The sequence below is a fragment of the Pelophylax lessonae genome, assembly GCF_965119305.1.
Source record: "Pelophylax lessonae genome assembly, chromosome: 13".
NCBI classification, from domain to species: domain Eukaryota; kingdom Metazoa; phylum Chordata; class Amphibia; order Anura; family Ranidae; genus Pelophylax; species Pelophylax lessonae.
Window position 1 is genome coordinate 150828789 of NC_138780.1, and position 144179 is coordinate 150972967.

Below are 144179 nucleotides of genomic sequence, written 5' to 3' on the forward strand. Positions count from 1 at the left end.
TAAAATCTGTTGAGAGTAGCTTCAAAGTGGTTGAGAACATCAGACATGAAATATGAACAAAGCATATCCCTTTATAGTGTGTACTTGTCTCAAATAAAAGCAGTATGTGTCACTTTTTTCTGCTGCTTCGTTCGTTTCTCTGCTATCAGTATAAATCTCTTCTGACTAGTTTTCCTGACACCAAGAGGTAAAAAGGTGACAGGGGAGAGATCTTCAGCAGGTTGACAGTCTCCGCTCTGTTCCTGTATGCTGTGTGGAGGGGGTGTGTCTCTTTCCTCCAATCAGCTCTCAGAGCTCTCCTCGCTAAGCTCTGCAGAGTGTAACTTCATCTGTCTGTTTTCTGAGTAGGTATGTAGGAGGATTTGTTTCATCTGTGTGTCACCTGAGGCCAGTCATGTCACTGGGTAAATGTTAGGGTTTGAAACCATTTCAATGGAATTCTGTCATGAGAGAAACAATGAAGCCACCGATGCTGACCTCTCCTGACAATTCTAGATGCTTAGCTAGTATACTGACTGTCCTGCTCCAGTTCTTTATAGAGGTTGTAAGCCTCAGAAAAAAAAAAAAGCCTGAAAGACAAAGGCATAATGAGCTTTTAATATATAAGCATCGTATACTAGCTCATTATGAAATACTTACCTTAGAACGAAGCCCCCCGCAGTACCACCCGCTCACCAGTAACACGGCCGACATGTTCAGCCGTCTTACTTCCGGGTGCGCGTCATCCGACAATCTGATTGGCCGGAGCCACGATGACGTCACTCCCCGGAATGCGCACGGGAGCTGCCATTCACGGAACTGGGCTCTGAAGGAACAGCACGGACGGCCTTTCCTTCAGAGCGCATGCGCCGATGACGTCATCAGCTGCATTCAATGTCAGTATCTCCTAGACCAGGGGTCTTCAAACTATGGCCCTCCAGATGTTCAGGAACTACAATTCCCATTATGCCTAGTCATGGCTGTTAATGTCAGAGTTTTACAATGCCTCATGGGATGTGTAGTTCTGCAACAGCTGGAGGGCCATAGTTTGAGGATCCCTGTCCTAGACGGTGCAGGTTTAGGAGATATTTACAGTACCTATAGGTAAGTCTATGATAAGGCTTACCTATAGGTACAAACTAGTGATTGACAAATATCATTTTTTTTATTGCCGATACTGATATTTTGGTCATCGGATATCGGTATCAGCCGATATTGGCCGATATTTCGGACATTTAAAAAAAAAAAACTTTTTTTTTTTTTTTTTTTTTTTTTTTTTTCACATGTACTCTGGTGGAGAGATCTGGGGGTCTAAAAGACCCCAAACCCCTCCTCTGCACTTAAAAGCATTCAAAATGCCAAGTTTGGCTGTTTTGAATGCTCGCTTTTTTTTTTTTTTTTTAATTTGCCGCTGAGTACCCGGAAGTGATGTCATGACATAACTTCCAGGTTTTTATACATGGAGACCCGATCAGAGCTGAATGCGGCTTTTATCGGGTCTTCTCTTCGGCGGCCATGCAGGTAGGATGCCGGGAGACCCGGGCGAGCCGCGGAAGGTGGTGGGAGGGGGGAGACGTCCCCTCCCGCTTCTTGTAATGACAGCCGAGCGGCTTCTTAGCCGCATCGGTTGTCATTACAAGACAGCTGACCGTCGGCTATGGATGCCGGTAACGGGGTGATGCCTCTAGCTGCAGACATCACTCCGGTAGAGCACTTTCCCAAAATTTCGGCAAAATCAGTAATCTCAGGGGCGTATTCCGATATATCGGGGAAAGTGCAGATCGGCGCCCGATATATCGGCATTGCCGATAATCAGTCGATCCCTAGTACAAACACTACCTGGGGGTTTACAACCACTTTAGGGCACCGACCAGGGACACCTGAAGGACAACTGAACAACTTTTTTCCTGTCTTTCCTGACTTTGATACTTGTTCCAGGTCAATGACAAAGAAAACATTGAAGCAAGTGGTTTAGAATAACAGCCAGGTAAATAGAATTTTCAGAAGGAGATTAGCATCCATATTTCTTTTGTTAGGTTTACATTATGATCAGTAAAATTGTCCCATGAGCTACTATGTTTAGATTTATGAACTATGCTGCTTGCACTGGTCACTCCGCCTTTATGGTGAGTGCAAAATACTGAAAATAAATGTAAGAAGTGCTGCGCAAAATAATAATGATAAAATATCAGCAATCTAATATGTGATCCATATAGATCCGTGGTAAAAGTGCTTATATAATACAATGTTACCAATGTATTATTGTGTAAAATCATTCAAAATATTCAATAATATAATTGCTGCGCAAAATAATTGATACATGCAATAAAAATAATTGTTGCATCAATATAAATCCGTGATAAAGTGCTTAAGTGATACAATATCAATAATAAATATTATGATCAAAAACATCCAAGGTAATAAAAAAAAATCCGTGATTGTTTAAATATAAAAATCAGTCCCGATCACCAGTGCTCAAAGAATGAATAGACAATCCTTAATCTGAATAATGAAGATCGGTTTGTCTGTTTCACCTCCACTCTTGTGGCCCCTCTTGGGGTGGGTGCTGACCTTGTGGAATGTGACCGACTGCTCTTGGGGTGGGTGCTGACCTTGTGGAATGTGACCGACCGCTCTTGGGGTGGGTGCTGACCTTGTGGAATGTGACCGACCGCTCTTGGGGTGGGTGCTCACCTTGTGGAATGTGACCGACCGCTCTTGGGGTGGTTGCTTACCTTGTGGAATGTGACCGACCGCTCTTGGAGTGGGTGCTCACCTTGTGGAATGTGACCGACCGCTCTTGGGGTGGGTGCTCACCTTGTGGAATGTGACCGACCGCTCTTGGGGTGGGTGCTCACCTTGTGGAATGTGACCTCGTAATTAAGCTTGGTCAATATCCGCATAAATTCCCAACAGGAAAAGGTGGATCATTTCTTCCAGGTTTTGGGCTCCCAATCTGGGATGATGAGCTCAGCAGGTCTCATACATAGGAGAGCGACAACAATCCATGGTGCAAATAACGTTTTATAAAATCTATTTATTAAAATAATTGAAAAGCACTGACATGCAACTGGGGCTAGAGTGCACCAGTCTATTAAAGCTTTATGATCAGTATTTGATTCTAATATTTGCACTTTTGTCTTTTGAAGGTCACTTTTGACATTGATGCAAATGGTATACTGAACGTGACAGCGGCGGACAAGAGCACAGGCAAAGAAAACAAAATCACCATCACCAATGACAAAGGCCGACTGAGCAAAGATGACATTGACCGCATGGTGAATGAGGCTGAGCAGTACAAGGTGGAAGATGAGGCCAACCGTGATAGGGTGGGTGCTAAGAACGGGTTAGAGTCTTACGTCTACCAAATCAAGCAGACCATAGAAGATGAGAAGCTGAAGGGTAAGTTGAGTGACCAGGACAAAGAGAAGATTTTATCCAAGTGCAAATCAGTCCTTGACTGGCTAGACAAAAATCAGATGGCTGAGAAAGATGAGTTTGAGCACCAGCAAAAAGAATTGGAGAAAATATGCAATCCAATCGTAACCAAGCTTTACCAGGGAGGAGCTCCTAATCCAGGAGCCACCGGTGGAGGAGGAGGTGGAGGAGCAGGAGGACCCACCATTGAAGAAGTAGACTAGGTTGCCTGAGCACTGTTCTAGAAGTGTACTGGCAGGGGTTGCAATCAGAAATACAAATGGTAACGTGCATGTAGACCACATTTATTCATGTATTAATGTTTGCCTTGTAGATAGTCCAGTACATGTTCTTTTTAAATTAGCTCCAATTTAAGGTGAGAAGTTAATACTTTCATGGCTGGAAAGAGTTGCCAATTCCAAAGCCAGTTTGCCTTTTTCATTTTTGCTATAGTGGGAGAGCTGTTGGTTATACATTTCTGTTGGATGAAGGTTGATCATTACTGACTGGTTCTTTGATGGGTTCAAATAGCTCAAAGCAAACCGGTCTACCTTTCTGAAAATGCAAAACTAAGAATTCTGCCTTTTGACTAGAAGATGAAAGACACCAGTACGAGGGCAGATATAGGGCTGCTATTTCCGAACTCCTCCTGAACATGCTAGCTGCCGGCCAGTGTCTGGTATTGGGTGTTAGTGATGACTTATCAACCTGGATGTCAGAATTCCTGACATTCTAGTTTTGGACCAGTGATCCAGAACATAATCCACATGACGGCATCATAGGAAGCATTTTCAGGAGGAGACTTCAGCTTTGGTGGTCTTCATTCTTCCTTTAAGATTTAAGTCCTCCCCTGCACTTGGTGAATCCCAAATGGTCTTTGTCGCTATGGGGTTGATTTACTTAAAACGGGAGAGTGCAAAATCTGGCGCAGCTCTGCATGGTAGCCAATTCGCTTCGAACTTCAACTTGTTTAATTAAGCTTTGACAAAAATCTTAAAATGTGATTTGGTTTCTATGCAGAGCTGCACCAGATTTTGCACTCTAGTTTTAGTAAATCAACCCCTATGGCCTCTACCTCCAAATCTTCAGACATGTGCCCTTCCCCCAGAGCTAGGCATTGACCGTCCTACTATCCCTTGAGTGTTTTTTTTTATTTATATGCTGTAGCTTCAGGAGCTGGGGCTTTGTTTCCAGGGAAATTGAGGACAAAGTGACATGGCACCTGAGATACTCAAGGCATGCAAGAGAGGGATTTCGGCTCAGTAAGCCATCGTTCACACAGATGGCATTTCCAAACCCTCTCTAAAATGCGATGCACGATGGATCTCTTCTCAGAGTTGGTTTAGAGCCGGCTTACAGGCGTTCAGGAGGCTATACTGCCACCTCCTCTTTTTTTTTTTTTTTTTTTTTTTTCCCCATTCTTAGGTGGATTTAACATTGAAATACTGCACTGCAAGCCAAATGTTTGCCATTCGGTTGCTGCTCAATCTCATTGATTTCAGTGGACACACCTGGAAAGCGGCACCACCTGCCAAACATGCTGTATATAAAGTTTGCCACAAAAATGTGTTTGAACCCTTGCTGCTGCCCTGTCAGCTTGTAGGTTGGAGGGTACAATCTCAACCCCTTTGCCACCTGTGTGAACGAGACCTAAAAGTAGTAGCAGGCACCTTGTCAGGCCTACTGTGAACTTCAGTTCATACTATTAACTGCATGCTAATCGCACAGGAACTGCATGGTATTCCTGTGCAATTGACTTGGAATTCAGTGCGGTGCGATTTGAGCCCCTTCATTTTGAAGGGGCTCAAATCCCATCACACCAAAGACGTACATGCACCTTTTTTGGAGCTGGACCACACTCGGATTACATGGTCATTTTGTACCATGCAATCCTGTGCAGGCAAACACACTGCATTGGTGACCTGCGCTTGGGGTGTCATTAACTTTTGGTTGACACCCAAAGCAGATCGCAAGGCCAGTGCGATTGGAATGCGGTGCAGGAAACGTGCAGTGATTGTGGCGTTTCCCGCACCGCATTAGTGTGACCCTAGGCTAAGACAGGATCTTTTAACGTTACATTTTCAGAAAGGATGAGATCACTTTAAACCAACTTGGTAGTTTTACCTGCAAGGTCTAGTTGAAAAACTGAAAAGTCCTGAGAATGCTTCCATTTTCATAGCAAATAGGCTCAATATAGCCTAAGGCCTGGTTCACACCTATGCATTTTTTAGTGCATTTTCAGTTTTGCAGAAACACACTACAGTCCATTTAACATGGTTTCCTATGGATCACATTCACATCTGCATTTTATGGAAAGGGTCAGGGACTTTTTTCTGGTTTTTAGTTCTATAGACTTAAACGGATCAAAAACGTGTATTGAAAAACGCAAAATGCACCTGAAAAATACAAACTGCAAGCTGCATAGGTGTGAACCAGGCCTAATGCATTGAGCACATAGCAGTCAGCGCACTGCTGATCATTTTTATCCTCCGTCCCCTCTGAGTTTTCAGTTAGTATAGAATAATTTTAGCAAAACACGCCCTGGTGTCTTTGTTCATATACTTGTTTCAGCCTCCAAGAAATGGTATGGTGCCAAAGACTCAACAGCGGCCATTTTGTTTAGTTTGTTGATTTGGAATATTTTTATTAAAATATGTAACTATGTAGGCAGAGTTCCCAGTGTGATCTTCCTTCAGGAGAGATGCCGGCTTTTGCTTTCTGCAGAGGGAATTTGGACTCTGGGTGTAATGGGCTTCGCTTCATGCCTGCTCCACTTTTCTGCTGGAAAACACATTTCTACGTTTTGTTGCATGTTTAAAATTTCTAATCTGATATTCAATAAATTTATTTTCTTCATCATGTTGGTGGTGATTTATTCTCAATATGAAGCTGTTGTATTTTTTTTGGTGATACAGGTGTAGCATCCTTCAGTTTTCTAGATGTAAAAAGGTTAGTTCAGGGATAGGCAAGGTGGAGATCTACCTGAACAATGTGGGAGAAGACAAAGATCATTGGACACAGTGTCACCTCCTCACACCTGATTTAAACCTTTAATTTCCTTACTACTGTGTCGCAATCGCGTGCATAGCGCGTCAATCTTGGGTCTAAATCGGGGGGTGAGAAGGCAACATCTACTGCTCACTACCTGTCAAACACACTTGAATCCCTTTTTAGAGGAGCAGTAGTGCCTGCTAAACTTGTGAATGAGCCCTTAGTTGCATTCGGCAGTAGCACCCTTAGGGCTTGTTCACACTTAAAGTTGGAGGGTGATAAAACCCTGTGGTTGAGTTGCAGTATTTCTTCCCCCCAATCCCTACCCCCTTGAAGTGCTGAGGTAGCAACCAAAGGTGTACACAAGCCGCAGCAGGAATTAAACCGCCTGTTGCTTTTGGTGGGTGCTACCGCCTGCCAATCGCAACCTGTTCAATTAAATGGGGCCCCTCTGCAAGTGCCCCACAACTGCCTGCTTCTGCTGGGTCCAAGGGGTTAAAGCAGGTTTACCCTGCTTTAACCCCTTGTTTGTACTGCGCAAGGTTGCAGGGCACTTCCAGAGCGGCTTCAGTCACTTGAATGGGTTATGCTTGGCAGGTGTTACACCCACCAACCATGACAGTGCGTATAACTCCTGCTGTACCTGTGACGTGTGTACACCCCTGGCCACTGCAGCTAAAGGGGGTGTGGTTGGGGCGGGGGGTGATGAAAACACATCTTAACTATAGGGTTTTACCACCCCCCAAAATGTAAATGAACCCTTACTGTTCTGAGCCCCTTATAAGGCTGTGCTGCAGGAGCAGCTTAGTACATCTGCAAATTTCCTGCGTTAGCTGTGCTTTACCATAGACTTCTTTTATCTCCTGCAGGAGTAATGCACTTTCTAAAAGCGCACCAAAACTCCTGCATTCACCTGAAACCTAAAGGATGTAATAGAAGTCTGTGGCTAAGCGCAGCTAACCCAGGAAAGCTGCAGGTACACTACACTCATGGTGTGGATAAAGTGCAGGGCATAAATGTGAAAGTAGCCCTATACTATTAGGCCCCATGTATTGCTTCACACTGACCTGAAAAGCTCTTCATTCCTGCTGCTGGCACCAATCTGGGGACCACTAGTTGGGATAAGAGGTAGAATGCAGTCGGTATCACTCTGTATAGCAGTGGTCCTCAACTCCATTCCTCGGGGCCCACTAACAGGCCAGGTTTGCAAGATAACTAAATTACATCACAGGTGATCTCATTTGCTGCTCAGTGATTGCAGTATTCTAGTCTGCATCTCCCCAAGGTAATACTTAAAATCTGGCCTGTTAGTGGGCCCCGAGGACCACTGCTGTATAGGACAGGAGCCAGCACTACAGAGGAGGCATCGGCTTATGTGGCTTTTGCTCCCTACTACAGCTCCAACTTAACAAATAGTCTCTCTGCATTGCACTCTGATGCCTTTGGAATGGTGGGTCAGCATCTACTAATTAGCTGCCCGCGATCTACTGGTAGACCACGATCTACAGGTTGCTGACACCCAGGTTAGTTGTTAGAGTAGGCAAATTGGCTTGGATGAGAGCCAGGCCTGGGTTGTGAATCTCAGTCAGGGTTTAGTGACTCAGGCTGAATGACTCATCCTGACAGCTCTTCTGGTACCTCCCCCTGTTCTCTGGAACATTGGAGAATGTTCTAGACCTAGTGAGTGGAAGCTAGGAGGGGCTGCCATGCATATTTATGAGGACCTCAGCTAATCCCAAGTAAAGGGGCTAGGGAAAAATGTGCATGAGTCATGCTAGCAGGGGAATCTGGTGAAAAATGGAGATGGAGGCTGTCAGTGGCCCTTGAGGGCACCCCCTAGTTTGGGGGCAGGTGGCTTTGGGCTTGGGTGCTGGAAGGATCCCCTAAAATACACAAGACAAGACCAGTCACTTTGCACAAGGAGAGAGAGCAGCAGTGGGCAGTCTTTATTACAGGAAGCTCCCGCACAGAGACAAAGGGGTTGATTTACTAAGGGCAAATAAACCATGCACTTTGCAAGGGGCAGTTGCACTCTGCATGAGCAGTTGCTCCAGAGTTTAGTAAATGAGGTAAATTTTCACTTTCAATCTAAAAAGTACCCAAAAAAGTGCAAGAAAAAAAAAGCTGCATTTTTACTAGCACATGATTGGATGATAGAAGTCAGCAGAGATTCTGCACATTTACTAAGCTCTGGAGCAGCTGCTCTTGCAGAGTGAAACTGCAGTTTGCAAAGTGCACAGTCTTTTTGCCCTTAGCAAATCAACCCCAAAGTTTTAAACTGGATTACTGCACAGATCTGGAAGAAATACACAAATTACACCAGGACTCAAGGAAGAATACACAGGGTGGTGCTCAGCTGGCAATGTCCAGTTCTTCTTTGGTCACCTTTCTATTGCCAACTGTTACTCCTACAGTATTTCAGCACTGGTAGAAGTGAGAACAAAAAACATTTGCAACTGACATACTTGTCACTGATAGTACTATCTACTGCATGGGTGCTCAACCCGTGGCCCGCGGTGCTCTCTGATGTGGTCCATGGCCTCATGCTCTGAGATGGTGGGTCAGAAGCCCAGTTCGTGGGTTGCTGACCCCGCACCTCAGAGCATCAGAGTGCATCAAGCCCGGCAGTGGAGGAAGCAGACGGTCATGAAGGGAGCAGGGGCCGCATAAGTCAATGCTTCCTCTAGCGCCAGCTCCTGTCCCACGTGGAGTGATACCAAGTGCCCTCTGCCTGGGACCTTTTGTTAGCAGCCTAGCAATGCCAGCAGAAGATGGAAGAGATAAAGGTTAGTTTATTAAATATCACATGGCTTTTGCAATTGGCATATTAGCACTAACCGTTTAAAATGGGGTTATAAGGCTGCTTTCACGCTGATCTGCTGGGGCAGCGCAGCTCACCTGTGGGTTAGTGGACGGAGCCATAGACTTCTATTATATCCTACAGGTTTAAATGCATGAGTGTTGATGCGCTTTCAGAAAGTGGAATAGAAGTCTATGGCTTGGTGGAGCTAACCCCGCAGGAAAGCCATAGGTGCACTGTGCTGCACCGACGAATTCAGTGTGAAAGCAGCCTTATAGGGGGCTTAGAAAAGTAAGGGCTCGTTTACCTTTGCGGTTTGGGGGGTGGCAAAACCCCATAGTTTATTGTGGCCACGGTGTGAGCGGGTAAGGAGTTCTTCACTTCTATATCTCCTAGATCAAAGTGACCAATTAACCCCCCCCCCCCCCAACTGCAAAGGGTCATTTTTAAGTTTTCCAGAGTTGGGCTTAAAGCGTAACGTTACCCATAACAACTTGATAAAAAATAATGTTCTCTAGCAAGGAACATATATTCTGCATTTATAATTATGCTACCAAAATTAGTGTGTGCTGTAAATTGCCTCCACCATTGTTCCTGTTTCTTCTTGCTGGAGGCCACCATTTTGCTGAAGCCCAGAGCCCCTGAACAGCAGAAAATCATAAAGTGGAAATAAACCCATTGATTTACCCGTTTTAAAAAACAGTTACATTCCCGGAATGCCGGGATGCTAACTGTCACATTTGCTTGTGTCCTCAAAAAAACTGTCAAGCCATCAAATGGCTGGAGTCATAACTGATCACACGTGCAGCACCATGGCAGTTGCAGATCAAATAGAAGCAGCTTCCTTGGCTGTGAAGGATAGGAGAGTTTAATTCCGCTTTAAGGCTGATCGTCCTCTACAAATTTGGCAGTGCCTAAAAATGGAGAGCAACTGAGCATGTGCAGAGCAGGATGAGACAGTGTGTATTACTGGATTTTAGACTGTATAGACACTTATATTTAATGTTTTACAGAGCTATACCTGAAGTGATCTAGCAGGACTTCATTTTCTGACTAAAGTTCCACTCTAAAGGCCTGTACACACGATCCAAAAAATCGGACGAAAAATACCGCTTTCAAAGTGATCGTATGATAATCTGATCGTTTGTATAGAGATTTTTTGAGAGCCGATCATGACAGTTCATCTGATATTATCCAATAGGACAAGCAAGAAAATTTTTCACGTACAATACCAGATTGTACAATTTTCTTTTAACCACTTAAGCCTCGGAAGATTTTACCCCCTTCCTGACCAGGCCCTATTTTGCGATTCGGCACTGCGTGACTTTAACGGACAATTGCGCGGTCCTGCGACACTGTACCTAAACAAATTTGACGTCCCTTTTTTCCCACAAACAGAGCTTTCTTTTGCTGGTATTTGATCACCTGTGCGATTTTTTGATCATGCACTATAAACAAAAAAAGAGCGACAATTTTGCAAAAATAACAATATTTTTCACATTTTTTTATATGAAATTCCCCAAAAAAATTTAAAAATTTAAATTTTTTAACATTTTAGGCCAATTTGTTTTCTGCTACATATGTTTGGTAAAAAAAATCTCAATAAGCGTATTTTTATTGGTTTGCGCAAAAGTTATTGCGTTTACTAAGGGAAAGATTTCTGTCATTTTTATTGTTGAGTAATGGCGGCGATCTGCAATTTTTTTTTTTTTTTTGTGGGACTGCGACATTGCGGCGGACAAAACGGACCCTTGACTGACATTTTTGACACTTTTGGGGGTACCAGTGACATTACTACAGTAATCAGTGCTATACATATGCACGGTTACTGTAAGAATGACACTGGCAGGGAAGGGGTTAACTTTATTGGAGAAGGAGGGGTTAAATGTGTCCCTAGGGGCGTGCTTCTAACTGTTATGGGATGTGGCTGTTTGTGTTACTACAGAGATATACGATCCTACATAGCAGGACCGTATGATCTCTGCACTTACACAAGGGAGAATGACAGGCGGCTTTGTTTACATTAGCCGCCTGCCTTTCTCCCTCTGTACCGGACGATCGCGAGTGGCCGGCGGACATCGGGTCCGCCATTCACACGCGCGGGGATCACAGTGAACGAGCGGGGGCGGGAGCGCGCTCGCCCCCTATTGGCTCGCAGGCGAGTGACGTACCCATACGTCACTTTGCCTGCACGGGGCTGACCGCCGCAGTATATGTACTTGCGGCGGTCGGCAAGTGGTTAATCAGTACAGTTGTCATTCAAAAATACAATCCAAATACATTACAACACATTATATCACTTCTGGTTTTATTATTCTGTCATACGAGAATTTTCATAACATTAGTAAACTCTTCATGTTCGATATGCAACTAGCATGCAAAAAGAAAAAAACGAATGATCTGTCATCTGATTTTCAGATCGTGTGTATGGGGCATAAGACTGGGTTCACACTTATGCAAATTGGATGTGGAAAAACCTGCATCCAATGCGCATGAAAGGGGAGTGTGACCGGTACTCAATAGAGCCGCACCTCCGGGGCGGCCATGGTCCAAACTGGAAAAGGGTCCTGTGCATCTTCTGGTATGCTTCAGCTCTGAATTCAGGCAAAAATTCGGACCTGATTCGCACCTGAAAGGAAGAACAGGAACGCCCCGACTCCTGCTGTGAGCCGTGGCCACAGCTAGTGTGAACCCAGCCTAAGTTACTAACCAATGTTAATCCTTGTTTCAATTTTTTTTTTTTTTTTTTTTATTAGGAAACCCTTATTTCCTTAATTTTTACATATTCAATTTAAATTCCCCCAAGGAAGATACATAATTACCTGTATTTAAGGTGTGTGGTTTACCATCACAACAATGCCCAAAAAATCAGTATCTGAACACAACTCCAAAAAAAAGATGGTTCCCTGGCAGCCCCTCTTTGTCTTCATTGATTCCTGGGTATAAGCTCTTGCTATGCATGTAGTATGACTGTCCCTCCTTATACAGTACACTGTACATAGATCCGTGCCTGGCACATTAGTTGGGCAGGAACCCAAGATATGTCAATGCTACTAAGCTTGTCACCTGATGCTGTTTATTTACAATAACCAATAATGAAAGACAGGAAATTGATATTGCAACACTCTTAAAATCAATACAGGAGCAATGTGTAACGAAAATATTGAAAATTTTCTTTTTTTTTTCCCTGGATCAGACAGCTGAGATAAGCTGAAGAGGAGAAGTGATATCGCATAAGAACAATTCCAACGTCTTACCATGATTTCTGCCAGTTAGGGGATACCATTAAAACGTTTTTTCCCAATGAAAAAAGTTTTAATTTCCCTAAAGCTATAATGGCTTCTATGTTATGTGACCAATTTAGACACAAGTTTTGCAGACAAGTATGTAGAAGCCTCATTAGTGCGCTATGGATTGTAAGAAAAGAAACGGCCGCACATCCAGGAATTCCAGCTGCCTTTAATTTCCAAAGTGATGACACCAAAGACACCAACATAGGGTCACGTAGACGCGTTTCACACATACATCTAATGATTAACCGCTTGCCGACCGCCGCACGACTATTTACGTCGGCAGTCAGCCCCTCACAGGCAAAGCGACGTAGGGCTACGTCGCTAGCCTGTGAGGCTCTAGGGAGCGAGCGCGTGCTGCCGGAGGCGCACTCCCGCTCCCGCGCGGTCATGGACCCCCCCCGCGCGTGTGCCCGGTGGACCCGATGTCCGCCGGGCACTCGCGATCGTCCGTTACACCGGAAGAAAGGCAGGCGGCTAATGTAAACAAAGTCGCCTGTCATTCTTCCCTGTGTAAGAATGGAGATCATACGGTTCTACTATGTAGGACCGTTGATCTCTGTTCTTACACTAGTAGCCACAGCCAATCACAGTTAGAAACACGCCCCTAGGACACACTTAACCCCTCCCTCTCCAATATAGTTAACTCCTTCACTGCCAGTGTCATTTTTACAGTAACAGTGCATATGTATAGCACTGATTACTGTAGTAATGTCACTGGTAACCCCAAAAGGGTCAAAAATGTCAGTCAAGGGTCCGATCTGTCCGCCGCAATGTCGCAGTCCCGCAAAAAAAGAAAAATCGCAGATCGCCGCCATTACTCGTTAAAAAAAAAAAAACAACAAAAATGACAAAAATCTTTCCCTTTGTTAGTAAACGCAATAACTTTTGCGCAAACTAATCAAAATACACTTTTTGCAATTTTTTTTACCAAACATATGTAGCATAAAACAAATTGGCCGAAAATGTTAAAAAATTTAGATTTTTAACATTTTTTTGGGGGGAATTTCATATAAAAAAATGTGAAAAATATTGTTATTTTTGCAAAATTTACGCTCTTTTTTTGTTTATAGCGCATGATCAAAAAATCGCACAGGTGATCAAATACCACCAAAAGAAAGCTCTGTTTGTGGGAAAAAAAGGACGTCAAATTCGTTTAGGTACAGCGTCGCACGACCGTGCAATTGTCCGGTAAAGTCACGCAGTGCTGAATCGCAAATCGTCAGGAAGGGGGTAAAATCTTCCGGGGCTTAAGTGGTTAAGCACAAGATGTATGTGTGAAACGCGTCTACGTGACCCTATGTTGGTATCTTCGGTGTCATCACTTTGAAAATTAAAGGCAACTGGAATTCCTGGATGTGCGGCCGTTTCTTTTCTTACAAGTTTTCCACGGAGGCAGGCCGGGGCTGTCACTCTATGGGATATTCCACTCTAAGCTACCATCACACACCTGGAGCAGCGTTTTCTCCCTTCAGTGCGCTATGGATTATTTATACCATACATTATTATACTCTAAGGTAGCCCATAGATGATTTGATTTTGGTAGAAGGAAAGAAAATTGCTTAATTTCCCCCATTAACTCAATCCGTATTGAAGGGGAATGCCTCCCGCAGCATTATTGTGTTCTGCTGGCGAGGGGCGCAGGGAGCCTTTCCGGCTGCCAGAACACGATTACTGCTAGCGGTTATAGCCGCTGGGAGTAATCACATGCCAAAAATCCAACAGGCTTGAAGTACCTAATTCAATCGTTGGATCAACCTGGGTACAATCAGCATGCCCTTATATGCATCGAAATTCACCTGGTCCCTGCTGAACCAGACAAATTTTGGTCCATGTATGGCTGACTTACTACCCAGGAATCTGTAAAACATCTTGATGTTTTTTTTTTTTTTTTAAAAGTCCTATTAACCACTTAAGCCCCGGAAGATTTTACCCCCTTCCTGACCAGGGCCTATTTTGCGATTCGGCACTGCGTGACTTTAACGGACAATTGCGTGGTCGTGCAACGCTGTAACGAAACGAAATTGACGTCCTTTTTTTCCCACAAACAGAGCTTTCTTTTGGTGGTATTTGATCACCTGTGCGATTTTTTGATCATGCGCTATAAACAAAAAAAGAGCGTCAATTTTACAAAAATAACAATATTTTTCACATGTTTTTATATGAAATTCCCCAAAAAAAAAATGTAAAAATCAAAATTTTTTAACATTTTCGGCCAATTTGTTTTCTGCTACATATGTTTGGTAAAAAAAAAAAATTGCAAAAAGCGTATTTTGATTGGTTTGCGCAAAAGTTATTGCGTTAACTAACAAAGGGAAAGATTTTTGTCATTTTTGTTGTTTTTTTTTTAACGCGTAATGGCGGCGATCTGCGATTTTTTTTCCAGTACTGCGACATTGCGGCAGACAGATCGGACCCTTGACTGACATTTTTGACACTTTTGGGGTTACCAGTGACATTTCTACAGTAATCAGTGCTACACATATGCACTGTTACTGTAAAATTACACTGGCAGTGAAGGGGTTAACTTTTTTGAGAGGGAGTGGTTATGTGTGTCCCTAGGGGTGTGCTTCTAACTGTGATTGGCTGTGGCTTGAGGTGTAGGAACAATGATCAACGGTCCTACATAGTAGAACCGTATGATCACTGTTCATACACAGGGGAGAATGACAGGCGGCTTGTTTACATCAGCCGCCTGCCTTTCTTCCTCTGCACCGACGATCGCCGAGTGACCGGAGGCGCGCGCTCGCTCCCTAGACCCTCACAGGCTAGCGACGTAGTACTACATCGCTCTGCCTGTGAGGGGCTGACTGCCAACGTAAATAGTCGTGCGGCAGTTGGCAAGTGGTTAAAAGATATAAAAACGAAATGGGCCCCTTGTACAAAATGCATAATACCTTGGTCTTGTACAATACTGAAACTTGCAAGTGTGTCAGGAGGAACCACAGCAGGTGCCCAAATATCCCACACAACCGGATGTGAAGATTTTGCCTTTGAGGAGAATAAAGTGAGTGCTCATCTATCCGAGAAGTAAGTATTAAAATAAATCTATGATTAAAGCGGTAGTATCCCGCTTTTTGACACTTTTACCTACAGGTAAGCCTATAGTAAGGCTTACCTGTAGGTACAAATAATATCTCCTAAACCGGCATGGTTTAGGAGATATTTACAGTGCATGCAGCCGCTCGCGCGAGCGGCGCATGCGCTCTGAAGGTCCGGGGGGACCTTCAATTATCTTGCCGGGAGCTTGCCGGAAAAATCACTCCTGCGCGCATGCCCGGGAGTGACGTCATCGCGGCTCCGGCCAATCATCGCGCCGGAGCCGTCTCTTCCGGCCAATCACCGCGCCGGAGCCGCCGAACCCGGAAGAGACGGCGAGGGATCATGGCAGCGCCCGCAGCGATGTCCGGGGGTCCGTGTCGGGGCTTCGTTCTAAGGTAAGTTACACATAATGGGCTAGTATGCGATGCATACTAGCCCATTATGCCTTTGTCTTGCAGGTTTTTTTTTTTTTTTGTTTCTAGGGTTTACAACCGCTTTAATCACTAAAATCTCATATAAGTTTGAAATTAGAATAAAATGTTTTGTGGCCCTGTTTTGGAGTTTTTTTCACGTGCACGCATTTACAGTCATAGGCGTGCGCACAAGGTGTGCTGGATGTGTCTGGGCACACCCTAATCACTTCATGTGCATTAGCATTATTGCTCTTTGTGCTGTCGGAAAAATGGGAAAGGTCTCTCTCTTACCGACTCTGCTACAAGAGAAGTGTTTACGCGTTTCTCCTTTAGTGGGTCAGCAGGCAGATCAATGTGCCAGGGTCTTATATACACTGTATTGTCAAAAGTATTGGGACACCTGCCTTTACACACACATGAACTTTAATGGCATTCCAGTCCTAGTCCGTAGGGTTCAATATTGAGTTGGCCCACCCTTTGCAGCTATACCAGCTTTAACTCTTCTGGGAAGGCTGTCCGCAAGGTTTAGGAGTGTGTCTATGGGAATGTTTGACCATTCTTTCAGAAGCGCATTTGTGAGGTCAGGCACTGATGTTGGACGAGAAGGACGAGAAGGCCTGGCTCGCAGTCTCCGTTCAAATTCATCCCAAAGGTGTTCTAATAGTTTGAATTCAGGACTCTGTGCAGATCAGTCAAGTTCCTCCACCCCAAACTCACTCATCCATGTCTTTATGGACCTTGCTCTGTGCTCTGTGCCCTAATTGACAAAGGCTTCATCCAATTAGGGCCCTAGATAGCACTGTGAAGCACAGTGCATTGTGGGGAGGGGGGGCTCGAGGAGATGACGGGGACGTCATTTCCGTCTGCATTCTACGCGGATTTGCTTCCTGGTGGCCACAGGACGATCAGAGGACCTGCATCTGACTATTACAGCCCCGTGGATGGTGTGATACCCCAGGGACGAATCGGAATGGCCTTTTCCCCACTCCCTGCTTTTATTAGCTTGTTATCTGCTTACATCTTGTAAGTCATTTGTAGTCCTTGTGCAATACATTTATTTTAACCTCTACACTTAGGTGGTGCTTCCCTTTTCTCTCCCTTCTTGATTTTGGTTAAAGTGTATTTATACCCAAAACCTTTTTTTCATAGTGTTGGATAGAGTGGGGATACATGACAACCCCCTGACAGGTTTTCCTGTCGTCAGAGGCTCCATTACCCAGATTCCTTCACTTCCTGTCTGGTAAAAAGTTCCCAGGAAAGTGACAGGAAATCTCTCTACAGTATGTCAGCCTCTCTCTATAGATCTACAGTATCTCACAAAAGTGAGTACACCCCTCACATTTTTATAAATATTTTATTTTATCTTTTCATGTGACAACACTGAAGAAATTACACTTTGCTACAATGTACAGTAGTGAGTGTACAGCTTGTATAACAGTGTAAATTTGTTGTCCCCTCAAAATAACTCCACACACAGCCATTAATGTCTAAACCGCTGGTAACAAAAGTGAGTACACCCCTAAGTGGAAATGTCCAAATTGGGCCTAAAGTGTCAATATTTTGTGTGGCCACCATTATTTTCCAGCACTGCCTTAACCCTCTTGGGCATCGAATTCACCAGAGCTTCACAGGTTACAACTGGAGTCCTCTTCCACTCCTCCATGATGACATCACAGAGCTGGTGGATGTTAGAGACCTTGCGCTCCTCCAACTTCCATTTGAGGATGCCCTACAGATGCTCAATAGGGTTTAGGTCTGGAGACATTCTTGGCCAGTCCATCACCTTTACCCTCAGCTTCATTAGCAAGGCAGTGGTCATCTTGGAGGTGTGTTTGGGGTTGTTATGTTGGAATACTGCCCTGAGGCCCAGTCTCCGAAGGGAGGAGATCATGCTCTGCTTCATTATGTCACAGTACATGTTGGCATTCATGGTTCCCTCAATGAACTGTAGCTCCCCAGTGCGGGCAGCACTCATGCAGCCCCAGACCATGACACTCCCACCACCATGCTTGACTGTAGGCAAAACACACTTGTCTTTGTACTCCTCACCTGCTTGCCGGCACACACGCTTGACACCATCTGAACCAAATACGTTTATCTTGGTCTCATCAGACCACAGGACATGGTTCCAGTAATCCATGTCCTTAGTCTGCTTGTCTTCAGCAAACTGTTCGTGGGCTTTCTTGTGCATCATCTTTAGAAGAGGCTTCTTTCTGGCAAAACAGCCATGCAGACCAATTTGATGCAGTGTGTGGCGTATGGTCTGAGCACTGACAGGCTGACCCCCCCACCCCTTCAACCTCTGCAGCAATGCTGGCAGCACTCATACGTCTTTTTCCCAAAGACATCCTCTGGATATGATGCAGAGTACATGCACTCAACTTGACCTGTTCTGAGTGGAACCTGTCCTGTTAAACCGCTGTATGGTCTTGGTCCCCGTGCTGCAGCTCAGTTTCAGAGTCTTGGCAATCTTCTTATAGCCTAGGCCATCTTAATGTAGAGCAACAATTCTTTTTTTTAGATCCTTAGAAAGTTCTTTGCCATGAGGTGCCATGTTGAACTTCCAGTGACCAGTATGAAAGAGTGAGAGCGATAACACCATATTTACCACACCTGCTCCCCATTCACACCTGAGACCTTGTAACACTAACGAGTCACATGACACCGGGGAGGTAAAATGGCTATTTGGGCCCAATTTGGACATTTTTGTTTAGGGGTGTACTCACTTTTGCTGCCAGCGGTTTAGACATTAATGGCTGTGTGTTGAGTTATTTTGAGGGGACAGCAAATTTACACTGTTATACAAGCTGTACACTCACTACTTTACATTGTAGCAAAGTGTCATTTCTTCAGTGTTGTCACATGAAAAGATATAATAAAATATTTACAAAAATGTGAGGGGTGCACTCACTTTTGTGAGATACTGTATATGTAGATCACTCCAATACTGTAGATTACACCTTATTGCAGCCAGAAATAGAAGTAATATGCTTCTGCACAGCTGTATTGGGGGTCTGGATCAGCTCTCCACTGACCAGACCCAGACCCCCAGTGAAGAAAAAAAGTGAAAAAAATAGAGAAATAAATATTCTAAAAATAAATAAAAAATATTCCCTCGCAAAAAATAATTCCTAGACTGGATGTTCTGAACGACAGTTGCATACACTCATCAAATGCTCACATAACTGAACAAGTGAACAACAGCCTGGAAGGTTTTACCCCCCTAATGACCAGGAAATTTTTTTGCGATTCGGCACTGCGTTGCTTTAACTGACAATTGCGCGATCCTGCAACGCTGTACCCAAATAAAATGTATGTCTTTTTTCCCCACAAATAGAGCTTTTTGATCACCACCTGCGGTTTTTATTTTTTGCTCTATAAACAAAAAAAGGACGACAATTCCGAAAAAAAAAATACCAATATTTTTTACTTTCTGCTATAAAACACATCCAAAAAATATCAAATTTCTTCATCAATTTAGGCCAATATGGATTCTGCTACATATTTTTGGTAAAAGAAAATCCCAAAAAGCGTATATTGATTGGTTTGCACAAAAGTTATAGCGTTTACAAACTGTGGGATAGATTTATGGACTTTTTTTATTGTTTTTACAAGTAATGGTGGCAATCAGCGTGTTTTAGCGGGACTACGACATTGTGGCGGACAAATCTGACACTAACCCGTGACACTTTCTGAGGACCAGTGACACCAATACAGTGATCAGTGCTAAAAAAAAATGCACTGTCACCGTACTAATGACACTGGCAGGGAAGAAGCAAGCAAAGAGTTAACTGTGTTCCCTGGGTGTGCTTTCTTACTGTGTGGGGGATGGTCTGACAGGAAGAAGAGAGAGATCTGTTATCCTAATTAGCAGGAACACAGATCTCTCTCTCCCTCTGTGACAGAACGGCGGTCTGTCTTGTTGCCTTCTGCTGGCTGAAGACCTGAACAAAGCCGAATTTGGCTTTGATCGGGTCTCTGATGTAAAAACCCAGAAGCGATGTCATGCCTTAAAGGCGCCAGATTTAAAAAAAAAAAAAATGATAGCATTCAAAACAGCCAAACTTGGCGTTTTGAATGCTTAAGTGCAGAGGAGGGATTTGGGGTCTTTTAGACCCCAGATCTCGCCATAAAGAGAACCTGTCACTGCCTATTACTGCCACAAGGGATGTTTAAAGGGACAGTGTAAAAATAAAAAAAATTATTGAGAACATTTTTTTTAAAGTGTCCTGTCCCTCCGTTATTGCGCGCAGTAGCAAGCTCATACACAAGTCGCGCCTGCATATGTAAACGGTGTTCAAACCACACATGTGAGGTATTGCCGCGATCGTCAGAGCGAGAGCAATAATTCTAGCATAAGATCCCCTCTGTAACTCTAAACAGGCAACCGTTAACATTTTTAAAATTGTCACTTTTGGTGATTTTTAAATACCGTAGTTGACACTATTCTACAAGTGTGCAAAATTTTTAAAGTGTGACATGTTGGGTATCTATTTACTGGGCGTAACATCATCTTTCACATTATACAAAACAATTGGGCTAACTTTACTGTTTTGTTTTTGTTTTAATTCATGAAAGTGGATTTTTTTCCCAAAAAATTGCATTCGAAAGACCGTTGCGCAAATACCGTGTGACATAAAATATTGCAACAATCGCCATTATATTCTCTGGGGTCGCTGCTAAAAAAATAAATGTAATAGTTGGGGGTTCTAAGTAATTTTCTAGCAAACAATACTGATTTTACTCGTAAGCAACAAGTGTCAGAAAAAGGCTTAAGCCTCGTACACACGTACCGATCGTCGGCCGAACGATCGGCCGTCTTTTGTCCAGGGCTGTCGTGTCTGTTGAAAACTGCAAAAGACTGCACACGAATTTTGTCCGCCGACTACAGCCGACTGCAGAAGTGATGTCATGTGATGGTTAACTTTCCTTGTCTTTTTTCTTTTCTGAGCATGCCCAGTCTTGCAAATCTGCTGTCTGTCAGCCAAAATCTGTACTGACTGGTGAACAATCGGCCGTTCTGGTGACGGCCAACAAAAATTTTAATGCTTGCACGACAGATTCTGTTCGGTCGAAAATGCACTGTCGGCTGTCGGATGCATCATACTAACAAGCCTACAATCGGCCGATCGGTCGTCGGCCGAATATTTACGGCCGACAATCGGTACGTGTGTACGGGGCTTTAGTCTCCAAGGGGTTAAGTAGTGTATGTGTATGGATTGTTTTTGGAGCATAAGGATATCGTTTAGCCCTGGTTCACACTGGTGACGCTTTGAAATCGTGCTCCTTCGCACATCGGTGCGATTTGCACTGCCAGTTTCATTGCGGCTTGTGACTTCATTTAACAGAAAAACACACATACATGTTCACCAGCACACCATGGATCTTGCACAGCAGTCCAAAGAAACATTTTATTTAGTGGTGCACCGAAATTTCGGCCACCAAAATTTTCGGCCGTAAATGGGCTTATTCCATTTCGGCCGAAAATGGGTTAAAGATGCCGATACTAAATATGGCCGCCGCGGGCGCAGCGCAGGTTTCAAAAGACCCGCCTCTGGCCGGCAGCCCGCCTCCCGGTGATGTCACTAGTACTACTACGATGTGCATGAATGAACTAGCACACCGGGCGGGCGGGCGAGCGGCCCCTAATAGCTGTAACTATGTGAGCGCTTCACTTCCCTATCAGGCGGGTATCTCCTCTGACAGGGAAGTGAAGCGCTCACATAGTTATAGCTATTAGCGGCCGCTCCCCCGGTGTGCTAGTTCATTCATGCAAAGATCGTAGTAGTAGTGACATCACCGGGAGGCGCGCCACCGGCCAGAGGTGGGTCTTTTGAAAGGAAGGACAGCGGAGGAGCCGAGCGAAAGTAAGGAGATTGCATTGGGATGGTGAGGGACGCTGAGGCAGGGGGGGGGGGGACGCTGAGGCAGGGGGGGGGGGAGTTGAGGCAAGGTTACCAATGGTATTAGTATTATGCAGCATGAGGGGGTTAATTTATTGTCACTGCTGGTCACTGATGAATTAGTGACCGACCAGTGGCAGTTAATTAACCCCTTTGTGCTGCTTTAGTGCAACCAGTATCAGTGCAACCAGTGTTAATTAACACTGATAATGGTTGCACTAATTCAGCACAAAGGGGTTAATTAACTGCCACTGGTCGGTCACTAATTCATCAGTGACCAGCAGTGACAATAAATTAACCCCCTCATGCTGCATAATACTAATACCATTGGTAATTAAATTAACCACTATACTGCGACAGGGGGGAAGCTACAGGTGTACGCCTGCCTGTTTCTGTCGTATGCCCCTGTTCTATCTATTTTAAAATCATTTGGGGGAAAAAAGTCATTTTCGGTTTTGGTTTTGGTTTTCGGCCAAGGGCATCCTGCATTTTCAGTTTCGGTTTCGGCCCAGAATTTTCATTTCGATGCATCCCTAATTTTATTGCAAAGGGATGACATCACATCAGGATAAGTGCAACGTTTCGGGGTCACGCAGGACCCCTTTGCTGCAGAGACCACAACAGATGTGACTATACCCAGGAAGGTGTGCGATGGGAATATGAACTATTCATTTAACAGAAGTCTAGGCAAGTCGCAATGGAATTGGTAAAAAGTAATGCAGGAACCTTTTTCATAATCCCTGCGACATGAGTCGTTACAATATGAACGGTTCCATTGCTGGCAATGGGGTGCAACTTGACATGCGATTTCAAAAGTTTCAAATTGCATGACAAGTCTCACCGGTCTGAACGGGGGCTTAAGCCCCATACACACACGCAGATCGTCGTCATACAAATGTTCGTCTTTTCTCCCCGGGATGTCGGTGTCTGTTGAAAAGTGCAAAGACAGCACAAGGACAGCACAAGAATTTTGTCCGCAGACTTCAGCTGACTGCAGAAGTGATGTCATGTAATGGTTAACTTTCCCTGTGTTTTTTATTTTCTGAGCATGCCCAGTCTTGCAAATCTGCGGTCTGTCGGCTGATTTCTGTACTGACAGGCAAACAATTGTCCGTTCTGGTGTCCGCAGACAAAAATTTTCATGTTTGCAAGAAAGACTCTTGTCCGCGGATTGTGTACAGACATCTGTCGGAGGCACCATACTAACACGCATACAATCGGCAGATCTTTCGTCCGCCGACGTTTGTATGACGATGATCTGCGTGTGTGTATGGGGCTTTAATGTCACTTTAAAGCCCAGAGATAGAGCTGGAGAAAGAGCCTGCAGGAGGTTGGGCATTCCCTGATTGAGATTGCAATGCTTTGAAGGCTCATTTGCAAAAAAAAAAATAATAAACGCACTTTTTGTTTCCGCAAATATATGAGCATTTATTATTATTTTTTTATTTTTTTTTAAAAATGGATTTAGCATTTAAATAATCATTATAGAGGAAAATTATTTTAGTCTGTATTGAGCGGTGCTGTGCCAATTTTGTTTCCGCAAATATATGAGCATTTATTATTGTTTTTTTATTTAACCACTTTACCCCCGCTCACTTTGCTGCTACTGCAGCAAAGTGGCTCGTTCCCGTCCAGCGACGTAGACCTACGTCGCTGGACTCCGCCCCTTGTGGGCGGCGCGCGCGCGCCGCCGGAGGCTCGCTCCCGCTGTTCTCAGCCACAGCAGGAGTCGGGCCAGGGGAGGAGCAGCGGCGATCGCCACTGCTCTTACCCGATCGTCGGGGATCGAGTGTAGAGATCCGCCCGCTGTGTGTAAACACAGCGGGCGAATCTCTGAAGTGACAGGCAGGGTCAGATTGCAGGGTTCAGCATAGCTGAACCCTGGATCTGTCCTTGTGTCACTCTGTCACCTCCCCCCACACACGTCAGTAAGCACCAGGCATACATTAACCCCTCCCTCTCCAATAAAATTAACCCCTTCCCTGCCAGTGTCATTTTTACAGTAACAGTGCATATGTATAGCACTGATTACTGCAGTAATGTCACTGGTACCCCCAAAAGTGTCAAAAATGTCAGTCAAGGGTCCGATCTGTCCGCCGCAATGTCGCAGTCCCGCAAAAAAATCGCAGATCGCCGCCATTACGCGTTAAAAAAAAACACCAAAAATGACAGAAATCTTTCCCTTTGTTAGTAAACGCAATAACTTTTGCGCAAACCAATAAAAATACGCTTATTGTGATTTTTTTTTTACCAAAAATATGTAGCAAAAAACAAATTGGCCAAAAATGTAAAAAAATTTTGATTTTTACATTTTTTTTGGGGGGAATTTCATGTAAAAAATGTGAAAAATATTGTTATTTTTTCAAAATAAACGCTCTTTTTTTGTTTATAGCGCAAAAAGTAAAAATCGCACAGGTGATCAAATACCACCAAAAGAAAGCTCTGTTTGTGGGAAAAAAAGGACGTAAATTTCGTTTGGGTACGGCGTGGCACGACCGCGCAATTGTCAGTTAAAGTCGCACAGCGCCGAATCGCAAAAAGTGGCCTGGACGGAAGACAGCAAAATCCTCCGGTGGTAAAAAAAAATGGATTTAGCATTTAAATAATCATTATAGAGGAAAATGATTTCAGTCTGTATTCAACTTGAGCAGCAAGAATAGTGATCTGTTAAAGGGAACATACATTGTCTATCACTGACTGCCAGCACAATCAGATCTCAGCTTCATCTCAGGCTGCATCCTGCAGCCACACCCCCTGCCAATCACAGCCTACAGGGGCGTCTACTACAGATTTCCTAGCAACCTCACTGTAAACAATGCAGTGATTGCAAATGGCCAACCTTCTAAAGAGCCATGGAGCCGGTAAGTTGCTTTATTCCCATTGCTCTGCTGGATCAGCGCCCTTCACAGTGCTGCTGTATATCCTGGAGTCCTTTTTATTGTTGATTTCATTTCAGTGAAAATTCCCCCTGATTCCAAATATCTGTACAGAGATCAGTAGTGATGACATCATGGTGTATGTGAACACTCACAATAAGCTTCCCTTATGCCCACTCACATATGGGCGATGTGGAATGCGATTCCGAATCGTAGCAAAAGGCATGACGCTCGTTTGGGTGCCATTCGTCCTAAATAGCACTCCAAACGCAGTGATTGCCACGCGACAAAATGTGCGAAAATCACGGCAAAATCATTACTGCCAAAATGTGGGATTCTTTGGAGGGACAATTGCGCATAGGGAAGGCCAATCAAGTAAATGGGCTGCCCTATGCTTCGGGCGCATTACTGTGTGAATTGCGCTCACGAATTGCTAGTGGGACCTTATTTGTTCCCTTTTTAGTCTGCTAAATATGTCATTGATCGCAGTTTATGATATGCAATAAGCGCAAAATGAAAATAGCTGTTCATCCAGCTAGAAATCAAGAAAGCTGGAAACTCCCTGTACTCTCTGCCTCTGCACTGTTATCAGTTATCATTGTTCCCTGTTATTGCCGTGAACTACAAGACACCTCCACTGTTCTATCAGAATGCAGATTGTGCAACGGAAGAGACATTCGGACAAAAAAATACTGCGCATGCGCAATGCGTTCTACCATGCATTTCACGGCCCTATGCGTTCCAAATACATCATGATCAGACAGGTAGCAGTAATGTGATAGAAAACCCATGCGGACATCTTACTACACCCAGCTACGTCTTGAATTTCTGCGTATTTTTAGCAATAAAGTGAGCGTATATAAATAAATACAGTATATTGATATCTGTGGTGCTGTTTTGATGTTAAATTTTTTAACCACGTGCCAACCAGCTGCCGCAATTATACAGCGGCAGGTTCCCACGAATCGCCATACCTGTACGGTGGTTCACGGGAGCGATCCTGGGGGATCCCCACTCGCCAGCGGGGAAGCCGATCCACATGGTCGGCGGCTGCAATTGCCACCGGGCACTCACGATCGCTCCCCGTGAAGAGAGAACGGTGGTCTGCTGTTGTAAACACAGCAGACCATTGTTCTCTCAGCTATCAACACAGAGCCCCTGTGTTCCTCCTATTTAGAATCACAGGTCTCTTTGTTGATTTCACAAGCCCATCCCACACAGTTAGAAAACACCCCCTAGGCTCACATTTAACTCTTTGATCACCCCTGGGTTAACCCCCTTCCCTGCCAGAGTCATTATTACAGTAAGGCTCCATTCACACTAATTGGTCAGCCTGACAAGTCGTGCGCCGTCGCGGTCCATTGTGTGGTACAGGAACGGTTCTAATAGGAGCCACACAAGTCGCTCCGACTTAGAAAAAGAGTCCTGTACTATTTTGGGGCGACCTCGGAGCGACTTGCATAGACATTCATTTTATGAAGTCCGTGCAAGTCGTGCCGAAGTCGCGCTGCACGCGACTTCACAGGTCGCCCCCGAAGTCGTGCCGCTGCAGTGTGAATACAGTAGCACAGTGCATATCTTTAGCACTGATTACTGTAGTAATGTCACTGGTACCCCCAAAAGTGTAAATAATGTCAGATAGGGGTCCAATCTGTCCGCCGCAATGTCGCAGTCCCGCTAAAAATCGCTGATTGCCGCCATTACTAGTAAAAAAATAAATAAAAATGACATAAATCTTTCCCATAGTTAGTAGACTTGATAACTTTTGCGCAAACCAATCAAAATACGCTTATTGGGATTTTTTTACCAAAAATATGTAGCAGAATACAAATCGGCCTAAAATGATGTAACATTTTGATTTTTACATTCTTTTTATTTGGAATGTTATATAGCAGAAAGTGAAAAATATTGTTTTTTTTTTCAGATTTGTCGCTCTTTTGTTTATAGCGCAAAAAATAAAAGTTGCACAGGTGATCACATACCACCAAAAGAAAGCTATATTTGTGGGGACAAAAGGCATCAATTTTACTTGGGTACAGCGTCGCACGACCGCGCAATTGTCTGTTAAAGTAACGCAGTGTCTAATCGCAAAAAATAGCGATTATTAAGGGTCATTAAGGGGGGAAATCTTCTGGTCCAGAAGTGGCGAAGAAGCTGGACGCACGCAGTAGGAAGGTGGCGGAGGCCATGTTGGTACACCCTGCACTGCTCATCGCTAACACTTTATGTTTTCAAAATGAAACATCCAAACAGCATCACAGATATCAATATACTATATTTATTTATATACGCTCACTTTATTGCTAAAATTACTCTGAAATGAAAGACGTAGCTGGGTGTGGTAAGATGTCCGCATGGGTGTTTTTTCAGGTTACCGCTACTCGTCATCGCACATGCGCAGTACGTGTTTTTTGGTCTGAATGTCACTTCCGTTGCACAATCTGATTGGAAGCGGCATTCTGATAGAACACCACCATTAGGGAGTAGAGAGGGAGGTGTTATGTAGTCCTAAGAGTCTGTTAAGACTACATAACACCTCCCTCCCTAGGAAGTGTTCCTGTCCTAGGGTGACAACACCGCTCAGTACAGGGACAGGAAGTGATTTAAAGTAAGTGCCGGTTCACATTATTGCGGCTGCGGAGAACGCATGTAATTCGGAGCGCACTGCTCCTTCATTACATGCGATTGGATGTGCGGATGCGAATTCAGCCATACACTTTGTATGGCTGAATTCGCACTGTATCCGCATCAAACTCTCACATGACCCTTTTTTTCAGCCGCATCAGAATTGGATCGCACAGTGGTTCACACTTGTGCGATCCGATCCTGTGCGAACTGTCAGATCGCACTGCGATATGCGATCAAACTGGGGGTGTCGTTAACATTCAATTGACACCCCCTGCGTATCGCATATGGCAGTGTGAACTGCCAGATGTGCGGATGCGATGCGGAAACAGGCTGCGAATTTGCAGTCTTCCTGCATCGCACAAGTGTGAACCGAGCCTAAAGGCTAATATAAGTCTGGTTAAAACATTGCTTTCCCCCTCCTCATACCTGTGCAGCATACTTTGTGTAAAAGAGATCAGTGTATATACTTTTTTTTATCAGCTTAAAAACCTGGTCACACCAGTGCGACTTGTTATGCGATTTAACAGGTCCATATCGCATGACAAGTCGCACCTTATTGTCAGCAATGGAATCAAATTGGTGCGATGACGAATTTGCAGTGCTGCGCCGATTTAAAAAAGAAGTTCCTGCACTGTTTTTGCTGATTTCAGCTGCGACTTGCATAGACATATGTGCATGAAATCGCACAGATGTCAGCCAAGTTGCACCTAAAGTAGCACTGACATGCAGCTTTAAAATCGTGCGATTTTAAGTGAAGTCGCACGATTTTAAAGTTGGATTTGGTGTGACCGGGGTCTTAGTGTGGTGGTCACTGTTCCAGTAGATGCAGCCCCCCCTGTGTCATTGAGCAGCAGCTGCAGAGGATTAGAGGGGGACACAGACAACGGGGGGGGGGGGGGGGGGCTATGGAAGCTGTCAAGTAAACTAAACAATACTGTAGCGCTGCTCTCTTAAGGAAATATTATTATCCACCTAAATAAAATTTTATATCAATAGTAAGTGAGGAAGTGCTTGGATAATTCTTGTGGCCAACTGCTCCAATATTAGAACCTCCAGCTCCTCTAACTCCCATCCATACAGTGACCTAAATAAACCTTCAAAATATATGTGAATAATTGAAACACTTCATATAAATCAATAAAAAGTTATAATAAATCTTACAAAAAATAACCACCTTCCAGGGATTCTAACCCAGAAAGTAGAAATTAAATATTAACAAATTATAAGTGCAGAATTAGTCCCATCATATAATAAGTCCCAACAGATGTGTATAAATCCTTCCATGACATGCTCCCTCTTGTTCCGTTTAGAACAATCACCACTATGCTCCACCACCTTTAGGCCTGCATGCTCACCTTCATTTTTGGACCTATAAGAATAGGTCAATAAACGCTCTGTATAATCCTTCATCTGCAGGTCTGTCTCCACTGGCTGCCAATGTACTGTCCCTTTAAGTCCCTTCCTCGGATGGATCAGTGCTCAAAAATAAGGAGAAAGATGCCTCTCATGGTGCAGTAAGGACTTTTTTATTTAAAGGTTAAAACAGTAAAAAAAAAAAAACTACTCACAAGTACCAAGATAGCAGACTTCTGGCCGCACCCAGAAGTGAGGTCACCACGCTTCCAACCTACGCGTTACGTCACAGCCCATGTGACTTCATCAGGGATTACGTGGGACGTGACATAATGTGTAGGACGGAAGCATGGTGATGTCACTTCTGGATGCGGCTGGAAGTCTGCCATCTTGGTACACCTAAGTACACCCAGTTTGCTGTATATGCAGTGAATAGGCCCTTTCAGCCATACAGTTTGTATGGATGAATTTGCACCGCAATCACAGTAACCTCGCACAGGACCCTTTTTTTGTTCCACTGCAGAATCGGATTGCATGGTGGTTCACACCAGTGCGATCTGATTCCTGTGCGAACTGTCAGATCGCACTGCGATATGCGATCTGATCTGGGGGTGTCGTTAACTTTGAATTGACACCCCCAGGGTATCGCATATGGAACTGTGAGCTGCCTGCTCTGCGGATGCGATGCGGGAACACGCAGTATATTCGCAGTGTTCCCACATCGCAATAGTGGGAACCGGGACTTAATGTCTTTTAGCCCCCATTCACATCGGCGCAATTTGACATGCGATTTGACAGGTCAAATTGCATGACAAATCGCAGCCTATTGCCGGCAATGGCACCGTCCCAATCAGTGTGACGCCGCACCAATTTCCAAAAGTAGTTCCTGCACTACTTTTGGTGACTTTGGGGGGCGACTTCAATAGACATCTGTGCATGAGCCTGCACAGATGTCTTTCAAGTCGCCCTCAAAGTAGGCTTTGAAATCGTGCGAGTTCAGATAAAGTTGCACAATTTCAAAGCCGTGTTCAATGTGAGTGAGGACTAAGGCTCGGTTCACACTGCTGTGACTTGGGATTCCGACTTGTAGGACCACGTTTGGGTGTTAGGTGTTCCTCAATTCGGCTTGCGCGATTTTACCGCAATTCGTTGGGCGACAATCGCGGCAAAATCGTGCCGCGTTTGGGGTGCCATTGCAAGTCACGGGATCTGCTCGGGCGTCTCGCGACTTGCAGTGGTTCAGAATCGCGGGCAGAATCGTGGCAATTCTGCCTACGATCCGAAACGCCTATATGTGAATGGAGACTAAAAGCATCATTGCAGAAGACATGGATATCATGAAGACTACAAAAGATAATAACGTTCACCAAAGTACTGAATAAAAGACATTATTACCTTGCAGTACTCCCCTGTAGCTACGATCCTCTGTAACTTCCTTTGTAAATGTCCAAAGCTTCTGGGTATGGGAGGAATGAGCAACCAATCAAAAAGCCTGAACTATGCCACATGTGGGGCAAGATGCAGTCATCTGACATGGAGCTCATACAAGGTTAGAACTGCAGAGCCGGGAAACTGTAGAGAAGGATATGGAAGGGGTGAACAGAAGTGTTTTCTGAATGGGCAAAGTCACAGAATCTCTTTAAAATACATATGACATGTATGCGATATTTTATTGCAGATCCCAAAACCCACGCCAGGACACTGGTACTGGAAAGAAGACACCAAAACTCTTGAATTTTCAAGGTAAAGATACAATTTAATGTTTAATTTTGGTTACATTGTTTTATGACAGTTGTATACATTATTACAAAAGAATAAAGTGACCAGGAAAACAAATGGCATGTTATACATACTAAAATATAGACTCAATTTAAAGTGTAAATCCACCCTAAAACTAAAATCCCTGCATCTACAGCAGCCTTTCTCAACCTTTTCAACAGAGGAACACTTGAAATTTTCTGGTCTCGGGGAACCCCTGCTAAAAATTAAAAATCTACAACTCATGACACATTAGTGTGACAGTCAGTGGGAAGAATGCTCCTTACTCTTGTCATCATTGGGAAGAATTACCCCCTTACATATAGCTAAAAGGAACAATGGTGTCATTGGGAACTTATCTGAGAGGCAGAAATTGGCCATTGCTCAAGCACCCCTAGCAACCTCAGGAGGAACCCTAGGGTTCCACCAAACCCTGATCTACAGACATCCACGATCTAACACTAACCTATCTTGCCCTGTAAATAAGAAATCAGTATACATACATTTTTTTGAAGCTGATCCAATCTGGTCTGCAGAGGACACGGCCGACAACAGCTGTGAAATGACGTCACCCATAGACTTACTATGGGGCTTCCGTTGTCGGTTGTGTCCTCTGCACCCACCTCCACAGCAAAGCCGTGGCTGACAGCTCAGTATTGGGTCAGGTATGTATACTGATTTCTTCGTTACAGGGCTAGATAGGTTAATGTTACATCGTGGATGTCTGTAGATACAGGGATTTTAGTGTTAGGGTGGACTTCTACTTAAAATTATTTCCAGGCAAGCAAGATAGAGCAGATATTTCTTGGTCAACACTGATCTTTATGTGTTTATCCATTGTACCCTGTGTACTTGCTGAAATTTCATATCAGGCTGGCACTGGGAATATCTGCACTGGCTGCAAAAATTGATTGCATCCTTACTGAGTTCCTGACAAATAGGGCATAGCGTGTATTAAATGAACATCATCAAGCAAGATGTTTTTTTCTTGATATTCTAAAGTGGGGTACACAATATAAGAAAATTGGGCGAACGATCGTCTGATTTTCTTCGTTGTTTCACAGCAATTCGGAACCGATGAACGAAAATCAATATGAAAATTCTCATACTCATTCTCACCCCTGATCTTTAATGAAATAAAAATGTATCTGGACCTTTTAGCAGTGGGGTGGCACACATGGGTCAAGTATAGTTTAGATCAGTGATGGAGAACCTTGGAACTCCAGATGTTTTGGAACTACACTTCCCCATGATGCTCATGCACTCTGCAGTGTAGTTGAGCATCATGGGAAATATAGTTCCAAAACATCTGGAGTTCCAAGGTTCGCCATCACTGGTTTAGATAGATGTCAGTGGGGGAGACTGGAGGTAGAGAAATAACTACAGGCTCAGAAAAATATGACCACTGTTTGTAGGGTAAAACTGTCATATGACACATAGACAATAACTATGGATTACCAAAAGTCTTCCCTTTGAGGGTGTATCACATCCCTGAGGGTAAAACACAAAATCAAACTAAATAGGATATTTAAAGGGTTAGTTCACCTTTATAACAAACTGCCTATGCAGGTAAGGGATGTCTGTAGATAAAAGCAAACTGTGCAGCTTTGACCAAAGTTGAATTATGTCCTTGCTATAAGTGTAGGCCATATACATAACTCATGAAGCCTGACTGGAGTATACCCAGTACGTTGCTAAGTGAGGCCTAGTCATTACAGCTCACCTCCACCATTTCAGGAATGAGCTTTTAACCACTTACCGCATACTAACGTAGGTCTACGTCGGTAAACTTTGCGGTAGTGTACCGGGATGATGCCTCTAGCTAGAGACACCATCCCGGTACCGTGGTTTGAAGCCGACGGTTGGCTTTCCGTCGGTACCAACCGATGCGGCTCGGGAGCCGCTCGATCGGTACCCGGGGGGGCAGGAGGGGACGTCCCCCCCCTCCCACCGCCTTTCGTGGCTTTGCTCGGGGCTCCCGTCCCACCGGGAGCCCCGAGCACCCAGCCGGCGCGTCCGCCGGCTGGATGGAGTCCCGATGAATGCCGGAAACGGCATCGATCGGGTCTCCATTGACGTAACTCGGAGGCGGCGTCCATGACGTCACTTCCGGGTTACTGTGCTGCAAAAGGCGGCAAATTTGAAAACCGGCTGTATGCAAAAACGCCGTTTTTGGCGTTTTGCATACAGGGAAGTGTAGTGGAGGGGTCTAGGGTCTTTTAGACCCTCGATCCCTCCATAAAGTGTACCTGTCACACATATTGCTGTCACAAGGGATGTTTACATTGCTTGTGACAGCAATAAAAGTGATCAGATTTTTTATTTTTTTTTTAAACTATAATAAAGTTAAAAAAATAAATAAAATAAATGGGGAAAAAAAAAAAAATTTAGCCGCCCCCGTCACCATTAGCTCGCGCACAAAAAAAACCGTGTACGCAAGTCGAGCCGCAAATGAAATCGCTGTTCAAACCACACATGTGAGGTATCGCCGCGATCGCCAGAGCGTGAGCAATAATTTTAAAAAAAGAGCTATACTCTAACTCTAAACTGGTAACCGTTAAATAAATTTAAAGCGTCGCAGATTGAGATCTCTATTGACCGTAGTTTGTCGCCATCCCACGGGGGGGGGGCGCAATTTTAAACTGTAACATGTTGGGTATCTATTTACTCGGCGTGACATGTTCTTTCACAATATACAAAAAAAATGGGCTAACTTTACTGTTTAGTATTTTTTAAATGCAGTGAAATGTGATTTTTCAAAATTTTTCCAAAAAAATGGCGCTTTAAAGACCGCTGCGCAAATACCGCGTGACAAAAATTATTGCAATGACCGACATTTTATTCTCCAGAGTCTTTGCTAAAATAATGTATATAATGTTTGGGGGTTCTAAGTAGTTTTCTAGGAAAAAATACTGGTTTTAACGTGTGAACAAAAAGTGTCCGAAATAGGGCTGGGGCTTAAAGCGGAGTTCCAGCCATTTACTCACCTGTCCAACGGTCCAGCGATGCGGCCGCCCGAAGCCTCGATCCTCTCCCTCGGCGCCGGCATCACTGCTGTGGGCACCCGGCTGTTACAGTTTGCGGCTTCACAGCCGGGTACCCACTGCGCATGCGCGAGTAGCGCTGCGCGCCGTGATTGGCCGGCAATCTTCTGGGACCTCTGACATGTCCCAGAAGATTGCAGGGAGGGAGGGGGAGAGGAGAACTTCCGCTCAGGGCGCCGCGGCGCTCCGAGCGGAAGTGGGAGCGGGTACCTGTCAAAACTAGGTACCCGCTCCCCCCCCCAAAAAATTACATGCCAAATGTGGCATGTCGGGGGGTCAGGACTCCCTAAAGCGGAAGTTCCACTTTTGGGTGGAACTCCGCTTTAAGTGGTTAAATGCTGAGTTCAGAGCTACTGCATTATGGAAGAGAAAGAGCACGTGAGGGGGAAATTAGAGAAATAGCTCACTTCTGTGATGGTGAAGGTGAGCAATAATGACTAGGCCTCTAACCAGAGCAAGAGAATGTCACCAGCACACCAAGGATCTACAAAGTGAGTCCAAAGCTTTATTCAGTGATCACATCATCACAGCAGATTGCAACGTTTCAGAGCCACGAAGGACCCCTTAATCAGGCATGTGACGTCACATGCCTGATGCAAAGGTCCTGCGTGGCTCTGAAATGTTGCAATCTGCTCTAACAATGTACTGAATAAAGCTTTGGATTTGCTCTGGAGATCCTTGGTGTGCTGGTGACATTGTCTTGCGTTGTGATTGGCTGTCACAGCAGTCACATGTTTGGAAAGCTCCTGATCGCAAGTATGCATCCTGAGCTTACCGATCCCTGCCGGCTACCGTGCTGGGAGCATACAGGGAAGAATCAACAACTCAGCACGATAAGTTGTTTTAACAGGGCTGCATATATGTGGCTGCTCGACGTTGAGAGGTTAAGGTACTACAGGCAATATAGAAACTAAAATACTGTTGACATGATTAATAAAAATAATAAAAAGTACCCTACTTGTGTGTATAGAATTGTTCCATATTGAATCCCCTGCCTCAGCCCCATACAAGTCGAAGCGGGGACTTTAAAATGGAATGGTTCCATATTGAATATTTCTCAAAAACTAGCCAGGATGGGAATGTAAACAAAGATGGGAGTATTTCAGCCAGCCTTCAGGGGAGCAGAACATGGCCTACAGGTTTGGCATCTACAGTAATCAATATTTATAAAATCTGTTTGTTTTTAACCTATCAGAGCTCCTTTTCTGCGTGGTCCCTTTGTTGTAAAAGGTGTGCCAAAGGTAAACTCAGCCACATGCTTTAATCTGTCCAAAAAGCGGTTGTGCGCCAACACTTATTTAGCCCAGGCATGTTCTGGAAATGAAGTCGTAAAACGTTCTGCTCTGCATAATGCAGATTGAGCAGCAGAATAATTGTATGTACTGCAGTTCATACCGGTCCTATCAGAAGATCTGCTGGAACACATGAGCCGCTCTGTCTTGTATTATCCACGGTCTATTTGCTGCAGTGACGGGAACATTGAAGAATTTTTAAAATGATATTATCTTGGCGCTGGGCTTTCTCAGCTTTATATGTGTTGTATTTCCAGGAGCTTAGCCTGCCTTGATGAGACATGCCAGACCACAAACAGCCATATTTAGATGCTCATCTCATGAGATGTTACAATAGGCAGCTTGATGAAAGCTGGGGGATATCCAGGGTGAGGCCAGAAATGACATTCTGTACACTCTGACCGTGGCCAGGATCAATGTCACTGTGGGTTGTTAGGGGGGGGGCATACATAGTTATTTATAGGTGCTTTTACTGTTTGCCATGTCATTGCACCATAACCTCAATAACAAAGCATGGATTGGATTACACATGATATATATCAGCCTTTGCAAATGGGGTGCTAGCTAGGTTCTTCAGCGGTGCCATGGCAAAATGCCTAAAAATTGCCCAAAAAATGTCAACAAGCCAGCAGGTGGATCAAGCCTGCCTATATTGTTACACAAAGCTAGAGGTTTTTACTGTGCAGCATTAAAACCTTGGACACCGTGAGGGCCAGCCACCGGTATCCTAATAAACAGTGCCATCATTGGCTTATAAGGAGAATGCTGGGTGGCTTGCACAGTGTCCTTGACTAAAAAAAGATTGAGAAACACAGTATTTATACACATTCCTGCAGTCCTAGTCCCCCAGATGTATTTTGCTTGTAAGATGACATGAATGTGTGTATCATTGATTTCAATGATTTTTATTGAAAGTTTTTTAGAAAGAACATCAAAGGTAGAAAAACTGTAAACATAGGCACATCAGTCCCAATTGTCCCCCAGCAAGCAAAAAATAAAAGGAGAAAGAACAAGCACATGAAACAATCATGGTTCACTATAGTGCTATGCACTGGGATCAGTTGCCCTGAGAGAGTGAAAAGCCTTTTAACCACTTTACCCCCGCTCACTGTGCCTCTACTGCGGCACAGTGGCTCGTTCCCGTCCAGCGGGGCGGCGCTCGCGTGCCCCCGGAGGCTCGCTCCCGCTGTATTCAGTCACAGCGGGAGTCGGGCCAGGGGAGGAGCAGCGGCGATCGCCGCTGCTCTTCCCCGATCGTCGGGGAATCGAGTTTGGAGATCCGCCCACTTGTGTAAACAAAGCGGGCGGATCTCCTATGTGACAGACAGTGACAGATTGCAGGGTTCAGCGTAGCTGACCCTGCGATCTGTCCCTGTGTCACTCAGTCACCTCCCCCCACACAGTAAGTTAGTAAGCACCAGGCATACATTAACCCCTCCCTCTCCAATAAAATTAACCCCTTCCCTGCCAGTGTCATTTTTACAGTAACAGTGCATATATATAGCACTGATTACTGCAGTAATGTCACTGGTACCCCCAAAAGTGTCAAAAATGTCAGTCAAGAGTCCGATCTGTCCGCCGCAATGTCGCAGTCCTGCAAAAAGAAATCGCAGATTGCCGCCATTACTCGTTAAAAAAAATAAAACACCAAAAATGACAGAAATACTTTCCCTTAGTTAGTAAACGCAATAACTTTTGCGCAAACCAATCAAAATGCGCTTATTGTGATTTTTTTTTACCAAACATAGGTAGCAGAAAACAAATTGGCCAAAAATTTTAAAAAATTTTGATTTTTACATTTTTTTGGGGGGGAATTTCATATAAAAAAAATGTGAAAAATATTGTTATTTTTTCAAAATTTACACTCTTTTTTTGTTTATAGCGCAAAAAGTAAAAATCGCATAGGTGATCAAATACCACCAAAAGAAAGCTCTGTTTGTGGGAAAAAAAAGGGCGTAAATTTCATTTTGGGTACGGAGTCGCACGATCACGCAATTGTCAGTTAAAGTCGCACAGTGCCGAATCGCAAAAAGTGGCCTGGACGTAAGACAGCAAAATCCTCCGGTGGTAAAGTGGTTAACAGTATAACGTTAATCAAGATCAAGTATTGGTTGATACATGCAACAGGTTACAATGAGCTTTAGGAAGGAGAAATGAAGGACATAACAAGGCACCTCAGTATTCCAAGGTGGAAAAAAAAAAAAAGTCAACCAATTGTACAGCCTACCACTGTATCCCAGCGCCGGGGTAGCTAATGCTAGCACACATAGACACTTCAATTGGGAGTACCTAATGTTATAGAGCGATGACGCCAAAGAGATAGGAGTAAAGAAGAGTAGTAGGAGGAAGGAAATAGAAGAGAAAAAAAAAAGGGGGAAAAGAAAAAGAGGAGGACCCCACCCCGCACCCCACGTCCCGGGAATCCAGGCGACCAGAGATCTCCTAAATGCCACCAGTGAGGTAGCAGAGCCATGGTTCCCACACTTTATCAAACTGTTTCATTTTATCATTCAGCATAGCTGACACATGTTCATTGATCATCATTATCCATGAAAGCTTGTGTCGGAGTTGCTCGATGCGTGTATATTAGAAGGTCCCAATGTAAAGAGTACCTGTCAGCATGTCAGTACTAATGACAAATACACAGTATTACATACATGCCCTCAACAAAATAGGAAGCCTTACCAGTGTCCATACATCAAATAGTATTTCGGAAAAATGGAGTAGGAGTGCTGGAACCTCAGGACTGTCCTTTTGAAGATTAAAATGGTGGTTCTGTCGAGGTATCCGGACTGGAGGCAGGCTGCCTCTCCACATCAGGGGAGCTCCACTGACCCTCTGGCCTGCCACTGAAGAAAATCCAAACTGAGGTGCTACACCAAAAATTTGCACTTCCAGATTTAGCTTTATTCCTAAACCAGATAAAAGAATGGTCACCAAGCAGGGCCGGAGTGGGACTCATTTTCAGCCCTGGAGTTTCATGCCTTAGACCGGCCCACTTTAGTTCACGACTGACTATATTAAAATAATGTAATTAAAACCTCAGAATATAAGTTTGCAAAGGCGCACTGTTCTCTACAGCCTTGTAATTGAGGAGGTGGGTGGAGCTACTTTCTTGGCGTGGAGGAGGAGGAATTTAAACCCTCTTCCGCTATGAATGCCGGGCTTCTGCCTGTGTGTGCCTGATGTCACTGGAATCACCAGTTCAGAAATCACACAGTGTGCGTTTCATTTTGGGACACTGCTTTGTCCTGGAATAAAACTGCCTTCACTGTCATGCTACACGACACCCCCTCAGATGTTGTGACCGGACCCCTGCACCCAGTGCCGAGACAAGGTCATTCAGTGCCCAGGGCAAACATGGCAAGCTGTGCCCCCCCCACCCCATAAGGCTAATAATGGTAGAAGGTTTGTTTCAGGCAGTAGGGAGGCGATACAACGGCTCCTTACCTCCTGTCAAATGCTCTCTGAAGAGCAATCTGCATGATGGTTGCTTTTCAGAGACCAAAACACGTGTGAACAAGCCCTTAATTATTTATTTTTTACAAATGTTTTACATTATTTATATTGTGTTGAGAATTTATATGTACAGTGTATATATATTTATACTTTTTACATTTTTAACTGCCCTGTTGGGGGGCTTTGATGAAATATCAGGGCTCTAAACAGACCCCAGATGTTTCACTTTTGAGACACCATGTAGTTTGGTGCCTGTGTTAGCAGATGTGTGGGGTGCCATTACCAATAAATGGCACTGTCGCACGTCTACTAATGGACGATTTGTTTGTGTGTGTGTGTCAGGAAAGCCACAATCTTGTGACTGACATTCAAAGGTGTGAAGTTTGCCTTATAGTGGGGTCACACCGGTGCACTGCAATTTGGTCACAGTGTGATTGTGTGTGCGTTTTACCTGGATTTCAGGTGCACTTCTATTGAATTCCATTACACAGTGCGTTTTCTGAAACCGCATCAAAGATGCAACATGCAAGACTTTGATGTACTTTCATGAAAACACACTTTGTAATAGAAATTCAAATAGAAGTGTACCTAAAATCCAGGTAAAACGCACACACAATCACACTGTAAACAAACCGCAGCGCACAGGTTATTAGGGATAGGTATAGGTATGGGGGGAGGGGGGGTAGGTATGGGGGGATAGGGATAGGGGGGGATAGGGATAGGGGGGATAGGTATAGGTGGGGGGTAGGTATGGGGGGGATAGGGATAGGGGGGAATAGGTATAGGGGGGGATAGGGATAGGGGGGGAGGGCAGGTCTTGGTAATAAGAATATGTGTTAATGAAGAACAGAGTGAAGGGCTGTAAAGAAAGTGCTAATGCTGCATTTTAGGACAGGACAGGGTCAGATAAATGGCTGCTTGGATAGCCCAGAGCTGGAACCAGAGGCTGCAGGACATACAGTGCAGATTTATGGAGTGGAGAGCTGAAAGAAGAAGGTGAAGGGTTAATGTGAACAGGAGAGAGGAGCAGAAGACTCGGTGCTGACTTAGGGCCCTTTCACACGGGCGCTCCGTATGTCCGCAAATCATCCTATTTTTTTGCGGATGATTTGCGGACATAATGTAAGTCTATGGCATTGCGGATGTCAGCGGAATACCATCCGCTGACATCCGATTTTCTTCCTGTCAGTTCTGTTCCGTTTTTTGGAACGGAACAGAACTCTATTTTTCCTCCGTTCAAAAAACGGAAAGGAAGGAAAATCGGATGTCAGCGGTGTCACCCGCTGACATCCGCAATCCCCATAGACTTACATTATGTCCGCATATCATCCGCAAACGGATGGGATGATATGCGGGCATACGGAGCGGATGACACAAATGTCATCCGCTCCGTGAAAAAATAAAAGGACCGCAGCAGAGCTTTCACACGGAGCGGCCGTGTGAAAGAGCCCTTACTATTGTTCAGGGAAGGTAAAGAGACGACATGCTGCGGACAAAGTGAAAGTGACCAACAAGGAAGACTCAAGTGACCTGGCCGGGAACAGGGAAGTAGAAGAAGCTGACAGGGGGGAGGGGAGCTTGTAAAGAGTAGAGTGATAAACAGCTGAAGGAGAGATAAGGCAGAGGTGAAGTGAATGGAATGAACAAGTCCGAGGATCATACATTGTACAGTGACAGGAGGGAGAATGATATTAACCCCTGTCAGGCAGGAGAAGGCAAAAGCTCCCAGTGTGCCCCCCCCCCCCTTCATCACAGATATGGACATGTACAGAGCAGATGATACTTGTAACTTTCGGCATTACACCGGCCCTGCCTGCACCCCAAATGGACCAGCCCATCTGGAATTCTCCAGATGCTCCCGATTAGCCAATCCGGGCCTGTCACCAAGCATTTCGAGGCAGGTCAAACTAGCTGCTAACGGCAGTTCAAACCACCTGCTGACAGACTGCGTATTCCCTCTGATGGCTCGAAATACATTGGCTTGATCACCATTCCTTTTATTTGACTTTGGAATAAAGCTGTACCTGGATGTGCACATTTTTGGTGTGGTGCCTTACTATTGACTTTCTTTAGCATACATCCTTTAGTAACTGTTTAAACATACAGATTATGCTAAGAAGGGACTAAAGGAATCAAAAAGCCCTCCAAGCAAATCCGTGTGTAACACAGTAAAGCCTTCGTATAAAAGTAGGTATTCACGTGTCTCATTTCATCACATATCCCAAAAATAAGAGGATTATTCTTTATTTCGGGAAAGTGGGGGGAACCATGAAAATCACTCTTTATGCCCCATCAATGAGATACACGTACAGAACTGGTGGTGTATTGTGCAAATATTGAGCCTAATATCATAGAGCCATCTATTCCAAACTGTATTCCACAACAGTTTTAGGCTTATTGGTAGGGCTGCATGATATTGGAAAAAAATTACATTGCGATATTTTTTTTCCCCAACGATATATATTGCGATATTAGTACAGCCTGATTGTACCATACAGGGTTAATGTTACTGTAGGGAAAGTGCAGCCTTCTTCTGATTGTACTATACAGGGCAGGACAGGGTTAATGTTACTGTAGGGATGGGAAGTAGTGCAGCAGCCTTCTTATGATTGTACTATACAGGGCAGGCCAGGGTTAATGTTACTGTAGGGAAGTAGTGCAGCAGCCTTCTTATGATTGTACTATACAGGGCAGGCCAGGGTTAATGTTACTGTAGGGAAGTAGTGCAGCAGTCTTCTTCTGATTGTCATTGTACCATACAGGGCAGGCCAGGGTTAATGTTACTGTAGGGAAGTAGTGCAGCAGTCTTCTTCTGATTGTCATTGTACCATACAGGGCAGGCCAGGGTTAATGTTACTGTAGGGAAGTAGTGCAGCAGCCTTCTTATGATTGTACTATACAGGGCAGGCCAGGGTTAATGTTACTGTAGGGAAGTAGTGCAGCAGTCTTCTTCTGATTGTCATTGTACCATACAGGGCAGGCCAGGGTTAATGTTACTGTAGGGAAGTAGTGCAGCAGTCTTCTTCTGATTGTCATTGTACCATACAGGGCAGGCCAGGGTTAATGTTACTGTAGGGAAGTAGTGCAGCAGTCTTCTTCTGATTGTCATTGTACCATACAGGGCAGGCCAGGGTTAATGTTACTGTAGGGAAGTAGTGCAGCAGTCTTCTTCTGATTGCACTATACAGGGCAGGCCAGGGTTAATATTAATGTAGGGAACTGGGTGGGAACTGCAGGATAAGAAGACAGTGTGAGTGTAGTGGTGGAAGGCAGAGAAGTCGGGACTCACAGTGGTGGTAGAAGGTAGAAGAACACAGCCCGACATCCATCCCACATGTTCAGTTTGCCCTGCAGATAGTTCTCCTGACTGAGCGGTGAGCGCCGTTTGCAGCGGCACAGCGAACCAATCACGTCGTGAGTAGCGGCACAGCGAACCAATCAGGTGTGCAGGCACGTGTGATTGGTTCGCTGTGCCGCTGCTCACGGCACGCTGCTCACCGCTCAGTCAGGAGAACTAGCTGCAGGGCAGACTGAACATGTGGGACGGATGTCGGGCTGTGTTCTACTACCTTCTACCACCACTGTGAGTCCCGACTTCTCTGCCTTTCATCACATGTTCCGCCCTAGCTCGCAGCACGATATCGATGCGAACATCGAATATTGTTCAACCCTAATTTTTGGCCATCATCAGTGCAGTGTATGAAAACAATAGCTCCTATGAAATAGGGTTTGGGACCCAACAAGTGGGTAAATCATTCTGGTTACGGCGAAAAGAGAGTCAAGGAACCAAAAAGCCCTCCTATGGAATCAGTGCGTCCTACTGATTAAATGAGGAATGATTACATAGGCTCTGCCCACTGTCTTGAAATGAGGAGTGATCCTTTTATTTTTAGGATGATATGTGACGGAATGATACTGTGCTAGGTATCCCATAGCTTTAGCTAGAGACAAAAAATAATAATGCCAAATAAATGTATATTTTTATACAAAATTGATATTCCCCGTTTATGTCCAGTGTTTATGGTACCATCAAAGTCCATCATGCCTCCATTTTTCCCTTCTATACATATAGATTCGGACGTAGGTACCTCTTTACACAATTTGACACCCCAGAATTCAATAATGCCCATATGGAATGTATTGGTTTGCAATACTCTATAAGACTGCTATGGGACCCAGAAGCACAGGGGGTTCCCATAGCTCTATAGCTTTACAGTAATTTAACAAGGGTAGCAATAGCATCTGACAAATAATATTCCTCCTGCAACACCTTTGTTTAAACCATTGTGGAGTTTTTTTAGAACACTAAATATTTCATACACTTCATTTCCATAATGTTTCGGGAGTTTTGGCATTAAAGGGGAGGGGTTCTTTTATTTAGAGTGAAGAGATTGAAGTGTTAGTTATGTGTTGGACACAACAAGTATACAAATAGATTATTCAAGGGGGTGGGCAAGGGACAATCAGGCTGTGGAGGGGGGGGGGGGGGCTAGCTAAATTATGTTGAATGTCCTCCAGCCCAGAAATGTGGCTATTAGACTTGATACAGCTTCTACTACACACTGCAAAAAGATCACAGTGTGCAATGAAATCAGAGTAAGAATTTCAGAACAGGAGAATATTCTGTACAACTGTGCTAGACTGAAGTTCAGCTTTAAGATTTCATCATGATAGAACTGTTTGAACAATGTAAGGTTGCTTCTCATTGGTGTCTGTGGATGTACTTGGCACACCGCTGTTTGTGCATAAGTGATCATACCAATGTGTTACTAATTTGTCCCTGGCAAGTTGAAAAAACTTGTATAATGCTAAGCTGGCAGAACGGTACTTGGTATGACTACTGAACACAAATAGCACATTCTTCACTTCTGGTGGACGGAGCTGTGTCAGTGTATGTATCAGCGTATGTATCAGCGTATGTGTCCTTTTTGTTTCTTGTGTTCTGCTCTATATTAAAATAAATACTCCTACATACAACAGGACATATACAACCTTCTATAGTTTTTTTTCCATAAAAAAGTTTCAGTATACCTAAAGCCAAAACTTTTATTTAATTTTGGATAGATTAGAGAATAGTTGACAATCTGCCCTCTGTGTCCCATCGGGGTGATTTCTCTTCACTTCCTGTCCTGTACACACAATGGAAAGTGGGACAAACTCCCTCCAAACTGAGAAAAATGAGTTGTCAGATCAAGTCTCCCTGTTGGAAGTGCTCTTTGTTCCTGTACTAGTGACAATTCTATCAATTTCATTGATAACATCACCGGGATAAATAGAGAAAGGAAATCTCCCTAGCAGGGACACAGACAGCAATAAAAACCTTACAAGAGTTCTAACGCCTCACTATTCTTTCCAAAGCCAAAAAGTTTGGACTTTATATATACTTCTGCTTGGCTAAATCTGGTGGCATTGGCAATATATGTATTTTTTTAACACTTTCCATGAGGCGAAATTGTGTATTTATAAAAACAAAATTGGCATAGCATGTACATTTGTGCTGTGCGAATTGGGGCAAAACCAATTACATTGCCTGGCCAAAAAAAAAAAGTTGCCACCAAAAAAATAAAAAGGTCACACACTCTAATATTTCGTTGGCTTTGATTACGGCACGCATTCGCAGTGGCATTGTTTCAATAAAGTTAATTCATAGTATCCCAGTGATAGGATATACTTTAAAGGTGACACGTGTAGATAAGTCCACCACCATATAAGTGAATTTCAAACTCACCAGAACCATATGCCTTTCTAAATTATAGGACAGCAATAGGGTGTATAACAGTCAACTCCACGATCACTTGAAACTTGAATTGACGGTGATATCCGGATAAGAGGACATCCTCCAGCAGGTTATACAGCTCAGCACATCATATGGGGGAGTTTAACCACTTAAGCCCCGGAGGATTTTCCTGCTAAAAGACCAGGGGGTATTTTGCGATTCGGCACTGCGTGACTTTAACGGACAATTGCGCGGTCGTGCGACGCTGTACCTAAACTAATTTGGCGTCCTTTTTTTCCCACAAACAGAGCTTTCTTTTGGTGGTATTTGATCACCTGTGCGATTTTTTGATCACGCGTTATAAACAAAAAAAGAGCGACAATTTTGCAAAAATAGCAATATTTTTCAAATTTTTTTATATGAAATTCCCCCCAAAAAAATGTAAAAATCAAAATTTTTTAACATTTTCGGCCAATTTGTTTTATCCTACCTATGTTTGGTAAAAAAAATCGCAAAAAGTGTATTTTTATTGGTTTGCGCAAAAGTTATCGCGTTTACTAACAAAGGGAAAGATTTTTGTCATTTTTGTTGTTTTTTTTTTAACGCGTAATGGCGTCGATCTGCAATTTTTTTTGCAGTACTGCGACATTGTGGCGGACAGATCGGACCCTTGACTGACATTTTTGACACTTTTAGGGTTACCAGTGACATTTCTACAGTAATCAGTGCTATACATATGCACTGTTACTGTAAAAATACACTGGTAGTGAAGGGGTTAACTTTATTTGGGAGGGAGGGGCTGTGTGTGTCCCTAGGGGCGTGCTTTCTACTGTGATTGGCTGTGGCTTGAGCTGTAAGGACACTGATCAACGGATCTACATAGTAGATCCGTGTGATCAGTGTCTTTACAGCGAGGAGAATGACAGGTGGCTTGTTTACGCAAGCTGCCTGACATTCTCCCTCTCCCCCGACGATCGCAGAGTGACCGGCGGACATTGGGTCCGCTGGTCACACGCGCGGGGGGGTCTGGGAGCGCGCCTCCGTGGGCGCGCGCTCGCTCGCTCCCCAGACCCTCCCAGGCTAGTGACGTTAATTAACGTCACTCTGCCTGGCAGGGGCTGACCGCCGCAGTAAATCTACTTGCGGCGGTCGGCAAGCAAATAAATAAAAATAAAAAAGGCTCATGGTGTAGTATGAACTTAAAAATTGATTTTAATAAAATATTGTAACACTGAATGAGCCAGTACAGTACAGTGTACATAAGATAAAACGATAACAACAATAAAAAGACTCACATCAAAAGCCACCCCTTCAGATTTGAAGTTATGGTTGGACCCTAAGTATAGAGGTAATAGCTCATTATCTCACTGGGATACTACGAATGAACATTCATTTATTTTTGATATATCCATTATTGGAACACGTCATTTATTGTTATTTATTTTTATACATTGTTGTGCACTTTTTTTTGCCTGCACTTTACTACTATTTTTGAGCGCTGCAATTTTGTTTCACTTTTGATTATTTTAGTGTATGTATATATTGCACTTTTTTGCTAGCAGCTTTTTCACTTTACCATAAGCGCAGATTCACATTTTTTGGTATTGTTTCAATAATCTTCTGCAATGTCACAAGATTTATTTCCGTCCAGTGTTGCATTCATTTTTCACCAAGATCTTGTATTAATAATGGGACCACTGCGCAAAGCCTTCTCCAGCAAATCTAAAAAATTCTCAATGGGGTTAAGTTCTGGACTCTGTGGTGGCCGATCCATGTGTAAAAATGATGTCTTATGCTCCCTGAACCATCCTTTCACAATTTGAGCCTGATTAATCTTGGCATCGTCTTTTTGAATATGCCTGTGCCATCAGGGAAAAAAAAATCAATTGATGGAATAACCTGGTCATTCAGTATATTCAGGTAGTCAGCTGACCTCATTCTTATGGCACATGCAGTAACTATCCAATAGGATGCTTAGTTTAGTTAGTTGCTTAGTTAATTCCAGGTGGCGACTTTTTTTTTTTAGCCAGGCAGTGTGTTATTCGGCTGTTTTCTCTTTGGGTCAAATGTTAAAAAAACCTCATTATGACCACTAGTTGGAGATGATGATCACAATAAACAAATATGTATTTCCTTTGGGCAGCAGCTCAATCTAGTGACCATAATGCGGTATTTTCCTGATTCACTCTATTCTGTATGAATTAAAAACATTCGACCTGGAAAGAAAACAGCCAAATAACATTTGATTTTTGCACCCATTCGCATAGAACAAATGTACATGCATTGTCAGGGGATAAATGGCTCTGCAAATGTTTAATAAATACACCCTAAATAGTTTATATATCTCTAGAGAGCACTCTGGGTTGAATGACCCACATTTTTTTTTTATGTAGTTGTTTGTGTCTTCCTTCCCCCCATCAAGATCTTTGCAAACGTGACCATCTTTAGCAGCTTATTTTACATTGTAGGGAATTTTCGTGGCTCAATAATAAGCCCTTAGCTTGCCTTTATCTGGCTCTTGGGGTAATATTCCTCCCACTGATATGCGGCACTATTCCTCACACTGATGTCAGTAATGAGGCACTATTGCTCCAAATAATACCAACGATGGGGCATTGTTTAATCCTACCCCGGAGCATTTTCTACCCCCAATGGCCAGTGGCAAAAGTACGACCCTCTAAATCTGAAGGACAATAAATTGATCCTATGTTTAGAAAGATTGGAAATCCCTGCTCTATAACAAAGGTGGTTACAACTGGAGCTTCTGTTTAGTACAGCTCATTAGGTAGGACCCAAGAGATATAGGAAGCCAGCATGTGATTCAATGTGCCAACAACCAGGAAAAAATGAGAAGGGTTGTGGGTGGAGCTTGTTGTTTACCCCATGTGATATGGTTCTGTTCTCTTAACTTTGAGATCTCAAGTAACCTCATTTGCACTCTTTTTTAGAGCATCAAATACATCATTACGAAAAGTTCCGGAATGCACAGAACTTGATAAAGTCATCAAGTCCCCCCGGCTTGGAAGGATTCCAGACAACAGATGTGTGACATTGGATGATGTCAAGGGTAAGTTCTTAGTGATTCCACTTAGTTTTATAATTCTAAGTAATATTGTGTTATATATTAATCTATTTTCTTGCAGCTAGTAGCAAACCATGATGACTGGTGTAATAATTATTGTTCTATAGCAACATTTGTCAGCCAGGCTTCCATTGAACCCTAGGGTTTCTCTGGGGGTTTCGAAGGGTTCCTTGACCAATGAACAACCTCTTCTCAGATGAGTAACCATTGGCTATAATGAAATTTTTAGCTATCTGTAAGAGGGGATTCTTTCCAAAGACCATTAATGTAAGGAGGATTCTTCCAAGTAACCATCACACTACACTGATGTACTGTGAGTTGTAGATATAGTAATTATTAGTAGGGCCCCCAAGATTCCAACACAAGGGTGGTGCACCTGCGGCATTCCTGCGGAGTAGCTGCACTGAGCTATAGACTTCTTTTACATCTTGCAGGTGTGGTGCACTTTCTGAAAATGCACCAAAACTCCTGCATTCAGAAGCGTACCAGAGACAAAGCGGAACAAAGAAAGGGCGCACCGACCTAGCGCATTATCCTCATTAATAGGCTTTATTCATGCAACATATAAAATGGCTACTCACAAACACAGGTGAAGAAAGATCATATCAAGCTAAGTTGCTCCAGTGTCAGGAGTAGTCCATAAGTTAGTCCATAATCCGATAAGATGACAGCTGACGGTGGTATTTGATCACCTGTGTGATTTTTTGATCATGCGAAATTTGTCAGTTAGGGTGCTGTGGTCAGGTGGGTCTGAGATCTTGAGGAAAGGGAGGAGTAGTATATCCTTCGCTCTTGGTGGTTTAGCTACAACCATCACTACCACCAAGAGCGAAGGATATACTACTCCTCCCTTTCCTCAAGATCTCGGACCCACCTGACCACAGCACCCTAACTGACAAATTTCGCATGATCAAAAAATCACACAGGTGATCAAATACCACCGTCAGCCGTCATCTTATAGGATTATGGACTAACTTATGGACTACTCCTGACACTGGAGCAACTGAGCTTGATATGATCTTTCTTCACCTGTGTTTGTGAGTAGCCATTTTATATGTTGCATGAATAAAGCCTATTAATGAGGATAATGCGCTAGGTTGGTGCGCCCTTTCTTTGTTTCTCTTTGTCTCTAGTACCGTTGGACTACCCCAGTCCGTTTTGGGCAGCAAGACCTTAGCCATCTGAGACGCCAGTTGTGAGTCCCGTGGGGAGTGTGGTCAGGGAGCTTGGATTCTAAGTGCAGGAGAAGGGTGGTATCACCTTATTGTTTTGATTCAGAAGCGTACCAAAGGTCTGGATATAATAGAAATCTATAGCTCAGTGCAGCTAACCCGCAGGAAATCACTGCTCTGCACCTGTAGATCAGTGTGAAAGCAGCCTAATAACCCCTTTTTTTTATAAGTGCTAATATGCCCATTGCAAAAGTGCAGTGTATGGTATGTTTAATACACTGACTTTTTCCCTTTTCAGCTTCTGCTGGCATTGCTCTTCAGGCTGCTAGAAAGGTTCCAGGCGAAGTTCACTTGGTATCACTCCACCTGGGACTTTTTTTTTTTAACAAGGAGGAACCTTTGAAATATCTTTCAGACCATGGGGAGCCTTTGCAGAAACCGATATATTGGGGATCAGGGGGAACATGACCCCTATATATGTGGCTGGTGGGAAGAATGCCCCCCCCCCCTACAGTGATGATTAGTATGCCACTACTGAAGACAGCTAAAAAGATCATTGGTGTATTGCTGATAGCTCTGCAATATGGACCCAAAACTATCCAGCCACCATCAATTGAGCGGTCAATCAGCCAAAGCTCAAGTTAACCCCCCACCATTCTCTGGAGAAACCCTTTACTAAAATTAAACAGAAACTGTTCAGCACTAAAGCTGCTTTGATTTGTAATGGCTATCTATGTCAGACTGAAAATTTAATATGAAGAATTATAGGTTACAAGCCTGTAAGTTTAAAAAAAAAAAAAAGATAATTTCTGCTGTTCAATTTTAAAGTGCACTCGTGCTTTGTCAATGCAAGGTGAAGCAATACATTCACTCTAATGCCAGTCCCCACAGCAATTAATACTTTCCTTCCTTATGCCCCCCTTTCCCCCCTTCCCCCAACACCCTCCATCACTTAATTTGCCTACTTATATATACAGTATGTATTACATGATTTACAGTGGTGCAAATAATTTCCTTCCGTTCCAGGGGTGGCTCTGAACATGCTGGGGGATCAAGAAAGAAATTGCATAGCTTCATTTTCTTTGGGAGGAAGGTAAGCCCACAATATGCCGCTCATCCTGATTGGGCCTAGACTTACCCTTTATGGTGGTGTAAGAAATGTGCTTTTACAAATTTTAGTTGCTGCATTCTCTCCCTGATTCTGAACTGACTATGAACAGATGTGGTGTAGTTTTTGTGAAATGTTAATTTCCATACCTGTAGGGAAACCTGGCAGAGGTAGCCAGGCATAAAACACAAAAATTATACGCAAAGATTTCCACCATGTTTAAAAATCTCTGTATGAAAAATGTACAGCTGTTTTTGGTGTTCACTTTTTGTCTTGAGGTTTTTTTGAGATTCTTACATCCCGCATATGCTGTATCTACTGAGTCACTGAAGACTGTAGTTGACCCCAGTTTACAGTAAGTCAAATGGCAGACAGGTCTGTCAACACCAAAAGTCCTTAGTCAGGGATCAGCCCATCTTGGTCCAATATATTAGCTTGTGTAGAGAACTGCTGCCCTTTACTGTTTGTATTTGTGAATAACCTAGTTAAGTATAATTATGTATCAGGACTTCCTTTTTCTGGGAGACTGGCTTGGAAACCCCAGATCCAGAAAGTGGAGAGAAAAATGCATATACCACATCTACATGGAAGAAGTGTTGTTTTTCCAGACCAGAAACTATAATAGGAAAGTATTCCTATGTTAATAGTTTATTATTGTTGCCCATAACTTCTTGGCATATATTTGTATATATTTAACAACTGGTGACAAAAATATATCTGTTCTCTTGTTGTGATCTCACATGCACTAAACCTGATAGTTTGATCTGTGACACAATGTGCGTGTATAGCTGTCACATTGCTATATGTTAGTAGGTGAACCTATTTATTGCGATAGAGTTTATATGCAGCTCCTGTTAGTCTAGGTAATCCTGCCCCTTCTGCTCTAAGATTCTATAGCTAGTAGGGCTGCTGAATATAATCGCCGAATCGATGCATCGCGATGCGACCCTTCGCGATTCTGCATCGATTCGGGGTGATTGAAAAATCGATTACTAATGACGTCAGTTCCGGGGGCGGGGACAGAAGTGACATGGCGGCGCTGGGCCGCTGGCCGGGCTTGTGGAACACGGAGCTCCTGCTTGCGGCGCGGTATAGGAGAGCGGAGCTATCGGTGCTCTCTCTGGCCCCGGGATCAGGGGTCGGCAAGGTGTCCGCTCACGGACACCGGTGTCCGTGAGTGGTTCTTGCCGGGTCCGCCACGCTGCCCTGCCATCATTGATTTTTTTTTTTACACCCAGAGATGATCATGTGCTCACTGACACTGCCTCGCCGGCCGGAGTCGCCGCCCGCCGCTCCCCCCTGCAGACAGTCCCGCTCAGCCTCCCGAGTCCTGCTGGCCAGTGAGATTATCTCTCTGCTGGCTGGGGGATGGACTGTGGAATTGGTGCGGCGGTGAGACTCCGGTGGTCACTGGAAGAATCGTGTTGTTGCAGGCAGCTGGGGGGCCCCACTGCTGGACCAGTGGAGAGAGAGAGTCGGACTGACCAGGGGACCAGAGACTGAGGGGAGACCCAACTTACACAAGGTACAGTAACAGAAGAAGTTTTTAAAGTTTTAACTTTGGGGGAGGGGGGGCCAGTAGCCAGTAGGCCACCTCAGGAAGGGATGGGACCTGCTCTGGGCCCTGGGGCCTAGCCTGTTTTAAGGGTTCTTTATGGAGGAGGGGGCCTGGGGGATCAACCCTGGGGGGGACTGGGCTGGGCCCTGGTCTGCTGCAGTGTTCTTCTAAGGGGGATCTATAATGGAGGGGGTCGCTTGGGAGTCGGGACCCTGGCCTGCTCTAATTCCATAGATCCCCCTTTAGAGCAGGGTCCCCATAGATCCCCCTTTAGAGCTCAGTTTCCCTGGATCCCCTTTAGGGCAGGCCCAGGCTCCCCATAGATCCTCCTTTAGAGCAGGGTCCCCATAGATCCCCTTTAGAGAAGGGTCCCCATAGATCCCCCTTTAGAGAAGGGTCCCCATAGATCCCCCTTTAGAGCAGGGTCCCCATAGATCCCCCTTTAGAAAAGGGTCCCCATAGTAATCGTGATGCATCGTGATGCATCGCGGAATCGAATCGTATCGAATCGCGACCCTACTAATCGTAATCGCATCGAATCGTGAGGTAAGTGAAGATGCGCAGCCCTAATAGCTAGTTTTAGCTCAGGGTTCAATAACCAGAATAGGCTAGAGTCAGGTTAGGCATCTGAAGGCCACTTCTAGAAGTTAGAAGTCTGGTCGCACAATAGATGTGACCCTACCAGGTACTATATAAATGTGAAAAAACTTTCTGCACTATCCTTGTATATAAACCACCTATTACTCAACTCTATATACTGTAGGAAGGAGCTAGCACCACTATGCATCCAACCACCTGTACAAAATCCAATAAATATGTATTGTCACAAAAAAGTGCAGCGCTCTTCAATAAAGTTCATTCAAATTATGGTGCATAAATAAATATCTGAAAACAGTGTAAAAATCATCTATATATATATAAGATTTACGTGAGTCCATTTTTTTTTTGAAATATATATACAGTCCATCAATAAATAATTCAGTATCCATGAAAAAAAGGTTGAAGTCTCATACACCAGAAACTCTTCAGTAATTGCCTCTGATCACCACAGTGCCCTTCACCACACCTATGGGTATCTTCTCACCTGCTTGAATGGACCTCACCCCAATGGGCTTTCTCAAAGGTTCAGGCTAGGTTATACCACTGCAAAGCACATATAGACCTCCTTTAATTAGTGAGGGCCATTCAAACAGGTGAGAAGACACCCATAGATAGGGGTGAAGGGCACTGTGGTGATCAGAGGCAATTACTGAAGAGTTTCTGGTGTATGGGACTGCAACCTTTTTTTTTCACGGACATTGAATCATTTATTGATGGACTGTATACATATTTTTAAAAGAAAAGATGGACTCACATAAATCTATTATATATAGATGATTTTTGAATGTGGATTAATCTGCCTGTGTGTAGAGTAGAGCACAAAATCAGAGAACAATACCTGATCAGTATAAATTGTTCAGAATTGAAAAAGCTCCGGAGGCTTTACGTGGAAATTGTTGTTTCACCACCTACAGTCTGGATACTATCAAGTTCCCATGGCACCCGAAGATCACTTCTATCAATTTACTTGCATGCCACAAGGCATAAGAAGTACACCTGCAACATTCTAAAGGCTAATGGAAAGTTTTGAGTGATCTAGTACCCAGGTCTTGTGAACCTCGATGACATTATTGTGTTTTGGGCTACAATAGAAAAGCATGAAAAACAACTCATGCAAGTCTTATATCGTCTAAAAGAGAGATTGAAATTGTCAGCAGACAGGTACAATCTCTGCGGGTCATCAGTCACCTATGTGGGTAACTTGCTGTAGGAGTGGCCACTGATCCATCCAAAGTTGAAGCAGTGGTGAAATGGCCTCGGGGGGGGGGGGGGGGGGCACAAATCCGACACTCCCAGAAGTGTCAGATTCTGAAGGAAATGGTTTCCCCCTTTTACAGTCTTTTTTACAGGCACATCTTAATCCCATATAGTTTTTCTAGCGACAGAGACTTTATACTAGAAATTTATTTTCTCACATTATGGGATGAATTTACTGTCTACAGAATACTAAGAATGTGTTTTTCTTTATTTAGAAACCAACTTCTGAATGATTTCCTCATGGCCCTGCTGAATTACTTGTCCTGCTTTTTGGAAAAACATTCTGACAAAAACCCCAAATCTTTGATGCCGTAAGTTCTGTTTTCTTTTTACAATGGAATAAATTAGAATTAGGTCTGTTGGAAAAGTCAGTGCAGAATTTATCAGTGGTAGCACAAAACCCTACATTAAACTTTTTTTTACCATAGCTCCCCATTCTTCATCCCCCTACTCAGGGTAGCCAAACCCAAATGTATTATTTTATAGCCAACTCAAAATTTTTACAGGTGCTTCACTATAGCCATACTAAACTACCCACAATGATAAGGTAGTCTCATGTTTGTTCACTTTCATGTGTGATAGATGCAGTGACTGCTAATTTGGCACTTCACTTTGGAGCATTGGTTCTCAACCTTATTGAGGCCAGGGGTCAGTAAATTCTCCCAAATCTGTCCATACACCAACAGTAAAAAGAAAAGTGTGTGCTCATGTAATAAAACATGGGAATACAAAATGTATATCAAAATTTGGAAGACTGTGGATGGGGATGGTTGTCACTGAAGAGGGAAAAGGGTTCTGGAGGGGGTTAGGGGACTGTTCCCCAGACTTGGTGGCCCTATAAGGGATGAGGCTTTTGTAGGGTGCTGGGGGCAATTGTAGGGGATGGGGTATATGAAGGGTGCTTGGGGTCTCTGCAGAAGGTTTGGGGTTTTGCAGAGGCAATATGGGAGACTGGAAGGTACTGTGAGGCCTGGGGTGCACTGTTGGAGGCTGGAGGCAAGCTACAGATCACTGTGGTGGACTAGAGGGCACTGTGGAAGGTTGTCAGACATACTTGGGACTGAAGGCTCTTAGGGGGCTTGGGGCAATGTAAGGGGTGGAATGGTACTGCAGGCCACTATGGGAGGCTGGGTGGCACTATGGAACCTGGAAGGCACTGCGGGAGATTAGGGTATCTGCAGTTAGCTAAAAGCCTGGGCCAGAGCCAGATTGTTGAGAGCCACTGCTGTAGAGAGCTGTGACATACTCAGCAATTTCCACTACTTAGAAGGCCATCAGAACATTCAATTCTGCATCATGGTAGATATATTAAAATTATTATGATAAAAATTGTATATAAATAATACAAGAGAGTGCAATGGACCTAGTGCATTATCCAAAATGTAATAGTTAATGAACTATTGGATCCACATTAACTAGTGTATTTGCAAGCATATTAACAACCTCATCGATCAGAGAACACCAAAGGTAGTACTGTGCTAGATGACTGAGGTGAGTTTTTAAATTAGTAATCTGAACGTCCAGCTTTTCTGTGAGCAGATTCAGTTGTTGTGTCAAACACTTATTAATGTGTCTATTTTTATAATCTAGGGGTCAGTAATTATACATGTTGCTATATATTTTTTTCCATAGATATTACAGACTGAGATATTATTTTCTGTAGTCTCTGATCATCTCTTGTATCATATCTGAAGTCTCTGACCATCTCTTGTATCATGTCTGCAGTCTCTGCCCGTCTCTTGTATCATGCTCACAGTCTCTGATGATCATTCCGCTGTGGCTATTGTATTTTGACAGCCAGCCCATCATCTGTCAAAATACCTAAACCAGGGCTGCATCTGATTGGATGCAGCTACTGTTCAGCTAACAATGTCCTGCCTGGTCGCTTTGATTTTTCAATTGATGGAAGGTAAACTGGACAAAATTTGCATAGTGTATGGTCAGGTTAAACTCTAGTGTATATAGGAGCAAACAGCTCATAACACTTTTCCTAGATTAGATATTTGACACAGGCTCCTGATCCTTTTGCTGCTAGTGTATATGAGACCTTAGAACAGAAGCATCCAAAAGTCTAAGGCCCCTTTCACACAGGGGAGTCCATTGGCGGACTCCGTTTTTCTCAGCGGGGGATCGATCCGCCGATCCCCTGCTGAGCAGGCGGATGGCAGCTGTGTCTCCGCGCTGTCTGTGGAGACAGAGCTGTCAGGTCCCGCTGTTCTCTATGGGGGAATCAGATGGAAATGGACCGCCTGTCCGTTCTCATCCGATCCCATTCAATCCGATCCGCTGGACTGATAGAAAATAGGGTTTCATCCAGATTTGACGGATCGGATGTCAGCGGACATGTCTCCGCTGACATCCGATGCCCCATAGAGATACATGAGGCATCCGTTCAGATCTGCCAAAAAAAAGGACAGGTGGATCTCAACGGTCAGTCGGCGGACTCAGTTTTTCTTAGCGGGGGATCGATCCGCCGATCCCCCGCTGAGCAGGCGGATGGCTGCTCTGTCTCCACGCTGCGTGCGGAGACAGAGCTGTCAGGTCCCCGCTGTTCTCTATGGGGGAATTGGATGGGAAAGGACGGCTGGACAGATTAAAAATAAGGTTTCCAATCGGTCCAGACGGAACAGATCAGATCGGATGTCAGTGGACATGTCTCTGCTGACATCCGATGCCCCATAGAGATGCATGGGGCATCCGCTCAGATCCGCCTGAAAAACGGACAGGTGGATCTGAACGGTCCGCCTGTATGAAAGGGATTTAGGCTCCATTCACACTTGTGCAACTTGTCATGCAACTTTGGACATCAAATTCAAAAAACAAGTCATTCCCCATGTTTTCCATTGATAACCATTTATATATATACATCTTTTGAGGGCCATAGACTTCAATGTTAACCCTCAAAAGTCATACCTGCATGTGATACAATGCAACAGTTGTACATTATCACTGGTCAAAGCCAGTCATATCCAAGTTGCACCCATCCAAAGTTGCATCAAAGTTGCGTGAAAGTTGCAAGTGTGAATGGAACCTAACAGATTTTGCCGCAAATTTTTTGCCACGATTTTGACTAGACTTGAAACAATGCCTATGTCTATGGACCCCAAAATGCATCAAAGTCGGACCAAAGTAGTGCAGGGACTACTTTAAAGTTGTTGCAACTTGAAGTCGCACAGATATGAACAGTACTCATTGGAAATCAGTGAGTACGACTTGTCATGCGACTTTGCAATCCAAAATCGCAGGACAAGTCGCACAAGTGTGAAAGGGGCCTTAAGGTGGATACACACTAAGAAAATCAGCCGAATAATTGTCTGGTTTTCCTCGATGTTGCACAGCAAGTCGAAACCGAGGATGGAAATACACTGTATTGTACGGAAATTCTCATATGACGAAGGCTTTTTTTTGCTGTTTATTGTTTCTGATCATGTGCAGTCTTTTGTATCAGATTTTTCTCGTAGGAAAACCGTACTAAATCAGTACACATCAAACTAAAATCTATAGTTCTGTTAATGTATGAAAAAATGTTGTGGAGTTTGTCCCTTCGGAAATTTACGTTTGGAAAGTCTGAGTCGGATGTCGAGATTTAGATGTACACACTATACGAAAATTTAGGATTGTTCTTCGCACTGAATTTTTTAAACGATTTTCTTATTTGTGTACGATTTTCTTATAGTGTGTTCGCACTGAATTTTTTTAATGGTTTTCTTATAGTATGTACCCTACTTTAGTTTGCATGAAATTGACCTTCACTCCCCTTTCCAGGAGGATGATTATCCTAGAGAAGGACGAGGCTGACCTGGAAATGAGGACAGAAATTGCTCTGAAGCACTTTGCACACATGTATTGTATCCTTGTCCTTGGAGAGGGAATGAGTGATCAGCATCAGCTTGGCTGTGGAATGTAAGTCACTATTTCCATTTATGTATTTTGAAAAATAGGTAAAAACTGATCATTCAGTTTAAATCAGCTAAATGCATCCAAGGTTCATCAGGACAAGGGGGTGATCAATTTCTTACAACTCTTTTTCTGTCAAAAACAGCCTCAGCCTGATTAGAAAAGCCTGTCCCATGCAAGCAGCTGCAGAGTGGGACCCTTGCTCCCTGTGGGAAAGTGGCAGTTTCTTTGTAGAAGTTCAACGTGCTCTCTGTTGATTTAGACCAGGGGTCTCCACACTGTGGCCCACGGGTCAGGTGTGGCCCTTTGCTTGCCTTTTTTCAGTCTTTGGGGGAATATTCCTTCCACTGATATGAGGCACTATTCCTCCAACTGACACCAATGGGGGGCACTATTCCTCCAACTGACACCAATGGTGGGGCACTATTCCTCCAACTGACACCAATGGTGGGGCACTATTCCTCCAACTGACACCAATGGTGGGGCACTATTCCTCCAACTGACACCAATGGTGGGGCACTATTCCTCCCACTGACACCAATGGTGGGGCACTATTCCTCCAACTGACACCAATGGTGGGGCACTAGTCCTCCCACAGACACCAATGGTGGGGCACTATTACTCCCACTGACACCAATGGTGGGGCACTAGTCCTCCCACAGACACCAATGGTGGGGCACTATTCCTCCCACTGACACCAATGGTCGGGCCCTATTCCTCCAACTGACACCAATGGTGGGGCACTATTCCTCCAACTGACACCATTGGTGGGGCCCTATTCCTTCAACTGACACCAATGGTGGGGCCCTATTCCTCCAACTGACACCATTGGTGGGGCACTATTCCTCCCACTGACACCAATGATGGGGCACTATTTCTTCCACTGTTACCAGTGATGGGGAACTAATTCTCTCGGAGAAAAACTAGCCCTTTGTTTTGGAGACCCAGGAGTTAGACCTAGCTCCCAACTGTCCCAGATTTCGAGGGACTGTCCCTCATTTGGAACAAAGTCCATCTGTCCCTCTTTCCACCTCATTTGTCACTCATTTTGGTCTGATCTATATATAGCTGTACATAAAATGCACTATTTATCTATCAGAAATGTATTTTACAGTGCTAAACCTTTCAACCAATTTCTAAATTGCTGCATTTGTAAATTTCAAGAGCCAATTTAAAGGAATAATATTGCTAAAAAAAGTACTTGTGGGTTTACCCAATCTTTTCTTGGTATCCTATGCGTACATCTTTGTGCTATTAGGCATCCGTCATTCCCGTCTTAGAAAGTTGGGAGGTATGCTATAGCTCTGCAATCAACAAAGTTTATGCTGCCTGCTGATTGGAAAGTTTTCTCTCTAACTCTGCATGGGGGCTTTTTGACCTTTGCAGGAAGACCACTACTTCCCCACAGTGAGCAAGGGTCCCACTCTGCAGTTTCTTGCAGAGGACAGGCTTATCTGCTCTGGGTGTAAATTTTTTTTAAAGAAAAGAAACTCTAATGCCCCTTTCACACGGGCTTTCCGATCAGGTCCTGTCAGTTTTTCAGGCTGACCTGATCGGATGCTCCATGCACTCCTATGGAGCGGCGGATGTCAGCAGTGACATGCCTGCTGACACCCGCTGCTATCCGATCCGATGTGGTCCGTGAAATCCAGATGGATAGAAACCCTATTTTTCACCCGTCTGGAGAATCGGATCAGATAGGATCGGTTGAAAACGGACAGGTGGTCCGTTTTCATCAGATCTCCCATAGAGAAGAGAGGGGATCTGACAAGTAAATGGAGACGGACCTGTTATCCGCCTGCTCAGCAGGGATCAGCAGATCGAAAAGACCTGTGTGAAAGGACCCTACGAGTCGACTTTGCACACCGATTGTTTGATGTGCCTGGAATGTATTTAGCTGATTTACAATTATAGCACTGCCCTCTGTAAGGACTGCCACATACCACACTTTCCGGGTCCCCCTGAGTTACCAGCAACAACCTTAACATGAACAGTTTTCCACTTCTCGTCCTTTGCTCGCTCCAATAACCAGTCCAGGGATATTTGGTTGTTTTGTGTTTTATTATAAAATTAGGGATGGGAGAAGGGAATAGTGGGATACTCCGAATTAACTATGCACAATATAAGAGGACTTCTATTTTCATGTACAGCCAGGCTGTTGATTCACCCTGCCACTATAGGTGAATTTGGGAATTAAGTCTCTTTCCTAAGATGACTTGGTGAGCTTGTAATTATCTTCAGGATGCTCTCTCTAGCATCCTCTTTCTATCCACCGCTGACACCTGTCCACTGACTATCCTACACGTGGGGTGGCCCCCCTCAGGTCAGGCCCCTCGACACGAGTCCCTGTACTCACGATACTATGGTCCCAGGGTTTCCCCCTCAGTCAGCTCTCCTGGACCTCTGGGTTCAGCTCCTCTCATCCATTTCTCCGGTCCTCAGGACGACCTGCTGCAACCGCACGCCACTGCTACAGAGAAGGAGGCAGCCGCCCCCTCCCTCCGGGACTCTGCTCTCCAGCCAAAGACTCCGCAGCACATGTGCTTCTGGCTTTTATACAGTATCCCAGAATGCACTGAGGTGACCTGCCCTCTGCCAGTCACCAGGACTGTATCAAAGCCTATGCATCCATTTGTCAGGTTTCCTCCTACTGTCCAACATGCCTCCCTATTGGACCAGTGTGAAACTCTGTAGACACAATGAATCGCCTATTAAGCACAATGAGCAGACCTTACTAACTGATCCTGCTCTTTGGTAGGCTGAGAGCAATATAGATTTACCTGCAGCCCCTCTGGTAAGCAGACAAGGCTCAAAACTATACTCTCAGTAGCACCTACCTAGGAGAGTGCAACACAAAGGCTCGTTCAGACATTAAAAGTGTTTTTTCCAGCTGCTGATTTCTCTTTTTTTCCAAGTTGAAACTGTGTCAAGTCATGCTTTGACATCAGTTTGCTTGTTCCATTTCAAAATGTTCCCTATTTTGGTGTGATTGGGCATCTTATCTATTCGATTATTTGGAAGTGGACAAGTATTGTATAACATATTGCACTTTCTATGTAGTAATTTTTACAATATTTTCTTACTCATTTAATAAAGTATGAGCCCCGGTTCACACTTCTGCGAGTGCCGGGTTCGCATGTAATGTCGGAGCGCACTGCTCCGACATTACATGCGATCAGCTGTGCGGTGCGAGTTTAGCCATACAGTTTGTATGGCTAAATTCGCATCGCACCCGGAGCAAACACGCACAGGAGGCATTTTTGCAGCCGCATCAGGATCGGATCGCACAGCGGTTCACACTTGTGCGATCCGCTCCTGTGCGAACTGCACGATCGCACTGCGATATGCGATCAAACTGGGGGTGTCGTTAAGATTACATTGACACCCCCAGCGTATCGCATATGGCAGTGTGAACTGCCGGGGGTGCGTGTGCGATGCGGGAACAGGCTGCGAATCCGCAGCCTTCCCGCATCGCATAAATGTGAACCGAGCCTAAAAGTAGAACTGCTTGTGTTGCTCAGAGATATAGGGTTTGAAACTGAGATGGAGAATCTGATTATTTGCTATAGGCTTTGCTGAAAGCTGGCCATACACTATACAATCTGATTGTAAAATCGCTTTACAGAGTTGTTTAGAGTTAAGATGGAACATCTAAAGGAGATTTTACAATCAGTATGTATAGTGTATGATCACCTTTAGACATGTTTATAAGGTATGGTGTAAAAGTGCTAAATTTGATGGTATTATGATCAATTATAGTATGAGGTTGCCTGGTGGAAAAAGAGATGTGCTCAATCACTATCACTTGAATTCCACAACCCTGTGTTTGGTGTGTCATTTACTTGTGTTTTTGATTAAAGAACGATTCTTCCTATCAGGAGAGATCAATCGGAAGCAGGTTTGTCCAGCTTTAGGCCCCTTTCACACTGTGGAGTCCATCGGCGCACTCCGTTTTTCTCAGCGGGGGGATCAATCCGCCGATCCCCAGCTGAGCGGGCGGATGGCAGCTCTGTCTCCGCGCTGTGTGTGCAGACAGAGCTGTCAGGTCCCCGCTGTTCTCTATGGGGGAATCGGATGGGAACGGACCGCCTGTCTGTTCTCATCCGATCCGCTGGACTGATGGAAAATAGGGTTTAAATCCATCCGGATTTGACGGACAGGATCGGATCGGATGTCAGCGGACATGTCTCCGCTGACATCCGATGCCCCATAGAGATGCATGGGGCATCCGTTCAGATCCGCCAAAAAAACTGACAGGTGGATCTGAACGGTCCGCCTGTGTGAAAGGGGCCATAACCTGCAGTTGAAGGGCAGTAACACACTACAAAGACAGTTCATTACCATGGCTGATTTAGAAATGATTCAGTGTGATTTAAAATTATTCAGAAGTGAATAAAAGATATTTTTAGATAATATTTAAGTTTTTTTCCAAAGAAAATCTGTGCTTTGCGCGTGCTTAAATGATTACGAAAGACCATTTTTTTTATTATTAAAATAGCAAACATATTACACAATGGTATTGCACAGAGCGGTTTCCCAATCTCCTCTTCTCAGCTTCCCCACCAGCACTGTCTGCTCCTTCTCTTCAATGTCTGGCCCTTAAAGCAAGCTCTTGCTATGTTGCTAGACGTGCGGGCGCGCTCTGAGCTGGGCTCTGTGTTTCTTTAGATACATAGCGCAGCTCAGCTTAATACAGATAATTCATTATTTAAGGTAAAAAAAAAACTTCAGCCTTTACAACAACTTAAAAAGCCTCCTTACCACGTATGGGTGATGGGCAGTAAAAACAGGCAGTTGAGCAGTTCAACAGCAGCCAAGTTAGTTGAATACTGCTGTGGTGGCAGCGCAGCAAAATGTATGCAACCTGTCACATTTGGCAAGAAGTACCATCACCAAACACAACCTATTAAAGTAAATAGGACCACACCGTAAGCGCACTGTAACCGCGTGTAAGTATGCAGTTGCCATGCAGTGAGGTGGGCTGACACTGGTTTAAACAGGCATTTCGGAAGCAACATATCACTTTCGAGCTGCCTGCCAAATACCTCTGAAAAGTGATCTGTGCTGATAAACACTGCTGTACATGTATACAAGCCCTTAAAGCCCCCTTCCCAGCAACACATGCTTGCCTTTCTTTATCTCTCCCACCACTCCCTTCAGCTGATGAGAAGTACACTAATGAAATAACCATTGGGGTTGTATTAATAAAACTGGAGTGTGCAAAATCTGCTGCAGCTCTGCATGGTTGCCAATGAGCTACAAAAATACCTGAAAGTCGATTGGTTTTTAACTTTCTATGCAGAGCTGGACCAGGTTTTGCACTCTCCAGTTTTATTAAAGCAATCCTTTTATGTTTAAGGTTTAATTTATCCTTGTGGTTGAGGGACAATGAAAACAGGTGGTTGAGCCACGTTTTTACCATCAACCAACCGCCCCCCTAAGCTGCAAAAGCAGCCGAACAGGGTTGCACATATGCTGCAACCACGATGCTTTGCAGCTATGAATAAAATGTTGCGTTCCATGCGGTATCCACAGGGTTAAAACAGGCATGAGGAGGTGACAAATCGCCTTCCCACTGCTTGTGAAATGCCTCTAAAAAGTGATCCACTGCGAACTGCCTTTCAGAGAGGCGGCAAGGTCTGCTGCACATTAAAACTTAGCCATAGTATAGGGAAGCATGTGATTTACTCCTTGTGACAATGCTGATGACCGATGATTGGCCCACATAGGAGTGGAAAAACAGCATTCCATTCCAAAATCATGGGCATTAACATGGAGTTGGCCTCCTCTTGACTATATTGTAGATGTGAAACTCAGGTGTCCTAAATGTTTTGCCCATGTAGCATATATGCTGCTGGAGAAGGACTAAAAGATTAAATAATGACGGAGCTGTTCTGCTCAGCGGGGGATTGATCCGCCGATCCCCACTGAGCAGGCGGATGACAGCTCCTTCTTCGCTCTGTGTGTGGAGACGGAGTTGTCAGATCCCCGCTGTCCTCTATGGGGGAATCGGATGAGAACGGGCCGCCTTCTCATCCGATCCAATCCGATCCAATCCGCCAGACGGATGGAAAATAGGGTTTAAATCCGTCCGGATTTGACAGACAGGATCGGATCGGATGTCAGCGGACATGTCTCCGCTGACATCTGCTGCCGCATAGAGATGCATGGGGCATCCGTTCAGATCCGCCTGAAAAACTGACAGGCGGATCTGAACGGACCGTATGTGTGAAAGGGGCCTAGGTCTCACTTAAATTTTTTATGTGTACACAGAGGCAGGGCCAAGCCACCTATAGGCAAGGTAGGCGACAGCCTAGAGCACACACTAGTTGGGGGCGCTGCCAGGGCCGAAACTAGGGGGGCAGGCAGCCGCCTGCCCGTTCTGCCACTTTGGGGGGGTCGCCTGCTGTTCGTTCCGCTACAGCGGGATGTAGGGGCGGCGGCCGCCTGTTCGCTCACCGTTGGGGAGGCTGAGCACTGTCACTTCCCATTCTCTCCAGGGAGAAGCCATGTAGCCTGTACAGAGGAGGAAACTGAAGGATAAAGTCAGCTGACATCCAATAGACCTAAGGAGGAGGAGCTCTGAGAGGAATCCCCATGTCTTGTCATCAGAGCCAGCACTGGAGGCACGTAAAGAGACTGGGAAGGAATCCATCGACATCCCATCACCAATGATCCCATTCCTCCCTCCCCCATCCTATCTGCCACTCATCCCATCCCATCCTATCCCTGCTCTGCCATTCATCCCATCCCTGCTGCCCCTCATCCTATCCCATCCCTGCTGTCCCTCATTCCATCCCTGCTGCCACTAATCCCATCTCATCCCTGCTGCCACTCCTCCCATCGCATCCCTGCTGCCACTCATCCCATCCCTGCTGCCACTCATCCCATCCAACCCCATGCCATCCCTGCTGCCACCCATCCCATTTCACCACAGCTGCCACCCATCCCATCCCATTTTCACCACAGCTGCCACCCATCCCATCACTGCTGTCACTCATCCCATCCCCCCACCACCGCTGCCACCCATCTCATCCCTTCCCGCCACCACTGCCACCCATCCCATCCTCCCACCACCACCGCTGCCACTAAGCCGGGGGGGTTGGCAAAATTAGGTTTTGCCAGGACAGGGATCTCCAAACTATGGCCCTCCAGTTGTTCAGGAACTACAATTGCCATCCCATTCAACCCCATGCCATCCCTGCTGCCACTCATCCCATCCCACCACAGCTGTGACTGATCCCCCCACCCCCGCTGCCACTCATCCCATCCCATTTCATCCCATCCCATCACTGCTGCCACTCATCCCATCCCCCTACCACCACTGCCACTCATCCCATCCCCCTACCACCACTGCCACTCATCCCATCCCCCTACCACTGCTGCCACTCATCCCATCCCCCTACCACCACTGCCACTCATCCCATCCCCCTACCACTGCTGCCACTCATCCCATCCTCCCCCCCCACCGCTGCCACTCATTCCATCCCCCCCCCCCACCATCGCTGCCACTCATCCCATCTCTGCCCATCCCATTCCATCCCACCACCGCTGCCACTCATCCCATTCCATCCCACCACAGCTGCCACTGATTCCATTCCCCACCACCACCGCTGCCACTGATCCCATCACTGCTGCCACTCATCCCAGCTCACCACAGTTGTCACTGATCCCATTTCATCACCACTGCCACTCATCCCATCCCACCACCATTGCCACTGATCCCATTCCATTCCACCACAGCTGCCACTCATCCCATCCCATTACACCACAGCTGCTTTTCACCCCATCACCGCTGCCACTCATCCCATCACCGCTGCCACTCATCCCATCACCACTGCCACTCATCCCATCCCACCACCATTGCCACTCATCCCATCCCGCCACCGTTGCCCCTCATCCCATCCCACCACCGTTGCCACTCATCCCATCCCACCACAGCTGCCACTCATCCCATCCCACCACAGCTGCCACTCATCCCATCCCACCACCGCTGCCACTCATCCCATCCCATTTCACCACAGCTGCCACCCATCCCATTTTCACCACAGCTGCCACCCATCCCATCACTGCTGCCACCCATCCCATCACCGCTGCCACTCATCCCATCCCCACACCACCGCTGCCACCCATCACACCTCTGTTGCCACCCATCTCATCCCTTCCCACCACCACTGCCACCCATCCCATCCTCCCACCACCACCGCTGCCACTAAGCTGGGGGGGGGGGGGGTTGGCAAAATTAGGTTTCACCAGGACAGGGGTCTCCAAACTATGGCCCTCCAGTTGTTCAGGAACTACAATTGCCATCATGTCTAGTCATGTCTGTGAATGTCAGAGTTTTACAATGCCTCATGGGACTTTTTTTAGTTCGGCAACAACTAGAGGGCCATAGTTTGGAAATCCCTGGCCTTAGGTGTAAAAAATCTTTGCACCAGCCCTGCCTAGAGGACAAAGTACATGCACTACTTTGTCCCTTCTTCCTATGTTCTGTCTAAAGCTGTCCATAGCCAGATCGAAACTTGGCTGGTTCAGCAGGGACCAGCTGGATTTCAATCTGTGTGTGGCCAATCAGCCACAGCTGCTGATGATTATATTCTGACAATGGAGAGTCCCACTGTCTGAACGCAATGTCCCGACAGTGGGGATTCCTCCATCCACCTCGTTTGGAAACAAATGCTGGCCGGAAAAAAAAAAAAGCAACCATGTATGGCAAGCTGTGAGATCAGATAGGGTGCTACCTGCATGGCTGCCAAAAACACAGGTAACAAAGGAGACGGCTGATTTATTGATGGCCCTTTTCACTGTCTTCAAACATTTTCCCACTTGCCTGGAACATTTTTAGCTGACAGGCCCCCCTCTCCTTGCATTCCTGATGAGATGCTCCTTGCTAGCTGCATTGTCGAACAGCTGTGGAGGCATGACCTGTTCCATTTCACAGATAGCCTTAGCACCTCAAAAGATTGGACAATACACTATGTAGCTCTGCCCCCGTAGCAGTCACTGAGTATAGATCTATCTTGGGTCTCCCTCCGATTATCCTTTTGCCAGATACTGGGCATTTTCACACTGCCAGGTGCACACACACTTTTTAACCCTTTGCTTGTGTAAGTAGCAGACTCAGTGAACTCTCTATCTTCAGGACACTAGTGTCCCCTTTAGCTTACACCCAGCCCACTGACTTTCTAGCACCAAGAGGGGGATTTTAAGCGCAACAGTCTCTAGGATCCCAGGAGCTCACAAGGCCCTGATCGCAGGTCACCTTCCTCCATGATACCAGGCGAGATCTATGGACATCCTCCCTCGGTCAGCTCTCAAAAGAATCCCAGGGTTTCAGCAACTCTGTTTCTGGCCCTCAGGTCGACCGGCCTTTGCTGGGGAGAGGCAGCAACCCCCCTCCCCATCTGGACCCCACTCTCCAGCCGAAGATCAGGAGCCCCATGTGCCCCCAGATATAAATACAATCAACCAGCATGCATCGGGGTATCTCCCATGCCTATTGGCCAGGGCTGTACAGATATCCCCTGCTCTCATCTGCATGGTTTCCTCCCACTGCCCAATACACTTTATCACTATTGGATCAGTGTGAAATATCAAGCCAGGATGAGCAGCAACAGAGCATACTAGGCAAGTTCTATGTAAGGCCTCATGCACACGCAGGAAGTTTGAAAAAACGAGCTGCAAAGCCAGTTCTGACGCCAGGAAAAAGCAGCTGTAAAATCATGCTTTTACAAGCGTTTTTTTTTTGGCGTTAATGCACGTTTTAGCTACGTTTAGCAGCCTTTCTCTGCCCTCTTCTATTTTTCCAGCCTCCAATCCAACAACTACAGCTTAAAAACGTCTGACATGGCTTAATGCTGTATGTAGCCTTTAGCAGCCTTTAGCAGCGTCAGGCGTTTTTACAGCTTAACGCTGCTGCTCCAGAACGCACTGGCCCTGGGTTTTTTTTACAGCTTAAAAATGCCTATGCCACTTGCAGCTGCTAAAAGCCTGTGTGTGCATGAGGCCATAAAATAACACGGAGGGGCGTTTTTAAGCTGCAAAAAAAAAAAAAAAACGCCTGAAGCTCCTAAAAGCAGCTGTAAAATGATTCCTAACAATCACAGCTCTCTGTTAAGCATACAGCTCCTAGATTTACCTGGCTGTCTCCCTGTTAGGCAGAGAAACCAAAAACTATATACAGCTACACTAGCACCTATCTAGGACGGTGCTACAACAACATATGCTCCCCTGGGGAGCGAGCAGTACACATTATTTAAAATTGAAGTGAGTAAACCTATTGATTTTCCCTGTAGGGCAATACATAGGTTCACTTTAACCCTGTACAAAAAAGTGTCAACCACCCCAACCTATAACTGGCCTTTGCAGTAAGGTGCACATTAAAGGTCAATCCACATCACAAACAAACAGGGCCGGACTGGCCTACTGGGATACAGGAAAATGTCCCAGTAGGCCAGGAAGTCCCCCTGCCTTGGGGCTGCCTGAACGTCAGCGGCACCACAGCCTCTGACCACCTCCTGTACCATGTCTGCACTTTTAACCGGAATTTGCTATATATATATATATATATATACAGTATATATATATAGCTATATAAAGCCCTATATGCTTTCATATCTGTCTTATCTATAATACACTCTTCAAATGTGCTTTAAAATGCATGGTTTTCCATGACGTTATGCTGTTGGGATAGTATAATAATGCTATGGGGCTGGTATGAAATTATTTCCAGGGCTGAATTTTATTCCCAGTCCAGCCCTGCAAACAAACAAAAGGTTTCCCAGCACACTTACCAGCCAGCCTTCAAAAAAAAAACAAACAAAAACAGAGGGTTTTGTTTGCACACATTTGCAAATATATACATAAGCCACAGTGTCCATGCCAAGGAACCTCTGTATATACTGCGGTCCTAGCTATTAATTCGAGATCGACCGATTATCGGCAACACCGATATATCGGGGGCCACTATGCACTTTCCCCAATATATCGGAATCGGCCTTTGGATTTACCGATATTGCCGATATTTTCGTGACGTCATTGCGTATGTTGAGCCACGCCCTCCGCGCACTGAGCAGCTCTTAGGCCGCCACCCTCAGCCTCGTTACAGTGCCTTTTACCCGCTGCGGCCACACTGGAGTCTGCATACTGCACAGGCGGTCAGTAGGGACAGTTCTTCTACATCTAGTGAGTGAACAGTGACCAACAGCCTGACACACGTTCTGTATCTGTTCTGTGAGTGATAACAGTGACCAACACTGACTGACACACGTTCTGTATCTGTTCTGTAACACAGCCACCGCGGCCACCCACCACCCACAGCTGCCTGGTGCAAGCCAGCAACCCAGTCCCACGCACCCACTGTGTATGTGCCAGGCCAGCCACCACACAGGGTGCCAGCCAGACAGACACCAAAGGGTACCAGCCAGCCACCAAAGGTTGATGACAGCCAGCCACCCACCCGGTGCCAGCCAGCCAGCCACGAAAGGGCGCCAGACAGCCAGCCATCAAAGTGGTGCCAGCCAGCCACCACAGGGTGGCACTGCCAGCCAGTCACCAAAGGGTGCCAGCCAGCCAGCCACCCACCACAGGGTGCCAGCCAGACAGCCACCCACCACAGGGTGCCAGCCAGCCAGCTACCCAGCACAGGGTGCCAGCCAGCTACCCACCACAAGGTGCCAGCCAGACAGCCACTCTCCACAGGGTGCCAGCCACCCACCACAGGGTGCCAGCCAGACAGCCACCCACCACAGGGTGCCAGCCAGACAGCCACCCACCACAGGGTGCCAGCCAGACAGCCACCCACCACAGGGTGTCAGCCAGCCACCCACCACAGGGTGCCAGCCAGCTACCCACCACAAGGTGCCAGCCAGACAGCCACCCACCACAGCGTGCCAGCCGGCCAGCCACCCACCACAGGGTGCCAGCCAGACAGCCACCCACTACAGGGTGCCAGCCAGACAGCCATCCACCACAAGGTGCCAGCCAGCTACCCACCACAAGGTGCCAGCCAGACAGCCACCCACCACAGGGTGTCAGCCACCCACCACAGGGTGCAGCCAGCCAGCCACCCACCACAGGGTGCCAGCCAGACAGCCACCCACCACAGGGTGCCAGCCAGCCACCCACCACAGGGTGCCAGCCAGCTACCCACCACAAGGTGCCAGCCAGATAGCCACCCACCACAGGGTGCCAGCCAGACAGCCACCCACTACAGGGTATAAAAAAGGAGTAAAATCAGCGCACATACTCTTAATATCGGTGAACCATAAATATATGTATATAAGTAGATAAATAATACTAATAAATACCATAAAATCTTCATCAATCTTCACACAATAAATAGCAAAGTGCTCATGTGCCGGATGAATATCACAAATAAATGCTAATAGAATAAATAGCAAAGAATACTAATAAATACTATAAAATCTTCATCAATCTTCACACAATAAATAGCAAAGTGCTCATGTGCCGGATGAATATCACAAAGAAATGCTAATAGTGCACTTAAGTGATTTGAAAGGTGATCAATAAATAATAATGAATTATTGCAACTGAGTGACAATCCTGTGCCAAGTGAACCACTGTGAACAATTCAGTTGCATCAAAGTACTGATCCAATGATCAGCAAGAAAAGAAAAAAGAAAGAGGCAAAAAAAAATGAAAAAGTGCCCTATGAAGAGTGAACCACTGCAATTCTTCAATTTGTAAAGCGGAATAAATCAGTAAATAATAACAAAAGTGGTTATCCTAGTATAAAATGACAGGTGCTGGAAGGTTAAAAAAATTAAAAATAAACAAAATAATTGTGTGCCCTATGAAGGGTAAACCACTCCGACTATATAACAAAGTGCCAAACATACAGTGGGTACGGAAAGTATTCAGACCCCCTTAAATTTTTCACTCTTTGTTATATTGCAGCCATTTGCTAGAATCATTTAAGTTCATTCTTCTTCCTCGTGAATGTACACATAGCACCCCATACTGACAGAAAAACACAGAATTGTTGACATTGTTGCATATTTATTAAAAAAGAAAAACTGAAATATCACATGGTCCTAAGTATTCAGACCCTTTGCTGTGACACTCATATATTTAACTCAGGTGCTTTCCATTTCTTCTGATCATCCTTGAGATGGTTCTACACCTTCATTTGAGTCCAGCTGTGTTTGATTATACGGATTGGACTTGATTAGGAAAGCCACACACCTGTCTATATAAGACCTTCCAGATCACAATGCATGTCAGAGCAAATGAGAATCATGAGGTCAAAGGAACTGCCTGAAGAGCTCAGAGACAGAATTGTGGCAAGGCACAGATCTGGCCAAGGTTACAAAAAGATTTCTGCTGCACTTAAGGTTCCTAAGAGCACAGTGGCCTCCATAATCCTCAAATGGAAGACGTTTGGGACGACCAGAACCCTTCCTAGAGCTGGCCGTCCGGCCAAACTGAGCTATCGGGGGAGAAGAGCCTTGGTGAGAGAGGTAAAGAAGAACCCAAAGATCACTGTGGCTGAGCTCCAGAGATGCAGTCAGGAGATGGGAGAAAGTTGTAGAAAGTCAACCATCACTGCAGCCCTCCACCAGTCGAGGCTTTATGGCAGAGTGGCCCGACGGAAGCCTCTCCTCAATGTAAGACACATGAAAGCCCGCATGGAGTTTGCTAAAAAACACCTGAAGGACTCCAAGATGGTGAGAAATAAGATTCTCTGGTCTGATGAGACCAAAATAGAACTTTTTGGCCTTAATTCTAAGCGGTATGTGTGGAGAAAACCAGGCACTGCTCATCACCTGTCCAATACAGTCCCAACAGTGAAGCATGGTGGTGGCAGCATCATGCTGTGGGGGTGTTTTTCAGCTGCAGGGACAGGACGACTGGTTGCAATCGAGGGAAAGATGAATGCGGCCAAGTACAGGGATTTCCTGGACAAAAACCTTCTCCAGAGTGCTCTGGACCTCAGACTGGGCCTAAGGTTTACCTTCCAACAAGACAATGACCCTAAGCACACAGCTAAAATAACGAAGGAGTGGTTTCACAACAACTCCGTGACTGTTCTTGAATGGCCCAGCCAGAGCCCTGACTTAAACCCAATTGAGCATCTCTGGAGAGACCTAAAAATGGCTGTCCACCAACGTTTACCATCCAACCTGACAGAACTGGAGAGGATCTGCAAGGAGGAATGGCAGAGGATCCCCAAATCCAGGTGTGAAAGACTTGTTGCATCTTTCCCAAAAAGACTCCTGGCTGTATTAGATCAAAAGGGGGCTTCTACTAAATACTGAGCAAAAGGTCTGAATACTTAGGACCATGTGATATTTCAGTTTTTCTTTTTTTAATAAATCTGCAACAATGTCAACAATTCTGTGTTTTTCTGTCAGTATGGGGTGCTATGTGTACATTCATGAGGAAGAAGAATGAACTTAAATGATTTTAGTAAATGGCTGCAATATAACAAAGAGTGAAAAATTTAAGGGGGTCTGAATACTTTCCGTACCCACTGTATACACTGTAATCAGTGTGAAGATACAAAAATTGTGTAGTAATCCAGAAGTGAGGTACAATCAATGTACTCAATGCTAATAAATAAATTAAGTAAAGTTCATATGTAGTGAAGTGATCAGATGCTTCCGGTGACCCCCAGTGCGGACTTTGGTGAGCTAGAAATCAATAAATAAGTGTAATGGCCGCTCACCTCCATTAACACTCTTAAGAGCGTTTCAGGTATTACAACCTGCAGACTTTGGGGGATGTCTCCTCTGGTGTTTTCCTCAAATATGTAGGTACACTGTGTGCATCACAATAACAGTCTTCTATGGGGGCTCCGATAGGTAATAACTGCTGTAAAGCTCTTTAGGGCACTCGTTTACCAGGAAAAGACATGAAGGGTTCTCATGGTGTAGTATATTAAAATAAATCTTAATGGATCAAAATAAAAGTTGCACTTACAATTGAGTAGAATACAAAGCGCATTCACAAGGGGATAGATGCCGCCGATGTGGTTTCAGTACTCGCTCCAATACTTCTGGTCTCAGCCGTAGACCGGAAGTGACGTCACCACGGCTTTCCCCACGCGTTGCGTCACAATAACACATGACTTTATCAAGGGTAGCCTATTGGGTGACAGTCTGTGGAATATATAGCGTCCTGGTATCCATGGGAACCACTACAGGGTGCCAGCCAGCCACTCACAGGGTGCCAGCCAGACAGCGACCCACCACAAGGTTCCAGCCAGCCAGCCACCAACCACAGGGTGCCAGCCAGCCACCCACCACAGGGTGCCAGCCAGACAGCCACCCACCACAGGGTGCCAGCCAGCTACCCACCACAGGGTGCCAGCCAGACAGCCACCCACCACAGGATGCCAGCCAGCCACCCACCACAGGGTGCCAGCCAGACAGCCACCCACTACAGGGTGCCAGCCAGCCACTCACAGGTTGCCATTTTGTGTAAGCCTATATTAGTGTCTGAATCTTTCTTGTTTCAATGGAGATGGATGGAGATAGAAAAATTAAAAGTTTGGTCTGGGACTATTTCTCTTCTCCATCTCCAGGAAAATCAGCAGCACTGTGCAACACTTGCAAAAACAATGTGAGCATGAGATCAATAACTGCAAAAAACAAAAATACGTCTAATCTTTGGGCGCATCTAAGAGTTCATCATGTTGAATTGTATAATGCAGCACAGAAAAAACAAAATTAATCACAAGGTGAATCATCCCTATCCCAGGCAACAATAACAGATATGTTTCAGAAAAAAACAGGTGGCTAAAATCTGATGGAAGATCCCAAATGCTGGACAGAGTAATCACAGAGATGATGGTGACTGATAACCAGCCATTTACAATAGTGTCTGACTCTGGATTTAAGCGGTTGATGTCCATAGTTGAGCCAAGGTACACACTGAAGAGTGACAAGTTTTATGGAAATGAAATGCTGCAAAAGATTCACCAAAAGGTCGTTGACAAAGTAAAGACTATGCTGCAACCAGAGAATGCTGGCAACTCACTCTCATTCACGACGGACTGCTAGTCAGGACAAACAGAATCACTAATGAGTCTTACATGCCACTTCATTGACAGCGGATGGACAAGAAGGCATTTGGTGTTGAATACAGAAGTGATGCAACGATCCCACACTGGGGGAGTACATTAAAGAAAAGTTTCTAGGCATGCTAGAAGAATGGGGAATCACCAAAGACCGAGTGATGCTTGTGCTGCGAGACAGCGGAGCGAACATGGTTAAAGGTAAGAGACTTGCTGAAGTGTCAGACCTCAGTTGCATGGCACACACCCTCCAACTGGTGGTAAATGATGGTCTGTCATACCAGAAAGCTTTGCTGGACATTATTACCATGCTGAAGAAGTGTGCAGGCCATTTCCACTATTCTGTTCTTGCCAAGCAGCGACTGAGGTGCATTCAGGAAGACCTTGGCCTACCCAAAAACAACCTAATACAGGCTGTTCCAACACGATGGAACTTAATGCTACACATGTTACAAAGGATGCTGGAGCAGAAGCGAGCTCTCACTATATATTCTGGTGAATATGGACTTGGAGGACATTCTTGCCCTACTGCAGATCAGTGGGACATAGTAGCCAACATTATAGAGATGCTCGTACCCATTGAGGAAGTGACACTGGAGGTGAGTCATTACGACTCATCTGTTTCCTCTGTGATCCCATGTGTGAGAGTTCTGAAGATGCTTCTTCAACAGAATGAAGGACCCAACACACGTGGCATCAAAGCATGTAGGCAGGCCATGAGGGACAGCAACTTTGCCAAAAGGTTTGAGAAGCATGAGGAGAATAAAATGTTGTGCTTGCATGTCTTTTGGATCCTCGATACAAGAACCATCCTTTCTCTTCTGATAATGTATTGGCCAAGGCAAAGCAATGGCTGACAGAAGATATTCAACAGAAGGTGCAGGAGGTTCCTCCTGAGGAAAAGAAAAGCCAAGGACAAGAAGAGAAAGTTTTTGATGTGGAAGAGCAGGATGCAGGAGAAAAATGTCCCAAAAGACAATGGACAGAAGAGAAAATTCATTGTGGTCAAATAGATGCAATGTTCAGCGTTTTATTGGGGCCTCATGCAGAGGATTCATCTGAATCGGCAATAATGAGCCTGGATGATGAACTTCATCTCTATTTGAAGGAACCAGTAATTGACAGAAGAAGTGATCCTCTTCAATGGTGGAAAGAAAATGAGTCACGCTACAAAAGACTTGCTTCTCATGCTAGAAGATACCTTTCTGCTCCTCCTTCCTCAGTACCAAGTGAGCGTGTTTTTTAGTGAAGTGGCAGCAATTTATGAAAAGAAAAGAAGCCGTTTAACTGGTGAACATGCTGAAATGTTATGCTTTCTGCACTATAATATTGTTCTACTTAACTGGGAGTATTGATTTGAAAGTGTAGTAGTAGTGTCTGTCCACCAGTCCACTGAGTCTTCCCAATCCACTGTCTAGCTTGTGTCTATCTATTTTTTCTAGCAGTTTTGCACTGAGTGTGCTGCGCTGCAGTCAGTGCAAAACTGCTAGAATAAAAATAGTCATAGTAGACAGTGGATTGAAGTCGGTGCCAGTGGACTCCTGCTGCAGTAGAATGCCACTCACTGCTGCAATCATTTTAAATCACTACTGCAGTAGTGCAGTAGTGATTTAAAATTATTGCAGTGAGTGAGTGCCCTACTGCAGGGGTAGTCACTGACTATAGTCCAATCCACTGTGTAGCTGTTTTTTCTAGCAGTATTGCACTGACTGCACTGGTTGCAGTGAGTGCCATACTGCAGAGGTAGTCCTCCATTGACTCCAGTCCAATCCACTGTGACGTGTGTAGCTGTTGTCTTGCTTTTTTTCTTAGCAGTATTGCACTGACTGCAGTAGTTGCAGTGAGTGCCATACTGCAAACAGGGGTAGTCCTCCACTGACTCCAGTCCAATCCACTGTGACGTGTGTAGCTGTTGTCTTGCTCTTTTTATAGCAGTTGTGCACTGACTGCACACTGCAGTAGTTGCAGTGAGTGCCTTACTGCAGAGGTAATCCTCCACTGACTCCAGTCCAATCCAGTATGTGTATTTATTGTGTAGCTGTTGTTGTTGCCTAGCTTTTTTTCTAGCAGTTTTGCACTGACTGCACTGCAGTAGTGAATTAAAACATATTGCAGCGAGTGAGTCCACTACTGCAGCACTTTATTATACATTAATGCACAATCAGATGATGTGAAATGCAAAGCAAATGTCCCTGCAATTGAAGTTTTCCTATCAGTTTTTATGCAGTTAAGGTGTGAAGAATGAGCACTTAATGTTAAAAATGTTAATAAATACATTTTAACATGTTTATTAAGAGATTTGTGTCGAAATTTGTGTTTTTTTGGCAAAATTTTACATGTGTGAAAATATCGGCCAATATCGCCCGATACCGATATGCGATCGTGGAAATATCGGTATCGGCAACGAAAAACCGATATCGGTCGATCACTAGTATTAATATACAGAGCCTCCAAAGTAGGAGCACATATAAGAATGGATATATTAAGGGCAGGTATGCCTGGAGGGAGCCCATCCCTCCTTAAAAGCACAGGGATGCATGTGGTCCGTTGGCATGGTCACTTTAAACCTGTCATGAGCAAAATACAAATGCTGCCAATGCTGAGCACTCTTTCTAAATGCTAGTTTCCTGGCTCTCAAGTGGTGCTTTTCAATATTTTGAGTCACTGATCTGCAACAAGTATGCAAATATGAACTTCTGAATTTTCTCTAACCATGGTCTGCAGATCAGTGACTCGAACTATTGAAGCCATTGGGTCAGCATGACAGCCAGGTGTCTGCCATTTTCAGAAGGAAGTCAGCAACAGCAGCTCCTTGTATTCCTTTCATGACAGGTTTGCTTTACGTATTGCCCGCCATCTGTGTTCCATTTTGCGTGTCCTGTCCAGTAAAGAATCCATTGACTTAGTCAGAACATGCCATTTTCAGCCTTGGCACAGCACATGGTAGGTTTGCTTTGGCTTAATGCTCATCGCTCGGCAGTGCTTATTAACTATTTACATATTTGTCCTACGGCCAACGCAGAGCATTTCAGGACAAGTGCCTGCTACTTTCTTTGTTCCCTGCTGAAAAGATATTTGTTTAGCTTGTACCGACACCAGCGAGACCCTTTTCCAAAACTGGTTCCAGTCGGTTCACTCTTTAAAGATCAGTTGGACCTTTTGGTGAATAGATTTTACTCAGCACTTTAGGCAGACACGCCCTAACAGAACATTTCACAGACTTGTGCGGTATTTATTATGTTAGGTTGCATAGCTGCAGCACTGTTTGCTTACTTAGAATTTAAATATTTAGATATCTTTGATCGAAACGAGATACAACCGTCCCCGAGGGAGGATATTCAAAATGTTGGATTATGAAATACAAAGTGCAAACTACACATTAGGCATTGTGTCATCTAATAACACAATTCTAGTATATTCAACATTTTTTTTTCTGCAGCGTGTCACTTCTTTCTTTTATCAAAACCAAGTTAAAGTCAAAGCTTTTAGGCCTCATGCACACTGGCAGGGTTTTTTGTCTCAGAAAATAGGTGCAGGAACTCAGCCACGACCCCCAAACACCCCCCCCCCCCACACACACACACCCTCCAAACTACATCAAATTAATGGGTGTGGTCAGATTTCACTAACAGTGTAAGGATCTTAAAGGAGCACTAAATACCAGGAGTGCATTAGGTACCAAGTATAGAGTTTGAAGGTGGGGGTTACACGCAGAGTGCAGAGTTCAGGGATGCAGTACTTGCAGAGTTCAGGGGTGCGCTATGTACTTAGTGTAGAGTTCAGAGGTGCGCTTCATACAGAGTGCAGAGTTCAGTCTACTTCCACAGCTACTTACCCCTGTATCCCTCATCTACATCCCTCTTTAGCTCTGAACTTCTGCATGAAACCTCCCCTCCACTGCCCCAATCTTCTCCCCCCTCTTTAAAAGCTCCACCATCTTTCACATGTCTTACTTTTGTTGCCTTATTAAGCTGAAGCATCCAGTCAGTTCTAGTGCCTCCCCATACACTGTATGTGGCTCTGCCTCTCTCGCTTGCAGGGTGATCATCCAGTAGAGGTGTAGGCATTGGCACTGCAACCTAGGCACCTGAATCCCCCTTGTCCCCATCCTGGACTCAGTGGGAGCCGCTCAGGACAGGAGATCAGATTTATGGGAGCCATTGGGGGACGAGCTATCACTTGTAAGTACAGAAGCTGGGCTTCTGTGTTTACAAGTTATGGTGGTGAGCACAAAGCAGAGGGCCTGACCCAGAGGTGGTTCCACCAAGTTCCAGCTGAAAAAAAGCCCTGCACACTGGACATTATCAAAATATCCATAAAGGAAGACATTATCAAAATGTCAGTAGAAAGCTGTAGCTGTAGAAGGCTTTTTTCAACTTTTTTGCAGTAGTGTTTTTCAGGGTTTTTTTTAGCTGTTTTTCAACTGTAACGTTTTTTTTTTAGCTACATTATATTCCCACAAAAGCTTACATTGATAAACGCCGAATAGCAGCTTTTATCAGAGTTTGAGCATTTTTACAGCTGAAAAACGCCTCTTAAAATTAACTAGTTCTTGGTTTTTTTTCCAGCCAAAAAACGCCCCTGCCAAAAACTGCTGATAACAGCCTATGTGTGCATGGACACATATGATAACATGCTGGGGAGTTTACTGGCTGTAGAAAAAAAACGTCTGATGCCAAAAACAGCAGCTGTAAAAACGTCCAGTGTGCATGAGGCCTTATAGTCCTGTATGGCTATATGTTATGATATTCAACTGGTTCTCACTTGGACATACCTGATAATACCACTATCTGTTGGTAGAAGTGTGCTTCCCTCCCTTCTACTCCTGTGCTCTATGGTGGCATGGATGAGTAAGGGCATACCTCTCATCACACACAAGGGAAGGGGCATGTCTGACCAGGTCTGTTAGATTACAGAACCCACTAGGAAGGGTTGTCAGGTTCTGAAGCCTTTTTAGGATTCATTTAAGTGTGCAGCCGGAGGCGGTAAAACCAGGAGGTTGAGCTGCAGATTCCCCCCCCAAACCTTCAGGTGCTGCATACAGGCAACCCACTCATGTCTATTGGGATGCAACGGCAGGTAGCACAGACAGCCACTCATCCTAATTTGACAGCAATGTGGGTATGGGTAAGCAGACAATCTGCTTTCCGGGCCACACCCCCTCATGGCCGTTAAATGGGGACTAGTGGCTGTGGCTGTGACCGTGCAGCTGCTGTGTTTCAATAGACATGAATGTGCTTCGTGCACCCAGCCGCTGAAGTCAGATAGACAAGACGCTCAGTGACATACTACAGGTGTCAGCGGCCATCTAGGTAACTATATTTATTCCTTAATGAAATCAGTTTATAGTTTAGGTTACCTTAAGTTAGTTATCTGAAATCTGTTTTTACTGAAAGCTCAAAGTTGTAATCAAACTTTCCATGTATGTGCCTGGTCAAAATATTGTTGGTAGAAAAGGGAGGTAGTTATATGGCTTACACCAGGGCTGGCCCAAGACATTGTGCTGCCTGGGTCCAAGAATAAAATGCTGCCCCCCCCCCAAAAAAAAAAAAAAAATATCACGCTCACCGAAAGGCCCTCACATCTTCTATTTTATATCATGATAGTTACAACTAAAATTACATTTATCAGGAAGTTAGATTTACATGCAACAGCACCTTGTCTATATGCAAAATCTTTATGGGCTGCATTGTGTGTGTTTTTGTAGCAGTGTGTGTGTTGTGTGTGTGTGGTGGGGGGGGGGGGAGTAATAAGGGGCTGCTTTGTGTGTGTGGGGGGGGTTTAAGGGGCTGCTTTGTGGGGTATAGGGATAAAAAAAGTATTAACATTATTCAATTTAACCACTTTAATACAGGGCAGTTAAACACCTTCCCGCCCAGACCAATTTTCAGCTTTCAGCGCTCTCACACTTTGAATGACAATTGCTCAGTCATGCTACACTGTAACCAAACAAAATTTTTATCATTTTTTTCACACAAATAGAGCTTTCTTTTGGTGGTATTTGGTCACAACTGGGTTTTTTATTTTTTGTGATATAAGCAAAAAAAGAGCAAAAATTTTGAAAAAAAACACTTTTTTTTAGTTTCTATTAAAACATTTTGCAAAAAATTAATTTTTCTTCATACATTTTGGAGAAAATGTATACTGCTACTTATCTCTAGTAAAAATAACCCATATTAGTGTATATTATTTAGTCTGTGTGAAAGTTATTGAGTCTAGAAGCTATGGTACCAATTCCTGAAAATTGATCACACCTGATGTACTAACGGCCTATCTCCTTTCTTGAGGCCCTAAAATGTCAGAACAGTACAAATACCCCCCAAATGACCCCTTTTTGGAAAGTAGACAGTCCAAGGTATTTAGTAAGAGGCATGGTGAGTTTTTTGAAGTTTTAATTTTTTCCCACAATTCTTGGGAAAATGAAGAAAAAAATATTTTTTTCTTTTTTTTCCCACAAAGTTGTCAATTTATAAACTATTTCTAACACCTAGCATGTACACAGCAAAAATGACACCCCAAAATACATTCTGCCACTCCTCCTGAGTATGGCAATACCACATGTGTGAGACTTTTACACAGCCTGGCCACATAAAGAGACTCAACATCCAAGTAGCACCGCCAGGCATTCTAGGAGCATAAATTACACACATACTTTTCTGACTACCTATCACACTTTTGAAGGCCCTGGAGCACCAAGACAATGGAATTGCCCACAAAATGACCCCATTTTGGAAAGAAAACCATCCAACGTATATTCTATGAGGCATTGTGAGTCTTTTGAACATGTCATTTTTTTCCACAAGTTTTTGGAAAATGTGGCAAAAAAAATGAAAACCTATTTTTTTTACACAAAGTTGTCAATTTATAGGATATTTCTAACACATAGCATGTACATAGCAAAAATGACACCCCAAAATACATTCTGCCACTCCTCCTGAGTATGGCGATACCACATATGTGAGACTATTACACAGCCTGGCCACATAAAGAGACTCAACATCCAAGCAGGACCGCCAGGCATTCTAGGAACATAAATTACACACATGATTTTCTGACTACCTATCACACTTTTGAAGGCCCTGGAGCACCAAGAAAATGGAATTGCCCACAAAATGACCCCATTTTGGAAAGAAAACACTCCAACGTATATTCTATGAGGCATTGTGAGTCTTTTAAACATGTCATTTCTTTCCACAAGTTTTTGGAAAATGTGGGAAAAAAATGAAAACCTATTTTTTTTTACACAAAGTTGTCAATTTATAGGATATTTCTAACACATAGCATGTACATAGCAAAAATGACACCCCAAAATACATTCTGCCACTCTTCCTGAGTATGGCGATACCATATGTGTGGGACTTTTACACCGCCTGGCCATAAACCGAGACTCAACATCCAAGTAGACACCTTCAGACGTTCTAGGAGCATGCATTTTACATCTAATTTCCTGACAACCTATTACATTTTTGAAGGCCCTTCATATTTCTAACGCATAGCATGTACATACCAATTACACCCCAAAATATATTCTGCTGAGCAAAGGGTAAACAAAAGATTACCTGTGGTTTTAGTAGTGGTCCACAGAGGAGAGAATCCAGGTAGAAGGCAGGGATGTGGTCCGTGACAGCAAAAGCAATCGGACAGGCAGCAGGCAGAAATACTGCCCATAGTCATTACAGGCAGCAGGCAGGAGTACTGTGCATAGTCATTACAGGCAGCAAGCAGGGATACTGTCCATAGTCATTACAGGCAGCAAGCAGGGATAGTGTCAGCACAGCCAAGCATTGGTCCAGGTAGCAGGCAGAGATGTGGTCTATAAAGTCCTGGGTCATTATATGCAGCGATATGTTCAACACAGCCAAAATATTGATCCAGGCAGCAGGAAGGACCATCACGCTTAGGCCTCTGTCAGGAAAGAATGGGGACAGGGGTAGAGGCTTCTCCCACCCAAATCGCTTTGAAGCCTCCGGACTCCAGACCCTGTTATGGGAACACAGAAAACCAAAAACGGTTTTTCCATACTCCTAACTCTCTTCTGAAGCCCCTCACATATATGTGAGACCCCTGTCTACTGAAGTAGAAGGGCAAAAGATCAGTCCAAGTGGCAGGCAAAAAGCGTGGTTGATTAGCAGGCCGGGTCGGTACACTTGGAAGTCAGAAACTTGGTTTAAAACGGCAGGCAAAGGCATCGTCGGTAAACAGGCTGAGGTCGGTACACATGGATTTCAGAAACTTGGTTTTTAAAACGGCAGGCAAAGGTATCGTCGGTAAACAGGCCAGGGTCTGGTAACGTAGAAACATGGTAGCATGGTGATCTGGACGGGTATTTCAAAATGGGAAATGGCAGTCTTAAAATTAAGGGGATCTAAAATCATATGGCTGTATGGTAGATTTTGAAGCAATCTCCAATGCATAGGCCAGGTTGGGAGGGACAATGATAACTTGTGTCTCTTCTAATTCCATTACTGCTGCACACACGACATCTCTTTTGGCGCCTTCTTCCTGATTCTGTGGGGAGAATGTTATAGGGAAAATGTAGCTTGTGAAGTCTACTCACACTATCCGAGCGAATGCTTGCTGGGGCCGGTCCTTGTTGGTATATTAGGGCAGTGATGATTTCTTCAATGTACTTGAGGTAGTGGAGGTGTGGGTTTCCGGGTGTTTTTTGATGGCAGACAAAGGAATTGTACATGGCCATATGAAAAGGGTAAAATGCAACTTTTTTGTACCAGTAACGGGACCTTCTGGTTGATAAATAGGGCTGCACCATCTGGTCATTTAAATCCACCCCCCCCCCATGAACAAATTGTATTCGTGGACGCATTCAGGCTTTGTAATGGGGCCACGTCTTCGGGGAATCTCCACCACGGTGTCATTGTGGATGGTGGACAAGATGTAGACATCTTTCTTGTCCCTCCATTTCATGACCAACACTTCCTCATTCCTCATAAATGCGGTTTCCCCCGGTTGAAGATTTTTTTGGACCAAAGGTTGTGGGAATCCCTTCCTATTTTTTCTGCTGGTACCACAGGCCAGGGTTTTTTCCAGGTATAGGTGACGAAAAAGGGGAAGACTGGTGTAATAATTATCCACATAAAGATGGTATCCTTTTTTGAACAGGGGGTATGCCAGGTCCCAGAAAATTTTCCCACTGGTTCCGATGTATGTTGGGCATTCGGGGGGCTGGAGCTGGGAGTCTTTGCCTTCATAGACACAAAAGGCATAGACATACCCAGTGGCTCTCTCGCATAATTTGTTCATTTTCACCCTATACCTGGCTCTCTTATTTGGGATATATTGCTTGAAGTGCAGCCGGCCAGTATAATGGATAAGGGATTCATCCACACAGATGTTTTTGTCTGGGACATACACTTCAGCAAATTTTTGGAAAAAATAATTTATTACGGGGCGCAATTTATATAATTTGTCGTGGTTGGGATGATCTCGGGGAGGGCACTGTGAATTGTCACTGAAATGGAGGAAGTGCATGATCATGTCATACCTTGATCTGGACATGACAGCGGAAAAAAGAGGCATGTGGTGGATGGGGTGGCTGGACCAGTAGGCATGGACTTAATTCTTCTTAGAAAGCCCCATGTTGAGTGTAAGTCCCAAAAATATTTTGAATTCGTCCACTGTAAGACGGCGCCAATTGAACATGCGGGCATAGGAAGAATCGGGGTTGGAGGCAACAAATTGATCTGCGTAAAGGTTGGTTTGGTCCACAATGTACTCCAGCAAGTCTTGGGGAAAAAACAAATAAAAATAATCCAATAGGGAAAAATTTGAAGTGTTGGGCTGCACACCTGGCTGTGCGGTGAAAGGGGGGATTATCGCTGTTGAGCTGGCAGGCAACCATACGAGGTTTGCCAGGGCATCGGGAAGGTGGGTTTGGGCCCGGCTTCTTCGGGTTGCACTAGTTATTCCAGTGCTGGTACTGGGCTCCTCTTCTTGGGGTCTAGCTGCGGCGGTGTTGGTGCTGCTAGTTGAAGGATGGTGTTCTGGGCTTACTCTCCTTATCCTTTTAGGAGGACGGACTGTTTCCTCCTCGGATTCAAGGTCCGATCCACTATCCTCCACTGGCTCATATTCCGAACCAGTATCGGATGATGCGAGCTCCCCGGCGCTCTCATCACCTGACTCGGCTATTATTTCAAATGCCTCCTGTGCTGTGAAAAGCCTTTTGGCCATACTGGCGGTACTGATTGGTACTGGCGGTACTGATTGGTACTGTCGGTACTGATGGGTCCTGGCGGTACTGACAGTACTGGTGGGTATTGGCGGTACTGGTGGGTATTGGCGGTATTGGCGGTACTGGTGGGTACTGGTGGGTACTGGTGGGTACAGGCGGGTACTGGTGGTACTGATGGGTACTGGCGGGTTGTTTGATGTGCTGACAGATGATCCAGATGTGATGACAGATCCACAGATCCAGATGTTCTGACAGATCCAGATGGGCTGTGACACTGGTGACAGGTCCTCTTTATTGGGGGGGGGGGGGGCTGTGTAGTGTACTAAAATTAGACAGTAAATGTACTCACTGATCACTGATCTCTGCTATTCTCCTCACACGATCGGTGTGTGTGAGGAGAACAGCTCAGATCAGTAGTAATAGCTTTCCAGTGTTATTGTTGTGACCGGCTGTGATTGGACACAGCCGATCACGTGGTAAACAGCCAATTTTATTGGCTGTTTACCCTGATCGGGTATGCGCTGTGTCCGAGGGACACATTACATGCCCGATCGCTGCGGTGCACGCTCTCAGGAGCGCGCAGCAGCTTGTTATCCTGGCCGCCGTCATATGACGTCCGGTCAGGATAACTCAACCACATTCCCGCCGTCATTTTGTAATAGGGCGGGTGGGAAGTGGTTAAAATGTAGAAAATATTACATATACTGTTATCTTCTTCCATAACACCAACTGTCTGTCCTCAGTCCTCCTATAGAGGAGAAGAGAGAGGAGGGGAAGAAAGAACACATCAGTAGGGAAAGCAGGGAGGGAAGGGGGGTTATTAAAATAATATTAATTAAAATGTTATACTTACCTGCTCTGTGAACAGAGCAGTCCCGAACCTCCTCTTCTGGGGTCCCCCAGCTGGTGCTCAAGACTTCTCTTCTTCTCAATGTACCACCATAGAAAGCTGCTTCCCTTGGTGGTACACCTGTGGGCTCAATGCTGAGACGGGCTTTGTGCCTCTATTGACACGCACAGTGCAGTTCACTCTCGCCCCCCCCCCCCCACACTCGGCTCACAGAATTTGATTGACAGCAGCAGGAGCCCAATGGCTCTCAATGCTGCCTCTGTAAACAGAGAGGGGAGCCACTGCAGATAGGCGCCGCGCTAGATTGAGATTGGATATCTTTAGATCTTTAAAGTTCCAGAAAATTATTAAATCATGTATAATTAATGATGAAATCAAGGATTTAGTGAAAGGTTGATTTAAGTCCCACTGATGATGAGACCTGGAGGCCACTGGTTAGCCTTCCTAAAACTTACTGATATGCTCACCCATCTATTTATACTTTATTGTACCTATCTGACACCAATTTGATTAGTAAGCTATAAACCATTTTATAACTTGTTATGCACTAAAGCTAGCCATACACTAATAGATTTTTGAACAAACGTGCGTGCTAACATGTGTACGAAAATTCTCAGTATTGCTGATGACTTCATTCGAAAGTACTTGTAGTACTGAGATCCAAATATCCCTATATTGGAGAGGGCACAAACTACTTTTGGTTTTCATGGGTTCTCAACCGATTATACTTTATTTTATTGGTTTTGCTATATTATTTTGCTGTTACTCCTACAAACAGTCTTTGATTTGGTCTGTCATTTCATTTACCTTCAGCAATCTGATGAAATACATTTCTTTTGTGCTATATTGCAGAGACCTTGTCTTATCTATTTCTTTGACTGAGTGTACAACATAGGTCCATGTCTTAGGCAGCATTGCTTTATGCCCATTTAAAAATAAATTAAAATCTTTTTTGGAAATGACATTTAATTCATCTTTACTGGCCAAAACTAACTTTGAATTTATGAAGTACTGTAAATGTTTCTACTGTATTTGTACTTTATATTCCAATTTAATAACTTTGTACTTTAAGAAAATAATTTACTAGGATAAAATATATTGGTTATTTTTATTATTAGTTGTTTTTTTATTTGCTTTACTTATTCTATTAGTTCTTGTCTGTTTGAAATAATAAAATAAGAAGTCTCATCATATTCTTCAATTTCAATTATATTACAGTAGCAGAGCATCATTCAGCAAGCAGGAGCGGATATTTTATGAGGTAACAGAACATGATTAGAATATTTTTTAAACCCAATTCAAGGAACTAGGAAATATCTACCCTTGCAGGGAGCAGCTGTACATGGCAACCAATGGAAGTGATACTAAAGATTTGTTTTTGTTTTAAATAACAAACATGTTATACTTACCTGCTCTGTGCAGTAGTTTTACACAGTGCAGCTCCAATCCTCTTCTGTTCCAGTCCTCTGCTGGCGCTCCTGGCTCCTCCCCCTCGAGCAGTGCCCCAAGAGAAAGCTGCTTGCCCTGGGGGCACCGCTGTGTGCTCGCTCCCGAGCTGCTGCTCTATGTGTTCATAAGTCACATAGAGCTGCGGCTTGGCCCCACCCCTCCACTCTCTTTTCATTGGCTCACTGGTTGTGATTGACAGCAATGGGAGCCAATGGGCTCCAGCTGCTGTCTCAGCCAATGAGGAGGGAGAGTTCCCATGCAACCGAGACTATTGTGAACATCGCTGGATCTGAGGGGCTCAGGTAAGGATTGGGGGGCTGGGGAGGAAGATGCACACAGAAGGTTCTTTACCTTCATTCATAGAATGCATGAAGGTATAAAACCTTAAAACTTTAGAACCACTTTAACTTCTATCTTTCATTTTCAAAGCTTAACTGAAGAAGTTGAAGATAATAGCTGATTGGTTGCCATGCACTGCTGCCCCAGCTTCTTTGCGCTCCATTTTTGATGAATTTGCCTCATTATATATCAGATTGTATATAGCAGTGATGGCGAACCTTGGCACCCCAGATGTTTTGGAACTACACATCCTATGATGCTCAACTACACTGCAGTGTAGTTGAGCATCATGGGAAATGTAGCTCCAAAACATCTGGGGTGCCAAGGTTCGCCATCACTCGTATATAGTATGGTCAGCTTTACACCTGCAGAACGAGGGCTTGACCATAAGAACATGCAGCAAAATTTCGATCATGAAAAAGCTGACATTTTCAATAAGCCTAATACCCAAACTGTAAAAAAAAAAACCCAAAAAACAAATAGACATGCCGCTTACATTTATACAATTTGTTAATAAAAGAGAGTAGCAGTTACATTTGGTGTCCCCAATGCCTAAACCAAAGAGCAGTTACCCCCTCGTGTCCACCTCTTTCAGCCTAGGCACCGCTATTCTGCTCAGGTGATGAAACTGGAGCAAAAAAAGGAAAATATTTCACTTGCTACAAATTCTCAGTAATCGCTTTTTGGCCATATCAGCTTCTTGCAGGGAAAAATGTATTTTTTCCATGAGTGGCATAAACATGAAATTACACCCACACTGGCGGAGCCCCAAGTAATCATTTGGTTATAAATAAGACTTTTATTCTTTTTGGCGCTCTCTGTGTTCTCTTCTACTTCCTCTTCTATTGTTCTGTTTACGTCAGGTTTTGAATGTCTCCATGCCTAAACAGTTGTTAAAGGATTACAGAAACATTATTACACCATTAAAGCATTTCAGTACAATGCCTAAGATATACAGCACTTTAACACTGCCATTAATGTCAGAAAAAGAACTTTATCTCTCCTGGCAGGTGGGAAAAGAGTTGGTATATATACAGTATCTCACAAAAGTAAATACACCCCTCACAGTTTTGTAAATATTTTATAATACCTTTTCATGTGACAACACTGAAGAAATGACACTTTGCTACAATGTAACGTAGTGAGTGTACAGCTTGTATAACAGTGTAAATTTGCTGTCCCCTCAAAGTAAACACACTTTAATGTCTAAACCACTGGCAACAAAAGTGAGTACACCCCTAAGTGAAAATGTCCAAATTGGGCCCAATTAGCCATTTTACCTCCCCGGTGTAATGTGACTCGTTAGTGTTACAAGGTCTCACGTGTGAATGGGGAACAGGTGTGTTAAATTTGGTGTTATCGCTCTCACTCTCTCATACTGGTCACTGGAAGTTCAACATGGCACCTCATGGCAAAGAACTCTCTGAGGATCTGAAAAAAAGAATTGTTGCTCTACATAGAGATGTCCTAGGCTATAAGAAGATTGCCAAGACCCTGAAACTGAGCTGCAGCATGGTGGCCAAGACCATACAACGGTTTAACAGGACAGGTTCCACTCAGAACAGGCCTCGCTATGGTCGACCATAGAAGTTGTGTGCACATGCTCGGCATCATATCCAGAGGTTTTCTTTGGGAAATAGATGTATGAGTGCTGCCAGGATTGCTGGGTGATGGGTCAGCATGTCAGTGCTCAGACCATACGCCGCACACTGCAGGAAATTGGTCTGCATGATCCCCTCCCTTCAGGGACTGGGCCGCAGGGCAGTATTCCAACATGATAACCACCCCAAACACACCTTCAGAAAGACCACTGCCTTACTAAAGAAGCTGAGGGTAAAGGTGATGGACTGGCCAAGCATGTCTCCAGACCTAAACCGTATTGAGCATCTGTGGGGCATCATCAAATGGAAGGTGGAGGAGCGCAAGGTCTCTAACATCCACCAGCTCTGTGATGTCATCATGGAGAAGTAAAAGAGGATTCCAGTGGCAACCTGTTAAGCTCTGGTGAACTCCTTTCTCAGGGGGGTTAAGGCAGTGCTGGAAAATAATGGTGGCCATACAAAATATTGACACTTTGGGCCCAATTTGTACATTTTCACTTAGGGGTGTACTCACTTTTTGGTGCCAGCAGTTTAGACATTAATGTCTGTGTGCTGAGTCGTTTTGAGGGGACAGCAAATTTACACTGTTATACAAGCTGGCTGTACACTCACTTATTTATATTGTAGCAAAGTGTAATTTTCAGTGTTGTCACATGAAAAGATATATTAAAATATTTACAAAAATGTGATGGCTGTACTCACTTTTGTGAGATACTGTATGTATGTATGATGTATGTGTGTGTGTGTGTATACGTATATATATATATATATACACAGTACAGACCAAAGGTTTGGACACACCTTCTCATTCAAAGAGTTTTCTTTATTTTCATGACTATTAAAATTGTAGAGTCACACTTCAAGAGGTAGTCACCTGAAATGGTTTTCACTTCACACGTGTGCCCTGTCAGGTTTAATAAGTGTGATTTCTTGCCTTATAAATGGGTTTGGGACCATCAGTTGTTTTGTGCAGAAGTCAGGTGGATACACAGCTGATAGTCCTACTGAATAGACTGTTAGAATTTGTATTATGGCAAGAAAAAAGCAGCTAAGTACAGGAAAACGAGTGGCCATCATTACTTTAAGAAATGAAGGTCAGTCAGCCAAAAAATTGGGAAAACTTTGAAAGTGTCCCCAAGTGCAGTCACAAAAACCATCAAGCGCTACAAAGAAACTGGCTCACATGCGGACTGCCCCAGGTAAGGAATACCGAGAGTCACCTCTGCTGCGGAGGATAAGTTCATCCGAGTCACCAGCCTCAGAAATCGCAGGTTAACAGCAGCTCAGATTAGAGACCAGGTCAATGGCACACGGAGTTCTAGCAGCAGACACATCTCTAGAACAACTGTTAAGAGGAGACTGTGTGAATCAGGCCTTCATTCAATATCTGCTAGGAAACCACTGCTAAAGAAAGGCAACAAGCAGAAGAGACTGGTTTGGGCTAAAGAACACAAGGAATGGACATTAGACCAGTGGAAATCTGTGCTTTGGTCTGATGAGTCCAAATTTGAGATCTTTGGTTCCAACCACCGTGTCTTTGTGTGACGCAGAAAAGGTGAACGGATGGACTCTACATGCCTGGTTCCCACCGTGAAGCATGGAGGAGGAGGTGTGATGGTGTGGGGGTGCTTTGCTGCTGACACTGTTGGGGATTTATTCAAAATTGAAGGCAAACTGAACCAGCATGGCTACCGCAGCATCTTGCAGCGGCATGCTATTCCATCCAGTTTGCGTTTATTTGGACCATCATTTAATTTTCAACAGGACAATGACCCCAAACACACCTCCAGGCTGTGTAAGGGCTATTTGACCAAGAAGGAGAGTGATGGGGTGCTGCGCCAGATGACCTGGCCTCCACAGTCACCGGACCTGAACCCAATCGAGATGGTTTGGGGTGAGCTGGACCGCAGAGTGAAGGCAAAAGGGCCAACAAGTGCTAAGCATCTCTGGGAACTCCTTCAAGACTGTTGGAAGACCATTTCAGGTGACTACCTCTTCAAGTGTGACTCTACAATTTTCATAGTCATGAAAATAAAGAAAACTCTTTGAATGAGAAGGTGTGTCCAAACTTTTGGTCTGTACTGTGTATGTATATATATATATATATATATAAATATATATATATACATACATACATACACACACATTGTCCATGCAGCTGAGTTGGTAATGGTGGACTATATTAGATAAATCTTTCCTTACAGCAGTTCTGATCATGCTTGCATGTCCTCACATCAAATCCTATGTACTTGGTGTAAACAACAAGCTAGGAACAACAAACTAGGAAGGAAAAATGTTGGGTGCTTAGGTGTGGGTTCAGTGCAAAATAGATCCACTCTTGTATGGTCAACCATGACTTTAGTGTAGTAGTGCTCATTAGCAACAGTGAAAGTACCAGTGTTGCAGTTGTTCCTGCCCCAAAGCTCAAGGGGACCCAGTTACAAAATCCCTGGTAAATGCAGACAACACTTGGTATGGATAAACCTTACATAGATGTACTCTTGTATGGCCAACTATAACTTTACTGTGGCAAAACTCATTAGCAATGGTAAAAATACCAGAGACACAATTGTTTCTTCCTCAAAGCTCAATTGGACCCAGTCTACAAAATATCTGATAATTACAGAAAATATTGGTTATGAATCAACCTTAAAGTGGAACTTTAGTCAGAAAATGAAGTCCTGCTAGATCAATGCAGGCTGGTCCCTTTTGCAGGTATAGCTTTGTAAAACATTTCACCCTTCTCTGCACACGCTCAGTTGCTCTCCATTTATAGGCACTGCCGAGTTTGTAGAGGTCGATCTGCTGACAGCCTTAAAGCGGACTTAAACCCTCCTATCCTTCACAGCCAAGGAACTGCTTCTGTGTGATCTGCAACTGTTATTTTGCTGCACATGTGATCAATTATGACAGCAGCCACTTGATTGTTTGAGATTTTTTGACACAAGAAAATGTGGCAGTTAGTAATCCCGGCATTCCAGAAATGCAACTGATTTTTGAAACCCTTAAATTGGTGGGTTTAGTTCTGCTTTATGATTTACTGCTGTTCAGGGGCTCTCGACTTCAGTAAAATGGTGGCCTCCAGCAAGAAGAAACAGGAGCAATGCTGGAGGCAGTTTACAGCATACACTAATTTTGGTAGCATATGTATGTTCCTTGCTAAAGAACATTATTTTTTACCAAATTGTTATGAGTAAAGTTCTTCTTTAACATAGAAGTACTTTTGTATGGCCAACTATAACCCTACTGTGGCAGAGCTCATTCGCAATAGGGAAAGTACCAGAAATGCAGTTGTTTCTCTCCCATGGCTCAATGGACCATGTCTATAAGATCCCTGTCAAATGCAGACATTACTGGGTATGGAGCAACCTTAACAATAACATAGATATACTCATGCATAGTCAACCATAACTTAACTGTGGTAGAGCTCATTAGCAATGGTGAAAGTACCAGAACTGTATTTGTTCCTCTCTCAGGGCTCAATGAGACCTAGTCTATGAGATCCTTGTTAAATGTAGACAATACTGGGTATTGATTAACCTTAAAGTGGAACTTTGCCCATATCAACTTGATAAAAATATTGTTTTCTAGTAATGAACATACATTCTACATTAATAATTATGCTACCAAAGCTAGTGTATTATGTAAATTGCCTCCAGCATTGTTCCTGTTTCTTGTTGCTGGGAGTTACCATTTTTCTGAAGCCCAGAGCACCTGAGTAACAATAAATCTTTAGGCTGTCGGCAGATCGGCCTCTACAAATTCGGCACAGTGCCTAAAAATAGAGAGCAACTGAGTTTGTGGAGATTGGGGTGAGACAGTGTATTATAAGATTTTGAACAGTATACCCAGATAGCAAGGATAACTTGCCACAAATTTGTGTCACTGTTGAATTGTAAGTCTTGTTAACTTGCTGCTCACTGGCAAGTTGTACACTTGTAGAACACTTAGAGTCGGTTCACACTAATCCGACTCAAAGTCGCCCTGACTTCGGGCGACTAATGAAGTCGCCCATGCAGCGCGACTTCAGCGCGGCTTGCAACGACTTCTCATAATAGAAGTCAAAGCAAGTCGCTCCGACTTTGCAAAAAAATAGTTCAGGAACCTTTTTCTAAGTCGGAGCGACTTGAGTCGCTCTGATCAGAACGGTTCCATTGCACAGCATTGGGAGCTACTTGTCAGGCGACAAGTCGGATCAGTGTGAACCGGCAGTTAAAGTAAAAGTTCTAGTCGACACTTTGTAGCAATTGACAATTTGTAGCAAAATTGTGAGGCTAGTCTATAGCAAGAGCAAAGTTGCAGTGGTGAGTCTACAGCAAGAGCCCTGCAAGCCACATTAACCCTGGTGGTGGGATGACTATAACTGAACCTGGAACTTGCAGCAGAACTCCTGAAAGTTGGCAAATACAGTTGATCTGGAGTCATGCAATGCAGACTTGCTGCAATTGTGCAACAAACTTGTGAAGCCTGGCAAGTCTAGCAAAAGCTTAGCAAGTCATTTTCAAACTTACAGCTTAATTGCTTACTATATGGGTAGGCACTTATTTATTTCTGTAAAAGGGGCCAACCTGAAGTGATCTTGCAGGACTTCATTTTCTGACTAAAGCCCCGTACACACGCACAGATCGTCGTCATACAAATGTTCGTCTTTTCTCCCCGGGATGTCGGTGTCTGTTGAAAAGTGCAAAGACAGCACAAGGACAGCACAAGAATTTTGTCCGCAGACTTCAGCTGACTGCAGAAGTGATGTCATGTAATGGTTAACTTTCCCTGTGTTTTTTATTTTCTGAGCATGCCCAGTCTTGCAAATCTGCGGTCTGTCGGCTGATTTCTGTACTGACAGGCGAACAATCGTCCGTTCTGGTGTCCGCAGACAAAAATTTTCATGTTTGCAAGAAAGACTCTTGTCCGCGGATTGTGTGCAGACAGCTGTCGGAGGCACCATACTAACACGCGTACAATCGGCAGATCTTTCGTCCGCCGACGTTTGTATGACGACGATCTGCGTGTGTGTATGGGGCTTAACTTTACTCTGGTAGAGCTTAAGAGCAACGGTGAAAGTACCAGAACTGCATTTGTTTCTCTCCCAAGGCTCAATGGAGCCAAGTCTAGGAGATCACTGTTAAATGTAGACAATACTAGGTATGGATCATTAAAGCCGAGTTCCAGCCGATGCGGCCGCCCAAAGCCTCGATTTTCTGCCTTGGCTCGACAGCTTGTGGCTTCACAGCCGGGTGCGCACTGCGCATGCGAAAGACTTGCTGCGTGTCGTTAATGGCTGGGCAATTTTCTGGGACCTGTGACGTGTCCCAGAAGATTGCAGGGAGGCAGGGGGTGAGGTGAAGAGGTGGGAGAGGGCAGAAGGGGATAGGTGAAATTAGGCGGCCCGAGTGGAACTGGAAGGGGGTACCTGTAAAATTTAGGTACCTGCCCCCCCCCCCCCCCCAAAAAAAAATTACATGCCAATGGCATGTCAGGGGTCGGGAGGCCTTAAAGCGGAGGTTCCACTTTTGGATGGAACTCCGCTTTAGGATAGATGTACTCTGGTATGGTCAACTATAACTTTACTGGGGCAGAGTTCATTTGTACAGGTGAAAGAAGCACAGCTGTAGTAGTTTCATTGGCTCACAAGGCTCGATGGTATCCTGTCTATAGAATCTACAATAAATGCAGAGACTTTTGGCTGCCTGCTCTGTGAGCAGAGGTAACTGAAAACTTTCCTGAGAGCGGGAATAGAGAACATTTCCCAAGTTTAAGTCAATAAAGGAGAAGGTACTGGGTGGAGCACAATGATGCATGTAAAAACATTGCTTCTGGGCTTTGGGAACCAAACAAGTACATTCTTGATTATTAGTTGAATTTTACTATGACAGATAAATATTATATCTCACAATGATTTATTTTGTTCCAGAGTCTGTACAATTACTCAATTAAAGTTGCTTGGGTAGTATTCCGTCGTAGAGACCTTGATTTAATACATGAAGAGGTTGGCAGGCTTCTGCGTTCCAACACATTTAATCCTGCCCTGAGGAAGCAAGATGCCCCATCGGAGCCAGGAGAAAACCTGTCTGGGAAGAGGACATCAAAAAAAACAGCAATGTATGCAGAAAAGGGGTAGAATGTACAATTATACCCTCTAATATACATTATACTACACTGCTACATGTATGGAATAGAAACACCAACCTGTCAATGTCAGTTTTAACCACATGGGGAGGTGTTCTGTAGTTCACAGAGAACACTTAGGCTGGTAACATTGTTTGAGATTTTAGGACAGCGTTGTCATTTCACCACAGAATGAGGTTATGAGCTCACTAGATTTCTGACAGCATCAATAGTTTTTTTTTGCACTTATTGAACAGATAATACAAAACACTTTCAATGGTATATTTAACAGACCAAAGGGGATCAAATAGGAGAGGTTCATTGTAGGGCTGAAGATACAGCGTGTCTGTTTCCATACATTCCAGTGGCTGTTTTGGACAAGACAATATTCTGAATGGGCGTAGGTTCTGCCTTGGCCATTTTAGGAGTTCCACCCTTTTTTAAAATTCCTCTCTTTGCAATGACCCCTGACAACCCCCCCCCCCCCCATGCTAAATGGCTATTTTTTTTTTTCGGTATGTAGGATACCTTTTTCTGTCGTCTTCGGACGGCACTTCCTGTCCCAGTCGCTTAAGCAATAATGTCATTAGGCGAGTTCATTGACTCTTGGGATATCGGTATCATCTATCCCAGGAGTCTTTGGGAAGCCCAATGATCAAAGCAGTATTTGCAGATTTCCCCGACCGCACTCGCCTATCTGGGTTCTCGTTTGAGTCACAGGTTGCCATAACAATGGGGCGGGAACTTCCGCCGCCACCATTGCAATGGCAACCTGCAAACAACAACCTGCACTGCGCAGTGTCACTACTGCGCACACACAAAATCGCCAGGTGTATACTGGATAGCCAGGTGCAAATAATCCCAGAAATTAACACAAGCTTGCTTCAGATGCCCACAGACCATGCCTGAGATGGCCCCTGCCTGCTTCCAGGGATCATGTAAGAAATTACTCATTTAAAATTTACTAGCATGAAGACCGATTAATAACAGTATGCATATATTGATGTGCAAGAACTGACCATCACGGGGGAGCTTTAAAAAAAAATTGATTGGGGGACTGGAGCTCTGCTTTATCCACTTCAGCTCTGGAAGGCTTACCCCTCTTTATAACCAGGCCATTTTTTTGTGATATGGCACTGTGTTATTTTAACTGACAATTGCGCGGTCATGCGGCGCTGTACCCAAATCAGATTTATGTCTTTTTTTCCAACAAATAGAGCTTTCTTGTGGTGGTATTTGATCACCTCTGCAGTTTTCATTTCTTGCGTTATAAACAAGAAAAGACCGGCAATTTTGAAAAAAAAAAACAATTTTTTTTTATTTCTGCTACAAAACCCATCCAATAAAAACATGTAAAAAATTGAATTTCTTCATCAATTTAGGCCAATATGTATTTTTCGACATATTTTTGGAAAAAAAAATTCTAATAAGCGTATGCAGCAATACCTCCACAGCAGCTGCTGGAATAATTGTGCCCGGGTCTCCCACTGATTAATCCACAGCCTGTTACAGGGTGTTTTCACACAGCCAGGTGCACACACTCTTCCACTTGTTGTCTCCAATAACCAGTCCGGGGGATGTGTTTTTTTGTATTTTATTTGGAGAACTTGGATAGGAGAAGGGATTTAGTAGGATACTCCAAATTAACTATTCACAAGCAAGGACAACTTCTTCAATAGGACTGTGTAGTAGACTATCAGTAGAACTATGCATCAGGCTGTACAAGCTAGTCCCTTGTTGTAGAAGGAATCTAGTGGACCTTGCTTCTTCAAGACACTAGCTAGTGTCCTCTTTGTCTCCAAAAACCAGTCCGGGGATGTGTTTTTTTGTAATTTATTTGGAGAACTTGGATAGGAGAAGGGATTTAGTATGATACTCCAAATTAACTATTCACAAGCGAGGACAACTTCTTCAATAGGACTTTGTAGTAGACTATCAGTAGAACTATGCACCAGGCTGTAGAAGCCAGTCCCTTTGTTGTAGAAGGAATCTAGTGGACCATGCTTCTTCAAGACACTAGCTAGTGTCCTCTTTAGCTTACACCCAGTATGCTGACTTCTAGCACCAAGGGGGGGATTTTAGCAACAACAGTCTCTAGGATCCCTAAAGGATCTGTACTCACAAGGCCCTGGCCGCAGGTCACCTTCCTTCGTGATACCAGACAGGATATGTGAACATTCTCCCTCAGTCAGCTTGCAAGAGAAGCATGGGTTTCAGCTTCAGAATTTCAGGCCCTCAGGTCGCCTACCTGAGGTCACATGGCAGGCTGTGCAGGAGCAGCCCCCTCCCCACCTAGACCTCTGTAGAGGAAAAACTGGTCCAGTGCCCATGTGCTCTTCAGATATAAATACAGTCACCCAGCATGCCTTAGGACGCATCCCCTTCTAATTGGCTAGAGTATAAACATCTCATGCTCTCATCTGCCAGGTTTCTATGCACTATCCAGTATACTCCATTGGTACTGGATCAATGTGAAACACCAAGGCAGCATGAGCAGCACTAGAGCATACTGAGCAGCCTCTGCTAAACAATCACAGCTCTCTGTTAAGCAGGCAGTATATAAATTTGCCTAGCTGTCTCCCTGTTAGGCAGAGGAACAAAACTATATACACTCACTCTAGCACCTAACTAGGAGGGCGCTACACATATATTGCTTGGTTTGCGCAGAAAATCACAGGATCTACAAACTATGGGATAGTTTTATGGATATTTTATTTATTTTTTACTAGTAATAGCGACAATCAGTGACTTATAGCAGGACTGCGACATTGCGGCAGACAGTTCGGACACTTGGTGACACTTTTGACACTTTTTTGGGGACCAGTGACGCTAATGCAGTGATCAGTGCTAAAAATATGCACTGTGCTAATGACACTGGCAAGGAAGGGGTTAACATCAGGGGCGATCAAAGGGTTAAATGTGTTCCTAAAGAGTGCTAACTAACTGTGAGGGAGGGGCTTTTAATGCGGGAAGGCAGAGGTCCGCATTCCTGCTTAGCAGAAACGTAGGATTTCTACCTTTCCTACTAACATAGGCAGACCGCCGCTCTGCCTCTCTCGGGAACGATTGGTGGGTCCCGGCGGACATTGAGTCCGCCAGACCCGCTAATTGGCTCTTGCTCCCCAGACCCAGAAGTGCAAAGTCGTGTACCTATACGTGATTTTGAACAGGAGAGCCGCCTTGCTGCTGTATATGTACAGTATACTGTTGGCAAGCAGTTAAGCTGGCCTCTAGGCAAATATGGACAAGGTACATAATGTAATGATTAATACACTGTTAATTGTATTTTTTTAAATGCAAGCAGTGTAAGTGCCTGCATTTGACCCAGTATTAACCTCTTGCAGTTCCTGTAAATCAGAGCTGCAGCAGTGTGAGAGGAAGAAGCAGTCCAAGGAGCTAGACATTTGCAGAATTGAAAAATTTGTTTAGTTTTAGATAGATTAGTTATGTTACTCATTTAGTTTTGTTGATTCAGTCGGAATTAGTTTGGTTTGGTTTTGTTTATTCATTTTCTAGCTAATTCCAAATACAGCTGATGGGTTATCAGTTGTTAAGGACACAGCGGCCAGCTTCCCGACCCGCTCCTTAACAACCACCTATTCTTCACACAGAATTTGACCGATCCACATTCGAATCTTTCCTGAAAATGTTGAATTCTTTAAAAAATTAATAAACAACACAAAACTAAATAAATTTCAATGAAATTTGTTACTACTGTCATTCATAGATTCAGATATGTTTGAATCTCTGAATAACCAAAAATTTAGATTCAGACCGAAATGAATCGCATGTCTACAAGGAGCCAATCGGTTCATGTATGCTAACAGGAGAATCGAGCAGAGCGACAGAGCTCATCAATGTGCTGTTTCTTCTTTCGCTGATCAGTAACAGACTGGGGCAGGTCCACGCCAACCTGGTCTCAGAGGAAGAAGGGTGACAAATGCTGGCCCTCAGACTGAGGGCATTTAGCTGCAGAAAAAAGTACTGTGGAGTAAATATCTAGATTGAAGCTGATTGCTGCTGAAAAAGCTGTTTTTTTTTTAAATTATCTTTTAGTGGGCTATTCATTTTATATTATTATGTTTTTGGCTAGAGTTCTGCTTAGTGCATACCACTGCTTCAAAACTTAGGGAAAGGCAAGTTTATGGTTAGTTCTTGGGCAAGATTATATAGAAACAGCCAGTACCAAGAAAACAGTCTTCTAGCAATGTAGATAATGTGAGTTCATGTGGGTGTAGCACCCTCCTAGGCAGAAGAGAGAGAGTATAGTTTTGGGTCTTTCTGCTTACCAGAGAGATTGCCAGGTAAATTTATATTGCTCTCTGCCTACCAGAGAGCAGGATCTGTTAGTGAGGTCTGCTCATGGTGTTCAGGTGCAGCTCAGTTTGTCTGAAGTGTTTCACCCTGGTCCAATAGGGAGGCATATTGGACAGTGGGAGGAAACCTGACAAATGAGTACACAGGCATTTACTACAGCCCTAGTGATTGGCAGAGGAAAGTGACTCGGTGCATGCTGGGATACTGTATAAATGTCAAGGGCACATGTCCGTGGGGGTCTTTCAGTGTGAGAGCGTTGCATTCGTACATTGGTTGCAGATGCGTTATTTGCAGTCGCAGCGACCAACAGTCTAGCTCTTAAAAAGGCAGAGGGGCGTCAATGGGCCCAGAAGTTGAAGTCCTCCAGATCGTCCAGTGAGGGGGAGGCAGGGGTCATTGATGTGGGGTCACCCAGCTTCGAGTATCGATATGGATCGCTGGAAGAGGGAATCGATGACTGGGGATCAGAAGTGGAGGCTGAGTGGGACTGGGGAACTGAAGGAAGAAGAAGTCCTGCAAGTTCCAGTTCACTTAGTTAAGAGACAGAGTTAGCAGTCGTTCGGGTGAGGTGTGCAAGGAATTGTATAGTCAAGCACTCCAGTGAGTGCTGGGGGAGCAGAGCGGAGAGCAGTGACTGACATTCAATACAAGTGGCAGTATGGTTAAAGCAGTGTGTCTGCTTCCACAAATAACCTGGTGAGGCCAAGTGAGAGTTGTCCTCATCTACTGTGAATAGTTCAAGTTGGAGTATCCCACTGTTCCCTTCTCCCATCCAAGTTCCACAATAAATAAAAAACCAAAATCCCCTGGACTGTTTATTGAGTAACGAGCAACTTTAGTAGGGATGGATGAGTGAACTGTCCCTTAGTGACTGTCTGCAGGTAATCAGAGGAGACCCAAGAAGTCATCACATACCAAGCCCTACGGGGACAGTGCTACATATGGGAAATTACAATGGTGCGGGTAATGCTCTGATATTGCAGGTGGTGCCAGTGCTCCATTACTGAACAAAGTCTGGGAAACACTGGGGGTGATTTACTAAAACTGATGCACACAGAATCTGGTGCAGCTGTGCATAGTAACCATTCGGCCTATAGGTTTTATCGTGAAAGTTCTAGGCCCCTTTCACTCTGATTGACCGATTGGGTCTGCCTGTCACTTTTTCAGGCCGAGCTGATCGGACCATCCATTGCTCTTTATGGAGTGGTGGATGTAAGCGGATATGTGTCCACTGACACCCACCAACATCCGATCTGATCCTGTCTGCTAAAAATAGATGGATGGGGATCCCTTCTCAATTCGTCGGATGGAATTGGACAGACGGTCCGTTTCCGTCCGACAGCCCATAGAAGAAAGCAGGCTGTGTCCATGTCTGCTCTGCATCAGAGGAGTGGACACTGACCTGTCATCTGCCTGCTCAATGGGGATCAGCAGAGACATCCCCTGCTGAGTGGGATGATCTACTGTTGGACTCCGCTAGTGTGAAAGGGGCATAACTGTACAAGCTCAGGTTAGAAGCTGATTGGATTCTGTGTGCACCATTTTTAGTAAATCCCTCCACTGTTCTCATAAAACTCATTCATACAATATTTTACTAACTATATTATTTATTGTGCAACAGGAAGATTCTAACCAAGCGGCCTCCTATTCATGACATTATCACACAGCGTTCTCCAGCTCTCACCTCCCTGATCCCATCTACCAAAGAGAAAGCTCAGTATTTATTCCAGCAACACAAGCTTCACCCAAAGGGTAGTGCTGACTCCATCGATGTGAACACCTGGCTGGAACCCTCCAGCGTGATCAGCACACCACGGTGAGTGCTAATGTACTGCAGCCTCTCCCTGAAAAAACTGGACCGTCTCCAAACCAACTCGCACAAAGCACAATCAGTCCGAGCACAGGACTATTTATCCTGCCACACCCAGCTTCTTTTTACTTCTTTATACACTATATCTTTTGGTTTCAACAGACCTGTTTTCTATAGCTTTTTCTGTTTTCCCAAACCCTACCAAATATTGCTGAAATGCAAACCATTCCAAAGCGTGCTTTATAATATTCTTCAAGTTTGTACTGTACTAATGCTTCAGTTTGCTAGCTAAAGCTCACATTTTGTGATAATATGAAGGTATTTGTCATAAAGGTGATGTATGGGGTAACCTGAAATAAACAAAGCAGTGTGCAGCAGCCTTGACCCTAAGAACAAGAACTGAGTGATCACATGACCACTGAATGTTCAGCTCTTGGTCTTCTTAGGGCTCTTTCACACGGCCGCTCCGTTTTTTTATTCCGCTGCAGCACTTTTTTTTTTTCACGGACACGGATTACACTTGTGTCATCCGCTCCATATGTCCGCATATCATCCCATCCGTTTGCGGATGATATACGGACATAATGTATGTCTATAGGGATTACGGATGCCAGCGGATGACACCGCTGACATCCGATTATGCATCCGTTCCGTTCTTTAAACAGAAGAAAAATAGGGTTCTGTTCCGTTCCAAAAAACGGAACAGAATTGAAAGGATGAAAATCGGATGTCAGCGGATGGTCATCCGCTGACATCCGCAATCCCATTGACATGCATTATGTCCGTTTTTCATCCGCAAAAAAATGGGATGAAATACGAATATACGGATCGCCGTGTGAAAGAGCCCTTAGAGAGGAGAGTAGTGAATGTCAGTCACTGCTCTCCGCTCTGCTCCCCAGCACTTACTGGAGCACGGGCAGGGGAGAGGCAAGGCACAGCTGGCTTCGGTTCTCACACTGAGAGCTGGCGCCAGCTCTAAATCAGGTACATACATATTTGCCAGCAAACCATGGATCTTGCAAAGTCCGAAGAAACTTTTTATTGCAGAAAGGATCACATCAGAAACAGTGCAATGTTTCGGAGTCACGCAGGACCCCTTCGTCAGGCATGTGATGGCATGTGCTGGCGAATATGTATGTACCTGTGATCAATCCAGTGTCCAGCTGGTGATCGATTCAGCACCCACAACAGATGTGCCTATATCCAGGAAGGTGTGCGATGGTAATATGAACTTTACCAGCTCTAAATCAGGCAGCTGGGTGGATCCCAACAACATGGTCCGGATTCTTCCAGAGCCTAGAGCAGCTCTGCCACATCACTATACTGTAAGTGCAGTCTAAAGCGCCGTACACGCAATCAGAATTTCTTAAAAAAAAAAAGTACCGCTTTCAGAGCAATTGTACAATGATCTTTCTCAGGTGGACCTGATCGGATGCTCCATGCAGCCCTATGGGGCAGCGGGTGTCAGCGGTGACATGTCTGCTGACAACCGCTGCTATCCGATTCCGATCCTGTCCGTGAAATCCGGATGGATGGAAACCCTATTTTCCATCCGTCTGGAGGATCGGATCGGGTGAAAACGGACAGGCAGTCCATTCTTATCCGATCTCCCCATAGAGGACAGCGGGGACGGAGCTGTCATCCGCCTGCTCAGCGGATCGTAACTCTAAACTGATAACCTGTAGAAATTTTTAAAGTGTTGCCTATGGAAATTTTTATGTACCATAGATTGGCCCCCTTTTCACGAGCGTGTGCAATTGTAAGGTATGACACGTTCGTATCTATTTACTTGGTGTAACATCATCTTTCATATTACACAAAAAGGCAAACGGTGCAGCGCAAATTGTAAAAACAATTATAGGCACTAGCATAATACTTTCAATGCAGACCAAAGCCCAATGAGAAATAACTAAAAAATGGCCATAGATTGCAGTAGATTCCACGTGAGAATTTATCAGATGCAGCAGCACCCCAGGTGAATGAGCCCACCACCAGCACACAGATTGCTCTCTCACCTCATAAAATGGACCCCTGAGCCAACAGGAAGGTCAATAATCACTAGTTCCCACTATCATACTTGCCAACTGTCCCTTTTTTCCTGGGACAGTCCCTGCAAATAGGAGCCTCTCCCAGGTAATTTATATTGTCCCTGGAAGCGCCTGTTAATCAGGCTGCCCATAAGCGCCGGTTCACACTACCGCGACGCTACTTCGGGTGGCGACCTCCGAGGTCGCGGTGCGAGCAGCGCACCGCGACCTCGGAGCGGCCTCCATGGACTTCATAACATTGAAGTCTATGGCGGTCGCCTCCTGGTCGCCCCAAAGAAGCTCCGGACCCTTTTTCTAGGTCGGAGCGACTTGTGTCGCTCCTATTAGAACGGGTCCGCAGCTTCCCTATGGGAGGCGACCTGCGGCGACCTGTGAGGCGACCAGGTCACCTCACAGGTCGCCCTAGTGTGAACCGAGGCTTAATGTTACGCAGAAGTAGTGCAGCTGAATGGGAGACTTATTCCAACTCTGCTACTGTGGCCTTAAGTTTGAAATTCCCTTTTTGATTTCCTGTAATTCTCTCTATATTGAGTAGACTCTATAATCTGATAAGTAGGCGAGATTAATTATGCAGAGTGGTCGGAGCTTCAGGGAAGTGGGTGTGGTAATTGATAGCTGTGCTGCAAAGTGTCCCTGGAATTTTTTTTTAAATGTTGGCAACTATGCACTATCAGGGGATGAGTACTGTAGGGTGTAAATAATTCCGATAATCCGATGCTTACATCTACCACCATCAAAATGAAAGATAAAATAATTAATGTGCTCTCTATTTGGTTATAAAGGTCACTCTTTAACAAAGAAAAACTTCAGAAATTCCTCTTTTTTCCAGCATAAAAGTTGTACACAGAGTCGAACGCCAGATTGGCTCATTCCGCTAGCAGCGAGTGACGTCACAAGTCATGGCTCTTCCTCTTGTGTATGTACCAATGCAAAAAAAGGGCAACAGGACACAAACCGTAATACAGACAGAAGTTCTAACCCTTCCCTACTCTACTAAAATAGTGTTCTTATCTGTGTCCCAGTTGGAGGAATTTCCCCTTACTTCCTGTGCTGTATTTTTTCCACTTCCTGTCCCTGTGATACCCATACAAGAACGGGGTGCAGTTGTCACCAGGACACAGACAGTAATACAGACATTGCTAGAAGTTCCAACCGTTCCCCCACTAAAATCTACCAAAATTGTGTTTTTGTCTGTGTCCCAGTTGGAGGAATTTCCCCTTACCTCCTCTCCTAACAAGAGATGTGCTGAAATCTCCCCAGCAGGGAGGACACAGGCAGCAATAAAGACCAGAAGTATGCTTCAGCCCTACTTTTCTGAAAACTAAGAAGTTTAGGCTGGGATTGGGCTTTAAAGCCCAACTAAAAGGTACATTTTTTTCTAATTTGAATAGAGTAAGGGAGGGTTATAACCCCTGTTGCCATCCTATTTGGGAGATTTCCCTTCATTTCCTGTTCCATTGCCAAAATAGAAGGTGAAAGGAAAATCTTCCAAAGTGAGGGAATCCCTGGATCTCCACAGATCTAGTGTCCTCATTAGAAGATTTCCCCTCTATTGCTATTCTGGGGGCAACCCAAAAATTGGCATTTTCTTTCACTTTCACTATCGGAAAACAAATAGAGAGGGCGAATCTCCCTATTAGGGACACAGGCAGTAGTAAAAACCTGACAGGTGTTCTAATCCCTCTTCACTCCAAAACTAAAAAAGAAAAAAGTTTTGCCTTTATTATACTTTAAAGCAGGGATTGCCAAACTACGGTCCTGCAGCTGTTGCAGAACTACACATCCCATGAGGGATTGTAAAACTCTGACATTCACAGACATGACTAGGCATGATGGGAATTGTAGTTCCTGAACAACTGGAGGGCCATAGTTTGGGAATCTCTGCTTTAAAGTGTTGCTAAACCCACAACAGTAAAATAAGTCTGTATATGCAGTAAAGCATGAGTGTTATACTCACTTTGGAACCTAAGGGGTTAATCCTTTGCATTGTGTATAAAGGCTGTTTGATCCTGTCTTCTCTGATCCTCCCCTTCTTTTTCTTTCCCCAATTCATCTGCTGATAGAACAGAGCCTTGGGGGCACTCTGCACATGCTCAGTTTGGTGTGCATTGCTAGAGAGTTTTTTTTCTATCTTGGGAGGGTGCATGTGATCAGCACAGGGCCAATCAGCACTGTCCAGACAGAGGGTCAGGGGTCCTGCAGCCTCATAGGACAGCCAGAGGAGAATGAAAACTCCTACAAGCTTTAATCAGACACTGATAGAAGTTATGTAAGGGAATTGCTGCACATAATGGGAATAATACACTTATTTGTATAAAGATAATCAATACAGCTGCCAACACCTGATCCTGAATCAGAGAAACCAGATCTAAGCAAATAATGATGATAAATGGTGTAGTGCTATAGGTATACAATGTATATGAACAAATAGTCCATCAGTCCATGAGATGATCATGCACAACAAAATAATACATAATAATAAGGAGATTCCACAAAAAGCTGAAAGGTGCAGTCCCAAATGCAAACATGCAAATAATCCACCAATCTAGAGCAAAGTGTGAGAGCAGCCACCACCATGGAGATTAAATTGGCCTCTTACCAAAACTCCTCATTACAGGGATCATGGACAGCGGGAGATCAAATCCGGAAACTGCAGGAAAAGTGTCTTACACCGGCTCCCTGATCGGTCGTACCCGCTCCTCTCATAGGCGTTACATATAGAGAGAAAGGACAGCTCCCATGGTGTAGTACCGTCAAATGACTTTTATTGGCATAAAACAGACAAATGGCGACTCACATTTAGGCTGGAAGAGGTAGGCATTTAATGTGGAGTATCTTTAGCCCGGTATCCCACCAGGAAGATAGAAGTCACAAGACTGCTATATACTGCTAATGAGAAAAGGTATTTAGCAGTTTATATTTACTAAAACTATTGCATTTCCATGTTCTGTGTACTGTGGGAGACCAGATATAGTGAATGGGTCTAGTAACACTTTAAGTAATTTGAAGGAACATTTTTGCTTTAGCATAGTTGCAGTATTTTCTGAGTTGGATTAAGGCTCCATTCACACTACCGCGACTTGTCAGACGACTTGTCAGCCTGACAAGTTGCGGTCCGTCGCGGTCCATGCACTGCTACAGGACCCGTTCTAATAGGAGCGACACAAGTCGCTCCGACTTAGAAAAAGGGTCCTGTACTACTTCGGGGCGACCTCGGAGCGACTTGCATTGACTTCAATTATGTGAAGTCCGTGCAAGTCGCGCCGAAGTCGCGGTGCACGGGACTTCACAGGTCGCCCCCGAAGTCGTGCAGGAGTCGTGCCGCTTCAGTGTGAATGTGGTCTAATAACTAATTATTTTTACTTGTTTGTAATTGCGCTTTTTCTATAACCCCTGCCTTAATTTTTATGCTGGCCTTTTAACAGCCTTTATAAAAAAAAAAGGAAATATTTGATGCTGACAAGGCAAAAACGTGTTGGAATATGTGCTGGAAGTCATGTCTGAGGAATGGTTTTGTGAAAATGTCAGAAATGTTAGAACATGATATGACAAGATAACAGCCCATCTAAGCTGACTCTGCTGTGTCTCTTCAAATAGGATCGGGATTCTGGGAGAACCGCTGAAACTATTTAACCGTCACAGTCTACTGCCAATCGGAGCTGAAGAAGATGAAGAGCAGGAGATGCAGGAGAAGAAAAACGCGGCGTCCTTTCATTCTGGTCCTCACTCTCCCACCCGCCCTGCCACTGGGCGTCACAGCCTGGTCTCTAGAGCTACGACTGAGGCTGCCTACTCTGACACCGAATAACAACTGTCATAGTGACCCATGTAATCATCAGCTAAGGACAAGAGATTATTTATATGAGCGATGTTCACTGGACAGCTGGCTTAACCCAGTGTTGGCATATTATCTGTTAACCAACAAAATGACAATATATATAGTATTCGGGAACAAGGGTTCACCAGCCAGCCGTTTATAAAAGCAAACACTCTTTATTGTCCACTCAATAACAATTAAAATAGCTTCTTTCAGCAAAAACAAACTAAAACAGTCCATATTTGTGGTATAATGGGAATTACATGTTGGCTCACCTCCAGTACACCAATCCCACTTTAGGGTTTGGGGTTCCTGTCTGCCACAAAGGAAACAGCGTCTCAATTGGCAGACAGTACCCATTTGCTCATTGCTGTGAAGCACTAAACTCTACAGACACCTGCTGGCTGTTTCCTTTTTAGGACTCTTCTGCAGGCAAGTTAACCATTTTGGGACCAAAGTCCCTGTAATTAAGGTTGGAGGCTCTTTCCCACCCAAATTCTCTCTTAGCCTCCGAAGTCGGGGTCCCAAGCAAGGACCTATCATTCCTGAGAGCACTGTAAATCCGTCCTCTCCTCTCCAAGTGGACTAAACCTGGAACCTCTCACCATGCAAGGGTGAGAATATAAGTAATACAGCCTTCTCGTGTTCCCCTGGATGTAACCCTTGCAGTGTGGAAGGGATGATGTCCACTGCAGGATTTTTGTTTTCTTCCAGCTTGGAATTGGAATGAATTGGGCTCTTCCAGCACCTAAAGTGATTGCAGGGGGTTGTGTTTTTTTTTCTTAAAACATTTAATCCTTATCTGCTTTGAGCAATAGACACACACAGCATGGCTCAGCCCAGCCCCCTGTTCCCTCCACAATCCTGAGATGAACCAAACAATATTCTATGCATTTAGAAACACATCCAACCCTTTTTTGAAGCATTCTGTTAAGTTGGTTAGAATGAGCTCCAGTGGAAGTCTATGCCACATTTTCACAACTCTTTCTGTAAAGAACTCTTTCTGTATGTGGAGGATAAGCATCTTTTCCTCCAGGCACAAAGAGCCCCCCTAAGCTTTTGAAATGATCTTTAGGCGGATCAGCAGGCAAACAGCTAAATGCACAGGTCAACTGTGTATCAGGGAGCTTGATTTAATGGCCTAAGGCAGGCTTTCTCAACCTTTTCAACACAGAGGAACCCTTGAAATAATTTTCAGGTCTCAAGGAACCCCTGCTAAAAATCACTATATCTACAACTCATGATACATTAGTGTGATGGTCAGTGGGATGAATGCTCCTTCCACTTGTGGACACTTTGGAGAATCACCTTCTTCCAGATAGCTAAAAAGATCAATGGTGTAAGGAGGGAACCTATCTGAGAGGCAGAAACTGCCCATTGCTCAAGGAACCCCTAGCAACCTCTAGAGGAACCCTAGGGTTCCACAAAACCCTGGTTGAGAAACACTGGCCTGAGGACTGAACAGTGAAAGGAGAAGCAGCAAACTGATGAGCTCATCTGTCTGTCATTCTACTCTCTCCTTCTATCAGCACGGTCTGTCAGGTCACTGGGTGGAGGCCGAAGTGCTGAGAGGACTTCCCTTGCAGCTCGGTGCGAATCACCCCTGGAAGTGAGACAGGAGGTGACGCGACCTAAGTAGCACTGGATGCTTGTAGTGGTGCAGGTGGATGGCTGAGAGGTATATCCGGGTCCCTTCTGAGAAGCTCCAGTGAAAGCAAGCAGTGCAGTGGTAAAAACCAGGCCAGGGGTCATACACGTGTGGTCAGTCCAAGTAACAGCAAGCACAGGTTATCAGGCAGAAGCAGATCCGTGGAGCAAGCCGGGGTCGGTACACAGGGTATCAGGCAGAGACAAGTCCGTGGAGCAAGCCGGGGTCTGTACACAGGGTATCAGGCAGAGACAAGTCCGTGGAGCAAGCCGGGGTCGGTACACAAGTTTCCAGGCAGAGACAAGTCCGTGGAGCAAGCCAGGGTCACAACAGGAAACAGGAACAGAACACAGGTCAAAGGTACAGGAAGCTGACGATAATCCAGTGCCGGATGAGAGGGTGAGCGATCCTTAAGAGGAGGCTGGGTTGGTACAATGTGCGTCTTGACGCACGCGCGCTGCGCCGGCACATCTGCGTGCACGCGCACCCGCGCTCCCGCGCATGCGCACTCGCCTAGATGGATCGTTGGCTGCACAGCGGCGTCTGAGTCCCTGACACGATCCTTATTATACATGGACACTGCAGCACAACTGCATCTATGTGCTGCTTCTCCCTTTCCCAATCTGAACTGCCCTATATAAAGGATTGCAGAAGGTTGTTACCCGGTTAAAGCAGGAATTTACACTGCTTGCATTAAAAACAAAAAATGAAAGATTTATTATTAAACACAAATTTATGTCTTTTATATTGAATGGATAAAACAGCATACTTAGCACTTTCACACTGAGCGTATACATATGTGCAGCTTCACTGAAGTGGGTTTTCTCCCATGGGGCCGCATATGTGCGTATGTATGTTTGCGCTGTCACTGTCAGCTCTGGGTCTCATACTAATGATCAGGAGCCGGACAGACCAGCTCTCAATCACATTATTGCTGTGATAGCCTGCGATTGGCTATCACAATGATCAATCACTGTGCAGCCTGCCCCTGAACTCTCTCTCCTCTTGAATGGAGAAAAAGATACATTGTATCCTTTTATCCTTGCTGGAGGAGAAGTTTGTAAACAAAAAAAGCATGTGAATATAATACAATTAGGATAGCTAGATCAGGGTTAGATTTAGTCAGGGTTAGAGTCAAAGTCAGGGTCAAAGGTCTGTACCAAAGGTCAGGGACAATATGTTTTAGGTAGGATTAAAAAAAGGATTGTTTTTTTTTTGGTATCAATGTCAATTAGTGTCAGTGTGTTTAAGAGCCCATTCAGACTAGCGCGACTTGTCAGGCGACTTGTCAGCCTGACAAGTCGCGGTAGGTCGCGGTCCATTGTGTAGTACAGGACCCGTTCTAATAGGAGCGACACAAGTCGCTCCGACTTAGAAAAAGGGTCCTGTACTACTTTGGGGCGACCTGGGAACGACTTGAATAGACTTCCATTATGTGAAGTCCCTGCAAGTCGCGCCGAAGTCGCGGTGCACAGCGGTGCACGCGACTTCACAGGTCGCCCCCCGAAGTCGGATCGCCTCAGTGTGAACCGGCTCTTAGGGAGGATAAAAAAAGCAACAATGTGCACTATTGTTTCTGGCCCTACTATGGATGCAAACTACAAATGTGGTATCGCTGTGAATGTCAGGAACAGGAGAATTTGCTGTGGGTTGTTCTTTGGTGGTGGGTCATGTCAATGGCAGGAAATATACGGCTAAATTTAAAAGAATTATGTTTTTTTTTACTATTTTGGGCCAGATTTTCTTTGCTAATAATAACAAATTTGTATATATCCAGTACCATTTACCACAAAATGGTAATGGACAAAAAGCTCGTAATTGGAATGAAATCCAGCACTTAAAGTGATTGTAAGGTCTTGCGTTTTTCCCCCTAAAATAATAACTATATTATACTTACCTGCTCTGTGCAATAGACACACACAGCATGGCTCAGCCCCGCCCCTCACTCCCTCCCTGATCCTGAGATGAACCAACCAACATGAAATCCCAATCTGTCCTGAAAAAAAAAGTGCAGTATAATTCACTCGGATACACTAAGTAGTTGCGATCATACATACAGTTTCACTAACACATGTTGCAAAACTGCTTTTATGCGCTAGGATTTGTTTTACCTTTGTCATGAAGGGGTTATTGAGCCAAAGCAAGAGATGTACAATGTTAGGCTCCATTCACATATAGGCGTCTCGGAATTGGCACGACTCTGCCCACGATCCTGAACCATTGCAAGTTGCAGGACGCAGTGCGATTTCCATGACTTGCAATGGCACCCCAAACGCCGCACGATTTTGCTGCGATTGTCGCCCGACGATTCACAGTAAAATCGTGCAAACAGAATCACGGGACTACTGTTGCCCAAAAAAAGTGCAAGAACTTCTTTTGGGCAACAGGCGTCCCGCGATTCTGTTTTAGCGATTTTACAGCAATTCATTGGGCGACAATCGCGTTTGGTGTGTCATTGCAAGTCACGCGAATTGCACAGGCTTCCCACAACATGCAATGGTTCAGGATCGCGGTCAGAATCACGACAATTCTGCCCGCGATCTGAGACGCCTATATGTGAATGGAGCCTTAGAGTTTACCTGCACTGAGTGCTAGGACAAATTCCCTTTAACGAAAAACCTTGTGTCCCCAGTTAGCTGAAATACCTCAACAGCATAGGTTGCAGACCCTGCTCTTTTCCCCTTCTCCTGCTAAAGCGCCCAGTGCGGCAGTAGAAAAGCCTGCTCTAAAAATAATTGTTCACATGAAATCCTTTTAAAAACTAACATTGGCATACACAATCCATCATCTTTTTAACAAAAAGCAGTAGCAGTAGCACATAAAACAATAGAGGGAGCAATAAATACAAGCAGTGAAGCAAAGTACTCCTTGTTATGTTGTGGGGACATCTAGTGGTAAACAATGAGTATAGAAATGGCACTGATGGAAGATTTTTATATACAGTATATACTGTATAGTACATTTATTTAAAGTAAAATTAAAGGCATTTTTTTTTATACTTTGAATAGAGTATAGTCCCCTGAGATTTTTGCCATCTGTGTCCACTTGGGAGATTTTTCTTCACTTCTTGTCCCAAAGCCAAAAGTGTATTTGAAAGCAAAACTCTGAAAAGCAAAGGGATCTCTGGTTGTCCCCAGAACTGGTGTCCCCACAGGCATTTGAGAGCCTGTGTCTATAGGGCATCAGGGTTAAGTGGTGTACACACTATAAGAAATTCCGGCGAACGATTATCTGATTTTCCTCGTTTCACAGCAAATCAGAACTGATGAACGAAAATTTGTACGAAAATTCTCACACGACAAAGGCTTTTTTTTTTTTATTGTTTCTGATCATGTGCAGTCTTTCTTTTCTGATTTTTCTTGTACAAAAATAATATGAAAACAGTACACATTAAACTAAAATCATTCATTTTTTTCCGTACGAGAGAAATTTTGGAGTTTGTCCCTTAGAAAATTTTCATACGAAAATTCAGAATTTGGCTGTGGAAAGTTGTGTGCACACTATACAAAAATTGTACGAAAATTCTTTGGGCGAAAATGTTCGCCCGATTTTCTTATAGTGTGTACGAGCCTTTAGAGGCAAGGCTGAGTTTAACATGACACTTGCAGGCCAACGCCTTTGGTAGCAGAAATAAAAAAGAGCAGGTCCAAGCCGTGAGATAACTTTATTTCTCATTTATTTCTCTCTTCTTGTCACCTCTGGCCATTTGTGCCATAATTCAGCAAGAAAGTCCCAGGGTGCAGGAGTCAGAAGACTCACTTTAGTTAAAAAAAATACAAACAAGATAAAGCAAACCCCAATAGCACATTCTAACTGTATGTATGTGTAGCAATACTCCCATGGGAGCTGCTTAAAGCGGATTCCCCTGGGTTACCCATAGCAACAACTTGTAGTTTCTTAACACTTTAAGTCCTTGGCTCAGTCAATGAACAGTTCAGGGGATTTGTTTTTTTGTAGTTTATTAGAACTTGGATGGGAGAAGGGATGAGTGTGTAAGATTCTGGTACCTTCGGTACCCTTATAGGTCATTTCCTTCTTCATATTGCGTCCCACCTTTTCAGCTAGGTGGAACGCATATACCTTTAAGCCGCATGACGTCATCACTAAGCGCCGCTCTGAGCGGCTATTTCAATCGCCGGCTTCCCTCTCACAAATTGTTCGTTCAAACCGCATGGTATACAGCCTTGTCTTACGCTGCCGGAGCCTCCAGCTATTGCCATACCTGGATAGACCGGAACCTCGCTATTGATCCCGTATCTCGCTACCCGATCATTCACTCATTACCGGACCCTTCAGCTTACTAATCTAACTAGTGATAAGTACCCCACAGGGGATTCCTTCCTATCAAACTTACACTATCTACTTCTGCATACTAAGGACTGTTACTAGCTATGCATTACTATTTCTATCATCTGCACTGTTACATAGATTGCTAGCTCTTGAGTCTACTACCATCTATATCCTTGCACTAAGTTAGCCTCTCTTGTACACTCCATCTGCTGTCCCCTACCACCTGTTATTGCACATGATTGCTAACCTATCTACCATCATCTACTACTCTACTGAACATTACTATTGAGTACTCATCATTGCTATCACAACTCACGCCTGTCCTTTCAGCACATCACCTCTATACTATCATATACAACCTATCACTCCAGGAACATCTTATTGAGTGTTTGTATATTGTATGCTGAAGCAGGCTGGCCACAATGATGAGTCTGGAGAGTTGGACATGGTGATTCAACACATCTCTGCACGACTACTGAGTGGAGATTCTGCAGCTGCAAATCCAACTCTCTAAACAAACGCTAGAGCGTTACAGAGTGGGATACTTCAACTTAGCAAACTATGCACAATCTTGAAGACTTCTACCTATGTTGAATGCGGCAAGGCCGCTGCTTTACCTTGCCACTGAAGTGAAGTATTGAACAGCAAACTATTTGGTAGATTACTCTTCAGGGTTCTACTTGGCACCCCCTTTCTCACTGACTGTGTGTGCTGACCTTCTGTCCACTGACCTCAGGAGTGGTCCCCCCTTCCTGGGCAGACCCCTGGCAAGCCCCCTGGTACTCACGGACACTGTTTTTCCCAGGTAGCTCTGCCTTCAGCTCCACTGTCAGTTTCTTCAGGACCTCTATGGCTCAGCTCCACACCTGGCTCACTAGGCCGACTGTCTGTGACCACTTTAACTTGCTGACAGGAGGAGAGACAGCCGCCACCCTCCTCCTGGGACTCTGCTTCCCGCCAAAGACCCCCTGTCTCATGTGCTCTCCGCTTTTATTTCCAATCCCATGATGCACCTCTCCAGGTGCCAACCCACTGGGATGGTTACAAAAGCCTGTGTATCATTGGATAGGTTTCCTCCACTGTCCAACAGTGGGGATACAGTGGATGCAGTGGGGATACTCCCTCAGACCAAATGAATACACACTGAGCACAATGAGCAGGCCTAAGTAAAGATCAGGCTCCTCTAATAAGCAGGTGAAGCAAAATAAATGCTTTTACCTAGCACCTGTCTAGGAGAGTGCTACAGGTCTAAATGCGGCCCTGGTTAGAAAAGGCAGTACTAAGACTCAACATTTGTAATTTGTGATACACGTTTCCTATTTTGTTTCCTCTTCTGTCTAAGTCTGGGCATTCGGCAAGAGTTTTGCAGATATAATGGAGTGCAGGGCAGTAAGTATGGTTTTACTGCATCATTCAGGAAACATGAAACCATGAAGCCCTCTTCCTTTTCTCATATTTAGTGGCCTGAATAATTAAGAAGTATGTGCACCGGACCACATCCTGTTATACAATAGACCATTCTGCCAGGGTCTGCAACCTATACTGTTGAGTGTATGTCAGGAGACAAAAAAATATATATCTCTCCAATACTTGTATATTTCCCCATGTTAATGTTTTATCCATAAGAAGTGAAACTAAAGGCAACACTTTTTTTTCATTTTGGATAGAGTAAGAGAAGGCTCTAACCCCTGTCAGATTTTATTTTGCCATTGGGGAGATTTGCCTTCACCTCCTGCCCCAGAGCCAAATTAGAAAGCAAGAAGAGGGGTGTCACTGAGTTCATCAGAACTGCTGTCCCCATTGGAAGATCCCCCTTAATTCTTGTTCTGGGAACAACTCAAAAATGTGGGATTCTCTTTTGCGTTCACTTTCAATGATAATGGTAACAAGGTGAATCTCCTTAACCACTTAAGCCCCGGAAGATTTTACCCCCTTCCTGACCAGGGTTTTTTTTTTTTGCGATTCGGCACTGCGTGACTTTAATGGACAATTGCGCGGTCGTGCGACACTGTACCCAAACAAATTTGACGTCCTTTTTTTCCCACAAACAGAGCTTTCTTTTGGTGGTATTTGATCACCTGTGCGATTTTTACTTTTTGCGCTATAAACAAAAAAGAGCGTAAATTTTGCAAAAATAACAATATTTTTCACATTTTTTATATGAAATTCCCCTAAAAAAATGTAAAAATCAACATTTTTTAACATTTTAGGCCAATTTGTTTTATGCTACATATGTTTGGTAAAAAAAATCATATTTTGATTGGTTTGCGCAAATGTTATTGCGTTTACTAACTAAGGGAAAGATTTCTGTCATTTTTGGTGTTTTTTTTTTAACGCGTAATGGCGGCGATCTGCGATTATTTTTTGCGGTACTGCAACATTGCGGTGCACAGATCGGACCCTTGACTGACATTTTTGACACTTTCGGGGTTACCAGTGACATTACTACAGTAATCAGTGCTATATATATGCACTGTTACTGCAAAATGACACTGGCAGGGAAAGGGTTAACTTTATTGGGGAAGGAGGGGTTAAGTGTGTCCCTAGGGGCGTGCTTCTAACTGTGATTGGACATGGCTACTGGTGTAGGAACAGTGATCAACGGTCCTACATAGTAGAACTGTATGATCACTATTCATACACAGGGGAGAATGACAGGCGGCTTGTTTACATTAGCCGCCTGCCTTTCTCCCTTCACGGCAGACGATCGCGAGTGACCGGCGGACATCGGGTCCGCCGGTCACACGCACGGACTTCCCAGGGAACGAGCTGGAGCGGGCGCGCGCCTCCGCGGGCGCGCGCTCGCCCGCTATTAGCTCACAAGCAAGTGACAGGCTAGTGACATACCCATACGTCACTTTGCCTGGCCGGGCTGACCGCCGCAGTATATGTACTTGCGGCGGTCGGCAACCGGTTAATGGGGACACAGACAGCAATAAAAACCTAGCATGTGTTCTACTTCCCCTACACTATATCCAAAGCTAAAGAAAACATTTTGCCTTTAGTTATTTTAAAGACCATAAGAATATAGGAAAATACCCCTGTCGATGTGCCTGGGCTGAAGTCCTCTTCTGGACTGAGAACGCAGCATTTTTATAGATAGAAATTTGTCAGCCCACCCAGCTGTCTTTTGCTATACTACCTAGACTCAACCCTAGTCTATACTACAAAACGTAAAGGGGGTTTTATTCTCTCACAACAGCGCTGTGTGGGGTTTTGGGGGTCCCTCTCCTAATGTCACTTTAGGGTGCTTGGAGGTGCAGTCACATGCGGCGACCACTGCGGTGTTAAAAAGTCCGCCATTTTAAGTGTGGGCAGCATGTCTGGCTTCTCTATGGGCGCTTATGCAGCATGCTATGTAGTGTATTTTGGCGCCTTGCGGAGTCATCTTACGTGTGGCAAACGATCATTCCGAGCACATGTCGGCGGCCATCTTGCAGAAGCCTCCCATTAGTTTCAATAGGCATCCATTTTCCCTGGGTCTGCAGCCTCAGTTCAGCCTCCGGCGATGACATCACTTCCTTCTTTCTCTCAGAACCGACCAAAGGAGCTGGTAACACACTGGTGGGGTCCTGTCCTGCTGTTCCTTTCCTTTCCTACTTGTGCAATTTTCCTGGTCAGTTTTGTCCCTGCGGGGGGTCTGTGTTTCACAGTCCTTATTGCGGTGTGCTGCGGGGGTCCGCGGCGCTCTTAAAGGCCAGTACAAAAAAAAAAAATTTTTTTATTTCTGCAATGGAATCCCAGGACAGCAAATTCCTGCCAGCTTTGGTGGGGGATTCAGGTTCCTCTGAATCCTCTACCGTGACTAATTTGGCCTTGCATTCTTTGGATGTTGTCAGGGCAATCAGGGTTTACCTGTCATCGACTGAATCCTTTCGGAAATCGGATTCTCTCTTTGTCCTTCCTGAGGGACCTCGGAAGGGTATGGCTGCGTCTGCGGCAACCATTGCCAAATGGATCAGACAGACCATTGTACAGGCCTATTCGTTGCGGGAACGGGTTCCTCCCTTCCCTGTAAAGGCGCATTCTACCAGGTCAGTGAGTGCGTCCTGGGCTTTCCGGCATCAGGCTTCGGTGGCCCAGGTGTGCAAGGCTGCGACTTGGTCGTCGGTGCACACCTTTTCCAAATTCTATAAAATTGTTGTTCTGGCGTCAGCTGATGCCTCCTTTGGCTGCAAAGTTCTCTGTGCGGCAGTGCCATAGGAAACTCTGGTTTTGTATGGGTCCCTGGCTGTTGGGGTTGTTTACCCCTTGGTTATTTGTTTTCCTGGGTTGTTGCTCCGGTTGAGCCTTTTTTTGTTACCCAGAAGGTTGCCTTTCTGTTCATGTAAGGTTCCTTTCTCTGATGTGGGTACTGCGTTGCTTTTCTGACGGTTGCGTTGCCCCCCCCTTAATGTCTACACTGCTTTGGGACATCCCCATTAGTGAAGACTGTGTGAATGGGCGGCGACTGTCAGAGGACGTAAGAGAAAGCGGAATTTTTGTAAAACTTACTGTAAAATTCCTTTCTCTGAGTCCTCCGACAGTCACCGCCCCCGCCCCCTCTTTTGGTTGTTTTTTCTACACTATTACTGCTTGCGACCAAACTGAGTTGGGATGGCTATTGCAGGGGGGTATTGGACTAGAAGGACAGCCCCCATGGGTGTGACTATGTAGATGAATTGTTCTTTTACAAGTCTTATGCCTAGAAACTCCTGCGGAGAGGAAGCAATACCCCATTAGTGAAGACTGTGTGAATGGGCGGCGACTGTCGGAGGACTCAGAGAAAGGAATTTTACGGTAAGATTTTACAAAAATTCAGTTTTCTCACTAGCACCTACCTAGGAGGGTGCTACACAGAGATAACAAAATGCCTTCAATGGTATATTAAAAAAAGTATAGAGTAAGAAGTAAAGTAAGAATCATACTTACATAGGTGGGTGCAGCATCAGTCCAATGCTGCATCTCTCCCCCGGTGTCTCTGCACTGAGAACCGAGCGATCATACACTGACAATTGCTTGGTTCTGACAGCTCTCTGAGCAGATAGCTGGTGACTGTCAGTGGAGCGTCTTTGGGGCGCTGGGCTTGCATGGTCGTGCGACTCTGTACCCAAATAAAATTGATGCCCTTTTTTCCCCACAAATAGCGCTTTCTTTTGGTGGTATTTGATCACCTGTGCAAATTTTTTTTTTTTTTGCACTATAAACAAAAAAAGCGACAATTCTGAATTTTCACCTGCTATATAACATTCCCAATAAGAAAAATTTAAAAATCTAATTTTTTCATCATTTTAGGCCAATATGTATTCTGCTACATAATTTTGGTAAAAAAATCCCAATAAGTGTATATTGATTGGTTTGTGCAAAAGTTATCGCGTCTACAAACTAGGGGAAAGATTTATGTCATTTTCTGTCTTTATTAGTAATGGCGGCGATCAGCGATTTTTAGATCGGACATCTAACTGACATTTTTGGGGGCACCAGTGACATTACTACAGTAATCAGTGCTAAAAAAATATGCACTGTTACTGTACTAATGACACTGGCAGAGAAGGGGTAAACACCAGGGGCGATAAAAAGGGTTAAATGTGTCCCTAGGGGTGCTTTCTAACTATGCGGGGGATGGGTTTGCTGCATGGACACATAGACCTAAATAAGGGGGACACAGAATCCCTTCGTTTATTACTGACAGAACAGTGGTCTGCCGTGTTTACAGCGGTAGATCGCTGTTCTGTCTTCGCAAGGAGCGATCGCGGGTGCCTGACCTGCTGATCAGCTTCCCCTGAGGCGAATGGGCATTTTGCGGGACAGAGCCGACCTGCTGCAGTAAAACTACGGCAGCTGGTTGGCAAGCGGTTAACAGACAAAAGGGGGACAAAAAAAGAAGATAATTGTTAAAGTTTGCATACATTTTATTGTGTGCCTAGGGTGGTATGCAGGGATGGCCCAAGACATTGTGCTGCCTGGGTCCAAGATAAAATGCTGCCCCCCCCCCCCCCCCCGCTCCCCAAAAAAAAAAAATCACCCTCACCAAAAGGCCCTCACATCTATTATTTTATATCATGATAGTTACAACTAAAATTAAATTTATCAGGAAGTCAGATTTACATGCAACAGCACCTTGTCTATATGCACAACTTTTAAGGGGCTGCATTGTGTGCGTGTGTGTGTGTGTGTGTGTGTGTGTGTGTGTGTGTGTGTGCGTGTGTGTGTGTGTGTGTGGGGGGGGGGGGGGTTGGTTGAGGGGCTGTTTGGTGGGGTATAGGGACAAAAAAACAGTAATAACATTTTTAAATTAAAAATTTAGAAAATATTATATATAAACTGTTATCTTCTTCCATAACTCTCCGCTGGACCGGTCCACCAAGCACCAAATGTCTGTCCTCAGTCCTCCTGTCAGTCTTGTGTCTGCTGCGACCACAACCCTAGAAGATCCAGCTTTCCCTGCGTGAGATGGAGTGCGCTGATGTCTGACGTCATTGCCCACACCACAATCACACAAGGGACGTTCCCCAGAGGAGACGCTCTGCCTCCTCATACTCATTAGTTTGCACTGTGGACGGCAGTATGAGATGGGGAAATGCCGCCCGTAACGCGCCGCAAACTGAAGATACACAAAACTGCTGGAAAAAAAATCTTGGGTGTTAATTTGCTGCCCCTCTCAAAGTGCTGCCTGGGTCCAATGGACCCAGCGAGACCCATGGTAGGGCGCCCTGGTGGTATGATCCCAAAGGATAGCCCTGCTTTACTCACTTGTATGGAGGGAGAATGAGCTGGAAGAAGGGGTGCCGAGACAACTAAAGTGGATTTGTGGATATCAGGCCTCTTGGCGTCTAAATCGGGTCCCACCAATAATACTCTTGGGGCAGCTTTAATATCCTCCAGGCTCAATAAAACAAAATGGTGCTCATAGTGATGTACTGTAAAAATATATTTATTTGCGCAAATGCAAAGCAACTTACAAAATTGTAGATACAAACAGGCATAAATAACCATGAGGCTCTCCCAGGTTTGCCGCTACTCGGAGGAGGATGGAGGTGACGTTGTTGGTTTAGCGGAACCGGAAATACATCAATGCGTTTCGCCCCCTCCTCCAGGGCATCATCAACTTCACTATTATTAAACTGTGGTGTATACAGTCATGTCTATTAAAGCGGTTGTAACCCTTAAAAAAAAAAAAAAAAAGCTCCTGTTCTTTTAAAGCATGAATACCAGCATAGTGCTGTTGCAGTGTAATTTGTCCCTTTCTATGTTCTAAAATACCTGGTTGATCCTGCTTGTTCCTGTGTCCCCCTATGTGAACTGACCAAGGTAATCATGGCTGCTGATCCATGATACCGTGGTCAGGTTAAGTGTCTCCATTATCCTGCAGCCCCCCCCCCCCGTCAGCTCAGTCTGTGTAGTGAGAGACGATCTGATCCCCGCTCCTCCCCTCTTCTCCTGACGCTATTTCCACTGCAATACATAACCCCATGACTTATATTCTCCCTGTTTTATAAAGATCTAAAGTACTGTGTGTAAGTTTTTTTTTAATTATAATCCTAAATACTTCCTTTCACAGTGCCGCTCTGCTCTTAGATGAGGGAAGGAGAGCGGAGGGGGGTTACATGACCGCACAGCGGCGGTGTAAGAAAAGATTTTTAAGATTATAATTTAAAAAGAAAACACACATAGTACTTTAGATCTTCATAAAACAGAGAGGATACAAGTTTTGGAGGTATGTGACCTTACAATAACTTCAATTTACAAAAATTGCAATTCAGAATATACACTATTCACAATGTTCCCCATGTGGATTGAAGTATAGGTGGGGATGTTTTCCTCGTCAATAGGACCAGATGAGGCGGTTATAAACCTTCCAAGCATGCTGTGGGGTGACTGAGAAGCATAATCCTAGTGCATAAAAAGTAAAGGGGTACTCTGCTACTTGGGCTGCCGTTATACGACACAGTGGCAGCCCGTCCAGCCCCTTAATCTATGCGCCCTGCCCCTAATCTACAAGCAGGGCGCCGGACGCATGAATTTCAATGTTTTTTTTTTAAGCACGTGAGTAGAGCCTGTGGCTTTAATTGTCTTAAAAAAAGGGTGGGCTCAGCGGCGCAAAGCACTGTGCCCGAGCCCACACAGTTGTGTGACAATAGCAAATTAATATTCTCTATTGTCCTCCTGATTCTCCTCCCGACCAATCAGGAAGTGGCTCCTAGTTTTAGGACTCCCGGCCAATTGGGATCTCAGGACCTACTTTCTGTTTGGCTGGGAGGAGAAGCAACTTCCCCGAAACAAGGAGAACCTGGAGCGCGGAGCAGCAGCCCTACCTCGGATCCTTGTCATCTGCCTCTTAAGGTAAGGAGGCCTCTGAACGCCACTGTCCCGTCTGGGAGGGGTTACATTGGTTTGCCACCCCCCCCTAAAATATCGCGCACCAGCTGCCACTGCTTTTCCTGGTGTTTCAGATAGTGTGCACCCTGCTGTACTCCCAATCAGATAAAGAGCCCCACCATGTTCAACCCGATGATTCCAACACTGTCAGGTGCTGGCTTCACAAGCCAACTATGAAAAAAAGAAACGCACACTGGGAAGATGCCTGGTTCAAATTGTATCAGAAAGGCTTCAGCTTTTCCTCCTCCAAAGCTATTCCCCTCTAATGCGTTTCCCCTTCTCATGGGCTTAGTCGTAGAGGTACAATCCCTACAAATAAGCCCATGAGCCCCACTCCTTCCTGGACCATACCAGGCCACATGCCCTCAACATGGGGAGGTGGGTGCTTTGGGGCAGGGGGCTCTGCTACCCCCCACCCCAAAGCACCTTGTCCCCATGTTGGTGTGGACAAGGGCCTCTTCCTGACAACTCTGGGCGGTAGTTGTGGGGATCTGCGGACAGGGGGCTTATCGGAATCTAGAAGACCCCTGTAACATGGGGCCCCCCAGATCCCACCCCCCATGTGAATGGGTATGGGGAACATTGTATTCTTCTGCCTCCGATCTTCTCCCTCTGCTCTTTTCCCTCTGGTCTTCTCCCTCGGGATTTCTTCCGCAGGTCTTCTCCCTCTGGTCTTCTCTGCTGCCAAACCGGTCCTCCTCCGATGATGTCGGCTATATAAGAAATAGCAAAGAGCAAAGCCGGCATTATCACGGAAGACATCGTTGGAGGAGGACCAGGTTGGCAGTGGAGAAGACCAGAGGGAGGAGATCGGAGGAAGAAGACCTGAGGAAGAAAACCAGAGGGAGAAGACCAGAGGAAGAAGACCAGAGGGAGAAGAGGGACATGATCGGAGGCAGAAGATCATAAGTAGATTTGTAATAAAGGACTTCTCAAAACCGTCTCTTGTCATTATTTACACTACGCTGCCTTTTTGGAGTGAATAGGTAGGGATACATTGTACCCCATACTTATTCACATGGGGGGGGGGCGGGATCTGGGGGAGCCCCCTTGTTACAGGGGGCATCCAGATTCCGATAAGTCTCCTGCCCGCAGACCCCCACAACCACCGCCCAGGGTTGTCAGGAAGAGGCCCTTGTCTCCATCAACATGGGGACAAGGTGCTTTGGGGTGGGGGGTGCAGAGCCACCCCTGCCCCAAAGTACCCACCTCCCCATATTGAGGGGGTGTGGCCTGGTATGGTCCAGGAGAGGGTGGGGCTGCTCGATCGCCCCCTCCCCTTTCCTGACCTGCCGGGCTGCATGCTCGGATAAGGGTCTGGTATGGATTTGGGGGGGGGGGGGCCCAAAATCCATACCAGACCCAAAGGGCCTGGGGGGACCACCATGCCAGGTTTTTCTATTTTGGCGTGGAATTACCCCTTAAGATTCTCAGAGCGCAAGTTGCACCACACATGATCCGACTTGGATGCGACTTCTATTCAAATAAGTATCAAAGACAGCTCATAGGCAACCATTGATTTTGAATAGAAAAATGGCATAAAAATGCAGCTAAAAGCTATTGAGGCTAAACACGCATTAATGTCAATGGAAAAAGCTACAAAAACTGTGTCTTTACAGCTGCTTTTTCCTGGCGTTGGAAGTGGCTCTGCAGCTCGTTTATTCTAACGCCCTGTGTGCATGAGGCCTTACTGCTAGAGCCCTGCAAATGCCACTTCAATTAAGAAAAATCCTCCCCTAAAATCTGCTGCGAAACTGACACTTCAGGAAGTGTTCATCTCCTGTTGTCCCCCACTGCGGTCAGTGGTTCCTTCCGTGGATTCCGTGGATCCCTATGTCCATACAAGACCACAGTGACTTGGAAGTTGGTGGGATGAACCACCAAGAGCTGGAGGGGTTGTTGTCACCCTGTCACACCTGCCTTAATGGAGAGTACAAGTAGTCTTACAATGCATATTATACAGGCATGGCTTGACCAAAAGTATCGGTACTCATATTTGCTAAAAAAAAAAACTGGTATCAGTGCAACCCTACAGGAAATGCCATGCAGTCATTAACCACTTCTGGACTGGAAGGATTTTCCCCCTTAATGACCAGACCATTTTTTGCGATTTGGCACTGCGTTCTTTTAATAAACAATTGCACGGTCGTGCAACGCTGTACCCAAACAAAATTGATGTCATTTTTTTCCCACAAATAGAGCTTTCTTTTGGTGGTATTTGATCACCTCTGCGATTTCTATTTTTTGTGCTGTAAACAAAAAAAGAGCGACAATTCTGAAAAAAAAAAAAACGAAAAAAAAAAAAAAAAACAATAATTTTTACTTACATATTTTTTTTACTAGTAATGGCGGCGATCTGCGATTTTTAACGGGACTGCGACATTGCGGCGGACAGATCGGACCCCTAACTGACACTTCTGACACTTTAGGGGGGACCAGTGACATTACTACAGAAATCAGTGCTGAAAATATGCACTGTTACTGTAATAATGACACTGGCAGGGAAGGGATTAACACAGTGGGTGATCAAGGGGTTAAAGGTGAGCCTAGGGGAGTGATTCTAACTGTGGGGGGGCGTGGCTTTTGAAATGATCACAAAGACATGTGATCCTATATAGAAGGATCACAGGGGCTCTATGATTATTCCAGGGAGAAGAACGGTCAGCTGAGTTTACAACAGCTAACCGTTCTTCTCTCTCAGCGGGGAGCGATTGCGGGTGGCAGGCGACAATAGAAGCCGCCTGCTCCTTGCATCGGAGTCCCCACTGACGAGTGACTAGCTGCAGGCGCGCAATTGAAGTATACCTATGTTGCTTTGCGCAGGAGGGGCTGCCTGCCGCATATGGATACATATGGATAGGAAATGGCTGCAATGAAGCTGCAGGAGATCACCAGCACTGAGATAAAACACATTAGGCTGTATTCAGATCTATGCATTCTGGGAACACGTGAAAAGTGTAGGTAAATGGCTAGTCGTGCTACAGCGCCATTACTTGTTAACCACCTTCCGACCGTATACTGTACATATGTGGCGGCAAGGCTCTCCTAAGCACCATCGTGTGCCCAGTATGTGATCCTGCACTTCCGGGTCCCCCCCCTCCCCCCGGCAATCCGCTCCGGCTGTGATTAGACACAGTGGGAGCTGATCTGTGGGTATCATGGACTCGAAGTTCACTGGTACCTGCCGATGGTTAAGCAGAGAGCCAGAACGGCGATCATCCTATGTAAACAAGGTAGATTGCCGTTCTATCAGTAGGTAAGACAGTGATCCTGTGTCTCTGCAACCCAGGAACACGGATCTCTGCCTTCCCATTGTAAAAGCACCTCCCCCACATTGAGAAAACACATTGTTAGGCACACATTTAACCCTTTGATTGCCCCTGATATTAACCCCTTCTCAGCCAGTCTCATTAGTACAGTGACAGTTTATATTTTTGAAGCACTGATTACTGTATTGGTGTCACTGGTCCCCAAAAAGTGTGAAAAGTGTCAGATTTGTCCACCTCAATATCGCAGTCCCACTATAAGTCGCTGATTACCACCATTACTATTAAAAAATAAATAAAAATGTCATAAATACAGTATTTCTCATAGTTTGTAGATGCTATAATTTTTGCGCAAACCAATCAATATACACTTATCGGGATATTTTGTTTAACCGCTTGCCGCCCGCCCACCGTCATATGACGGCGGAGCGGAGCGACCATTATCCTGGGCCGCCGTCATATGACGGCGGCACTTTAAGCAGGGCAGGCGTGCGATCGCGTGCGCGCCGCCCTGCACTGCCGGTGTCGGGGTGTCCCCGGGACACCCCCCGTCACCGGCAGGGGGGAAACAGCCAATGGGCGTGGCTGTTTCCCACGTGATCGGCTGTGTTCCAATGACACAGACGATCACAATGCAGGCGCCCACAAGATGACCGCGCCTGCGTGATCCGGAGCGCGCAGCGCGGTCATGCCGGTGGCACTGTGTTCCGTAGGAACACAGCTGTCACCGGCAGTAGTAAACAGTCACTGACAGTGACTGTTTACTATGTGATCGTCTGTGAATCCATTCACAGCCGATCACAAAATGTAAACAAAGAGCAGTAACTCACTGTTACTAGCTCTTCTCTCCACATACAGTTTCCAGTGTGAGGAGAGAAGAGCTAGAAACAGTGAGTTACTGCTCTGTGTACCTGCAAAAAGTAAAAGCACAGAAATAAATGTCCCCACACAGTCCTCAGCCCCCCCCCCCAATGTCACCTGTCACCCAACAGTCACCTCATCAGTGCCCAGAAATTGACACCCATAACGTTCACATGTGAGTGTAGCGATCACGGGCAGAATCACAGCGATTCTGCCCGCGATCCGGAAATCATTGCAAATCGCAGGACGCCTGTGCGTTGCCCGTGATTTGCAATAGCACCCCAAACACTGTGCGATGTTGCCGCCATTTCCGCCTGCCGAATCGCGGTAACATCGCGCAAACATCGCATGACGCCCAAAAAAGGTACAAGAGTTTCTTTGGGGCGTCATGCGTTGTTTGCGCAATGTTACCGCGATTTGGCAGGCGGAAATCGCAACAACATCGCACAGCGTTTGGGATGCTATTGCAAATCACGGGCAACGCACAGGCGTCCCGCGATTTGCAATGATTTCTGGATCACGGGCAGAATCGCAGTGATTCTGCCCGTGATCACTACGCTCACATGTGAACATAGTCTAAAGTTCACCGATCACCAGAGACTGCCATCAGTACCGCCGTGCACCATCGCCCGTCACCTGTCACCCATCAGTGACCATCGCCCGTCACTTGTCACCCCATCAATCACCGTCACCTGTCACCTCATCAGTCATCGTCACCTGTCACCCCATCAGTCATCGTCACCTGTCACCCCATCAATCATCGTCATCTGTCACCCTATCAATCATCGTCACTTGTCACCCCATCAATCACCGTCACCTGTCACCCCATCAGTCATCGTCATCTGTCACCCTATCAATCATCGTCACTTGACACCCCATCAGTGATCGTCATTTGTCACGCCATCAATCATCGTCACATGTCACCCCGTCAGTGATTGTCATCTGTCACCCCCATCAATCATCGTCACTTGTCACCTCATCAATCATCGTCACCTGTCACCTCATCAATCATCATCACCTGTCACCTCATCAATCATCGTCACCTGTCACCCCATCAGTCATCATCACCTGTCACCCCATCAGTCATCGTCACCTGTCACCCCATCAGTCATTGTCACCTGTCACCCCATCAGTCATCGTCACCTATCACCCCATCAGTCATCGTCACCTGTTTGCCATATACATGCAATCACTTACTCACCGCCTAACGACTATATGCGTCGGCCATTAAAAGCTAAATACTGGGGTTATGGCAGCAGATAGCCCCCATAACCCCGGTATTTTTTGAAACGGCGGGCGGTCGGCTTTCAGATAAGGGTGGTTCCAGTGGCGGATTCGCCGCGGAATTACCCTTACGGTGCAGGGGAAGAGGTGCCCCCCCCCTCCTGCCGCGTCCCAGACGTTTTCCCAGCTTACCGGACCCGCCGGCAGCGGGGAAAACTATCCGGTCCCGGATCCTCAGAGACAGGAAGTCGAGTGAGGGCAAGATGGCCCTCACTCGACTCTATGGTCTTGGAGGACCGGAGCTACGTCAAAAGACGTTGCCTAGCAACCGGTTTAAAGGGCCGCTTTTTTTTTTTCTTTTTTTTTCCCTCTTTCAACTATTTTTTTTTTTTCTTTTTTAGTGTAGTTGTGAGGTGTGAGGTCCCCAGATCTCACAATAAAGAGGACCTGTCATGCCTATTTCTATTACAAGGGATGTTTACATTCCTTGTAATAGGAATAAAAATGATCAAAACATTTTTTTTTTTTAAACTGTGTAAAAATAAAAAAATAATAAATAAAATAAATAGGGAAAAAAAAAAAATTAAAGCGCCCTGTCCCCGTTAGCTCGCGCGCAGAAGCAAACGCATACGCAAGTCCCGCCCACATAAGTAAATGGTGTTCAAACCATACATGTGAGGTATCGCCGCGATCGTTAGAGCGAGAGCAATAATTTGAGCCCTATACCTCATCTGTAACTCTAAGCTAGTAACCTGCAGAAATTTTTAAAATGTTGCCTATGGGGATTTTTAAGTACCAATGTTTGGCGCCATTCTGTGAGCATGCGCAATTTTGAAGCATGACATGTTGGGTATCTAATTACTCGGCGTAACATTATCTTTCACATTATGGAAAAAATTGGGCTAAATTTACTGTTTTCTTATTTTTTAGTTAAAAAAAGTGAATTTTTTTCAAAAAAATCGCATTTGGAAGACTGCTGCGCAAATATGGTGTGATAAAAAATATTGCAACAATCTCCATTTTATTCTCTAGGGTCTCTGCTAAAAAAAAATATATAATGTTTGGGGGTTCCAAGTAGTTTTCGAGCAAAAAAAATGATTTTAGCTTGTAAACACCAAGTGTCAAAAATAGGCCCAGTCTTAAAGTGGATAAATGGACAACTTTGTGTAAAGCGCTACTTGGATGTTAGGCCTATGTATGTGGCCAGGCTGTGAAAAAGTGTTACACATGTGGTATCGCCATACTCAGGAGGAATAGCAGAATGTATTTTGGGGTGCAATTTTTGCTATGTACATGCTATGTGTTAGAAATATTGCATAAATGGACAGCTTTGTGTAAAAAAAATGTGTTTTCATTTTCTTTCCACATTTTCCAAAAACTTGTGGAAAAAAATGACATATTCAAAAGACTCATTATGCCTCAAAAATTATACGTTGGGCTGTTTGCTTTCCAAAATGGGGCCATTTTATGGGGGTTTCCATTGTCCTGGTGCTCCAGGGCCTTCAAAAGTGCGATAGGTTGTCAGGAAATTATATGTGTAATTTATGCTCCTAGAATGCCGGACGCTGCTACTTGGATGTTAGGCCTCTGTATGTGGCCAGGCTGTGAAAAAGTCTCACACATGTTGTATTGCCATACTCAGGAGGAGTAGTAGAATGTGTTTTGGGGTGTAGTTGCAAGTATACATGTGCTGTGTGAGAGAAATAACCTGTTAATACGGCAATTTGTAAAAAAAAAAAAAAAAAAAAATCTTAATTTTGCAAAGCATTGTGGGAAAAATTACAACTTCAAAAAACTCACCATGCCCCTTATTAAATACCTTGGAATGTCTACTTTGCAAAAAGGGGTCATTTGGGGGGTATTTGTACTTTCCTGACTTTTTAGTGTCTCAAGAAATGAGATAGGCCTTCAGTACATCAGGTGTGGTCAAGTGTGATCAATTTTCAATGATTCGCACCATAGCTTGTAGACTCCATAACTTTCACAAAGACCAAATAATATACACTTACTTGGGTTATTTTTACCAAAGATAAGTAGCAGTATAAATTTTGGCCAAAATTTGTGAAGAAAAATGACTAATTTGCAAAATTTTATGACAGAAACAAAGAAAAATGTGTTTTTTCACGATATTTTGTCTTTTTTTATTTATAGCACAAAAAATAAAAAACCCAGTATTGATCAAATACCATCAAAAGAAAGCTCTATTTGTGTGGAAAAAAAAGGACACAATTTTTGTATGGGTACAGTGTTGCATGACTGAGTAATTCTCAGTCAAATTGTGAGAGCGCTGAAAGCTGAAAATCGGTCTGGGCAGGAAGGGGGTGAAAGTGCACTGTAGGCAAGTGGTTAATCAAAAATATGCAGCAGAATACAAATTGGCCTAAATTGATGAAGAAATTACATTTTTTACATTTTTTTATTGGAGGTGTTTTAAAGTAGAAAGTAAAAATTAGTAAAAATGTTTTTTTGTTTTGTTTATGTAGCAGTACTCCTATGGGAGCCACTGAGTGTGGGTCCCCCTGGGTTACCATTAGTAACAGTAGGACATTTAATCATGTTTCCAAGTGTGATTACCTCAGACAAGAACCAGTCCAGTTTCTTTGGTTTTTAGGGTTTATTGAGAACTCGGGTAGGAGAAGGGATGAGTGGGATACTCCAACAACTGAACTATGCTCAAAATAGGCAGGGACTGTACAGAATTGCTGACTGACGCTGGTTAGCGCTGACTGACGCTGGTCACGGCTAGGCCGCTTACTTTAGCTTCACCTTTGACTGTTAAAAGTCCTTTAAAGCGGTTGTAAACCCTATAAAAAAAAATAAAAAAAAAAAAACCTGCAAGACAAAGGCATAATGGGCTAGTATGCATCGCATACTAGCCCATTATGTGTAACTTACCTTAAAACGAAGCCCCGACACGGACCCCCGGACATCGATGCGGGCGCTGCCATGATCCCTCGTCGTCTCTTTCGGGTTCGGCAGCTCCGGCGCGCTGATTGGCCGGAAGAGACGGCTCCGGCGCACTGATTGGCCGGAGCCGCGATGACGTCACTCCCGCGCATGCGTGCGGGAGTGATTTTTCCGGCAAGCTCCTGGCAACTAAATTGAAGGTCCCCCCGGACCTTCAGAGCGCATGCGCCGCTCGCGCGAGCGGCTGCATGCACTGTAAATATCTCCTAAACCGTGCCGGTTTAGGAGATATTATTTGTACCTACAGGTAAGCCTTATTATAGGCTTACCTGTAGGTAAAAGTGTCAAAAAAGCGGGATACTACCGCTTTAAGCTCCCTAATGGCACTTTTCCACTGCAAGTACCGGCTCGGCTCCACTCGGCCCTGCTTGGCTCTGTTTGGTTTTCCACTGCATGGTACCGCATGGTACGGTGTTGGCACGGTTCGGTACGGTTTGCTTTTCCACTAAAGTACAGTGGGTGGGATAACAACGATTCTCTGGCCAATCAGTGGCTAGTAGTGACAAATGGCACTTTTCCACTAAAGTACCGGCTCTTCTCCACTCGGCCCTGCTTGGCTCTGTTTGGTTTTCCACTGCATGGTACCGCATGGTACGGTGTTGGAACAGTTCGGTACGGTTTGCTTTTCCACTAATATGAAGTGGGTGGGATAACAAAAATTCTCTGACCAATCAGTGGCTAGTAGTGACAAACAGTCAAGGCTGCATGCAAAGGATTGTGGGATATGGTACCGGTATGGCCCTCTTGGAACCACAACCGAGGTGGTACAGTTTAAGCGAGCCGTAGCGTTCGGTTCCATGTAGTGGAAAAGCGCCGCCGTACCGTACCGTACCGAACCATACCGTTCCAACACCGTACCATGCGGTACCATGCAGTGGAAAAGCGCAAAAGCGAGCCGAACCATTCGGTTCCATGCAGTGGAAAAGCGCCAAAACAGTCAAGGCTGCATGCAAAGGATTGTGGGATATGGTGCTGGTACGGCCCTCTTGGAACCACAACTGAGGTGGTACTGTTTAAGCGAGCCGTACCGTTCGGTTCCATGTAGTGGAAAAGCGCCGCCGTACCGAACCGTTCCAACACCCTACCATGCGGTACCATGCAGTGGAAAAGCGCAAAAGCGAGCCGATCCGTTCGGTTCCATGCAGTGGAAAAGCGCAAAAGCGAGCCGAACCGTTCGGTTCCATACAGTGGAAAGGCGCAAAAGCGAGCCAAACCGTTCGGTTCCATGCAGTGGAAAAGCGCCATAAGGTACTCATTCCTGAGGTAGCTGACTTATAGTGCAGACTGTACTGCTGAGACACTTCAGGGCCCTTCCTGGCACCCTCTTTACTCCCTATTGTTCAGGGCTTCATAACTTGGCACCCCCTTTACTGCAACACCCCAGGTTAGCTGGCTCTCTGATCCCCTTAACCTCTCTGGAGTGGTCCCTTCTCTTAGGCAGACCCCTGGGCAGATCTTGAGTACTCACAACACTGGTTTTCCAGAAGAATCCTGCCCCACAGCTCCACTTGGTCAGCACACACTGGATCCTCAATAGCACAGCTCATCCCCTGGTCCCTAGGCCGACTGCCAGGACCACCTTCCTCAGCAACAGGAGGAGAGACAGCCGTCACCCTCCTCCTGGGACCTGGCTTCCCACCCAAAGACACCCTGTCACATGCTCCCTCCTATTTATGTGCAATCCCAGGATGCATTGCAGGAATGCCTTCCCACTGGAACTGACATAAAACAGAGTGTGCCACTGACTAGGTTTCCTCCACTGTCCAATGGGCTCCCTCAGACCCAGTGAATCAGACCTGGAAACATGTGACAGGCTAAACTAACAGATCAGACCCTCCTGATAAGCAGAACAGGGCCATAACTATGCTTTACCCAGCACCGACATAGGAGGGTGCAGGGTTGCCAACTGTCAATAAATTTACTGACAGTTTGTAAAAATCAGTGACTTTTACAACTGTCCGTAAATATTGAGGGCTGATAATTTGTCATGCTGTGTTGACTTTTGTAAGTGTAAACCAGGCAAATTACTTGTTATGTGTATTGTCAGTGTTTCCATATCATGTTTATACTGTTTAAATATTGTTTGTCTTAGTTTTTAATAGGAGTTCTGTCATTTGTCAGGTTGTCAGTAAAAAGTGTGTTTCCTCAGTAAATTTCCCATGTTTTGCCAGTAAAAAATGCCACGGGAGGTTGGCAACCCTAAGAGGGTGCTACATTTATAGTGCAAAAAAACAAAAAAACGCAGAGGTGATCAAATTCCACCAAAAGAATTTTATATTTGTGGGGAAAAAAGGACATCAATTTTATTTGGGTAAGCATTGCATGGCCACGCAATTGTCAGGTAAAGTAACGCAGTGCTGTGTCGCAAAAATGGCCTGGTCATGAAGGGGGGTAAATCTTCCGTAGGTCAAGTGGGTAATGGAACCCCAAATGCAGCTAGCAAATGTGCAACAAATGTGACAGTAAGAAAAAAAACAAATACTGAAGGTAAACACAAAATGTCCTGGAGCTGCTGTTGGCACATTTGTTCTGCGTAGGACAGGCCATTCAAATGAAGAATAGGCATAAAAACATGATAAGTGCGGTGCTGTGAATGATAACTGATAAAAAGAAATGTCTTATGGTAATTATTTATTTATCACGTCACCAACCAATTGTCACCTCATTACATGACAGTAGTACTGGATTATGAACACTAGATGGCGAGCGAGAGAAGCAGTTGTTGATGGCGGGCTGAGGGGACATCTAGTGGCCGCTATAATGCGTGAGAAGTTTGTGAATTGAGCGGTGAAATCTCGCGAGATGTGGAGCGGGAAGTGTACTGCAGCGCCGCCTTGTGTAGGCCCGGATTGGAGCCGGCTGCTGGCTTGTGTTGTGGTGCCGGTCCTCTCCCTAGCACACGTGTAGTCCGCAGCCGGCACGATGAGTAGCCGGGTGTGTAAGAACTGCGGCTGTACGGACATTGATGTGGACGCGGCCCGGGGGGATGCGGTGTGCACGGGCTGCGGGTCGGTGCTGGAGGACAATATCATCGTATCCGAGGTGCAGTTCGTGGAGAGCGGCGGAGGAGGGTCGTCTGCTGTGGGACAGTTCGTGTCCTCCGAGTGTAAGTGACAGCAGGGGGGATACATTATATACAGGAGGGGGGATACATTATATACAAGAGGGGGGATACATTATATACAGGAGGGGGGATACATTATATACAAGAGGGGGGATACATTATATACAAGAGGGGGGATACATTATATACAGGAGGGGGGATACATTATATACAAGAGGGGGGGATACTTCATCATATACAGGGGGGTACATTATATACAGGAGGGGGGATACATTATATACAGGGGGGATACTTCATTATATACAGGAGGGGGGGATACATTATATACAGGAGGGGGGATACATTATATACAGGAGGATACTTCATCATATACAGGGGGGGGGGGGATACATTATATACAGGGGGATACTTCATTATATACAGGGGGATACTTCATTATATACAGGGGGGGGGGGATACATTATATACAGGGGGATACTTCATTATATACAGGGGGATACTTCATTATATACAGGGGGGGGGGGGATACATTATATACAGCAGGGGGGAATGCTTCATTATGTACAGGGGGGGGGGGGATACATTATGTACAGGAGGGGGGATACTTCACCTGGAGTGCAGGGACTGGTGACAGGTGAGGGTGCCCAGGCTGCATGGACTGGTGACAGGGGGGTAGCCTGTGGTGCAGGGACTGGTGAAAGGTGAGGGTGCCCGGGGTTGCAGAGATTAGTGACAGGGGAGGGTGCCCGAGGTGCAGGGACTGGTGACAGGTGAAGAGGCCCGGGGTACAGGGACTGGTGACAGGTGAAGGGGCCCGGGGTACAGGGACTGGTGACAGGTGAAGGGGCCCGGGCTGCAGGGACTGGTGACAGGTGAGGTGCCCGGGGTGCAGGGACTGGTGACAGGTGAAGGGGCCCGGGGTTGCAGGGACTGGTGACAGGTGAAGGGGCCCGGGGTTGCAGGGACTGGTGACAGGTGAAGGGGCCCGGGGTTGCAGGGACTGGTGACAGGTGAAGGGGCCCGGGGTTGCAGGGACTGGTGACAGGTGAGGTGCCCGGGGTGCAGGGACTGGTGACAGGGCAGGGTGCCCGGGGTGCAGGGACTGGTGACAGGTGAGGGTGCCCGGGCTGCATGGACTGGTGACGGGGGCTGCAGGGACTGGTGACAGGTGAGAGTGCCCGGGCAGCAGTGACTGGTGACATGGGAGGGTGCCCGGGGTTGCAGGGATTGGTGACAGATGAGGGTGCCCAAGGTGCAGGGACTGGTGACAGGGGAGGGTGCCCGGGGTTCAGGGACTGGTGACAGATGAGGGTGCCCGGGGTGCAGTGACAGGGGAGTGTGCCCGAGGTGCAGGGACTGGTGACAGGGGGGTAGCCTGTTGTGCAGGGACTGATGACAGGAGGGTGCTTGAGTTGCAGGGACTGGTGACAGGTGAGGGTGCCCGGGGGTGCAGGGACTGGTGACAGGTGAGGGTGCAGGGACTGGTGACAGGTGAGGGTGCCTGGGGTGCAGGGACTGGTGACATGTGAGGGTGCCCGGGGGTGCAGGGACTGATGACAGGTGAGGGTGCAGGGACTGGTGATGGGGGGTGACTGGGGTGCAGGGACTGGTGACAGGTGAGGGTGCCCGGGGTTGCAGAGATTAGTGACAGGGGAGGGTGCCCGAGGTGCAGGGACTGGTGACAGGGGAGGGTGCAGGGCCTGGTGAAAGGTGAGGGTGCCCGGGGTGCAGGGACTGGTGACAGGTGAGGGTGCCCGGGGTTGCAGAGATTAGTGACAGGGGAGGGTGCCCGAGGTGCAGGGACTGGTGACAGGGGAGAGTGCAGGGACTGGCGACAGGTGAGGGTGCCTGGGGTGCAGGGACTGGTGACAGGTGAGGGTGCCCGGGGTGCAGGGCCTGGTGACAGGTGAGGGTGCCCGGGGTTGCAGAGATTAGTGACAGGGGAGGGTGCCCGAGGTGCAGGGACTGGTGACAGGGGAGAGTGCAGGGACTGGCGACAGGTGAGGGTGCCCGGGGTGCAGGGACTGGTGACAGGGGAGGGTGCCTGGGGTGCAGGGACTGGTGACAGGGGAGAGTGCAGGGACTGGCGACAGGTGAGGGTGCCCGGGGTGCAGGGACTGGTGACAGGGGAGGGTGCCCGGGGTGCAGGGACTGGTGGCAGGGATGGTGCCTTTGGTGTTAGGACTGGTGAAAAATAGGTGCCTGGGGTGCTTTGAAATGACAGAGCTTGGGGCTATTGAATGGTGCAAGAGAGGGAGTGCCGACAGGAGAGGGTGCTCAATGAGTGCTGGGACTGATGACAGGAGAAGGTGATCAGGGTTCTGAGACCTGGGAGCGTGGGGGTATAGAGATGGGGGATGGGGCCTGGGAGCGTGGGGGTATAGACGGGGGATGGGGCCTGGGAGTGTGGGGTATAGAGATGGGGGATGGGGCCTGGGAGCGTGGGGGTATAGGGATGGGGCCTGGGAGCGTGGGGGTATAGAGATGGGGCCTGGGAGCGTGGGGGTATAGAGACGGGGGATGGGGCCTGGGAGCGTGGGGGTATAGAGACGGGGGATGGGGCCTGGGAGCGTGGGGGTATAGAGATGGGGGATGGGGCCTGGGAGTGTGGGGTATAGAGATGGGGGATGGTGTCTATGGTTTCAGGGTTGTGCTGCCATCAGGTGGTAGTGGTGGATGTAGACACGGTTTTCCATGTGTAGATGTTTCAGTCTCTGGGCCTAAACTCTTTGTGTTGGTAACTCTTACCAGTGACCTCTCTGAACATGTGTAAGGATGGGGGATTTCTATCCATAGTGGACACATTGTGGCACTGTCATCTCATTGCTGGTCCTGAGATTGGGGACAATCCCCAGATTGCAGTCATGTATGATCGTCTCTCACACCACTTACATGCTTTCTATGTATTGTCCTAGAGAGATAAACAGGAGAGTGCAAAATCTGGTGCAGCTCTGTATAGAACCCAAAACATTTTCTTTTTTTTTTTTTTTTTTTTGCCAAAGCCTAATTGAAGAAGGTAGTAGCTGATTGGCTACCATGCACAGCTGCACCAGGTTTTGCACCCTCCAGATTTAGGAAATCAACCCTTTATGTCACCCCTGACACATTTGTATAAAAACAAGCAAAGCTGGGTCTAAGGTTTCCTTCATACCTGAGCATATCTTTTTCAGGTGTTTATTTGGGCTTTTTTTGGAGGTGTTTGTAGGCAGGCATTGACATCTAACAAAAACACTTGTAATCTGCCAAAAAAGAAGCTCATGTACTTTTTTGAGCTTCAGGCGTTTTGCTCATATGTCAAAACGCTCAGATGTGAACAGGGGCCATTGAAATGAATGGGATTTTGCTTGTTGGGCGTTTTGAGATTTCAGAGATTACGAGCTGAAATCCGCTCAGGTGTGAACAGGACCTGATGGATTGTGCAGATAAAATGTGCTCATAAATAAAGTAGTAAAAGTTACAATAGCTTGTATTAGGGTATAAAACCAGCAGATCCTTCTGCAAACAACCAGATCACAGCAAGCATTGCTTGGTAGGCGGCCAGCGTCAGGAGACGGCCCTGGAAGGAAAACTGGACAATCCTTTGGGTCTGGTATGGATTTTAAGGGGAACCCCATGCCAAAATTGAAAGCAAAGCAAAAACAACGTGGGTCTGGTATGGATTTTGAAGGGCACATGACAACAAAATTAATAGAAAAAAACTGGTGTATAGGGGTCCCCCCCCCAAATTTTATTCCAGACCCTTATCTGAGCATGCAGCAAAATCAAAAATGAATAAAAACGGAGAGAGTTTTTGACAAGTCCTTTCTTAAAAAACCAATGTCCCCCGAAGTAAATTCAGCATCAATCATGATGAACGTAGCCACTGACCGAAAAAGGAAAAAAACAGGTCTGAACCCGATGCTGGCTCCTTCTGCTAAACAAACAAAGGGGCAGGGGGGGCTACCTGATGATGTCACCAAGTGGCCCTGCCCCCTTGTGACTTCATCGATCGGGGCATTCTGTGTCAGTGCTGTTACCAGGTGGCTTCTGCTACTTCGTTTATTTTGTGACGGGAGGCAGTGGAACTGTCTGGCGGCGGGAGCCAGCGTTGGGTACATAGCGCTTCCTTTTTTGTTTTTTTTTTGGGGGGGTGGCGTTCACAATGATTGACGCTAAATTTACTTTGAGAGACATTGTTTTTGTGTTGTGTTTTTTTTTTTTTTAAATAAGGAGGTGTCCATTTATTTTTTATGCTTTTTTTTTGGTGAATAAATAGGAGTACAATTGTCATAGGGGGGCTGAGATCTGTGTTAAATGGGGCTTCCAGATTCCAATAAGCCCCCCACCCCCAGACCACCACCCAGGGTTGTGGGGAAGAGGCCCTTCTCCCCATCAACGTGGGTACAGGGTGCTTTTTGGAGCCCCCCCCCCCCTTTTATGGCCTTGCCAGGCTGCATTTTTTTCTCTCCTGCCTGTTAATTTGCCACTCTGGATTTAACATCTGAGGAAAGCATGTCTGGTGAAGAGATAAGAAGATCATTTCCCACTTGATTCCTCTGGCTTCATCTCACACGCTTTCAGCTGTCCTGACGAGACACCATATGGGTCTGGTGAGTGTTCACTTTTTACTTTGGTGGAGAAACACTAGCTGGTGTCCGTATTGAATTCACATTGACACAGAATATCTAGTGGTGGGATTCAAAAATTTTAGTAACCAGTTCCGACTTTCAAGCATGGTGTCTTTTTTTTTTATCTGTCAGTCAGGGGTCTGATCTGTCCGCCGCAATGTCGCAGCCCCGCTTAAAATCCCAGATCGCTACCATTATTAGTAAACAAAATAACATAAATCTTTCCCCTAGTTTGTAGATGCAATAACTTTTGCGCAAACCAATCAAAATACCCTTTTTGGGATTTTTATTGTTGCTCTTTTTTTGGTTATAGCACAAAAAATAAAAATCGCGCATAAGATCAAATACCACCAAAAGAAAGCTCTATTTGTGGGAAAAAAGGACATCAATTTTATTTGGGTACAGCATCGCACGACCACACAATTGTTCGTTAAAGTAACGCAGTGCCGAATCGCAAAATATGGCCTGGTTATTAAGGGGCGAAATCTTCCGGTCTAGAAGTGGTTAAATTAAACGCAGGGAGTTAGTACATCAGGGAGAGGGAGAGGGAGAGAGAGATCAGTTTTTGTCTTCTGTCAGGCAAGTTTTCCTTCTGCCATACTGTGAGGATGCAGGGAGGAGGTGGGTGGAGCCAGAAATTCATGTGCATGCTGGGTCTTCTCCGTTCTCCTCCTCTGCATGTCACTGGTTGCTAGACGCCAGTCGGCTGGTTATCATAGCAACCAGTGCAGTGCACAGATTCTGAAATAAAAATATATTACCAACTGGGTGGCAACAACGTCCGGCCCGATCTCTGGCTTTCACCGGTTTGGTATCAGCGAGTACTTGCACTAGTCATACTCAGTCTTTAAAAAAACTGGTATCGGTGTATCCCTAAAAGGGCCCAATGTGTGCTAAAGGAATAAACCGCCTCCATTCCTTCATCAGGAACTGGAATATGTTCAAGCCATGAGTGGCCTTGTTGGCACCCTCCTGCCCAACTGTTTTGGATCTTAAAACTGAAGAAGCTGAATGGAAAATTGTTGACCAGTCACCGCTGTTTGGCTCTTCAGACAGCCATGAATGATGTGGCTGTCAAAATACAAATTTAATAATAATAATAAATTAAGAGTTAATCAACCCCTTAATGCCGGCGTAACGCAAATATCCATCCTTTTGCCTCAAGTGGTTGTATCGGGGTGATACCTGCAGCTGCAAGCATGACCCCAGTGTTGTTTTTTAGAGCCAACGGTCGACTTTCTTGTGATAACAACACCTGCGGCTAAGCAGCCGCTCGGTCGTTATCACAAGCAGCTGCTCTGCCCGGGTGTCCTGTCCCACTGGGAGACCTGAGCGACCAGCTGGAATGTCCACTGGCTGGCCGGCGACCTGAACAAAGCAGAAATCGACTTTGATCGAGTCTCGGATTTAGTAACCCAGAAGTTATGACATCACTTCTGGTTACTGGACCTTTAAAGGTGCCAGTACCTGGAAATCTTGTTCTTCTGTGAGCAGGGTCTCCGATTGCTCTGATGGCCAACTGGAGATTGCTCTGCGAACTCTGAGGGTGTGGGATTCTGTACCTTCAGGAGTCTGCTTTTTGGTTTTGTCCATTAAAATTGGACTGTCTGGGTCTGACTTGGGCCTCGGCTTCAGCTAGAGTGTTTCTTCCTCTGGAAAAACTCCAGACTTTGCAGGAGGCAATTCAGCTTCTGTAGTTCAGCAGATGGTCATCCCTCCGGGCTTGCATGCGGGTGCTGGGACTGATGGTGTCCACCCTTGAGACAATCTGTTTACACAGTTCCACACACAATCTCTGCTAAAGAGATTCTGGTAAAATGGGACAGGATCCACGGTCTCTAGAGGTGGCTTCGTTTTCCGGCACTTCGACAGGTAAAATCCTTTCTCCCCTTGTACTAGACGGTTGTCATCATGGATGCCAGCCTGTCCGCCTGGGAAGGCGTCCTCAGCACAGACGTGCTCAGGAGGTCCGGACTCTGGCAGAGTCCAGACTGCCAATTTAATGTACTGAAACTCAGAGCGATCAGACATTGTCTGGCTCATTGGACAATTCGACTTCAGGGGTGCATGGTACAGGACGAATTCATTCAAACAATGCCACGGCCTTGGTATATATCACCAAGGGGGCACAAGAAGTGTCCTGGTGACTTGGTAAGTAGCCGGCATTCTAAGGTGGGCTGACCGATTTGTTCCAGGCTCTCAAACTTCTGCCATGACTCCTGTGCAGGATCCAGGCAGAAGGGATTCTGGTAATTCGAGTGGCTCCAGACTGGCCTCACCGGTCTTGGTACGTGATCTAGTATGGCTGGTCGCCGATGCCCAAGGACCAATCTTTCATCCTGCTTTGCAGTCACTGGTTTGGACGGCTTGGCTGTTGAACGGAAGGATGGAGGTTTGTCAGTGGTCAGTCAGTGATTCCTATGCTGTTAAAAGCTAGGAAATCTACTTCTAGGAAGATCTACCATTGTACGTGGAAGATGTACATTACGTGGTGTGAGTATCTCGGGGTTCATCCTTGCTCCTTCTTGGTGGATCAGATCGTAACCTTCCTTCAGCGGGGGGTTGAACAGTAATTGGCCTTGAGTACAATCAAGGGCCAGATATCGTTTTTTGGCTGTCTTTTTCCAACGACCTTTGGCCACACACTCCCTGGTGCGTATCTTTTCTTCAGGATGTCCGACATTCGGTTCCTCCAGTGCGGGTTCCATTGCCGCCTTGGAATCTTAATGTGGTGCTTTCAGCTCTACTAAAGCCTCCCTTTAAAAATATTTGCAAGGTTTTCCTGCTTTGCTTCCCCAGAAGGTGGCCTTCTTTGGTGGCTATCACCTCTGTGCTCAGGGTGTCGGAACTGGTGGCATTCTCTTGTAGTTCACCTTATGGTGATTCCAAAGGATAAGGTGGTGCTTTGCTTCTCTCCATCATTCCTTCCTAGGTGGTCTCTGACTGTCATTTGAATGAAGACATTGTGTGGCCTCCCCTGTGTCCCAGGCCTAAACATCGAAGGAAATTGTCTTGCATGCCTTGACTGTGGTTTTGGCAATTAGGGTGTACCTGACAGCTACAAAGTCTTTTAGGAAATCGGACTCTATTTGTGCTCACAGATGGACCATAGAAAGGGTTGTCCGCTTCTTTTGCGACTATTTCCAGATGGATCGGACAGTGGTTCAGGCCTATTGCTTCAAGGGTCAGGTTCATTCTTTTCCTATCAAGGCGCACTCTACTAGGATGCTTAGTGTCTCCTGCGCTTTCCGTCATCCAGCGTCAGTGACGCAGGTTTGCAAGGCGGCCACCTGGTCGTTGGTGCACACTTTTACACAGTTTTTTGTAAAGTGGATGTGATGGCATTTATGGATGATGCTTTTGGCCGCAAGGTTTTGCTGGCACTGTTTAGAGGACCTGGTCCTCTTTGAGGGTGTATTGTTTTTTTCAGGTGAGCGCCGGTTGTTTATGGTTGAGCTCCATGTTACCTTGTTGGCTATGGTTTGCCTTGGGAATTTTTTTCTGCTGTTTTCCACCCCTCATGTTTAACACTGCTTTGGGACATCCCAATGGTTAAGAAGATCAGGAGCTGTGTCCGCCAATGAACGCAAGAGAAAATGGGATTTTTGACTTACCGTAAAATCCATTTCTCTGACGTTTATTGACTGACACAGCACCCACCTCTCAGTGGAGTTGGCTTTCTTCTGATACTGCTTGTAACAAAACTGAGTACATATAGTTGAGAGTGGGTGTATACCCCCTGGGCCCATAGGCGTAGTCAAGCTTTTTCCTGTCTAGTGTCCGTCAATGAACATCAGAGAAATGGATTTTACGGTAAGTCGAAAATCCCATTTGTTTTTTTGTTAGAAAACTACTTGGAACCCCCAAACATTTTTTTATTGTATATCTAATATATATAATTTTTTTTAGCAGAGACGCTATAGAATAAAATGGTGTGTGATGCAATTTTTTTTTTTTTTTTAATGTCACATGATATTTGCAAAATTTTTTTTTTTTTTATTTTTTTTGGGAAAAAAAAACACTTTCATGAATTTAAAGAAAAAAAATATAGTTGGCCCATTTTTTAATTTTTATTTTTTGTATAATGTAAAAGATGATACACTGAGTAAATAGATACCTAACATGTCACGCTTTAAAATTGCATCTGCCTGTGGAATGGCGGCAAACTACGGTGCTTAAAATTCTACATAGGTGACACTTTAAACGCCTTTACCAGTTTAGATGTCCACAGGAGGTCTGGTGCTAGAATTATTGCTCTCGGTCTGACGTTCGCGACAATACCTCAAATGTGTGGTGCGATTTATCGTTTACATATGCGTGCTGGAGTAACGTGTTTCCATTTGTGCGTAAGCACGGTGAGATGGGTGATTTTTAATATTTTTACTTTTTTTTTTTGTACGAACTTTATTGCTATCACAAGGGATGAACAACATCCCTTGCCTTGTGACAGCATGGGCAGTGACAGGTCCTCTTTATGGAGAGATTTGAGGTCTATTAGACCTTAAATCTCTCCTCTGGCCCATCCATGCAGCCGCATGCATGTAAACAAAAGGGCGGAACCGGAAGTGAAGAATACTCGTCGTTTCCAGGGTTACAGAGAGAGAGGGGAACAACTTCAGTTCCTCTCCCCCCCTCTCTCTCTCTCTCTCTCTCTCTCTCTCTCTCTCTCTCTCTCTCTCTCTCTCTCTCTCTCTCTCTCTCTCTCTGTACAGGGCAGCCATCACTGTCGGCCGCATCGCTCCCAGGCCCCACGATGGGACCAGAGAGCCCGGGAGAGACGGCAGTGGGAGGGGGGTTGGACCCATTTCCACCACAAGCAGAAATGATTGCATGGCTATTAGCCGCTCGGAGCACTTCTGCAAAAAAAGAGAATCGCCGGCTGCAAAAAATTATACCTGGATGATGCCTGTGGATGCAGGCATCATCCTGGTATTACCACTGAAAGCCAAGCCCATACGGGTACGTATATATGGATAAAGTGGTTAAAGTTACATTGCTCCAAGCTGGACCAACATTACTTTGTATTAAAGTGGAGTTCCACCCATTTTAGTGACTTTAGATGTATGTAATCCCCTTTAAAAAGACTTTTACCAATGGAAAGTTTTTTTTTTTTTTTGCTAGTAAATACCTTATTTTCTGCTTTATTTATCCTCTTCTCACTTCCGGGTCCGGTCGGCGATTACGTCATTCGGCGATTCGCAGTGTGTGCTGGGATGTATCTCAGGCCATGAAATCTCGCATTATTACACTGGAGATGAGCTGTACTGCGTGCTCTGCCTCGCCTCCGCCTCCTCTCAGTGAGCTGTACTGAATGCATTGTATTGAGGCCGTGCTCCGCCCCGCCTCCTCTCAGTGAGCAAGGACTGAAAGCATTATATCCTCACTGAGCTCACTGAGAGGAGGCAGGGCGGAGGCGGGGCAGAGCATGCAGTACAGCTCATCTCCTGTGTAATAATGCGAGATTTCATGGCCTGAGATACATCCCAGCACACACTGCGAATCGCCGAATGATGTAATCGCCGACCGGACCCAGAAGTGAGAAGAGGATAAATAAAGCAGAAAATAAGGTATTTACTAGCAAAAAAAAAAAAAAAAAAACTTTCCATTGGTAAAAGTCATCTTAAAAGGGATTACATACATCTATGTAATCCAATTTATTAAAAATAGGTGGAACTCCACTTTAAATATACATATCTGCAATTCCTATAGTGATAAAATGTGGCAAAATGTGCATGTGTTGCTGAGATATACTGCATTTATTTTTCTTTTCTTTAAGGCCCCTTTCACATTTGCGGACGGTTCAGAAAAAGTTCTGAAAAACTGACAGGCGGATCCGAACAGATGCCCCATGCATCTCTATGGGGCATCGGATGTCAGCAAAGACATGTCCGCTGACATCCAATCCTGTCTGTCAAATCCGGATGGATGGAAACCCTATTTCCCATCCGTCTGGCGGATCGGATGAGAACGGAGGTGATCTGTGGTGGTGGTTCTGGGACCCTGGTGGTGGTCGGTCCTAGGTACATTCCTGAAGGGGCATGCTGTGCTTAGGTGTGCTGGGGGGGGCCCAGTATGGGTGTCCATTTCTTTTGTGTTACAGGGTAAGCCCTCGGACAAGACTAAATCGCCACATAGCTCCAAGAGAACATGCCCATCATGCAAGGCTACTATGGGGGAATCCTGGACCAAGGTGCTTTTAGAGTGTGTTGAGGGCCTAGTCAGGGAACATTCGGCGGAGCGGGTTATACTGCCCCCTACAGGAGTAGAACATTGGCAGAAAAAAAGTCTGGCTATACCTATGGGCAGTCCCAGGAGGTATACTCCCTCTCTCTGCTATAGGCACTCAGCTTAGTTACAAGCAGTGTCAGAAGAATTACAACTCCACTGAGGGGTGGGTGCTGTCTCTGTCAATGAACATCAGAGAAATGGATTTTACGGTAAGTCAAAAATCCCATGTTCTCTTTCGTTCTTTGACGGACACAGCTTCAGATCTTCATAACCGTTGGGATGTCCCAATTCAGTGTTTAAACATGAGGGGTGGGAACAACAAAAAATTCCCAAGGCTAAACAGTAGCCAACCAGGCAACAGGAGCTCAACCAAATCAAAGCCCACCTGAAAAAAAAACAATACACCTTTGAAGAGGATCAGATTCTCTGATCAGCAGCCTGCAAAACCTTTTGGCCAAAAGAAGCATCAACAGATGCAAACAAATCCACTTTATAAAACTTTGGGAAAGTGTGCACCGACGACCGAGTGGCCGCCTTGCAAACCTGCGTCACTGATGCCTGATGACGGAAAGCCCAGGAGGCACTGAGCTCCTGAGTAGAGTGTGCCTTAACAGGGAAAGGGGGAACCTGACCCTTGATGGAATAGACCTGAATCACTGTCTGATCTGGAATGGTCGCAGAGGAAGCGGACAACCCTTTAAGAGGCCCATCCATGAGCACAAAAAGAGAGTCTGGCTTCCTGAAAGACAGGGGGCGTAGAAACACCTTATCTCTGTGAATTACCAGGTAAGGTGAACGACAGGATAACGTCGCCAGTTCTGACACGCTGTGGTGCTGAAGTGATAGCCACCAAAAAGGCCACCTTCTGGGACAGTGTAAGCAGCGGAATCTCCCGAAGTTTCTCAAAGGGAGGCTTCTGGAGGACCAAAAGCTCCAAATTGTGGTTCCCATGGCGGCAACGGAGCCCGCACTGGAGGAACCAAATGTCAGACACCCCGAAGAATGGTGCGCACCAGGGAGTGAGTGGCCAAAGGTCCTTGGAAGAAGACCACCAAAGCCGACACCTGGCCCTTGATGGTACGTAAGGTCAATTTCTGTTGAAGGAAGGTCAAGATCTGAGCCACAGAGAAGGAGCGAGGATGAGCCCCAAGTGACTCACATCACGCACGTCTTCCATGTACAATAGTAGAACCTTCTAGAAGTAGATTTCCTAGCATTTAACCGTGTAGGAATCACCGAGTTTGTCAGTACTTTTTTAACTACAAAACTGCATGCTGGTTTTTGGTGATTCTACAGTAACCACTTGCTGCCAAATCGCATACATGTACGCGGTTAACTGCAAGTGGTTATACAGGGGCTATGGCTGCAGCTGTCAGCCATAATCCCAGTATTTTTTTTTTTTTTTAGAGCTGGCGAAGATCTACGAAGTAAAAGCAATTCTAGCGGCTAATTAGCCACTGGATTTTTTTTTTACAGGCAGCGGAGGTTGGTCCCGGCAGGAACATTCGATCTGGTGGTTGCGCCATCTTACAATAGAGGTGACTGGAGACTGTATTGTCTCTGATAATGTCTATGGTCTAGGTCACAGGGATCTCCAAACTACAGCCCTCCAGCTGCTGCAGAACTACACGTCCCATGAGGCATTGTAAAACTCTGGCATTCACAGAATTGTAGTTCTTGAACTACTGGAGGACCATAGTTTGGAGACCCCTGACCGGAAGTGATGAGGATTTTCATTACTTCTGGTTTCCCATGATGTAAACCGCTCCATTTTTAAATAGCAAAAGCATCTGATCACACTGATCTTGGTGTGATCAGATGCTTTTGAGGGCAGAGTAGACATCTAGGGACTAATAGACTGCAGACCTCTCTATAAAGAGTACCAGTCACTGCCTATTGCTGTCTCAGTTAAAGTGCCCGTGCCTCACCTGCGCCCCCCCCCATGAGCTTGTGCACAAATGCGAATGCATATGTAGGTCGCGCTCATATATAAATGGTGTTGACGCCATACATGTGAAGTACCTATGCGAACGTTAGAGGAAGATCAATAATTCTAGAGCTAGACCTTCTCAGTAGCTCTAAACAGGTAAATAAAACCAAAGAAAAATCCCAGCTCAACTCACCAGTTAGTCTGCTATCGACTGAATTATCCTGTCTTAACAGTTTGCGCTAGAGGGGGTTTAGTGAGCAGACATTTGCAAATACGTGCGTAAGCTGCAGCGGCTCTGCAGTTTATGCATGTTTTTCCAAATGTCCACTGAACCCCTGTTTTTAACGCAAACTGTTAGGATAATTTGGTTGGTTGAAGACTGGCTGGTGATTTGAGCTGGTAATTTTCTTTGGTTCTGTTTTGCATGCATTGCCCTTTGCTGTGAAGGCCGGTTATAGGTGAGGGCAGTGGCCAGTTTGTTACTGATGTAATACTGGTGAGGGGATGCACTGGGCATTGTTGCTGCCATTGTGC

The 144179-nt window shown here is 45.2% G+C and overlaps 3 protein-coding genes across 4 annotated transcripts in view; all 3 read left to right on the forward strand.

Moving 5' to 3' along the window:
• The window catches only part of HSPA2 (heat shock protein family A (Hsp70) member 2), a 21616-nt gene extending 17370 nt beyond the window's left edge, over nucleotides 1-4246 (forward strand). Inside the window, exon 2 of the mRNA XM_082275521.1 lies at nucleotides 3129-4246. Coding sequence (XP_082131647.1) covers nucleotides 3129-3620 — 492 coding nt within the window. The 3' untranslated portion in view covers nucleotides 3621-4246. The remainder of the gene's footprint in view (nucleotides 1-3128) is intronic.
• A 20390-nt stretch (nucleotides 4247-24636) lies between these two features.
• Nucleotides 24637-105306, forward strand: PPP1R36 (protein phosphatase 1 regulatory subunit 36). Of its 2 annotated transcripts, XM_082275219.1 has the most exons (10): nucleotides 24637-24696; nucleotides 30371-30435; nucleotides 46910-47028; nucleotides 49242-49308; nucleotides 52954-53049; nucleotides 56504-56641; nucleotides 84935-84977; nucleotides 93017-93219; nucleotides 99149-99343; nucleotides 104983-105306. In XM_082275219.1, the coding sequence occupies exons 1-10, from the start codon at nucleotides 24688-24690 to the stop codon at nucleotides 105191-105193; spliced, it is 1146 nt and encodes a 381-aa protein (XP_082131345.1). In that variant the 5' UTR covers nucleotides 24637-24687; the 3' UTR covers nucleotides 105194-105306. The 2 variants fall into 2 exon arrangements, with proteins under 2 accessions (XP_082131345.1, XP_082131346.1); XM_082275220.1 differs by lacking the exons at nucleotides 84935-84977; nucleotides 93017-93219.
• A 25333-nt stretch (nucleotides 105307-130639) lies between these two features.
• BRF1 (BRF1 general transcription factor IIIB subunit) overlaps nucleotides 130640-144179 on the forward strand; it is a 627002-nt gene continuing 613462 nt past the window's right edge. Inside the window, exon 1 of the mRNA XM_082242741.1 lies at nucleotides 130640-130922. Within this exon, the coding sequence (XP_082098867.1) occupies nucleotides 130739-130922 (184 nt within the window). The 5' untranslated portion in view covers nucleotides 130640-130738. The remainder of the gene's footprint in view (nucleotides 130923-144179) is intronic.

Bases quoted from the DNA above. Each gene is read 5' to 3' on its own strand.
- PPP1R36 (XM_082275219.1), top strand. The intron at 47,029-49,241 runs GTAAGTTCTTAG...CTTCCGTTCCAG, and splicing joins GACATTGGATGATGTCAAGG to GGGTGGCTCTGAACATGCTG. The intron at 93,220-99,148 runs GTAGAATGTACA...ATTGTGCAACAG, and splicing joins GCAATGTATGCAGAAAAGGG to GAAGATTCTAACCAAGCGGC.